At 45.4% G+C, this 141,930-nt stretch overlaps 10 protein-coding genes and 6 long non-coding RNA genes across 23 annotated transcripts; 9 read left to right on the top strand and 7 right to left on the bottom strand.

The window, feature by feature from the left end:
* Positions 1-7,286: 7,286 nt before the first annotated feature.
* Positions 7,287-9,100, bottom strand: LOC120659476. Its single transcript, XM_039937638.1, has 3 exons — positions 8,705-9,100; positions 8,111-8,657; positions 7,287-7,781 (listed from the first exon to the last, which is right to left on the bottom strand). Exons 1-3 carry the CDS (start codon positions 9,098-9,100, stop codon positions 7,735-7,737), a joined length of 990 nt encoding a protein of 329 aa, XP_039793572.1. The 3' UTR covers positions 7,287-7,734.
* A 4,526-nt stretch (positions 9,101-13,626) lies between these two features.
* On the bottom strand, positions 13,627-14,384 carry LOC120660843. The gene is made up of 3 exons (XR_005669752.1): positions 14,333-14,384; positions 14,187-14,245; positions 13,627-14,109 (listed from the first exon to the last, which is right to left on the bottom strand). It is a non-coding gene; the product is annotated as an uncharacterized LOC120660843 (long non-coding RNA).
* Positions 14,385-16,544: 2,160 nt separating this feature from the next.
* On the bottom strand, positions 16,545-19,382 carry LOC120660821. Its single transcript, XM_039939468.1, has 2 exons — positions 18,936-19,382; positions 16,545-16,647 (listed from the first exon to the last, which is right to left on the bottom strand). Exons 1-2 carry the CDS (start codon positions 19,363-19,365, stop codon positions 16,616-16,618), a joined length of 462 nt encoding a protein of 153 aa, XP_039795402.1. The 5' UTR covers positions 19,366-19,382; the 3' UTR covers positions 16,545-16,615.
* A 2,451-nt stretch (positions 19,383-21,833) lies between these two features.
* On the bottom strand, positions 21,834-23,124 carry LOC120660857. The gene is made up of 2 exons (XR_005669755.1): positions 22,904-23,124; positions 21,834-22,513 (listed from the first exon to the last, which is right to left on the bottom strand). It is a non-coding gene; the product is annotated as an uncharacterized LOC120660857 (long non-coding RNA).
* Positions 23,125-30,422: 7,298 nt separating this feature from the next.
* LOC120659468 lies at positions 30,423-32,521 on the top strand. The gene is made up of 3 exons (XM_039937628.1): positions 30,423-31,017; positions 31,147-31,983; positions 32,149-32,521. The coding sequence occupies exons 2-3, from the start codon at positions 31,169-31,171 to the stop codon at positions 32,519-32,521; spliced, it is 1,188 nt and encodes a 395-aa protein (XP_039793562.1). The 5' UTR covers positions 30,423-31,017; positions 31,147-31,168.
* Positions 32,522-55,403: 22,882 nt separating this feature from the next.
* LOC120660794 lies at positions 55,404-62,846 on the top strand. The gene is made up of 2 exons (XM_039939438.1): positions 55,404-55,478; positions 61,301-62,846. The coding sequence occupies exon 2, from the start codon at positions 61,330-61,332 to the stop codon at positions 62,722-62,724; it is 1,395 nt and encodes a 464-aa protein (XP_039795372.1). The 5' UTR covers positions 55,404-55,478; positions 61,301-61,329; the 3' UTR covers positions 62,725-62,846.
* A 1,484-nt stretch (positions 62,847-64,330) lies between these two features.
* On the top strand, positions 64,331-65,068 carry LOC120659458 (protein DETOXIFICATION 40-like). Its single transcript, XM_039937616.1, has one exon. The coding sequence runs from the start codon at positions 64,499-64,501 to the stop codon at positions 65,066-65,068; it is 570 nt and encodes a 189-aa protein (XP_039793550.1). The 5' UTR covers positions 64,331-64,498.
* Positions 65,069-67,207: 2,139 nt separating this feature from the next.
* On the top strand, positions 67,208-69,020 carry LOC120660815. The gene is made up of 2 exons (XM_039939457.1): positions 67,208-67,511; positions 67,776-69,020. Exons 1-2 carry the CDS (start codon positions 67,371-67,373, stop codon positions 68,856-68,858), a joined length of 1,224 nt encoding a protein of 407 aa, XP_039795391.1. The 5' UTR covers positions 67,208-67,370; the 3' UTR covers positions 68,859-69,020.
* A 17,676-nt stretch (positions 69,021-86,696) lies between these two features.
* Positions 86,697-88,944, bottom strand: LOC120659449. The gene is made up of 2 exons (XM_039937603.1): positions 87,552-88,944; positions 86,697-86,740 (listed from the first exon to the last, which is right to left on the bottom strand). Exons 1-2 carry the CDS (start codon positions 88,762-88,764, stop codon positions 86,697-86,699), a joined length of 1,257 nt encoding a protein of 418 aa, XP_039793537.1. The 5' UTR covers positions 88,765-88,944.
* Positions 88,945-94,941: 5,997 nt separating this feature from the next.
* Positions 94,942-96,121, top strand: LOC120660851. The gene is made up of 2 exons (XR_005669754.1): positions 94,942-95,164; positions 95,661-96,121. It is a non-coding gene; the product is annotated as an uncharacterized LOC120660851 (long non-coding RNA).
* Positions 96,122-96,688: 567 nt separating this feature from the next.
* Positions 96,689-98,459, bottom strand: LOC120659439 (the record flags this gene model as incomplete). The annotated part of the gene is made up of 2 exons (XM_039937593.1): positions 96,689-97,132; positions 97,481-98,459. Coding segments are annotated over 2 exons (1,026 nt in total), but the record flags the coding sequence as incomplete, so codon positions are not given.
* A 31-nt stretch (positions 98,460-98,490) lies between these two features.
* LOC120660831 lies at positions 98,491-99,816 on the bottom strand. Of its 3 annotated transcripts, XR_005669749.1 has the most exons (5): positions 99,311-99,449; positions 99,161-99,218; positions 98,794-99,077; positions 98,642-98,700; positions 98,491-98,509 (listed from the first exon to the last, which is right to left on the bottom strand). It is a non-coding gene; the product is annotated as an uncharacterized LOC120660831 (long non-coding RNA). The 3 variants fall into 3 exon arrangements; XR_005669747.1 differs by lacking the exon at positions 98,491-98,509 and having other exon boundaries at positions 98,516-98,700; XR_005669748.1 differs by lacking the exons at positions 98,491-98,509; positions 99,161-99,218; positions 99,311-99,449 and adding an exon at positions 99,678-99,816 and having other exon boundaries at positions 98,516-98,700.
* A 6,493-nt stretch (positions 99,817-106,309) lies between these two features.
* On the top strand, positions 106,310-108,897 carry LOC120660751. 4 transcript variants are annotated; one of them, XR_005669722.1, is made up of 4 exons: positions 106,310-106,624; positions 106,820-107,074; positions 107,207-107,275; positions 107,404-108,897. XR_005669722.1 is itself a non-coding variant. In XM_039939384.1 (3 exons), the coding sequence occupies exons 1-3, from the start codon at positions 106,373-106,375 to the stop codon at positions 107,743-107,745; spliced, it is 663 nt and encodes a 220-aa protein (XP_039795318.1). In that variant the 5' UTR covers positions 106,327-106,372; the 3' UTR covers positions 107,746-108,897. The 4 variants fall into 4 exon arrangements, 1 of the variants encoding a protein (XP_039795318.1); XR_005669721.1 differs by having other exon boundaries at positions 106,311-106,624; positions 106,828-107,074; XM_039939384.1 differs by lacking the exon at positions 106,820-107,074 and having other exon boundaries at positions 106,327-106,624.
* Positions 108,898-115,610: 6,713 nt separating this feature from the next.
* On the top strand, positions 115,611-116,746 carry LOC120660791. Its single transcript, XR_005669740.1, has 2 exons — positions 115,611-116,323; positions 116,432-116,746. It is a non-coding gene; the product is annotated as an uncharacterized LOC120660791 (long non-coding RNA).
* A 17,071-nt stretch (positions 116,747-133,817) lies between these two features.
* On the top strand, positions 133,818-135,142 carry LOC120660784. Its single transcript, XR_005669739.1, has 2 exons — positions 133,818-134,154; positions 134,285-135,142. It is a non-coding gene; the product is annotated as an uncharacterized LOC120660784 (long non-coding RNA).
* A 2,755-nt stretch (positions 135,143-137,897) lies between these two features.
* LOC120660728 lies at positions 137,898-139,966 on the top strand. 3 transcript variants are annotated; one of them, XM_039939376.1, is made up of 3 exons: positions 137,898-138,272; positions 138,431-138,753; positions 138,825-139,297. In XM_039939376.1, the coding sequence occupies exons 2-3, from the start codon at positions 138,466-138,468 to the stop codon at positions 138,873-138,875; spliced, it is 339 nt and encodes a 112-aa protein (XP_039795310.1). In that variant the 5' UTR covers positions 137,898-138,272; positions 138,431-138,465; the 3' UTR covers positions 138,876-139,297. The 3 variants fall into 3 exon arrangements, with proteins under 3 accessions (XP_039795310.1, XP_039795303.1, XP_039795295.1); XM_039939369.1 differs by having other exon boundaries at positions 137,915-138,272; positions 138,434-139,966; XM_039939361.1 differs by having other exon boundaries at positions 137,915-138,272; positions 138,431-139,966.
* Positions 139,967-141,930: the final 1,964 nt, after the last annotated feature.

The following is a 141,930-nucleotide window of genomic DNA, read 5'->3' as shown; positions in this document are numbered from 1 at the left end:
TGAGGTCACTGGATTCAAAGAACAGCGTAGGGATGGTAGCATACAGGAGATGACTGAAATGGTAAGATCACAGGCGACCAATCATTTCGTCCGTGAGCCAGAGCTGACGGATTATGGGGTGCTCTGGATCTCTGCACATGGTTGTGCATACTATGGTGTGCAGAAGATAAACTCTGAAATGAGAAGTGTTGCCAATGCTGACAGTAGGTTCAAAACCCAGGGAGTTGCAAAGAGAAGGCGTAGAAGTTGTGTTTAGCAGCCAAGGTGAAAGGGTGTGTTGTGCTGTGTTTGGATCAAGATGTATGCTGACAGTATGTCTAATGTCTGTGACCCTGTGTATGTGCATTGCATCTTGTACTTGTCCATGTCGTGTAAGAACTCTCTATGGTGTAATCTGTTTTGTGATATACTTTCCTCACGATTATTGTGCCTCCATCATCTACCAAGATCTATTACTGGAGCAGCTTGCGGAGCTGAAAATAAATAAAAAAACAGAAGATGAAGCTTCTCCAAGGATTTTTATGGCATTGTTGTTCCAGATGATATCATGAACATATATTGACCAATAAGGACTGGGACTGAGTCATTTGGGGGGAAAAAGCAGAGGGACTCTGGTAGTGGATAGCAGCCGCCTGTTTGTTATGCATTGGATATCCCTTTTGTTTTGTTTATCTTCGGAAAGGAAGGCCTAAACTAACTGCAACTATGAGATTGCATTGTCATCACAACCCGACATGGACAGGTGAAAAGTCAAACCACTGAATCACGCCAGAATTAGTTCAGGGGATGGATTCATAATTTGTAGCACGAGCGATATATAGCGTCCCCGCACAAAGCATGTCTTTCCATTTTATTCCGCAAGTGGTATTCTAGTTTATTAATTAGTTCTCAACGGATGTTCTGCAGGGAAAAAAATTCTTAACAATGAATTTGTTTCCATTTTGTCCATCAATTAATATTAAAATTTTATAACTGCGTCGGAGATGCGTCGGAGAAGAAGATGCGTTTTGCTCGAAACAACCGATACCCCATCTCGCACTGAAATGTTTTTTTTTTGTATGCATCGGCTGCAGAGAAGGAAGATGCCTGTTGTCGTCAGAAAGCCTGATGGGCCTTGTTGATCGTCCCCACGAACCTGTGTGAAATTGGCTCGGTGAATTCTTGGCGCGCATTGTCATTCAGACCTTCAGAACGTAGGATGGAGCTTGTTTCCTACCATGCCATCTCTAGATTTGTTCAGCACAACGATCAACCAGAGTTTCCGTAATTTTGGTAATTGACTGGTACCCTGTTTTTTGGCCTACACATCGCCCAGAAGCAGGAGGAGAGCAAGGAACCGCCATGCCGCCAGACCCAGAAGCTCCACCGTCGTCGCGCTCTGCATCGCGTCGCACCTCGTCACGACTCACGACACGGACACACGGCCGGCGATGACCCAGCTCAGTAGCTCACCCACCAACTAGCAACCTGACACCAGCAGGCACAACCACCGTCGATGGCCAGCCGACGCCGGACGCCCGTGCGACGGTATGCCATGGCTCCCTGGGGCTTGCCCGTTTTCTATGTACAAGGCTTTGCCTGTGGTCGAGGAATGCTGATCCAGAGGTAGTTGTTGCAAGATGGGTCCAATTAAGGGGCATTGATCTTCTGACACGGGTGCCCTTTTGGTCTAGTGTAGAACTGGCTGGTTCTACCCAAGGCTTCGGTACCATATTTGTGGTCACAGATGTTGGTGTCTTCGCAATGGAGCTCGAGTCAGGCGATGTGAGGAAGGTAGGAAAGCCTAGGAAACACTTGACCATCTTCCCCTTCATGAGCTTCTTCACTCCAGGTATTGTGCTAGCCACTTTACTTAGATGTAACCCTGCACTGTACTTCTGTACATTTGCGTAGTCCTGATTTATATATATATATATATATATTGGTAGTGGAATGTAAATAATAGTCCCATACTGAAAATATCTTTGAAAATGTTGGCCAATGCTTGCAAACTGAATGTATGACACTGTTGGAAGATCACACTTGTTTTTGTTATGTTTGAATTGTTAAACACTGTTTTTGAAATTGTCAGGATCGATGTGCCCGGAAGTAGTGCACCTTTTTCTTTATTTCACAAACCTGAAGTTGTTGGTCTATCATTTGGATATATCCTATGATAAGCTAATGAGTAATGACATTTTACTTTGTACATCATTTCAGACGGTTTTTTAAATCTAAACAACTGGCACTCACCACTATTTCTTCTTAAAAGGCTGAGCTATGAAACAAATTTTGACTTATATGCGCGTTGCTTTCAGATTATGCTAGCAGTGTATTGCCATCATCAGCGGAGGCACACTAATCACTATTGAGCAAGCCCAAGTATATTAGCCCCAAGGCGTCAAGCTGAGTCTGCTGCTGTTGGCATATGGCAGGGTTGATGCATGCTTCAAAATGTCTAGTCTTCTGTTGGGTATAGTTTGATCTATTAAAGTGTCCATGGCAAGTTATGGGACCTTTGGTTGTTCTTCTTTAGTTGGTTATGATCATGACTGTCAAGACTATATTTCAAGTTTACTGTCAATCTTGTTTCAGGTCTGCTGAAATCATTACTTTTGTTAGGGTCATATGATGCTTGACAACTCCACCAAAACTGATGATACATTTTACTTCTTTTTCACTTCTGGAATGAGGATAACAGTTTCAGGATTTTCAGGAATATGTTTGGAACACTAGTCAGTTCAATGATTCAATCGCATACTGTTTTAAGCTGACTGAAGGAGCGATGTTGTTCCGTTTTCTGTTTGTGGATTTCAGAGTGCATCTGCAACTTTGCTTCTTTTCATCTGAAACGGAGCTAACCATTTCAGCTTCTCCAAGCATTAGCTTCTATAAGGGAGCTCCCTATTGCAAGTTGCAATTGACAAAATTGAGCGGATAGCCAAAGTGCTGAATAATTCGGCACCTCCGCTGCCTTTGATCTCACCATCTCCTTTACACTTCCAATTTCGCATTCATTCGGATGTGTGCTGGTGATTATCTCGTGGCAGCAAGAGAGGTCCCTCGTGACGTTTTCAGAAAGCTCAATCGAATCAACAGATTACCGATAGAATCAGCAGAAAGCAGAAACGGATTACTGAAACCAAACCATAAAGACTAGTATTTTTCAATTCCAAGAGGATGCTCAGAAAGCTGAAAACCTGAAACTAGTGCTCTTTCGCACAAGCCAAACTGGGACATAAACGCTCAGGCTATTTCTTTCAGAATTGAAAACAACAGTTGCAATGTCGGTGCCAAACAGAATTCAACATGCAGCTCAACCAAGCAGAAATATACGATTAAAATACAGTTCTTAAGTAATACTCCCTCCATTCCAAATTATAAGTCATTCCAAAAATCTTGGAGAGTCAAACCATCTCAAAGTTTGACCAAAATTATAGAGAGAAATATAAAGATTTATGACATCAAATAGGTGCACTAGGAAAATATAGCTAACAAAAAATCTAATGATACTTAATTGGTATCATAAATGTTATTATCTTGTCATATAAATTTGGTCAAATTTGAAAAACTTTGACTCTCCAAAATTTTTAGAATGACTTATAATTTAGAACGGGGGAGTAATCATGATGATATTTTGGAACCTTATCCAAAATTGAACACCAGTGATTCAGTTTTCAAGAAAAACATGGCATATTGAGTTTCTACTTTCTAATGGTTGCACCACACACGGACCGGTAAAACACTCACAACTGCAATAAACTGAAACATAAATTTTGATTCATACAAACAGAAATTTTGATTTGAAGAATGTTAGTCGACCAATATAACTGTTGATACTATTCTTCTCTGAAACTTTCTCACGAGCCTCAGCTCTGCAGATGATAGATTTGCTCAAATGCATGCTTAGTAGGAAATATAACACCGGACAGCATCAGCACTGCACAGTGATGGATTTGCATTCCATTTGCATCTCTTTTACTTTTCACTTCCAATTTCGCATTTATTCAGATGTGTGCTGGTGATTATCTCGTGGCAGCAAGAGAGGTCCCTCGTGACGTTTTTAGAAAGCTCAATCGAATCAACATATTACCGATAGAATCAGCAGAAAGCAGAAACGGATTGCTGAATAATTACGGAAGGGTGCTAAGATGCGATACCTGAACTGTACGCCACTGCATCTCTGTTCACTGGCCATTGCAGCTGTTCTTCAGAAGTGAAGAGTAGGGGAAGTTTGAGGTACTTAAAATGGGCAGCAAATGCTCACCTGACAACCCAGAAGTCGTACCCGCCACCGAAGCTCGTTCTCGGTGTTCTGGAACACGACCTCGTGCAAGTTGAGCCTCATGACGGCATCTCGGCTGGCGGCGGTGCCCCACCGTGAAAAGTAATCGGGTGTTTTAGTTTAAGAGGGCGAGAGGGTGAATTAGACACTCTAAAATTTTAATCTATGACTCTAACTAGTTTGCACAAAAATTTAAACTAGAATTATCTATCTAGATGTGCAACTATGATTCTTCTAGTGTAAAACTCTCATTCCAAAAGGAGTTTTGCAATTTGTAGCCAATTCTAGCGAGATACTACACTAAGAAAGTAAAAACACACAAGTTACAATATGAAATGCGGAAGCTTAAAGAGGAGTGATGAGAGGAAGCAAACTCTCGACGTAAGGATTTATCCCGTGGTTCGGATTGCCACCAAGACGCCCCTACATCCACGTTGTTGAAGCACTCACGAAGAGTATCACTTCCCGGCAATCAAGTCTCTTCTGTGAACACAATCACGATCACCTTGATCTCGATTTCCACTAAGGGAGCTTGCCGGAGGGTCGTTGACGTGCCGGCGAGCCACCAATTGCTCCAAGGGGCCGGCGCACCGAAATACTTGTTGGTTCACTCTAGAACCAGCCATAAGGCACAACACCTTACTCTCACACTCTCTAAAGAGTTAATCCTAGCACTAACACTCACAAAAAGCTTGTGCTAAGTCTAAGAATTTGATCAATATGCACTTGGGTTAGCTTAGAGGTGTTCTTCAATATATATGGGGTCTCTCTAGTCTCCAGCCAGCTTCAAATGGCTGGGGGGACACATATATATATAGGCCTCAAACTTGAACTAGCCGTTGGGTGCCGTTGGGCATTTTTTCTGTGTAGGCGTCAGAACTTCCGGTGCTAGGGCATGGGTTCTTCCGGTCACACTGAGCTCTGAAGTAGCCGTTGGCTTCTCTGACACTGCCGCAGCAAACCCTGGGACCATCGGTTAAACCGATGCTTTGGCGTCGATTAAACCAGTGACACTTGATCTTCACGTAGCCGTTGCACTTGATTCTTCTCTGCTGACGTCATTGCACCGACACTTGTTCTGATGGGGCGTTGGTTCTTCCGGTGCTGAAGGCTTGGTTGCTGCGCGTTTGACATCGTCTCTGGATAATAGTATGTTGAATGCACCGATGCCTGTCTTTGACCCGTTGGTTAAACCGGTGCTACTGAGTTTTTCTTCACTTGGCTCAGTATGCACGACCAAATGCACCGATACAAGGGCGTCGGTGTATCCGGCAACCATCGGATGCACCGATGGTAGGGCATCGGTTTAACCAGTGCAGCTGAATCTGCATCTTCTCGTCCAATTTGTCGCGGCGATCTTCACTTTAATTTGGCACCTCAACGCCGGTTTGGATTTGACATCTTCATGGTGGATTGGACATGGCGTCTCAACGATGGATTGAACATTGCGTCTGGACGGTAGTTTGGACATTTTAAATTATATCCATGGACCTAAAAACTCCTACAAATGTGATTTCACAAACGTGTTAGTCACATTGATTATGGTGTCATTCAATTACCAAAATCATAAACAATGATCTAAATAGGGCCATGTTCCTTACACACCGTCGGGCCTCACCAGGAGCTTGAGCAGCGTGCTTGGGACGACGAACGGGACGCTGTTCACGCCACGCTGCCGCCGTCCGGCGACGAGCTCTCAAGCACCAGCATTCTGGACGCCGCAAGCCGCAATGCTCGGGAGGTCGACGAGGCAGCGCCGCGGGACGGCAGGAGGAAAACTCGGCGATGGGGCACGGGGAAGTCGCTTCGCTGAAAGTCTGAATCGAGCATATCCAGGCCATCAGTTTCGGATCGGATGGCCCTCATCTGCCCAGGGTGGACGGTAAATGAATCTGCACAGGGAGGACAACTTTTTGTTTGGATTCTGAAGCAAAAGCAAAGAGCAAGCATGAATCTGTACATGGAATTCTTGGAAAAATTAAATTCACTGAAACATTTGACTTTCATAGTTCAGAGAATTTAATTCTTTTCCCCCCAAGAACAGGCTCTGAGTCTGATCATTGATGAAGTGAAATGAATGCTTGAAATTGTTTCGATTACTCTACTTAGTGGAAAGGTGTTCAGCTATTGTGACATGATGGAAGCCTTGCTTCTCTCAGCTGAACTTGGAAACTTGTATAGTGCCAAACTGTCAATGTTCATGAATTTAGCGTCCAGTGTTAGACAATCAGCAGCAAAATACGACTTACATTGAGGCACTTCAGAACTTCAGATATACTAATGCATTATTATTCAAACAATCTCCAAGTTCTGAACATTGATGAACAGAACTGAATGTTGGCAACTGCTGGTCAGGTGCACAGGTTTTTGGTGCAGAGGAAGGAGATTCAGCATATGGATATCTCGTTTTCAGAAACTGAACCTTTAGCTACTGATTTTCAGTTCCAAAGATGTTCTAAGAAAAGGCAATCTTATTGAGATCAAACTGAATGTCTGAAACTGACTGAAGTACAGAGTCATCTTTTTCAGGAAGGGCTCCATAATGATCTATTTGTGTTCTAGGGAGTCAGGTCTGGACACAGACGCTCGATGGTCATCAGTGGTCATGACGTAGAACCATTGAGCTCAAGGTGATGATCTCTACTGAATAATTCGGCACCTCCGCTGCCTTTGATCTCACCATCTCCTTTACTTTACACTTCCAATTTCGCATTTATTCGGATGTGTGCGGGTGATTATCTCATGGCAGCAAGAGAGGTCCCTCGTGACGTTTTCAGAAAGCTCAATCGAATCAACAGATTACCCATAGAATCAGCAGAAAGCAGAAACGGATTACTGAAACCAAACCATAAAGACTAGTATTTTTCAATTCCAAGAGGGTGCTCAGAAAGCTGAAAACCTGAAACTAGTGCTCTTTCGCACAAGCCAAACAGGGACATAAACGCGCAGGCTATTTCTTTCAGAATTGAAAACAACAGTTGCAATGTTGATGCCAAACAGAATTGAACATGCAGCTCAACCAAGCAGAAATATACAATTAAAATACAGTTCTTAAGTAATAATCATGATGATAAACGAACCAGATTAGCCATGATGACTGATATTTTGGAACCTTGTCCAAAATTGAACAGCAGTGATACAGTTTTCAAGCAAAACATGGCATATTCAGTTTCTACTTTCTAGTAGTTGCACCACACACGGACCGGTAAAAGACTCACGACTGCAATAAACTGAAACATAGTTTTTGATTCATACAAACAGAAATTTTGATTTGAAGAATGTTAGTCGACCAAGATAACTGCTGATACTATTCTTCTCTGAAACTTTCTCATGAGCCTCAGCTCTGCATATGATAGATTTGCTCAAATACTTAGTGGGAAATAAAACACCGGACAACATCAGCACTGCACAGTGATGGATTTGCATTCCATTTGCCTGGTTATGTCCTGAAATGGCTCACAGAAGTTCACTCAGTCTCCATGCGCCACAGGTGCTGCAAGTATTCCACTAGCACATGCTGAAAATAAACCGAGCATAAAGCTCATCATGTTAAAGATCAGCAATCAAACTTGCAGTACCATGAAGAGCAATGTACTAAACAATAACAAAAAGTCCGACGTATATTCAAATTAAATTCAATTTCTGGATCACAAATACTGTTTTTTATGCTCCTTGTGTCTCGGAATAAATCCTGACTAAATACAATAATGTCACTTGTAAACTTTCTATTATTATGCATGCCTTCAGCCTTCTTGCTCAAAAGGTAAAGTTGATTATGTGCTGGTAATTAAATACTCGCATATATATCAGAATTAACCAAACACAGAGAAACATGAGAAATCGTACCTGGAATGTAGAAACTACTGTAGAGACAGCAATAAGAGTAGGGTTTCTCCGTCTTGCACACCTTCCTTGTCAGTAATGTCTTGAGCTCAATGGTGTAAAGAGCATCATCTGTTGTCACAACAATGCAGTTGATTGCATCCACAAAGCCACTCAAATACGGTGAGAGGTTGAGAATTGGGAACAACGTCTCCAGATCGATGACCCTGCGCTTTTCCCATCGGCCGTATCCATCAGGACCCGTCTTCATCAACCACAGATGGAGGTTGTTGGCCTTCACGAAGGCGAATCCTAGCCTGCCGTTCTCCTCTGGCATGACGACGACGCCGTCGTAGCAAGTCTCCACATCCAGCGGATCGACCACGGCGAGGTTTTCCCCGACCAGGTCGCACCGCAGGATCTCATTGCCGAAGTCACCGATGAAGTAGGGTTCGTTCCCCATGAGCGCGGCGGGCACATTGTCGATGGTGATGCAGGAGGTGGTGTAGTCCGGCGGGAGCTGGTAAATGTTATCGATCAGAGCGGAGGTCAGCGCGCTCCACGCGCCGTTCTCCGACGAGAAGAGGCAGGCGTGCATTTCCCCTTCGATGCCGGCACCAAGGCCACGAGGAAGGCACCCCCGTGGCAGGCGAGGTGGTCGCACTCGCAGTGGGCGCCCGCGGTCGCGGCGCAGAGCACCGCGCCATTGCAGACGAGCGAGAAGGTGTCGGGCGCCTCCAGGAGGCGGCGCAGGTCGCCGGTGATAGGGTCCCAAACGGAGAGGCCCCCGGAGCCGAGGTTCTCGAGGAGCACGCGGTCGTGGCGGCAGTCGAGCACGCTGCAGCCGCTGTGGTCGGCGGCAGGCGGGCGGAACGACGCGGCGGGGACGAAGACCGCGTCCCCCCAGAAGGCGCCGAGCCCGGGAGGCGTCCGGTGGAATGCGCGGTAGCGGGCAGGGAAGGTGCGGTTGTGGCAGAACCGGCCGAAGAAATCCGACTTAAGTGCGCTAACCATTATCGCAAAGATAATTAGGTTTAACTCGCACCTCAACCGGAAGACCACGGCAGTCCCTCAGGTAAAGTCCCGATAAAAACCACTTAACTTCCAGGATCGGCAAAGCAAACGTAGCCCACACGAAGGCGGGACCAGAGATTACAACAATTCACGATTTCTTACGTCATAGAGTCTTGACTGAAAATATTACATACCAAGTTCGAAATCATAAAGGTACTTCAAGTTCGAAAATAGTAAACTGGTTTAGAGTTCAAATTGCAGCGGAAATAAAACGAATTCTAACGACGATACAAGATGTCACGATGAAATCCGTACATGACATCACTCAGCATTGTCATCATTGGCCGGAGTCGGATCCCACTCCACCGACCAAACAGGAGGAAGAGTATGTGGCCAAGTCAAACTAGCAATCATGTCCTCAAAAGTCTCACCTGAAACAAAGTAGAGCCACAAGCAAAGCTGAGTATACTAATACTCAGCAAGGCTTACCCGACTATGGGTATACTTAGCCCACTATCTAGACATGCAAGACTTTTGGCTCGAGGGGTTTGTTTTGCCGAAAAACAACTAAGAGTATGTCCTCATTTTCAGATTTTAGCCTCAGGATTCAAATACAATTAACCATTCTAAATGAGCAACTATCCAATGGCAAACATGGTAGAACAATTATTTTTCATCATCATCCAACAATATTGATCATCATCCTATTTCACTTCTTACTCTATGTGGCAAAAGGGTTAAGCAGTCTCAATAACCGCGAGAAACGGATGATTCGAATCGAATTTGTTAACATGGCCAGGTAGACCTAAACACACGCATGGGATCCGAGTCACCCACGCAACATTTCTCCTTTCTTTCCGGCTCGTGGATCAGGCTCACCATCCTCGACTACAGAGTACGCAGACTCTGCACCCGCATGTGCGCGCATGAGAACAAGTTCAAAGAGGGTGAGGGAAAAATCCACTCCCCGGTCCGATCAGGTACTTAAGTTTACCGATTACCATATTCCTCGGCATGTGGTTAGTACGTTCAAACGCTTAAACACCACTACCACACACTGCGGCCTTAACATTTTTCACTAAACAGACAGGGCACCAACGAATATCATAGCCCCGCCCATGGACCTTATGGTTGCAGCGTGTAGTAAACATTCAACTCCTATAAGCTCGTGAGTGATAGGAAATCACTCGACTTCTACCGATTCATTAGCATAGCTGTCTAGCGACCTACCCATACTAATGTTCAAACATAGGTACCTAAGATCATGCAACTAAGGTTCCAAACAAATCCTTTCAACTTAAATGCACAAGTAGGTAGGAACAATAAATTGCATAAATTGCAAATAGATAGGTTATGCTCCGGGCTTGCCTTCCTGAGCGTAGTTAGCCTAGGGCTCTTCCGAACTTTGGTTCGGGTCTTCGGTGGCTTCAGTTAGATTCACTTGGGCTTCACGCAGCTCACTCTCGGACTCGGGCACCAGCTCGTATGTTCCGTCAGCGAGAGTAGTCGAATCTATATGAAATGCACATGCTTGAGCTGTTGTGATGATAACAAGTTATTATTTACTTCACTATAAAGTTGTAATCCAACAAAACTCAAGTTGGACAACAAAATATTTTCATTTTTCATCTCATTGGGCAATCGTTTATCGAGTATTAATCATCATGTTTTAGTTCATAAAACAACTAGGGTGATTTTCCAAAAAGCCATTAATTCATTCCTAGTCATGTAACATGTGCGAGCTAGGTATAAAGTGAAAGTGGAGTTAAACATATCCTTTGGTCATGAAATTTTCACACATGGTAAGAAACTTAATTAATGTCCTACTGTATGAATTTCAAAAAGTTTCATGTAGCAGAAAAATCATGATAATTATTTTACACAGCCACTGCTAGAAATAAGATTAATTTCTATAGAACAAACCAGGTAAGTACTAGTACTGAACATTTAAATGGGTGCTTATGATCCTATTATGAGTCTACTGTCAATTTTTCAAATTTAAAGGAGCAGTACACTAGGCATGAAAAAAGTAACAAACTAGAGCTGCATGGAATAAAATTAATTTTTACAGCTAGTTCTACTAATTTACAGGGGCTCAAACTTTACTAGCATGATTAAGTACTCAAATTAAAGCTCTAGTAAAAATGTCAGATTTTTCTAGGCAGAGAAACGGTTTTTCTTTATTTAGTACATTTATTTCTACCATAAATCATTTGGACCAGTTTCACTTAACTAAAAATTGCCCAACTTTTTCTGACAAATACATGAATGACCATAGAGCATCTGTAAAAGTTTCAGCCCAATAATATTATCATCACAAATTATATAAATCAAACTATTTATCCTAGGCATAAATCAAGACCTAAATAAAACCTATAATTAGGAGTGTCAACTGGCCACCAAATTTTCACACGAGTCTCCTTCCATACCACTAAACATACTGACCAAAAATGGTATACATGCACTAGATAAAAATTGAGATACAATAAAAGCTACCTTTTCTTTGCATTTTAAATAGAGCAAAAACTATTGAGAAAAAGAAAAAGTGCATGTAACAAAAGTTGTAGATCTAGTCACAAGGAAATCATAACAATTGAGTTTGCATTTTTACGATTTTTCTTCAAATTTATATCGAATTTACAATTTCACTGCTTTGGAAAACAAAAAGGAAAAGGAACTTTTGCGCAGAGGCCCCTGAAATCTAAAAACAAATCACAAATAGGCCCCTGGCCGGAGGTAGGAGAAGGGGCGGGCTTTGCCGGCCGAAATCCGGCGGCTATGGTCCCCGGCGGCGAGGGGGAAGTGGGGGAGAAGCTAAAGGACTTCGAGATCTACCGATTTGTGGGCCCAATCGAGGTTGGGGGAGGACGGAGATGGCCGGCGGTGGAGCAGAGCTGCGGGCGGCGGCGGCGGCCTGCTCCGGCGGTGGTCCGGCGGGCTAGGGTGGCGGCGGTGGTTCTTGTAAGGACCAGTGGGAGGTGGGGGAGCTGTCTGTGGCGCTGGTTGGGGCGGAGGAGGGCCGGAGGGTGAGCTCCACGGCGAGGTCGGGCACGGCGGCGGCAATGGCGGGCGGCGGCGCCTCTGGTGCAGGGGAGGGGCTGGGGCTCGGCTCCCTGGGCGAGAGGAGTGGAGAGGGGTGGGGAAGAGTGCTCGCTGCGAAGGAAATGAGGGGGAGGAGGCTCTGCAGGGGGTGGGGCGCGGGGTTGAGTGCGGCGGGCGGCCGTGGTGGCCGGCCAGCTCGCGCGCGGTGCGCCGGGGGGCTCGCGCATGGCCGAGACGTGGCCGAGGTGATGGGACAGGGCAGCTCGGTCAGTGGCCGGTCGGGGCGCTGGTCAGGGCGTCGTCCTTGGCGCGGCTCGCCGGCAGAGATGCCCCTCCGCGTGGCGCGGGGTCTCAGCTCCATTGGCAGGAAAAACAGGGGAGGGGGAGAGAGAGAGGAAGAAGAGAGAAGGGAAAAAGAAATTGACCGCGTTTGACTTGCACTTTTCTCAAAATTTTGAACAGAAACGCGAAAAAGTTTGAATACGAAAGTTGTGCCGAATTTCCAAACCTACAACTTTCGTTTTAGGCCAAAGTTCATTTGAGCTGTCGTTTGCAAAATAAAATCAAACTCGCTTTGAAACAATAAAAGTTTTCAAACGAAAATCAAATCTAACTCAAACTTTTGTGTAGCAACTCGAAAAACCCTGAACACGAAACTTGTTCAAAACACAAAACTCTACAACTTTTGTTTTAGCCAAAAGTTTACTTGATCTATGGTTTAGAAATTGTTTTCAAAGCCTCTTTATTTGAATTTCAAATTCGAACATTTAACCTTTGAAACTTCGATTCGAATGACTCGTCATTTTATGTGCAAAATTTCATTTTATCCTCTTGGCCTCAACTAGACTTTGGTTTATCATCTTGATACTGAGTTGCGTACTCAATTTCATATTCATACTTGCATCGGTTTAAAAGTTATTTAAGTTTCCTGATTGTTGTTCAAAAACATATAGAGATGCAATTATTTCTCATTTCTTGATTAATGATGCATGATTCGACGCTAATGACCATGATTTATTAATGCTGACACCTGAAGTGTCACAGGGGTCGGCGAGGGCGCGGCGCCAGGCCTTGCAGACGGCGGAGGCGCGGACGAGGCTCGCGGGGTCGTCGGGTGGGAGCCGGAGGAGGATCTCGCCGACGGTGTCTTCCACAAGCTGCGCTGGGGACCGAGTGGCGCGCCTAGGTCCGCGCCTCTGCCGGCGGCGGCTCGCCGCGGTGGGCGGCATCGCGGTGCACGCGAGGTGCTCGACAGCCGAGCTTGTCGAATAGGCTTGGTGGGAAGAACTAATTTTAGGCTTTTATTTAGTTGCTCCTATAAACTTTATGAAATAGAATTTTTTCACATTTGAAGTATTAAATATAGACTAATTATAGAATTCGTCTGTAAACTATGAGATGAATTTATTAAGACTAATTAATCCGTCATTAACACATGGTTGTTGTAGCAATTTAGTATCTAATCATGATCTAATTAGGCTCATTAGATTCGTCTTGCAATTTACAAGCAAACTATGCAATTAGTTTTTTTTCGTATAGATTTAATACTTCATACATGTAAGATTCTCATTCGATGTGATAATTTTAGAATTTTGAATTTGGCAACTAAAAAAGGCCTTAACATCTGAATCTTGGGAAAATGACAAGACAGGAGCATAAGTCAAAATCCTAACAAAAAAAAACCTTACCTTTTTTATCTTCAAAAACAACCGAGCAACTTGAATCTAGTAGAGGCTGCACAGATGAGATGAGAAGAAGGGATTTTTTTTTTGGACGTACTAACTACTAAGGTAATTAAATCGAGGGAAATCAATGGGAAGAGAGAAATCGCTTGCCTGCGTGCTTGACAGGGAGGAGCAGACTTGTGGATGACCAATGGGTGTCACTCTGGTTGGGTTGGACTATCTTGATGATGCCGAGGACCCACCCGAGCCTTTAAGGTGAGAGTCTGCCATGTACGAGTACGACTGGTCGAGGATACCATGCTCAGATCCACGTGAATATATCGAATTAAGAGAGGAATTTGTGTATTTTTTTCTTTTACCACAATATAGGAGCAGCAGGAAGCCAGGGAGGAGACAGAGGAGCGGCAGATATCCAATCCTAAACAAGAGTTTATTTTAACCATTAATATCTCAGTAAAATGACAAGAAAGAAGCATAAATAAAAATTCATGACAAAAAAACTTACCTTTTTATTTATCTTAAACACGACCAAGCAACTCGGATCTAGTAGAAACTGCACGGTTCAGATGACAAGCAAGGGAGTCCATAACTTTCCAAATCTTCTAAGATAAATCGAGTGAAATCAACGAGAATAGAGAAATTGCTTGCTTGCGTGCTGGAACATGTGGATCCGACAGCCCGATGACCAAGTGGGTGGGCCAGTGGGTGTCACTTGGCTGGGTACTTGGATTTGACTAGCTTGACGATGCTGAGGAAGCGCCCGAGCTTTTGAGGTGAGAGTCTGCCATGTGGGACCGATCGAGGACGCCATGCTGCAGATCCACATGAATAAATTGGATTAGGAGATGGGTTTGTATCTTTTTACCACAATAGGAGCAGTACGGAGCCAGTAGAAGAGACGAATAAGAGGCGGACGGATCTCCAATCCTAAACAACAAAGAATTGAGTTTAACCATCAAGATCTCGAGAAAATAATAGTAAAGAAGCATAAATCAAAATTCATCACAAAGAAAACTTGCCTTTTTATCTTCAAGCAACCAAGCAATCCAGATCCAGTTTGGGGACTATATGGTCGAGATGAGAAATGATGGCTTCCATAATTTTCTCAGTGTTCTAGGGTTAAGCGATGGGGAAATTGATGGAAAACAAAGGGGGGGGAGAGAGAGAGAGAGAGAGAAATCACTTGCCTGCACGCACAGACAGATTTCTCGAGAAATCTCCACTTATTGAAATCACTTGCCTGCTCACACTGGTTCCTCAACACATCTCCGCCGCAAAACAAAGAAAACACAAGAGAGTTCAGAGGAATTCATCAAGAAGATAATTAAGGAGAAAAAAAGAGAGGAGATGAGATGAATCTGAGAGGAAAGAAGAGGAGAGATTCACCCGGTCAGATGCAGAGAATGGTGAGTGAGCGACTAGGAGCAGCGACGATAAGGATATATAAGCAGATCTTTAGCATATTAGGAGCCAAGCTGGAGAAGACCTTTTGCACCTGGCGGGCCAAACCCAAACGCTACTTGAGGCAACCAATTAAACCAAGGTTCAGTTACGCGGGGGGTCGGCGGGGAAGAGGGCGCGCGGGGGGGGGGGGGGGGGGGGGGGGGGGCTGAATCCCTGGGCTCATGGGTCATTTTTCCAGACAATATTTGATGCAACCACTACAAACTAAATACATATCATTATTTTTACTGAAATTTGGATAAAATCTGCCAAGTATAATCATGATTACTAGTTGTCTCTGACTAAATTTATCATGATTAAGGAATTGAGAACTTATGTTTGGTTGAACTATTGTTTATTCATGTTCAATATAACTCCAACTTTTCTCTTCCTGTAAAAAGACTAAGCATTGTTCTTCTAATTTACTTTGACTTCCCTGAAATATATAAAGGCCCTTGGTACAATCTACAAACTGGGTTGTTGAAGTTGTGTTTTAGAACTTTTTTTAGCAGACCTTAGATCTCTTGGGGATCTCAGCTATAGTTTGCCAACTCTAGAGGTCGACACAAGCTATTTTGCAGAGGTCCCTATGGCTTCCACTACAACACAAGTGCAATTGTCCACAAGCCTACAAATAAGGACATTTTAGGGGGTTTTCATAAATAACAACTTACTTATGGGTTCACGGACAATCCACTCACATCCCGTCAATGTATGTTGGCCAATCTCCAATCCAACCATCAAATCGACTTGGCAGCAGTTCCACAACCACTAGGATCTAGGATGCATGATGGATATTCTAAGGATATATTGCCGGATGAAATGCAGAAACACATGGTTTAGCACGATATTTTCAAAATACAGGGGGTTCAATTATCGCTCTCATGATAAACCTTAAGGAACAAGGGCTTCAAATGAGTATGAAAGTATGAGACCATAACCTGAGACCATAACCGGTAGCCTTAATACTACTCACATTACTTGATGATGTCGTAAACCAAAAATATTACCAATTCCCTGCTTCTGTGTCAAAAAAATAGCTGTTCACAGTTCACAGTTTTACACTACTGGTTAGTCAACTAGTAGCTAGTATTAGAAAGAAACTCACAATCAGGCCATCAACTGAAGCCTTTCAGATTTCATGGCATGCATATGTGCATCTGTATGCAACCTACATACATCATTCCTCTTTCAGTCTTCAGATGAACTTTGAGGAGCTAACTCTGAGACGTGATGGAACGGTCAGGTCTTTCAGAACAAGCAAGCAACCACTAGGTGATGCATTCTAGTGTTGTATGAACAAAGAATGGAGCAACAAAGCTCCCCCAATCCAAAAATATGAAACTTACTTTGATAGCAATCCCACTGATGTGTAACCTGGCATACAGAAACTTTGATTAATTTCATCAGTTTCAGTTCCAAGAGCATTTCTGAAGGATAAACCAACCATCCTGGTTCCGGAAGTAAAAACTAAGCTGAAGCAATCATCAATTGGATTTAATTTTCGGTCAAAAGAACCACGATACACATTTAGTTCTGAGTGGACCTATCAACCATCAATATAACACCGACCGTAGTAAGAAACTAAGAATAGATTTAATCCTCAAACATTGTCTTCACAAGAATGATCTCAAACAACTAGTCAGGAACGAAGAACACAAGAACTGGTGACGCTGGCTTACACTACTACTACTGCAACAACAGCCCTTTTAGAGTCAAGAAAGTTGGGGTAGGCTCTGACCATGGTGGCCGGCCCTAGAAGAAATCAATCTACGAAACAGAATACTAATAAACATTTTAAAGCATCAACCCTCCAAAGTGCCAACAGTGGCAGATTCAGCTTCTTGGATTTGTAAACTGGTCAGGCATCTCAGTATTGATTAACTTGTCTATGCTGGTAATGGCAATGTGTTGCAAGCACAACCTCAAAAGTATCAAGAATAAAAGTTAAGAGTTACTATTTCATACCATAGTATAGGAATAAGTCCATTTTACCCCCCCCCCCCCGAACTTGTCGAGGAATCCGGATTACCCCCCTTAACTGCAAAACCAGAAATGGAAGGTCCCTCAACTCTTAAAACCGGGTAAATAACCCCCCTAGCTGGTTTTGTAGGTGGTTTTTGCTGACGTGGTGCTGACCCCACCTGTCATCCTCTCCACTCTCTCTCTCTCTCTCTCTCTCTCTCTCTCTCTCTCTCTCTCTCTCCTCCCCTGCCTCCCTCCCCGCAGCGCCGCCACCCTTTCTCTGTCGTCGCCTCCCTCCCTTCGCCGTGTCTCCCTCCCTCCCTCTGCCACGGTGCGCCACCGCTGCCCGCCCGTGCCTCCCTCCCTCCCTCAGCCCCGCCGCACCGCCGTTGCTGCCTGGGAGCGCACCTTGCTCTGCTTCGCCCCGCCGCGCCCCGCTGCTTTGCCACAGCTGCTTGCCCGCGCCTCCCTCCCTCCCTTAGCCCCGCTGCTGCCTGGCGCCACGCCCTGCTCTGCTCTGCCCCGCCGCGCCCGGCTGAGCCGCTCCGCCGCCCGCTAGGGCTCATCCCACCGCCCCCGGGGCCGCCCGCCGCCGCCGGCCCAGCCAGCCCAGGCCCCTCCCGCTGGGACCCCTCCCCGTGCCGTCCGTCGAGGCTCCTCCCGCCACCCGCGGCCCACCGAGGCCCCTCCAAGCGCCGCTCGCCGGGGCCCCTCACGCGGCGAGGAGACCACGGCGGCGCCGCCCGAAGGGGTCCCTCCCGCGGGGAGCAGACCACGGTGGCGCACACAGGCCCGCAAGGAGGAGGAGAGGCGGCGCGTGGCTGGCACAGGGAGCAGCGGCGGGGCTACCTTGCGGCGGCGCTGCGGCGAGGGAGGTAGGGGAGGAGAGAGAGAGAGAGAGGATGACAGGTGGGGCCAGGGAGCTGACATGTGGGGCCCAATGCCATGTCAGCAAAAACCACCTAGAAAACCAGCCAGGGGGGTTATTTACCCGGTTTTAAGAGTTGAGGGACCTTCCATTCCTGGTTTCGTAGTTGAGGGGGGTAATCCGGATTCGTTGATAAGTTCGGGGGGGTAAAATGGACTTATTCCCATAGTATACTGTTTCACATCAATCTATATGAGAACAATAACATATAAACAAAATATTGGATCACCAACTTGTGGTTAATTAAAAAAAAATCAACTGCTTCCTAGGCGTGTGTTGCCAAAGAACTAGATTGGATGTTATATTGCATTGCCAGATATATATACAGGTTTCAAAAAGAAAGGTACCATTATTCCTAGAACTAATATGTATATATCAGAATAATTAAATTTTCACATACAAATAACATGTCCCCAATGGGGGTGGAAACTCGCTGCTACTAGAATCTGGAGATAAATTAAAACTGTTCATACTTTAATAGGTCAATATATAATACATCTTTTTTTAGGTTCACACTGTATGGAGTTTTCACCCTTAATAATATCCAAAGGAATACTAACAGAGAGCAAAATACCACCATGGCAATTAAAAAGAATGACTAAATGGCCAAAAGCTTTATATGTCAGGTTTAAAAAGGAATTACATACGACATTGCATTGCCATGTATATATTCAGTTTTTGCAGGTGTAAGTATCATGCAAGTAGTTACAGGATCACAAACAAGATGTACAATGCAGGATTACAAACAAGCAAAGTGCTGGAACGGCCGTACCCGGTGTGTAGAAAATCGAAAAGGGTATGACAGGATAGTAGCGCCCAGGCCCGGCAACCTTCCTCGCCCGCCCTGTCTTGAGCTCAATAATGAAGGCACCAATATCTGTGCTGATGAAGATGACGCAGGCATCCTCAGCAACACCAGTCACGATAGTTCGTTTGAAAGGGTTGGCAACTGGCAACAATGTCTGCAAGTCAATCACCCTGCATTGTACCCATCTTTCAACTCCCTCTGCGCCATTATTTGCCTTCCTCGTCCGCAGGTGAAGGTTGAAACCCCTAATGCCGGAGAGACCGAGCAAGCCGTCCTCGGTGAGCATGAGGACGATGCCCTTGTTGTACGAGTCCGGCGGATCAATCACAGATAGGCGATGCTTGGCAAAGTTGTAGCTAAGAATTTTACCACGCAGCCCGAGTGCCATGTACATTTCATCCCCGACAGGGGTACCCCGACTTGGGGTCACATAGTTAGCGCCCACGGGAACAGAAACCGTGGTGCCCCATGAACCAGCTGCTTGCAGCGACGAGTAGACGCACGCGTGTACGACGCCGACCATGTTGTCGGTGCCCACACAGAGCACGCGGTAGGGGCGGCCGCGGCCGTGGCAGCCGTGGTGGTCGCAGCAGCCGGGCGCGGCGCAGAGCACCGCGGCGCCGAACCAGACGATGCCGGGCTCGGGCACCGCCTCCCGGCGACCGGTGACAGGGTCCCAGACGACGAAGTGGTAGGCCACGGGCTTCCTGAGGAGGAGGCGGCCGTGGCGGCAGTCGAGGGGGAAGTAGCTGCGGCAGCCGAACGCCGCCCGGCGGAAGGGGGAGGCGTCCGTGGTGGGGACGAAGCGAGGGGTGGGGTCGAGGAAGTAGGACCCCGCGAAGAAGCCGAGTAGCGGAGGGGAGCGGTGGAAGCGGCCGTAGCGGCGGAGCAGAGGATGCGGCGCCAGGGCTTGCAGACGAGGGAGGCGCGGGCGAGTCCGGCGGGAGGCGGAGGAGGATTTCGGTGAGGGCGTCCTCGACCAGCTCCGGCGGCGCCGCCATGTTGGGATTGGGAACCGGACGGTGGCGGAAGAGGAGACGAGATCGCCCGGACAGTTTGGGTCTGCGCACCACTCGGCCCGTGTGGAGTCCGGCCTCCATGGAGTTAGTTCGGACTGGACCATGAAGATCTGGGCTGGGCCAGAAATCGTGGGAAGGCACACAAAGGTATAAGGTTAAAATTTTTCAGTACATAATTTTAAAGTTTTTATTTTGTGGGTACACAAAGTTCCGTGTACATCACCTGAAAGCTAGAGATGTGCTACATTCTCATGGTATGTGATTTAAATCTATTTTTTTATACAAAGTATTTGATGCTTGGTTTAAGAGTTTTCAATATTCAGGTAGGAAGATTGTTATATGTGATCAAATAGTTTTGGATGTAGAATGTTTGTTTATAAACAGTTTAGAATAATTTATTTTGATGTGCAAAGTTTCAAATATATGGCACAAAATATAAAATGAAACAGAAGGTTTTTCAACTACAAGAATAAATATTTTCGTATATTCAAAGTTCTGGAGCTGGAAGCAAACAATTTAGAGCATCTTCAAAAGACTATGTAAAAAGTTCTCGATAGGTAAAATTTTAGAAAACTTCTTTAAAATTGACTTCCAACAAACTCTTCATTGTACCCCCAAGCTATCCGGCTCCATAAAATCTCCCCACCGCTGGGCATCTTTGCCTACCAGCCTTCGCTTTGCATCAGCCCTCCTGCCATCCCTCCCGCGCGCTCCCGTCATTGCCATTGCTGCCGCCGTGAAGATCGAGTGCTCGTTGACTGCTACTTTCGATCATCCTCGGAGCCCTCGTCCAGCACCAAAATCGTCACGGCCCCCGACGACAGATTAGGATTAAGGAACATATCAGGTGCAAACCAACCCCCTCATTCAAACTGTGTAAAACTTCAATATGAGTCACCGGATCAACATCCAATGGGCATGGGGGATTGGATAATTTTATTATTAACTGCCCCTCTCTAGTCTAGATTAAAGTTTGCACGATTTGCACAAAGAGATTTATTTGCACCTGATATGTTCCTTATATATTTAGTTCTTAAATTAGTCTGTAGAGGGATAATTGAAGACCTAAACTTTAGTCCTCAAATTAGCCAATGACTAAAGACCCAAACACGAGGATTAGGATTAGGGGGTATGGACAGCCACGCGAAGCAACGACTTCTTCTTTTTTAGCACACAACAGCGACTTGTTCGCATCTTCTGTGCGTCGTACAAAGACCTGAAAGAACATGCCTCGTGGGCCGCGTGGGCTTCCCTTGATGGTGACGGTTAGCAGGGCGTTGGAGCCCGTGGCCTCTTGGAGCTGGGCGAGCGTTCTTGTAAGTTTTCTCTTTTTGTTTTTTTGAAAATATACACGTATATACTGTAGGAGTTTTGAGGATCGCAGGGTATGCCGCGGCATACGTGATACCTGACATACCGTGTAGATCCGCCCCTGACAGTAGAAGAAGTTTGACTTATGATAAAATTAGAACAAATCGTATTTTAGAGCAGAGGAAGAGTAATGTTTGTATAAGACAGGCGGGCCCGGCTGTTGGATATCTTGTTCATTACTGTCTGATCAGCCAACCGTCAGGAATGCTTTTCCCGACGGCCAACCGTCGGGAATCAGCCGACAGGAACCGCTCGTAGGAAAGGGTACTATTCCCTGTCGGATGGCCGACAGGAAACAATCCCTGTCGGTAATTCCTGTAGGGTGAGGTTTGACCAGTCAACTCTTGATTTTGCCACTGACACCGTCAGGGATTGCCGACAGGAAAAATAAACCGACAGGAATTGCCAGTTCTCCTCTGCTAGCTAAACCGTCAGGTAAAATGCACACACCGACAGGAAAAACAATATAACATTTGTTTATAAAATACACTACCAATTTAATTCAGATGTTCACACCCCAACATTTATACAGCCAACATGTCACAGCACACATGAATCACATATAAGTCGCCACATTTCAATTGGCACTAGCAGATCACATCTAAATTAAGTCATCCAAGTGTCCACCTTGTTTAGCAAGGACTTTACACAGCAACATGCATGCATATCCAGCATGTCCAGCTCCAACACTTGTACCCAAGGAGCAAGTTACAATCACAGTCACGAGTCGAGTACACATGATGTCAACTACACAAAAGCAGGAAGTTCAGCAGATGTACTGCTAGCCAATGGAGAGGCCATTTCACTCTCCTGCTAACTTCATGTTGCTAACTATTACACAAAAGGTTAGCCTTCACAAAAGATGTACGCTGTACCCTTCCCAAAAGTTCAGCAGATGTACTGTTAGCCAATGGAGAGGCCATTTCACTCTCTTGCTAACTTCATGTTGCTAACTATTACACAAAAGGTTAGCCTTGACAAAAGATGTATGTTGTACCCATCCCCATTTCATTCCAGACTAGGGTCATCTTCATTGTCACGATTGCCACTACCAGAAGCGTCATTGTCATGGCTCCTGCATGGAGAACCATTGTCTGCAATGCCATTTCCATTGGCATAACCACCATTTTCAGCATGTGATGACTGACTAACCTACAAAGTGGTAGTAGGAATCAAAAGGCAGATACAAATCCAGCACACAATGCGAATAGGTCAACATAACATCAGGTTAGTTTTGTAATGGAGCAGAATTGAAAAGTACTATGCAATAGGTCTGGAAAATTCAACAGGTCTATTTGATAGCTAACTACAAAAATCTATTATTATTTTTACTATTTTTTGGGACAGACATGGAAGGTATGTGACTGGTTCTGCCCATATGAACACACTAGCACAAGAGAACTAACACTAGTGATTGATATAAACTACTAATCCAACATTTATAATATAATTTATTCCAAGTGAGCTGTTGTGAGATATGCAGGGACCCTCTGCAAAACATGAACAGAACAAGCCATAAAAGAGCATGGTAAGGTAGCACACCTGCTCACTTGATTGTGCACATGTATTTGCTTCTCGCAAAATGGAGGCGATTTCTTCTAGTATTGGCATGTTTAGCTTGGCATAAAAATCCTACAACATACAATGATTAGGAAATGCTTCTAAGAATTATAAGGTGACTACAAAATATGTTGAACTGACTCAATTACCGGCATTTGTTTAATCAAAACAAGTCCAATCTGATAGCCCTTCTCCAAGTGTGCATTCCTCCTCACAAGATATTGGTAAGACGCCGAGCTTGGTTGCCTTGTGGAATTGGATGTCCTACCACTTTTTTTCATATCACATTTTCTTATAGCACCATTTGCTATTGGCACACGGCCATGAGCTAAGCCATTCCCACTACTGTACAGGACATCAGCATCAAGCTTCCCTTCACTTTTACGTTGTTCATAGTCGTCTGGATGCAAAGCTTCAAGAGTAGCAAAAAAATCATCCTAATAAAAGAAAAAACACTCAAATTATCCTTCAAATTATGTCAAAGATTTGAAGTTTGAAGTGCAGCAACTTACAACACACCTTTGGGCTTTCTCTGTTGGGATTGGAACACTTTTGCCATTATCATCACAATTGTTCACACCTGACTTCAGGCAGCAGTAAGTATTGATATCAGAGGCAGCTTCAGGGCCATACTTCTTTGCCTACGATACAAGAGATGTAATCAGCAATAATACAAACAAGGGACATTACAGTAGTAGGAGAAGCAATCACTGACTTACCAAATATCGCTTGGTCTGCCCATATGGTCGAGACCCGCCCCTGTTTTGAGCGAAATCAGGCTGCATGCGTGAGTCTTGAGCAAGGCGACGCTTCTTTTAGAATTCCTGTGAGCACCAATAACTACAAATCTTACACCATGCCTCCTCCGAAATCTATTCTGGCTTAACCTTCAAATATTGTGCTTCACGGAGCAATTTCTTGTGTGCCACTATATCCTTTATCAGCTGTTGTAGAACATCATCATAATAGGCCTTCACAACACTCACACGAAGCTCGTACATCATGTTTCTGCATTGTTTGGCAGCAAACCTCTCAAGAACTTCCTCAGCATGTGATCTATGTTCACCATCCACTGAATAGATGCTCTGCATTGAAATATAGAATAATCATCTCATATCCATCTATGCTAATAAATCTCATGAAACTGAACAAAATAGTAGTAGTTTTAGAACATTGTACTCACCCAAAACTCTTCTCTAAAACGATCAGCAGCAGTCATCCCATCTTCATCTTTGGTAATACTATAATGAGCCCAATTCTTTGCATAAAATGTTTTCTTAGGATTCTCTTTAATAAGGGAAGGGTATTCAAGTTTCAGTAGTGCTGTTATTTGACCACCAATCCCCATTTCCATGTCAGATGAATCATTCACAAACTCAAATTGCCTATAAGCAAAAGTAAAGTGGACCATTATAGGACAGCAACATATTTATCTATTCAATTGAAAGCAAACATTATAGGACAGTGCACTATTGCACCATTCACTTGGAAATAAGCAATACAGGACAGCAACACTATTTATCCATTAAGTTGCAAAGAAGAATTATAGCACAGTTTGGCAGGTTGGAAGATGTACTCACTCTTCACCAAGGGGTCTAATAGGAATTTGTTGGCCATTTGGTGGCCTTCTCAGCTTAATAGGTCCCCGCTTCTTTCTTTTGATTTCTTCCTCATTGTTGTTGGAGCTGCCATTGCCATTCTCATCACTCAGATCAGTACGATCAGTAGGATCGCTGCGAACAGGTCGGTGCCGAAAACTCCTCATGTCCTGTATAGGAACATACCATGCTATTAGTAATTATAGATGTAACTAGAAAAGGAAAATAAATATATGTCTGAATATGAAAATAGCAAGTATATAAGCAGGAAAATGTGTAGATTAAACAAAAGCTGAATAAGTCCATTGCAATACATTATAAAGTTACACACTGCAGCAACAAATGAAAAAAGTACAATAAAGACAATACAAGTGGATTTTATTCTCAGTAGTCTTCTTCATCATAGTCTGCATCTGCTAGCTCTTCATGAGTGTCATTCCCATTGTCATCTTCCATTATCTGTTCAGAATCATCTATTTGTCTCTGCAGTACCTCCAATTCTCTTTCATCAACAATCTCATCTGACAAAACAGCAGCTGAATTATCTAAGTCAATTCCTAGATCAATAACAAAAGTGCCTTCCAAACCTTCCTCTTGAAAGAATGTTACATCTTCAGTCAGCCCTCCTGTTTCAGCCCTCTTGAAAGCTACAGGAAGTAGACGCTCCATGAAGATATGATAGTCATGTCTTTTCATCCCAAATATCTTCTTTTGCTGTAGATTAACCCCTCTTTTAATATTTGCAGCATATCCATCAGGGAACTTGAGATTTTTGAACCAGTCAAGAATGATGGGCTTATCATCCTTGTCAATGCAGAATGGTGCTCTAGGTCTATGCCACTTGCCATTTGGTTTTAATTCAAGATGCATCTTCGGACGATTGCAAATCAAAGCTAGATCTTGTCTTGCCTTTACATTATCTTTGGTCTTATCAACTATATCAAAGCATATGTTCCATACAGCTTCACCCATATTTTTCTCATTGTGCATTACATCAATGTTGTGCGGGAGTAACAACTTTTTAAAGTAAGACAACTGCCACAAACCATTAATATGTGTCCAGTTGTGCTCTTTATTAAAGGTCAGCCTACCACCGACTTGGAGGTTCATTTGGGCCTCTACTTCTTCTCCTGTTAACTTCCTTGGGGGTCCATCCAGCACTACCGTATCCTTTCTAAATGCATTTCTTTGGGTTCTAAACTCATGTTCCATAGGAAGAAAGCGCCTATGACAGTCAAACAAGGATGCCTTACCACCCTTAGTGAGTCGGAATGCATTGGTGTCACCTAAATAGCGGTGGCAGGCCAATATCCCATGGGTGCTCCATCCCGCAAACATCCCAAGGGCAGGAAAATCATGTATTGACCACAAATATGTTGCTTTCATGGTGAACTTTTGCTTCAATGAGGCATCCCATGTTTCAACTCCCTTCATCAACTCTTGCAATTCATCTACTAAAGGTTGCATTAGAACACCAAAATTTTTTCCAGGATGTTCTGGACCAGGGATAACAAGAGAAAGAAAGATGTTTTTAGGCCTCATGGCGACACCCGGTGGAAGATTATATGGAATTACAAACATAGGCCAACATGAATAAGAAGCAGCTGTGATGCTATAAGGTGTGAAACCATCTGTTGCAAAACCTAATCGTACATTCCTTGCCTCTTTTGCAAACTCCGGAAAATCAACATTAAATTGTTGCCAAGATTCAGCATCACGTGGGTGATCCATTGTACCATACATAGAACGGGGTTCTTCTTCGTGCCATCGCATCATTTTTGCAGTCTGCTCATGTGCATACAATCTTTGTAACCTATCTGTTATGGGCAAGTAGCGCAAGACTTTACGTGGGATCTTATTTGATCCATCACATAACGAGGGGTATCACAATAGTCACATTTCTGTTTATCCCTATTATCTTTTTAATAAAGCATGCAATTCTTGTAGCAAACATGAATTTTTTCATATGGCATGCCAAGACCCTCTAACATTTTTTTGTTGAGGAGTAGAAGTCCTTTGGAAATTTACTATCAGCAGGTAAGAGTTCTTGGATGAGTGCCACAATATCATCATAACACGCAATAGAGAGGTTGTACTGTGACTTTATTGATATCAAACGAGCTGTGGCTGACAAAGTTGAGTGTTTTGTTTGGTCATGAACTAACTCTTCTGCATTAGCAATCATCCTATAAAATGCTTGAGCAGCAGCTGTTGGTTCCTCATCTGATATTGATGGGATAGCTGCAGCTAAGTCAGCCAACATACCATCCATGTCATCTGTTTCACCAAAACCCTCAAAATCTTGTTGCTGCTGGTCACGCCTCTCACCATGTGCGGTCCAAATTCTATAGTTTTCTTTAAACCCATTTTGACATAGGTGTAGCTCTACCTTACCCCTTTCATGCCGAAAATAATTCCGACACACAGAACAAAGGCACTTAATGGTACCATATTGTACTATGTTATGATTAGAAAAGGCAAAATCCAAGAATTCCTTTGTACCCTCAATCCAACTACAGGTTGGTCTACCACGCTGCCCGCCACTATACATCCAATCACGTTCAGCCATAATTTAGTTTCACTGTTGCCAATCACAAAGTGTTATAATTAGAGGTTTAATACTACTATTGACCAATCTTATGGAGGCAGCAAAACAAATTGGCAAATACTATTTCCCAAACAATTAGTATGCGCTATGCATAAAGATTTAACAACAAACAGCAACACTAAAAGCATGGAAATTTGACACATCGAAATAGACGGTATGAGAACATCAAAGTGGGCAGCACAGCACAATCAATCAAGCATTTGGCACAGGAATCTCTCTCATTAGACCATTATACTGTTATTGGAATGGTATTGCATCATAAATAAAGATCTCACTAAAGTAAACATTAGGTGCTGAAGAAAATTTTAGTGGCTCACTAGATCTAAGTATTACTCCTAAATAATTTGCACGGAACCTAAAAGACAACCAAACCATGAAAGATTAAGTTCAAGCAATGAACGGGAGGCACAAATCGTTACCTTTCAACACCTGCAACAGAGGGCTTGTGGAGCATAGGTTTCCTGTGGCAGTGGGCGCTGGACGGAAGGAGCCGACGGTGCTGGATGGGAGGAACCGGCGGTGCGGGAGGGGGGAGTCGGCGCCGTGCAGAGCTGGTGGAGCGTGGGGGGTGGGGCTTCGTGACGCTGTCCGGGGCCGCCTTTGGCCCGCCGCGCGGGGAAGCGTCGGGCCGGCGCCCGATGGGAGGCTCCGGCCGGCCGCGCGGAGGGGGCTTCGGGGCGGCCGCGTGGGGAGGCTGCGCGGGGGGCCTTTGGGGGAGGCACACGGTCGGGGGGCTTCGGGGAGGCACGCCGTCGGGGGTCTCCGGCCGGCCGTCGCGGGGAGGCGTCGGGACGACGGCTCCTGCAGGACCGAGATGGCGTGGTGGCGGCGCGAGGCAGGATTGGGGAGAAGGGCCCACAAGATAAGGTTTAGGGTTTCAGGGGGAAACTGGCCGAACACCCTTTTGACCCAGTTGGACAAGCGCGGGAGAATCGCCCGCCAACCAGTTTGGCGCGGGAGAATAGCCCGCCCATCTTCACGTTTGGCGCCCGGATTCCTCAAAACCTGTCGGTTCGTTTTAACCGTCAGGATTTAGGATGATGATTCCTGACGGTTTTGTCATTTCTGTCGGTTATTCCCAAGCCGACAGTAATTCCTGCGTTGATTCCTGTCGGGTTTTCCACTGCGACGGGAATTGCTTTGCTTTCCTGACGGTTTTTTGGAAGCCGACAGGAATAAAACAAACTGACAGGAATCTCCCCGTTTCTGATAGTGAATGTTGCGCTACAATAAACAACCTCTAATAATGAATTAATTATGTTTAATATATTCGTCTCATGATTTCCCATCCATGCATCCATATAATTAGTAATTAGATTATATTTAGTCTTTCTAATCTTCAGTTGAAAATTGCTACAGTGTATTTCGTCCAAAATTTTTCATTATCTTAACACGGCTGGAGCGTGCATGAGTACCAGCATCACAATAATATTGTATCTCTTGAATATTAATCCAAGGTGTACACATTGAAGCTGCATCTGTACACTCTGCAGTGCACACAGCTAGCTAGCTCCTAGACTCCTAGCTAGAAAGTTGGAACCGCAAGCATCTATCTCGCATTGCATTCCCTGGAGCTTTCTGCCTCGTTTCCGGCCGGCTATCCGGCCAGAGCCCACAGCTGCCTCGCTGTTTCGCACTCTACACAGTGCTCAAAATCAAAGGTGGTTCATCGCTCCACTTGAGCAAGCTGACTTGGAGGACGGTCTGCCACTCGGCGTAGAAGACGGTGCTCGTGGCGTGGAGGCATGAGTGTTTGGATCCCGAGAGGCTAGACAAAAGTTTCAGCTTACACTTTACAGCTACGGCTCTCGGAAATTAAAGCACCGACATAGTTGGGACTGCTATAGATTGCGTGCGGTCATCCGCATCACTGCTCAACCTTTCCAGCTCAAGATGTTAATAAAATATGTTAGTAAAGCTGATGACCAACGACCAGCCGTTGCCAAGGAAGACAAGACCATGGAAGCCGTGGTTAGCATAGCATCCTAGAGCTGCTCGATCGGAAGCAGCCTCTGCATTTCCTGGAACTTTCCACGCTCCGCAAGCGTAATGGACGGCCGCCGCGTGGCGGGCTGGAAATTAAATTACCAAACCTCAGTGACCCCCCAGCAGAATCAAGTGGCAGGAGACTGGAGTTTACCTGGGCACCGGGCAACTTGACCAAGACAGACTGGAGGACGGACGCTGCTGCTGTGACTTTTGAATGGTTTGCATGGTGCCACCCATCTGCCACTCAAAGTGTGGACTGTGGAGTGGAGTGAAGCTCATCTCATCCCATGTCTTTAACCGCATCCTAGGAGGTAGAGTACGCAACATCCTAGGAGTTTGGGTCATTGTGAGAGAGCAGTGGTGCGACGGCCAGTGGCGGAGCCAGAACAAAGAATTAGGAGGGACAGCCTTTAGTAATTAAAGTGCTAAATCAATAAATAGTGTCAAATTTACTATTCATCTAATGGTAATTTTGCATGACAAGAGAGGGCCATAGCCCACTTTTGCCTACACCTAGCTCCGCCAGTGGCGGCGGCCATGGCTGGCTTACTGGGAAGCTCCGCAGAGGAAAATCCGGCTCGGCTCCCTTTGCGGCGACGTGCGGTGGGCGCATGCAGGCGCGGACTGCAGAGCAGAGATGCTGCAGCGAGCACGCGGGAAGAGGAGGGCAGGGCGCGGGAGGAGGGCGCGCGCACGCGGGAGGCCAGGGGGGCGCGCGTGAGCCGGGATGCCGAGTGGAGCTCGCGCGAGCTCGTTTTGCCGAATCCGTTGGAAGCTGATTTTCGGAGGTTGTTCGCTTCTTTACCGATGCCGAGCTCGGTACCGAACCTGTTGGAGATGCTCTTAGGTGATCATGCCAGAGGCTGGAGCATATATAATGCATGAGTACCACAGCATGACAGTAATAATAATATAGGACGAGGATCCGGTGCAGTAACTGCACGTGCAGTTGTGCCGCTGACACGTGGGCCCCACGGCGCATGGGCCCACGTGTCAGCGGCACAACTGCACGTGCAGTTACTGCACCGGATCTCCGTCGAATAATATACTACTCTCTCCGTTCTAAATTATAGGTCGTTTGATTTTTCCGACCTCAAGTTTGACTACTCGTCTTATTTAAAAATTTGTGCAAAATATCACTACTTTTGTTGTGACTTGTTTTATCAATACAAATTCTTTAAGAATAATTTAAATTTGACTATATTTGCACAAATTTTTTGAATATATCGAGTGATGAAACTTGGTGTCAAAAAGTAAAATGACCTGCACTTTAAAACGGAAGGAGCATCTTGAATCCAAGGTGTACACAACTACACATACACTGAGGCCGCAGCTGTACACTCTACAGTGCACACAGCTTAGAAAGTTGAAACCGTGCATGATGCAGATCTATCCTCTCAAATTGCATTCCCTGGAGCTTTCCGCCTCGTTTCCGGGCGGCCAGATCCCACAGCTGCCTCGCTGTTTCGCACTACGCAGTGCTCAAAATCAAAGGGTTCCTCGCTCCACTTTTGAGCAAAGCTGACTGGAGGACGGTCTGCCACTCAGCGTAGAAGACGGTTGACTGCAGCTCGTCCTTAGAAGAAGGACATGAGAGCCGTAGGTCCGCTGCATTTCGTCGAGCTTTCCACATCGTTCACGGGCAGCAGACATCTCTGCCTCGCAGTTTCGCCGTCCCTCCCAGCTAGTAGAGTTCTCCACTTCTATATAATTAAACAGCTCGTCCGGTAAGAAGAAGAGAACGACGCACGCAGCCAACCACCACACCTCCTTCTTCCTTCTCTGGATATCATTCACACCACCTCGCTCCCCTTCATCCCATCATCACCTGCCTACCTTAGGTCTTGTCTGATCACCATCAGTTGGTGGGTGTGATTATTCGCAGGGCGCACGCTGCTGAGGTAATAAAGGATTGGCATTCTCTGCACCTACGTTTTCTCTCTCTTTTTCTGAAATAAATACATTTTCTCTCTTATTTACGTCACACTGAAGTAGATCATGTACCTTGTTTTGCCTGTCCGGCAGATCAGCTTGTGACCACTGTCCTCTCTAATGGGGGAAATGGTGGCTTCGACTCTTGCTCAGGAGGGCGTGAGCAGGGTGTTCTCGTCCATCTCAACCAAGCTCGATGACAGGGCGTCCAGAGCTCACAACGTCAGAAGGCTCGACATAGCACTGTCTCGCATGGAGTATGCCTTTGAGAGGACCGCGAAGATGCCAATCACATGCGTCTCCCTGCTTCGGCGTTGGAAGATGCTCATGAGCGCCTACAACGAGGGAGTTCATCTGCTCAACAAGCACAAGCTGCCAGCTGCGCTCGAAGGCCACGCAGAAACTGGGCAAGTGGTGGTAAGGAGTTCCTACTACTACCTCCAACGGATTGCTACTGCTGCATATTTCTCCCTCTCTTCTCTTGCTAGTGGCCTGAACAAGCAGCAGTGCTTGAGCTCGTCCGTTGTCCAAATTTTTGAGGGGTACGCAGACAGTGCTGACAAGTTTGTAGCGGACGTGGAGTCCGCCTGCCCACTCCGGCGCGACACCTTCTTCCCCTACCCATTTGTGAGGCAACTTCTCCAAGGGAGAAGTTTCATATATCCTGTTCGGGTGGAAGGAAGCCTGCTCTTGTTTGGTATGAATCCTGTGGTTTTGGAAGGGCGTGGCGTGGAGGCATGCATATGGTATAAGCGTTTCTATTCCGAGAGGTTAGATGGGCTATTATTAGTGCTACGGCTGTCGGAAAGCACGGACATAGTTGGGGCTGCTATAGATTGCGTGCGGTCATTCGCATCACTGCTCAACCTTCCAGCTCAAGAAGCAATAATTGGACATCTCACCCAACTGCCTAATTTACAGGAGATTTCAGATTCGTATGCTCCTCCCAGGGTTCGCTTTGAAAAAAATTTCGCTTCGCTTAGTACAGGCTTGCGCCCGGATCCACTATGTTGCCAACGAGTTGGGCATGGGCCTAGTGTAAATGGCACCAACTCATCGGAGTTATCGCATTTATTCCAAGAGCAAATTATTTATTTCAGTTTCAGTTGTTATGTCTCAGCACTAGAGTACAACTTGCCTAGCACATCTGACGAAGCTCTTAGGCTGAATGTTGGCTTCTCACCTCATGCCGGCCATTTCAGTATCAGTTTTGTAGCGGAGGCCATGCGAAGCAAATACGAACATTTTCCATTTGGTAGCATAGAACAAACAGTAGATATGACAAGATCAAGATCAGTTGAATTTCTCATCGGTCAGCCAGAGGTGAAGGATTATACGGTGTTCTGGAAGTCTAGACATGGTCACGCATTCTTTGAGGTGGTAAAGCCAAGGATCGACATGGCAGCTGTGCCCAAAGCCAGCGGCAGCAGGTACAACACCCGGAGTGCAGCTGCAAAGAGAAAGCGGTCGTAGAAGACTCTGGTTGTCAACTAGTAGCTAGCATATATATCGTGTGCTCCTTTTACTGAATGTAACGAGCAGAAGCTCTGCTGCTGTTTGTGAAACAAATGAATGAATGTACTGTTTTTGCATTATTTTTTCTTGTGCGAAGTACTGCATTGCATTATTGTGTTACCACCCACCTGACTAACTGATTCATGTGGTTGTGAGAGTAACATGTTCAACGGAAGTACAAAACATAGCAGAGCTCAATAAATGTGAATAGCTTGAACGGATGCCAAATGCCGAACCTAGTAGAAATAACGTCTGACAAATGTTCATCCTTTAATTGTGACGTATATACGCTCACCAACAATCTTTTGAATGTTTGAAAAAGGAAAAAAAGAAACAAAATCCCGATCGATGAATGGAAGTTTGGACCATGTTCAGTCACGTTGTGACCGGGTGGCGGGGTCTCGAGGCCTACACGGGCCTCTGCGGAATTAGTTCGGCGAGGCCTAGCAGCATCCCAGCACCAATTGACCGGAAAGCCCTAGCGTGCAAGGTCAGGCCCGGACCGGAAAGGCGCGGGCGGGACGCGGCAGCGGCAGCGGCGGCCTGTCGATAGCGTCTGCTGCAGCCCCCGCGGCTGCGGGCGCCTGGGCCGCGGTGGCTGCGGCATCCGCGGCCGGGGCGGCCGGCCCTCAGTGTGCCGCCTCTGGTCGCCGGCTGCAGCCGTCGGATCGGGCTTCCCCCGGGCCGGATCTAGGCTCCCTCAATGGGTTTGACCGGGGGGACAGCCCTCCACTTGCCGGGCGCGGCTCTCCCTCGCTAGGGCTCGCGGTGGCAAGTGGCGCCCCCCGGCGGGGTGCGGTTCTGTTGTCGGTCAAAACCCACCGACGATTAGCGACAGGCAACACGAAGAGCCGAGAGGTCGTCGGGGCGCTGGCAGGCACTACTTCCTCGGACAACAGCCCGCAATCCGGCACACGCCGAAGATTCCGGAGAATGTAAGGCGTGCCACCGGACCTATACCTGATCAGAAAGGTGCGAACGTGCTTTAAACAATTTGCCTGCATGCACAAACACGTGTAAATATTAGTCCGAGCCGTGGTCGGCTCCCCGGGACGACTCTTGCATCGGCTTTCAAAGAACCGATCAAGTCCCGGTGTCAGATCTGATCTATATATCCGGATATCAGTGGATAAAACAAATAACTATGAAAACTTGCTTCAATTGAATCTAGCTAATCCAACCCACGACAGTAAGAGCTTCACTGCTAGATCGGAACATCCTACACGTAACTAGGTCTAGCGAGTATAACAGATAACTAAACCATAACAAAAAACAGAGGCCTAAGAACTAGCAAGAGCCGATTCCCGGAACAATCCCTATCAAGGCTAGAACAAAGTATCTATTACATCACCGGAACATCCAATCCGTTTGCAAGGCCTAACCTAGCAGATATTGAGCTAATCCTTATAAAATAAGACCAACCCATAACAGATTGGATCTACTAAATAGAAAAGAAGCAATGTGTTATCTCTACGCAACTAGTCCTTTGCAACGAGAATTAGCTTAAGATCAAAGCATGAACGCATAGAGAAAACATGATATTCGTAGATGGTAAACAACAAGAGCATGATAGATCTACTAAAAATCATGCTACGAATATCAAGATAACTAGCATTACTCGCCATCAAAAATGCTTCAGTACGAGTAATACCAAGGTAAAGGCAAGAACAATGCTGCCCTGATCGCAAGAAGACGATCAGGGCAGCATGACGCTTACTTGGATGAAACCCTAGAATTAGGGGCGGCGTTGCGCCAAGGTGTTATTACAAAACGTGATGACGTTCTCCTCTTTACGAATATCATAGAGTACATATTTATAGTTCAGAGACTTGGGAAACAATCTAAACCTAATGCGTCCAAATCGGACTCTATCTCTAATCCAAACTGAACTAAATCTAAAGATACATGGCCTGCACGGCCCAAATACTCACGCAGGAGCCGATTCTCAAGCCTTCTTTAATTCTTGTTTCAAGCCCAACTCGCTTGCGGCCCATTAATTAACTCTGTTAATTTATGGCGATAACAGGTTCTCCCTCACCGGGGCTCGCGGCTGCCGGTGGCGGTCATCGCCTGCCTCTTGCCGTTTGACAGCCGTCAGCTCTGGGTTGGAAAGAGGTGGTGGCAAAAGCCTTGGATCTGCTTGTGGACCGATGACGACAACACCCTCGGGTGCCGTTTTATCTTCTTGAATGCGTATCCTTTCCCCATTTTCCTCCTTCTCCAACTTGTCTTCCGAGTGAAAACCTAGACCATGTTGGTCGGACAACGACGTCGCATGTGGCGTCGTTTCCTTAGGCGTTGTCTTGGAAGTTTTGCTGGTGGCAATCATCTGCTCTGCTCGGAGAGTTTCTGCTTCTGCGCTTGCCTTCGCTTCATTTCATTCGCTACGTCCAGGTCACGCTTGGTCATCGGATTCTATTCGCAGGCGGATGCTTTGCCACCGTTCCAGTCTGGCGGATGCTTTGCTGTCACACCCGGTTTTTAAAAGAAAACCGAATGCATAGCTATATGTATGCCAGGATCAAGTTTCATACATATAGAGACATCATAAGTGAATAATAAGTAACAGTATCACGTAAAAGAGAAAATAAAACAAATAAAAGACTATCAGAGTTATACATCTTATCTTGGAAACGAAGGCTCCAAACTTCACAGGCAATCGACTGGGGGCTGCGTACGCCTAGAACTCAGCAACATCTTCAAAAGACTTCACCACAACTTTCTCCTTCTGAGCAGCAGTAAGCAAGGGTGAGTACACTTATGGTTGGTACTCAGCAAGGCCACAAGAAATAACCAGAAAATGATTTAATTCCATCTTTAAGTTTATTAATCATGTGAGGGTCCAAGCCGCTCTTGACCGTGAGCACGGCTAACCGGTTAGTTTTAACTCTGCAGAGGTTGTACACTTTCACCACAATTCGCGTAAAAGTTCCGAAGAACTTTGAACCCAACCACGCAATGTGCTAGCCAGGCACAATACCACACTTCCGAGGTGTGATTGCATAGGGACACTACGAGGCCTTTACAAAGAATTCCTATATGTATGTGTTGGTCCCTGCCGTTGCGGTCCCTTAGAAGACACAGCTTCCTTCACCCGCTCCACAACACAAACTCATAACCACCAAGCGAACAACCCCAACACAACATATAGTTCATCTAATTACTTAGCCAAGACCAGAGCCATATAGTATTGTGGTTGTACGGTTTTCTTGGGTGGTTCTCCATGTTCCAATTAAATCATAGTACTCTTGTAAATAAAGCATAGATAGAAGTATGGTTAGGGTCATTTGCCTTTCTCCAATGAAAAGCTACTCTTACTGCCCTTCAACTTTTGCTCACTTGGAATTCTTGATCTTCAAACTTCAAACGGCGATCCTTCTACTCGGAGCAATCATCGGGCAAACATACAAAGCAAACAAGAAGATACATCTAAGAACATTACACCAAAACAAAAGAAAGACTTTAAAAGAGCGTACTAAAGGATAAGGCTCACTGCTACGGTTACGAAAATGTAAGAAACACGGAAAAAGGAGATACGGTTGAAAAGATATGGCAACCAAAAGATTTGTACTAATGAAGAAACTATAAGCTTCATTTATTTTATTTAAGAAAAATACATGTAAAGGATATTTGAAAGAAATATCCAAATTATAAATATTTCATATGAATTTATATTAGAAAGATGAAGTTGAACTTAATCAAGTTTTATTTATAAAATTTATGCATAACTTATACCAATTAATTATTTACCTAACAAATAAAAAGATAAGTGAGAACATCTAGGTGAAAAACTTTATGACATGTGGTTTCGATCTAAACAAATTATATAAAAGATGTATTTAAGTTGGTATTTAATCAAATTAACCTTAACTAATGAAAACCGATGTAGAGCTCTAATTTACTTTTAATTAGAAAAGCTAGTTTCAAAAGTTATAAATCAGATTATTTCTAAATTTATTTTAATTATAAACCACACATAAAATTATTTAAAAGAATTACACTAATTCATATTATATTTTTATTTGCAAAGACAAGTAGAACTTAGTCCAATTTTATTTAACTATCTATGTGAAAATTACTAATTAAACAATTATTTTGAATGAAACATGTGAAAACATCTAAACGCGCAACTTTATATAATTCGTGTGGAACTAACAAATTATATTATATACACATTTGAGTTGATATTAATCAAGTTAACACCAATTACGAAAATTGGAGTAAAAACTTAATTGAATTTTATTTGAAAACACTAGATAAAGAAAATTAATCGAATTAATTCTATATTTATTTTTAAAACAAGAACTATGATATAAAAGCACTACTAAACGATAGTTTACGCTTAAACAAAACTAACGCAACAAGAACGAACGAAAACGGATCTAAAACAGTGGGAAACCGTTTTACTGCTTACCCAAGGTAGAGATGAATCGTAGCGGTAGGAATTGAAACCGGAAGGAAGTGATGTCGATCTGTTCCTGACTGGAAGCAGATGGAGCTCACGCAGCAGGAAGGAACGGCGCGTCTGCAGAGGAGCCTACGCACGGCAGGGTAGGCGGCAGGGCGCCTGGCACGCATGGGGGGCAGCAAAGCAGGCAGCAGGCAGGGGGGGCAGGTGGCAGGCAGCATGCATGGCAGGGAGCGGCAGGACAGGGGCTGCACAGTATGGTGCATGCAAGGGGTTGGAGGAACAGAGCAGAGGACACAGGGAGGGGAGCAGGCGGCGCAGGTCAGGAGGAAAAAGAAAAAGGAGGCGCAGGAGATCGAGAGGGGTTCGGGTGTTTATATAGGGGTGGTTGAGAGTTCTTAGCTTGCGCGTCAAGGAAGAGTTCGGGTCGGATTCTAGGTGGGAGACGGATCGGACTGCAGAGAAAAGAAAAAAAAAAGAGAAATGGGCCGGACTGCTGGTTTGGGCCGAAAAGGTTTTTCCTAATTTCCTTTTTACAAAAAAAATTCTACAAATTCGATTTGAATTTAAACTCCATGAATCCAAATTCAAATCAAACCACAAGCAATAAAACAATGCAAAGCTGCATGAATGCAAACAAACAGCCTCATTTAGATTTAGAAAACAACCAATTTATTATTTATTTTTACTAAATTCCCTGTGAAGAAAAATAAATGTTGACAAACTTTTAAAATTATGAGAAAATTTTGGATTTATTTTTAATTTTAATCACATCCTGAAATTCAAAAATTTCAGGGTGTGACATTTGCCGCCGTCGTCACATTGGTTCAAGTTTGCTTTGGGCGGATGCTTTGCCGCCGTGGTTGGTTGTTCGGGTGGATATTTTGCCACCTTTGTTAGGTCATAGACCTTGGCACCCTGGATGTTGTTTCTTCTAGCAGGTTCAGCTGCAGGGTTCTGGATTGAGAGGTGGGTCGTGCCTTTGTTTTCTCCGTGTTGCTTTGCTATTGCTCGTGTTGTCGTTGTGTTTCTTCATTTGTGTAGACGTTTTTTCAGTGTTTCTCTATTTTTATCCTTCGTGCTCTTTTGCTAGTTAAGTTCTGTTTGGCCACATCAAGATTGTGCATGTAACTACTTTTTTTTAATGAAAAATGTGCTCAGACACGGTCGCAAAAAAAAAACCGTCACCATGGCATGGGAGGGCGGCCGATCAGTGATCGACGGTGAATGAAGCCAGCGGTTTGAACGCCGCAGGTACAGTTGGCGTGCGGAGAGGACGAGGAATCCCGGCCGGAAAGGCGGCGATGGGCCGACGGCATCACGCACGGGTGCCCTGCCTGCCAGTGCCTCCTTGTGGCTTCTACTGCTAGTCTGGTCCTCCACGCGCTCGAAGTGTGCATCTGATCTCCGCATTGAAGTTTTGGAGTAGTTCGATTCAGATATTCAGATTGTTTTTTTCTTCTTTTTCTATATATGCGATTAGCTAGAGGGTGTTCTAAACTAGTCACCACGGCAACGTTTTTTATTCAGAAAACAATAGAGTTCACTGTTCGCACCGGCGTTTTCTAGACGTCCCCACTATCCAGGTCTTGACACGTGGCATTCTGGTCTTTTAACTGTTGTCAAATGTGAAGAGATTGGCGACTGAAAAAATTAATTAGCAAACCGAACTTGGAAGTCTTGCATTATTCATCAGAAGGCACGGTACTGCAGTTAGGACGTCCCTGTGGCGTCTTATCGTAACTAGGCGCGGGAATCCCAGCTCGTTCATGTATGGCCGGATGGACGATATATCAGGCGACACAGCATATGGATGGATTCGACGGTCACTGCTCGAGTCTATGTCGCCATTTGGTTAGCCTAGAATTCTAGAAAATAGAATTTTGACCTCTAATTAGAGATGTTAAATAAATTCAGTTTACAAAACCAACTCCAAAACACCTGCGCTAGGAACTCTGACGAATCTAATGAAGTCTTTGACCACATAATTAGAGCATAGTTTCTGTAGCATTACTGTAGCCAATCATTAGATTCGTCGCAAAAATTTGCACTCATACGTGAAGAGGTTTTACAAATAGACTTCATTCAATACTCCATTCATACAAGATTCTTTCCTAAAAAATTCTAGAAGAGGGGTTATCTAAATAGGGCCTATGGATTCGACGGCCACTGCTCGAGTCTGCCGGCCTGCACTATCTACCCATATTTTTTTAAATTTAAAATATTTCGATATCAAATTGTGGTACAACGGATCACTTATAAATATTTATTGTGAATGATTTTATACAAGTTTAAGATTTTCTTTGTAAATTTCCCTGAACCGGAATAGTTAGACTGCGGGTTGATTTAAGTGAAACTCGAGGGGAGGTTTTGCAAACAATATTGAGAGGGCCCTGTACTGCGGGTTTATTTTCAGTAAATATAAGGGCCTTTTTTTATAAAAGTTTGAGGTTTGCTAGGGTTCGCCGGGCCGATCCGACGGACGGCGTAGCCTGCTTGCCTGGCCATCTTTTGGTCCGTTAATATATCATAGTTGGAGATATGGCCGATCGATGATCAGGCAATCAACAAAGCACAAGCGCGCGGTAGACTGCAACAGACGATGGATAGACTCGACGTCCGCCACGCACCGCTCGCGTCCGGTCTGCCGGCCTGCAACTTTCGGTTGCTTTATGTACCAGCGGAACAGAGCTGAGTCAGCCGTAAACACAGTAAGCAGGAAAAAGCTAGAAGCAAAGACATGCATCAGTACCCATCACAATAAAGCTTTACTAGCTATTACGGTGAGCAGGCCAAGGCCATCGATCTACGTACAGTTAAATTTGGCACCCGGCACAAGTTTAGATCAACTCCAACAGCTTATGTAGATGTAGATGACTAGTTAAATTTAGCTAATATGAGACTTTGTAAACAGGTGGAAAGCTCTATAAAATATAGGGGAATCCAACAGCCTCTCTATCACTATATGCAAAACTGTCCACGTCATCGGTTTCTCTCTATTCATGTGAGTCTACGGCTTTGCAAAAACACCCCCCGTATTCCCTTTCTTCTATGGAGAGGTCCCCAGCGACCTATACATCGCCGGTGGCGGCGCTATGGTCGACGGCGGCGGCAGAGAGTGGTGCTAAAGAGATGAGCAAGTTGCCGGGACTCCGTTTCATGTCTTTTGCGGCTCGCCGTGGCGTGGAGTTTGGGTCAGTGTGAGAGAGCAGTGGTGCGGCGGCCATGGCTGGCTTACTGGGAAGCTCCGCAGAGGAAAATCCGGCTCCGCTCCCTTTGCGGCGACGTGCGGTGGGCGCATGCAGGCGCGGACTGCAGAGCAGCGTTGCTGCAGAGAGCACGTGGGAAGAGGATAGAGAGGGCGGGGGAAGAGGAGGGCAGGGCACGGGAGGATTGCGCGCGCACGCGGGAGGCTGGGAGGGCGCGCGGGAGCCGGGATGCCGAGTGGAGCTCGCTCGGGATAAATGCCGAAGGAGCGCCTAGGTTTTCCGAAAGGGATTGCGAAGCGAGCTCGTTGCCGAATCCGTTGGAAGCTGATTTTCGGAGGTTGTCAATTCTTTTACCGATGCCGAGCTCGATACCGAAGGTGTTGGAGATGCTCTTAGGTGATTATGGTAGAGGCTGGAGCATATATAATGCATGAGTACCACAACATCGCAGTAATAATAATATACTACTCTTTCTGTTCCAAATTATAGATCGTTTGACTTTTCCGACCTCAAATTTAATTATTCATCTTATTTAATTATATTTGCACAAATTTTTTGAATAAAACGAGTGATCAAATTTAGTGTTAAAAAATAAAACAACCTATAATTTAAAATGGAAGGAGCATCTCGAATCCAAGGTGTACACATACACCGAGGCCGCAGCTGTACACTCTACAGTGCACACAGCTTAGAAAGTTGAAACCGCATGCATGATGCAGACCTATCCTCTCGCATTGCATTCCCTGGAGCTTTCCGCCTCGTTTCCGGCCGGCCAGATCCCACAGCTGCCTCGCTGTTTCGCACTACGCAGTGCACAAAATCAAAGGGTTCCTCGCTCCACTTTTGAGCAAAGCTGACTGGAGGACGGTCTGCCACTCAGCGTAGAAGACGGTTGACTGCAGCTCGTCCTTAGAAGAAGGACATGAGAGCCGTAGGTCCGCTGCATTTCGTCGAGCATTCCACATCGTTCACGGGCAGCAGATATCTCTGCCTCGCAGTTTCGCCGCTAGTAGAGTTCTCCACTTCTATATAATTAAACAGCTCAGCAGCAGGTAGCAGATCCTGTGTACCTTGTTTTGCCTGTCCAGCAGCTCAGCTTCTCTCATGGGGGAAATGGTGGCTTCGACTCTTGCTCAGGAGGGCGTGAGCAGGGTGTTCTCGTCCATCTCAGCCAAGTTCGATGACAGGGCGTCCAGAGCTCACAACGTCAGAAGGCTCGACATAGCACTGTCTCGCGTGGAGTATGCCATTGAGAGGACCGCGAAGATGCCAATCACATGCGTCTCCCTGCTTCGGCGTTGGAAGATGCTCATGAGCGTCTACAACGAGGGAGTTCATCTGCTCAACAAACACAAGCTGCCAGACAGTGCTGGGCAAGTGGTGGTAAGGAGTTCCTACTACTACCTCCAACGGATTGCTACTGCTGCATATTTCTCCCTCTCTTCTCTTGCTAGTGGCCTGAACAAGCAGCAGTGCTTGAGCTCCTCCGTTGTCCAGATCTTTGAGGGGTACGCAGATAGTGCTGACAAGTTTGTAGCGGACGTGGAGTCTGCCTACCCACTCCGGCACGACACCTTCTTCCCCTACCCGTTTGTCAGGCAACTTCTTCAAGGGAAATATCTCAGCTACGACAAGGTGAAAGGAAGACAAAGGCTTTGGTTTGATATATCTCCTCTGGCGTGGCGTAGAGGCAGTGCTACGTTACGAGTGTTTCGATCACGAGACGCTAGACAAAAGTTTCTGGCTAATCTTAATACTACGGCTGTCGGAAAGCACGGACATAGTTGGGACTGCGACAGATTGCGTGCGGTCATCCGCATCACCGCTCAACCTTGCAGCTTAAGATGCAATAATTGGACATCTCACCCAAGTGCGTAATTTTCAGGAGATTTCAGATTCGTATGCTCCTCCCCGGGTTGGTTTTGAAGAATTTATCGCGCAGTTTAGTGATAGATTGCGCCCGGATCCACTATGTTGCCAACGAGATGGGCATGGGCCTAGTGCTAATAGCACCAACTAATCGGAGTTGTCGCATTTATTCCAAGAGCAAACTATTTATTTCAGTTTCAGTTGTTATGTCTCAGCACTAGAGTACAACTTGCCTAGCGCATCTGACGAAGCTGGTGGTAGAAACATCGTGGTAGGTCGGACACCTCTTAAGCTGGATGTTCGCTTCAGACCTCATGCCAGCCCGATATGCTACAATTGTGTAACGGATACCATGCATGGGAAGCAAAAACGAAGAATTCCCATTTGGTAGCATAGAACAAACAGTTGATATGACAAGATCAAGATTAGTTGAACTTCTCATCCGTCGGCCTGAGGTGAATGATTATGTGGTGTACTGGTTCTCTAGACATGGTGCTGCACACTTTAGGGTGGAAAAGCAAAGGATCGCCAAGGCAACCCTGCCTGAAGCCAGCGGCAGGTACTGTAACACCCAGGTGTTAATCACCTTTACTTAATGCTAATCACGACACTTATACTTGAAATCGATATGACAAACTAATATTTGAATTCTTTGTCAAAGTTGGGGTGGCTCAGGCTGGACCGGTCAGAGCAACTGGTCTGACCGATTGAACCCATTTCAACCGTTTTGAGCCCCACAGCATTTAAACATCTCTCTCACTCCCTCACCAGACCACACGCCCTCACCCAGCTCTTTCACTCTTCCTCCCGAGCTCCCCTCTCTCAAACCCTCACTCTCAAATCCCTCACCCAAATCCAATCCAATGCTTGGGGAAGCTTCAATCGGGCGTGGGGGAGCTTCTTCTCCATGATTTTCTTCCTGGGGAGCAGTGGATTCAAGTTCCTCTCTGGGAAAAGACTCATTCAAGGTATTTTGCTTGGGATGGTTCGATCTCTCTTTCTAGATGGTCTTAGGTGATTTTCTCTGGTCAAACACATCCAATTAAGTCCCTGGAGTAGTGCCTAGAAGGGTTTCGGTTTTGGTGGGCGATTTTCGCCGCGCCAAGGATTCCAGCTTTAGGTCTGGGCAGGACCGGTCTGACCGGTCGAAGAGACCGGTCTGACCGGTAGCTTGGCTGGGTTATATGGGACCGGTCTGACCGGTGTGGCATTGGCAGAGAGGGTTAAGTGCGGGATAGTGGGTGCAAATAGTAGAAATTAATTTGGTTATTGGTTACTTATAATTTTTATAAATCATGCATGCATTTCTCATATCATATGCATACGTGTAGCAGCCGCAGCGGATGAGGTGGTGTACAAAGTGGTTGCGGAGCCACAGGAACCGCAGGGGCAAGCCCCGCAGCAGGAGGTTCGTGGGGAGTTGGCCCAAGGCCCAACTGACCCTAGTGCCGAGCAGCAGACTCAAGGCAAGCCCCGGTGCATATCCTATTATTTAAGTTATGATTCACTAATTATGTCTCTATTACTTGTGCATTACGTTTCAGGAGTTGCTTGGGACCCTAGTTGCATGATCCCTAGGTTCCCTTGAGTTTATACTAGTATGTATAGGACGATAGTAATTCTATGCTTAATAGTTCTCGGTAGAAGCCGAGTGAATTATTGTCACTCGTGAGATATAGGATGTTTAGAAGTCGAGTAATTTCCAGTTACTCGCGAGATATATGATATATTTCTATTCCAGATCATGAGTTTTGAATTTGAGATAGAATGAATGGAAAATTGAGACCGGACGGGAATGATGATTGTGATATAGGTATGGCAGCAGGACAGGGTTCCTGAGTGTCTTAGCCCCGTCTGTGTCGATTAAGGACCGGCCGTTGTCGGCAGTGCTGATCAGGGATTGAATTGTACTAACCGCATGCCGGGAGTAGGAGGTAGTCGAAACCGGTAAGCCGAGTACTGCCTTGCTTCGAAAGTACAGGAACCCGCACCCAACTTCTAGGGTAGTCGAGTGGCTGCGGAGAAAAGGGTTGCATATGTTTACTTTTGGAGGTCTCACGTAGGGCTCGGCTGACAATATGTCGTTGGGCTGGTTCCTGTAGTTCGAGGCGGGGAGGGAAATGATTGATGCGTGTGGTCTGACGGGGCATACGTGTGCCGTGTTGGTTAGGTTCACCTTGCAAGGTTAAATTGAATCGATTCGCCGTGTCTCGCGGTTACGAGGGCCTTGATCTCTTTGCTGCATCGTAGAGATTTAATGGAATGTGAAGTTTATATATACATGATGTTGGACACATTGAATTATTATTGATTGCACCACCATATTTGCTATAGTTGGTTCATGCAAATAGTAGATTAGAGTTAATTTATATAGAATCTGGGGCTAAAATAATGAAAGTAAGGAATTACTTTAGTCGCTTTTTCTGCAAAAATAACCACCAGCCAAATGTCTTACATGTCTAGGTATGTGGGCTAAGTTATACTACTGGTTGGGTAAGTTTTACTGAGTATTAGTTGCTCAGGGTTTGTTGCCACCAAATTTTATTTTAGGCCATCCGGATGTTGACTTCTGTCCCTGTTGCGCCAAGTTCATCCGTCGGGATGCAGAGGGATGGGAGGTCATGGGACCAGATAGTTAGGTTAAGAGGTCGCGGGGTTGCGCAAGTGTGGGCTGATTGTGCAACCTGTCTCTTGTCTATTTTGGTTGGACCGGTCTGACTGACAGGTGGCTACGTGGGGAGTCCCATGCATACCGGTCTGACCGGTTGTGTAGAATCTGAGCACTAGGTAGTTGTAGGTTCTTTTCTTTTGAACTTTGGCTACTGTTATTGTAAAGCTTGTAAATTATTTAATTTATGTACATTATGTAAGTTATTGTTTATTTGAACTCGGTTTGTAAAAACTCATGTATAGCGGTTGTCACCTCTTTATATTTTCAAGTAATTATCGTGCTTGTACCATCTGCGCCCGCTTTCATATGGGACTACCGGTGTTAGTTTGATCGGGCTGTGGGTTGAGAAAGGACCATCAAATTAAACCATTAAGCTAATATGCCCGATGTGTTCAAATGACGACTATTACACTTAATTTAGAGTCACAGGTACAATACCCGGAGTGCAACTGCAAAGAGAAAGAGGTCGTAGAAGACTTGGGGTTGCCAATTAATAGTAGCTAGCATATATATCATGTGTTTCTTTTACTGAATGTAATGAGCAGAAGCTCTGCTGCTGTTTATGAAATGAATGAACGTACTATTTTTGCATTATTTTTTCTTGTGCGAAGTACTGCATTGCATTATTTTGTTACAAGCCACCTGACTGACTGATTAGCATCTACTTTCATATTTTTTAAGTTAAAATGAATTACTTATCAATTTTTTAGTTTTAACTTGAATATTTAAAATTTTACAAAATCGAATATCACCTTTCAAACCAGTTAAAGGGCTGAATTTGTTTAGTTTCGACAGTTGAATAGTCTCTATTATTCAATTTTTTGTAGTTAAAGATTAAAAGTTAGACTTTTTTGATAGATTGAGAGTGTAAACTAAATCTTTTCCTTTACTTAATTAATGTAACAACCAGAAGCTCTGATTCTGTTTGAGAACTGAAATACTGTACTATTTTGCATTGTTTTTTCTTGCGAAGTACTACTTTGCATTGTTTTCTCGCTACTTGACTGACTAATTCATATGGTTGTGAGAATAAACATGCTCAACGAAAATCCGAAACATACCAGAGCTCGATAAATGTGAATAGCTTGTACGTATGCCAAATGCTGAACCAAGTAGAAATAAGGTCTGACAAATAATGTCCTTTAGTTGTGACATATATACGATCACCAACAATCTTTTGTACGTTCCAAAAAGAAAAAAAAAGAAACAAAATCCCCATAGATGAGTGGAGGTTTGGACCATGTTCAGTCACGTTGTGACCGGGTGTCCCTCTCCAGGCCTTTTGTGGGCCTCTGTGAAATTAGTTCAACGAAGCCTAGCATCCCAGCACCAATTGACCTGAGAGGCGCAGTATGCAGGTCAGGCCGGCCCGTCATCTATGGGATGGGCGAGGACACGATCAGGGATCGACGATCAATGAAGCCGATGAACGCCACCGGTTTTACGGCCGCAGGTACTATAATTGTGCGAAGAGGAGGACGCTAAGGAATTGCCGGCCGGAGAGGCGGCGACGGCAGCATGCCTTGCCAGCACAGGCGAAGGACAGTCCACAGAGACGAGGAAGAGCGAGCACCGCCCTGCCCGCCAGACGCAATCAGCCATCGCTTGAGGCGCCGGAAGTAAATAGTTCGTTTGGCCAATTTTAATGGGAGTTTCATAGAGAGTTTTATGAGATGTGAGGAAAATTTCATCACCATGAAACTCATCTGGCACAGTTACTTAGTTCTCAGTCTAGATAACTGTGCACATGAAACTCCCACTGAGACTGGGACATTAGCCCACTAAACCGAAGAAAAATATAATAGTAATAATAAATACAAACATGCAGATAATTTGATGATATCATCCACATGCAAGAGAGCTCACACTAAAAGTTTGTAAATCTTAAACCATGCATATCCAAACTAAGTTTAGGGTGTACCATTATCTTTTTTGATAAAATCTTTAAAATAAGACCACATTTACTTATATTTGCACGATATTTTGAAAAAAAAATAATAATACTAAATAATTAGTTTCGGCTATTGTGAAATTTTGTAACAACACAAACGAACGATTATTTTCTACGAACAAAAAATTGAACATGGCGGACAAATAATATACTACGAACAATATATTTGAACATTTCATAGTATATGACAAACAGTGGAAAAATAAATATGGCGAGGACGCGAGCATTGAGTCAGCATCATTGAACAATTTAGCCTACAATGAGAATAATTAATTTAGCAGTATGTTTCCTACGCGCACCGGCCCATGGGCGCGTCTGGGCGGGCACAGGTGCTGTGCAACTTGACGGGCGCAGCCCACGCCGAGACAATAATTCATGCATGGGCCGAAAAAGGCCAGGTGGTACAGAAAGAAAACCGGAGGAGCATTTCGTAGCCGTTTTTTCTTTTTTATATTTTTTAAAAATTAAAATTTCAAAAATATATGTCCGTTTTGAAATATTTCAAAAATATACCCCGGTCGCCCTCCCATAGGGCGATAGGCCCAAAGTGTAATTTTTTTTTCTTTAAATTCGCAACGAAGTCCCTGGAGAAAAAAAAAGACCTGTCGCCCGTTGGGGGGGGCGACAGGGGCCTGTCGCCCAGCCCACGGGCGACCGCCGCTGGGCCCGGCCCACAGGCGCGGCAGGGGGCCTGTCGCCCCCCCCCCCCCCCCCCCCCCCGCGGGCGACCGGGATACCCACCCCTATAAAAGGGCTGACCCTCCCCTTCCCTCCTCATTTGAGCCCGAAAATTCCTCCAAAAATCCAGAAAAAAAGAGAGGAGTGAGGAGAAGAAAAGCGGCGAAGCCCTGCCGGATTCAGCACTTGTGATCTGCAGGTTAGTACATTTAGTTTAAATATTGTTATATTTAAGTACTGCGTATTTAAATATGAGTAATTTAAGTAGGGGTGAGTAATTTAATTTAATTAGTGCTATAGTAGAACCATTTAAGTAGGAGTTCAATGATACTTTAGTTTGTAGTTACGTAGTAGTAAATTAGTTTAGAAAATTAGTTCTACGCATTTATTATTGCAATTGCAGTACTATTAGAGACGTGTTTATAAATTAATTATGATTTAGAATAGAATTTGGCATATGCAGTATAGAATTTGAGTGTCATCACGTAGTTATGAATACTTATACGTTGTAGTTGAATTTCATACTTAGTTTTTACGAATTATTGAATAAGGTAGTGAAGTAAAGAGTATAACTCGATAAGTATTATGTGATATACAGATATGTCGAGCAAGATGCAGTTTCAAGTATTTTATGGTGAATACAATGTTATGTATGGGCCAAATGGAGTAGATTTTTCTGCCTTTAAGCGCACATCTAGCGGCATAGATAAACCTCTGGAAAGGAGTTTTGGTTCCATATGTAAGTGGCTGCAGCGTGGGTTCCATGTTGATCCGTTGACACATGTGATCACTGTCCAGTCTCTTGTTAATTGGGAGGTAGATAGTGAATTATGGGAATTAATGATGATACACAGCACTGATGACTGGCAGAAGTACATGCAAGCAGCTCTAGAGCGTGGGTGGCCTCTGGCCATTCTTGTTCAAATTCAGGAGAAGACACAAAATGAAATCCAACATTGTGCAGATCAAGGAACTCCGAGTATTCGAAGAGAGACCAATTATGTTGAGCAAGATGAGTCAGAAGAGACAGAGAACCAGAACATGGGACCACAGGGCCTTGCTGATGAGGGAGAGAGGATACATAGCATTGTGGATGAGATGGAGGCAGAAGACCAAACCGCAATAGAGATGGAAGAATATGAGGACTCATCTGATGACGAGCAGTACTCATTGCCAAAAGAGTGGAAAGAGCATGGTTTTGGCAGTCATGTCGCAGAAGATGTACGAAATCAGAAGTGGGAGTACAGAGGGAATGAGGTAGTGCAAGGTGCAACATATCCAAACATTGAAGCCGTAAAAGATGCTGTGAGACTATGGGCAATCTCATTGAAACGAGAATTCAGAGTCGTAAAGTCTGGCAGTAAAGAATATGAGGTGAAGTGTGTGAATGCTGGATGTCCATGGCGAGTACATGCATTCAAGGGAAAATGGAGGTCAAACTGGAAATGTTCCATTGTGACAGAGCACGCTTGTTTGCTGTCAGAAGTTCTTCCCTCGCATCGCAATATATCATGCGATTTTGTTGCAAAGCAAATGTATGGGTTTATTATGGACAACCTAAATTATGAGCCAAAAATGATAGTTCGACACATTGAGCAGACTTACCAGTACACCATCAGTTATTTGAAGGCATGGAGGGCTAAACAAAGGGTGTTCGAGATGCGGTTCGGCACATACGAGGCATCATATGATAACCTACCTCGTATGTTATCCCAGGTTGCTGCTAGAAATCCTGGAAGCATTTATGACACATACCTCGTACCAGCCGTGACTAGGGGACAAAGAATTATGCAACGAGCATTCTTTTGCATAGGTGCTTGTGTTAGAGCATTTCAGTTTTCTCTTCCGGTGATCTGCATTGATGGCACATTTTTGACTGGAAGGTATAAAGGTCAGATACTCACCGCAATCGGTGTAGATTGCAACAACCAAATAGTTCCGCTCGCATTTGCATTTGTTGAGAATGAGAACATAGACAGTTGGTATTGGTTCCTTGAACGAGTGAAGATTCATGTTGTTGCTGCACGCCCAGATGTGTGCCTTATTAGTGATAGGCATGCAGGTATCCTGCAATCAATACTGAAATTGCAACGTGGAACTGCGACAACGCCTCCATTGTGGCCCGATGTCCAAAACAGGTGGTGCATTAGGCATATGGGTGCAAACATCTATGAGCACTTTAAGAAGAAGGATCTTAAGAACCTGTTTAAGAGGTTGTGCACCCAAAATCAACAGAGAAAATTCAATGCATTATGGCAGATGCTTGATCAGTTGACTGGAGAGCTAGTGAAGGTAAGGGCATCCGGAGCAGGCACGAGTCAGGCTGCAGAGTCTAGGGATTCAATTGAGAAGCCATTTTCACACTGGATTCGAAGTGCACCTAAGGAGAAATGGTCATTCCTTTATGATACCAACGGAATACGGTATGGTATTCAGACAACGAACCATGCAGAGTGTTTCAATATGGTTATGCGTTCTTGTCGTGCCTTTCCTCTTGTGGGAATTGTTGAGTTCATCATGTATGGGTGCATGAAGTATTTCAGAGAGCGTTACACGGCTGCAAGCATAAACATCAGCAACCCCCAAATTCAGTTTTGCAAAAGAGTGACACAATATATGCAAGAGAAGATTGAAAAGGCCAAACTGCACCGCGTCATATCGACAGGTACAATGGAGCATAGATTCGAGGTTCTATGCAAGGATAGAACTGGTCGTGGTATCCGTAGAGATAGGGTGGTACAGGAGAGTTTGATTACAGTTGATGGCAAAGCCTTCTGCTCCTGCATGAAGCCTAAGTTATTGCATTTGCCATGCTCCCATCTCATTGCGGCATGTGCAGAGTCTGCGTTGCAGCCAGGAGTATTTGTTTCACCGTACTTCAGCAAGGAAGCAGCTGTATCCACCTGGGGACATGAGGTATACGGGATTGGAATTGTGGGGCCTTTCACTCAGGATAATGAGAATAAGATGTTTATTCCTGATCCAGCCACTAAGAAAGGCAAAGGCCGCCGTCAGACACGTCGTATTCGGAATGGTATGGACGAGTCGGAAGCATGCAAGGCACAAAAGCGTTGCAGCCAATGTGGATCATTGAGTCACAACTACAAGAAGTGTCCTCAGAATGCACTTCATGATGCTGCTGACGTCGGTCCTTCCGGAAATCCCAGAGATGGAGCACCTCCTACGTTCAGACGAGCATCGGCGAGAATTGCTCGTGGAATACATTCCGTGTCATGATCCACAATTGTATTTCAATATTTGTAATATGTAGTAATCGTGCGTCCAGTTTGTATGGAGGATATCTGTAATGTATAAATATCGTGCGTGCAGTTTGTATCGAACATATCTGTAATATATAGTAATCGTGCGTGGAGTTTGTATCGAATCTATATGTAATGTATAAATATTACACGTCCAGTTTGTATGAAATATATATTTACCTATGTGTTCTCATATATTTTTGAATGCAGGTATGGAGATGGACTCCTTACTAGACCCAGTGATCGACTCGAGCCACAGGTCTTACTTTGCAGCTGTTGAGCACCGAGCCCTAGAGGTGCTACGTCCTCGTCCACCCGGCGAGGCGATCTCTATACACCACGATTGGTGTGACCGGTATGTAATGAAATATTATTGTTTATCACTTATGTATTCGCCGGTATTTCTTTGTTTCAACATTTTTTGTTTTTTTCAGGTTACGTGACGCCGGCCTACTGACTCTGAGCCGTCTTGTCGAGGTTGGGCCTATTCAGCTTGACCGATCCCTCCTGACGGCGCTCGTTGACAGATGGAGGCCGGAGACACACACGTTCCACCTCCCGTATGGGGAGATGACTCCTACGCTGCAGGACGTGGCCTACCTCCTCGGCCTCCCTATCGTCGGGGAGGCTGTAGGTCCGCGTGTGGTGGCGGCCTCATGGAAGGATGAGCTGGAGGCCCGTTTTGCCCTGGTTGACCGCGTGGAAGAAGCAGGTCCGATCAACCCGCACCCGCGAGCAGCCGGTCCTTCGAAGACCTGGTTCCTACAGTTTACAGTACGTATTCATTCCATATATAAATTTAATTGTTACAATTCACATGTTCCATTGATAGTTGAAACCATTAATCTTAATTGTTTATGCAGCCTGCCCTGTTGGCTGCGGATGCCGACGAGTACAGTGTGACCAGATCGCTGGAGGCGTACCTACTTTGGTTGTTTGGTTACATCATGTTCAACAACACTCATGGCAACTCGGTCGATAGGATTCTCCTTCCGTATGCACGGGAGATTGCGGATGGGGACGAGGACGTACCGCCCTACAGCTGGGGTGAGGCGGTACTTGCAGCCACTTACCGTGGACTCTGTGTCGGCTACATGAAGACACATGGGAATGCTATCCTGTCAGGGTGCCCACTACTGCTACAGCTTTGGTCGTACGAGAGGCTAGCCGTTGGTCGCCCCTTTGTCAGCCACGAGCCTTACCACGGGGGCATGTACGGCGACGAGGAGGACGAGAGGCCCACTATGGGCACTATCTGGATCTGGCGTCAGGTACGTTCGCAACAAATCTAATTTTGTTATTCATTGTTACATGATGTATTAGCGCACTTTTAATTTTACTTATTCGGAATGCAGAGGTCCTGGGCACATGCGCGGGTTAGACGCGCATATCCTGAGTTTGTTTCGGAGCTCGACATGCTGACACCCGAGGACGTTGTCTGGGAGCCTTACAGCCCAGAGGCTGTCGCTACCCGTGCACCAGCAGGCCTGTCTTCGCACTGCTCCGCGAATGCGAGCCTGTGGTTTACTTCCGCTGTCCTGGTTTATGACATCGCGGTTGAGGCATATTGCCCCTGGAGAGTCAGGAGACAGTTTGGACAGCGCCAGGAGTTTCCGGTGCCCACCGCGTTGGAGCGTGTCAGTCGGCAAGACCACAGGTAATTATGAATGAACTTGGCTCATACATTCGTGTCGAATCTAACGATTCTTCGTGGTCCACTTTGTAGGTTGTCAAGGAGTGGCTTGCCGTGCTCTGATGATTGGCTCACCAAGATCCAGCCGTGGGTGGACCAATGGGAACAGGCAGACGAGCTCTTGGTCCATCCAACAGGACCACACACAGACAGCTCCTTTAGGGCTTACCTCACCTGGTACTTACCCCGGACTCGGGCTCGTCTGGTTTTTGTTGACACTCACCCGTAGCCACACCAGGCGAGGCCTCAGGATGGATATGGCCGGCACCACGTGGAGGCACTAGCTGGCGCGGTGAGTCTCTTAATCATATTTGCATATATATATATATATATATATATATATATATATATATATATATTCATAAGATAACTCATGTGTTTGTAACTGTAACTTTACTGAATTGATGCAGCTTCGCCTTTGCAACATGATGGAGACGGACTGCTCGACTTACTTGACGAGGGTACGTGCCGGATCCCCAATGACCCAGTTTGAGCAGACAGAGGCATGGTCGAGGCAGCGTGATCAGTTGCGTCAGGTAGCGCACAACTTCGGAAGCCGTGTGCAGTACGAAGACAGCCACGGGTCGTCTCAGGCCTCGTCGTCGTTCCCGTGTCCGTCGACCATGCACGGGCCGACATCGCAGTTCTTCCCAAGTGCAGGTAATGTACATATCTCTTTAAAATTACATCAAGTGTTCCTACATATTTACTAATATCACATACAGGATACGATCCAGCTACTGCGTTCGGCCATACTGGAATGTTTAGAGGGACAGCACCAGTTGGCGGACCGTATCCAGGGATGGTACCGGGGCCACAGATACCGGCCTACACAGGTTAGTTTATGTTTCGTATTTCGGTTTCTACATGGCATGACAAAATATACGAGCGGACGCTAACATCCACATTTTTTTGCGTAGGATTCTACCCCGATGCGGGCGCCGGACCTTCTTCTTCCTCCTTTCGACCAGATAACGAGACCTTCACCTTAGACGACTTCGACAGCTTGAGTCCAGAAGAGCCTGCCGCGCAAGGTGACCCCGATGTCTTGGGGTATTCACAGCTAGGAGGAGCACCACTTGGGATCTCTCAGCAGCAGACACCGCAGCCCCTTGCGCGTCCTGAGCGACAGGTGAGGTCTCCGGATGTTCTCACCTACTCCGAGGGCCATGTCCGTGCCCAGCAGAGGGCTAAGAGGGTCCGACGCCCTAGGGGTGGTTAGATGTATCTGATGTTTATTTGTAATGAGATAGCTGTGGACCGCTTATTTGTATCCGATGTTTATGATTGTGTTAGGTTACTTGTCATTTGTTTCTATAGATATTATTGATGTGAACTTATTATGTTTGTGGGTTCCATAATGCTCGTGAAATAAGGTAAGTTCATGCGATTTTTTCTCGTGATTTAATGAAGTACAAGCTACGTGCGGTAGGAGTTAGCGGCTGAGATCTTGCCGACGATGATTACGAATACACGCTCGAATAGTTCAAAATAGGTCCCTGAAAAAAAGGGGGGGGGCTGTCGCCCCCCCAACGGGCGACAGGCCACTGTCGCCCGAGGGGTGGGCGACAGGCCCCTGTCGCCCGTTGGGGGGGCGACAGGCCCCCCCCCCCTTTTTTTCTTCAGGGACTTCGATGCGAATTTGAAGAAAAAAAATTACACTTTGGTCCTGTCGCCCTATGGGAGGGCGACCGGGGTATATTTTTGAAATATTTCAAAACGGACATATATTTTTGAAATTTTAATTTTTAAAAAATATAAAAAAGAAAAAACCGCCATTTCGTACTAGTAGGTCGGGGACATAACTTTTGCAAAAAAAAAAAAGGGACATTGCTTGTGCTTCAAAACTATAGTTCTCGTGGAATTTTTTTTCCGTAGATGTGCAAGATCGGAGTATATTTTTGCACGTGCTGTCGTGCATGTGTTGATTTCCTCAAGGAAACTGCATTGCCGACCGATCTTGCTGGAAGCACAGTAGACTCATCCAATGCATGGGGTCGGACACCAACGCGGCTAAATTAAACAGGCCCAACCACTTGAATATTTACCATGGGACAGTAACCGCGTGAGCCGTACATTGCGGCGTACGCAGCGTCTTTATTATCTTTCTGTTTTAAAATTTAGGTTGTTTAATTTTTTTATCTAAAATTTGACTATTTGTTCTATTCAAAAAATCTGTGCAAATATAGCTAAATTTAAATCATTCTTCAAGAACCTATATTAATAAAACAAACCACAATAAAAAAAGTGATATTTTGTATAATTTTTTTACTAAGACGAGTGGTCAAATTTGAGGTAAAAAAATCAAACACCAATAATTTGGAACAATGGGAGTAGCCAGTGAACCCACCACAGTGAAAAAAAAGTACTTGAGATCGAACGCGTGTTCACACGGTGAGTGGCAACTGGCAAGCCAAACCGAGCCGAGCTAGTCACAGACTAAGCGAGCTAACGAGTCACTAGCTTTTTATCCAAATTCCAACCCTAATAAGTATAAATTACACAACCAACTTGAATTATATAAGCGACCTACAATTTGGATTGTTGCACACTCCTAAGGTGATTGCACTTGCACATGCAGCTATTATATATGAATCCTCTGCATGCGTTTCCCTGGAGCTTTCCGCGCGCCTCATTTCGGACCAGCCCACACGACACAACTAAAGCTGACGGCCGACGACCAGCCGTTGACCAGGATGACCTGCAAGCCGCGGTTAGCATATACAGCGTCCTAGGTAGCTGCTTGATCGGAAGCCTCCTCTGTATTTCCTGGAAATTACCAAAGCTCGGTGATCCCCTTCAAATATCAGTGACAGCAGTGAAGAAGCAAACATGCATGCTTGCAGTCATGCATCCAAGTGGAATCAAATGGCAGCAGACAGTGCGTCGTCACCCGCGTGAACGGTGGTACATGGGGACCGGCGCAACACGGGCGGGATGTGCTCGGGCGCAGCGCTGCTGGTTCCCATTAGTTGCATGTTGCATCTCAGCTGCTCCAAACATTAAATAATGATCCAGCTAACCCCCCACTACTCTGACACCAGATGACCTGGCGTGCGAGACGCCCGCGAGCTGGCGCATCCATAACTCTTGCTCTTAGGTGTTGTGTGATCACCATCAGTTGGTGGGTGTGATTATTCGCAGGGCTGCACGCACCAATAAATTAAAACTGATCGCGCGTCCGGTCTGCTAGCCTGCAACTTTTGGTTGCTAATTTATGTACCCGTCGGATCCAAAAGCCGCTACCGGCTGGACAGGGCTGAGTCAGCCGCCAACAGTAGATGAGAAAAAGGCAGAAGTAAAGACATGCGTCAGTACCCATCACAATACAGTAATGCATATGCGCGTATCCGGCCAAAGCCTTTGAAAGAGTAGTATATATCTCGATCGAATCACAGTATTTATGTACTCTCCAGCATGCGTCTTGTTAGAAGCGACGGCGAACAAAACGATGAAAAATAGAAAGATCAAACCGCAGAAAGACACGAAGATTTAACGTGGAAAACCCCTCCAATGCGAAGGGTAAAAACCACGGGCGCCAGCCAGCAAGAACTTCACTATATCGGGTGTTTGTGTACAACGCCTAGCGGCGGCTTACAAGAGGAATAATATGATTGATGTTTTTCCGGTGAAGCCTATGGGTTAGATATATAGGAGAGTCACGTGGTCTCCTCAACTTCTACTAGCAATGTGGGATTAAAAGTTTGCACCACATGGGCCTTAATGGGCCAAGCCCAAATTCCAACACTCTCCCATCAGAATTTGGATCACAATATAACATACTCCACCTTGAGACAAATTCCTTCTTGTAGCATATCAAAATCATCACCTGAACACAACAAAGAACAGAACTTCTGGCGCCAAATAGCCTCTTGGGCTAAACTGTCAAACCAACTAAGCTTGAGCAAAGCTCAAACTTAGCTACAGGAACTGGTTTAGTCATCATATCAGCTGGATTATCATGAGTACTGATCTTGCATACCTTCAATTTACCTTGTGAAATAATATCACGAACATAATGGTACTTGACATCAATATGCTTTGTCCTTTCATGAAACATCTGATCTTTAGTGAGGCAAATAGCACTTTGACTGTCACAGAATAGATCAATGCAAGAATCAACTCCACACAGCTCAGCAAACAAACCTTTCAGCCAAACTGCCTCCTTGCACGCTTCAGCAATAGCCATATATTCTGCTTCTGTGGTAGACATAGCAACAACAGGCTGCAAAGTAGCCTTCCAACTCACAGCACAACTGCTAACAGTGAACACATAACCTGTGAGTGACCTGCGCCTATCCAAATCAGCAGCATAATCTGAATCCACATAACCAATGAGTCCCTGATCAGTTCTCCCAAACTTCAAACAAGAATCTGCTGTTCCTCTGAGGTACCTGAAAATCCACTGAACTGCCTTCCAGTGTTCTTTACCAGGATTAGACATGTATCTGCTAACCAAACTCATAGCATATGATAAATCTGGGCGAGAGCAAATCATGGCATACATCAAAGAACCAACAGCACTAGAATATGGGACTTTTGACATGTATTCAACATCCTCCTCAGAACTAGGGCACTGAGCAGCTGACAATTTAAAGTGAGGTGCAATAGGAGTACTAACTGGCTTTGAATCATGCATATTGAAACGCTGAAGAACCTTGTTAATGTAATTATACTGACTAAGAAATAATAAACCAGATTTTCTGTCTCTAGTAATCTCCATACCTAGAATTTTCTTAGCAACACCAAGATCCTTCATATCAAATTCACTACTCAACAATTTCTTTACTGTAGTGATTTCTTTTCTGCTCTTGGCAGCAATAAGCATGTCATCAACATATAACAGCAAGTATATAGGTGATTCCTCAACAATCTTAATGTAAACACAGCTATCATATTCAGATCTTTTAAAACCATGTAACAACATAAATGAATCAAACCTCTTATACCACTGACGAGGAGACTGTTTCAAACCATACAAGGATTTCTTTAATTTGCAAACATAATTCTCTTTGCTTGGCACTATGAATCCTTCTGGCTGATCCATGTAAATTTCCTCCTCAAGCTCTCCATGTAAAAATGCAGTCTTCACATCTAACTGCTCAAGCTCAAGATCATGCATAGCAACAATACTAAAGAAAGTCCGAATTGAGCTATGCTTCACAACTGGAGAGAACACATCATTATAGTCAACACCAGGAATCTGACTGAAACCTTTTGCAACTAACCTTGCCTTAAATCTTGGAGGCTCACTAGAAGACAAACCCTCCTTTCTCTTGAAGACCCATTTGCAGCGAACAGTCTTCTTTTTCTCAGGCAAGCTTACAATCTCCCATGTGCCATTCTTCTCAAGAGACTGCATCTCCTCATGCATAGCTGAGATCCACTTCTCCTTATCAACTGAATCAATGGCTTCAGAATATGTTGCTGGCTCACTAGCATCCTCCACCTGTTCAGCACAACTCAAAGCATAATAAGTCAGATTACACTCCTCAATTAAACGGTTTGGAGGTCCACAACTCCTCTTTGATCTGCGAAGAGCAATAGGTAAATCTACATCCTCCTCATGCTGCAAATCAGACTGTGAAACTGGAGGTGAGTGCTGAACAGTATCAGGAACACTATCTGAAACATCATTACCAACAACATCATTTTTCTGGTCATCCATAAGCTCCACCTGCACACTAACTTGTGACTGCAATTTCTCAACTAAAGCATCATCTGTGGACAAACTGTCAGTAAACATCACAGATTCATTGAAAACAACACTTCTGCTCATAAAAGTCTTTCTAGTTTCAGGATTCCACAATTTATATCTTTTGACTCCCGAACCATAACCAAGAAACAGACATTTAATAGCTCTAGGCTCTAATTTTCCATTATCAACATGAGCATAAGCAGTGCAGCCAAAAACTCTCAAGTGTGAATAATCTGCAGGTGTACCAGACCATACCTCAATAGGAGTCTTCTTGTTGAGTGGAATAGAAGGCGATCTGTTGATCAAATAACATGCTGTATTAGCAGCCTCAGCCCAAAAACGCTTGTTCATATGGGCATTGGACAGCATGCAACGAGCCTTCGAGATGATAGTCCTGTTCATACGCTCGGCCACACCATTCTGCTGAGGAGTGTATGGTATGGTGTGATGCCTAACAATGCCTTCTTTTCTGCAATAATCATCAAAAGCATCCGAACAGAACTCTCCACCATTATCAGTTCGAAGTACCTTGACCTTCTTCTCAGTTTGCCTTTCTATCATAACTTTCCATTCTATAAAAGCAGCAAAAGTATCATCTTTGCTTTTCAGAAAATAAGGCCAGACTCTTCTAGAGTAATCATCAATAATGGTAAGCATATAACGAGCACCACCATATGAAGGCTTACGTGAAGGACCCCACAAATCAGCATGAACATAATCAAGTGTACCTTTTGTGGTATGAACAGAGGTATTGAATTTGACCCTCTTATGCTTACCAAATACACAATGCTCACAGAACTTCTTGCCACTCAGAATGCAGCCATCCAGCAGGTTTCTCTTCATCAATTCTGCCATACCGAGTTCACTCATGTGTCCAAGACGCATATGCCAAAGGTCAGTCTTACTAGGTTCAGCATTAGCAACATTAGCAGCAGAAACAGAACCATGCAAAGTACAACCTCTGAGAACATATAAATTTGAAGGATTGAGATCACCCAGCAAACATACAAGAGAACCTTTAGATACCTTCACAACTCCACCTGAACTGGTGTATTTGAGTCCTTCTTTATCAAGTGTGCTCAATGAGATCAGATTTCTTTTCATCCCTGGTATGTGCCTTACATTCTTCAGTATGCGAATCATGCCATCATGGGTCTTGATCTGAACAGAGCCAATGCCAATAATCTCACACGGGTTATCATCTCCCATGCGCACAAAATCACCGTTCTGCAAAGACTCATAGGAACTGAACCAATCTCTATTAGTGCAGATATGAAAAGAACATGCAGAATCAAGAATCCACTCATCATGACCAGCAACACAACCAGCAAAGACAACCAAACAATCTGACTCAGAGTTTTCACCAGCAGAAGCAACACTAGCCTTACCATCAGATTTATTTTTCTTCTTCTCCTTATTCTGCAATTTCCAGCAATCCTCAATCATATGAGATTTCTTCTTGCAATACTTACAGAATTTCTTCTTGGGACCTTTGGACTGGGAGCGGCCTCTACCGTCATTGCTCTTGCCACGATCGTTGTTATCACTTGAGGATCTTTGCTCTGATCTGCCTCTGACATGCAAAGCGTCGCCCCTAGAGGACGAGCCATCTGTCTGCACCATGCCTTTCATCTTCTCCTTAGACTGGAGTGCCTCACAAACTTCCGCAAGGGTTAGTTCATCACGACTTAATAGTATGGTGTCACGGAAACTTGCATAAGAACTTGGCAAAGAGCATAATAAAAGAAGACCTAAGTCCTCATCTTCATACTTAACCTCCATCGACCCTAGGTCAGCAACGATCTCCTTGAAGACAGATAGGTGACCCATCACCGAATCACCCTCCTGCATCTTAAGCGTGTACAGCTTCAACTTCATATGCAATTTACTGGTAAGATCCTTCGACATGCAGATCGATTCCAGTTTTAGCCACAATTCTGCAGCAGTCTTTTCCTGCAGCACTTCTTGTAGAATATCATTAGATAGATGAAGCTGAATAAGAGAAAGAGCCTTACGGTCCTTGCGCTTCTCCTCATCGGTCCACTCATCCTTCTTTTTCTTCCCGAATTTTTCCAGCGCCTCATCAAGATCATTGGTTTGCGCCAGAATAGCTCTCATCTTGACTTGCCACAGCGAGAACCTTGTCTTGTAGTCCAACATCGGTAGATCATACTTCATCGACGCCATCACGAAACCCTAACTTGAAACCACGGCTCTGATACCACTTGTTAGAAGCGACGGCGAACAAAACGATGAAAAATAGAAAGATCAAACCGCAGAAAGACACGAAGATTTAACGTGGAAAACCCCTCCAATGCGAAGGGTAAAAACCACGGGCGCCAGCCAGCAAGAACTTCACTATATCGGGTGTTTGTGTACAACGCCTAGCGGCGGCTTACAAGAGGAATAATAGGATTGATGTTTTTCCGGTGAAGCCTATGGGTTAGATATATAGGAGAGTCACGTGGTCTCCTCAACTTCTACTAGCAATGTGGGATTAAAAGTTTGCACCACATGGGCCTTAATGGGCCAAGCCCAAATTCCAACACTCTCCCATCAGAATTTGGATCACAATATAACACGTCTGAAGGTAACTGCACACGGTCATCACATCACAGCAGGTACGTTACGTGTACGCTGGGTTTGGATGCGGTCGCTGGTGGCTCCAGTTATATTGATTCGTTCTGAGTTCCCTTTTCGTTTCACGGTTGCGTTACTGTACGGTGATCATGCCAAGGCCATCGATCTACAGTTAATTTGGCACCCGGCACACAAGCTTAATCATGCCAGAGGCTGGAGCGTGCATGAGTAGCAGCATCACAATAATAATGTATCTCTCGAATATTAATCCAAGGTGTACACACTGCTCTACAGTGCGAACCGCATGCATCTATCTCGCATTGCATTCCCTGGAGCTTTCCGCCTCGATCGTTTCCGGGCGGCCAGATCCCACAGCTGCCTCGCTGTTTCGCACTACGCAGTGCTCAAAACCAAAGGGTTCCTCGCTCCACTTTTGAGCAAGCTGACTGGAGGACGGTCTGCCACTCAGTCGTCCTTATTAGGAAGAAGGACATGAGAGCCGTAGGTCCGCTGCATTTCGTCGAGCTTTCCACATCGTTCACGGGCAGCAGACATCTCTGCCTCGCAGTTTCGCCGTTCGTCCCAGCTAGTAGAGTTCTCCACTTCTATATAATTAAACAGCTCGTCCGGTAAGAAGAAGAGAACGACGCACGCAGCCAACCACCACACCTTCTTCCTTCTCTGAAGCAGATCCTGTGTAGCTTGTTTTGCCTGTCCGGCAGATCAGCTTGTGACCACTGTCCTCTCTAATGGGGGAAATGGTGGCTTCGACTCTTGCTCAGGAGGGCGTGAGCAGGGTGTTCTCGTCCATCTCAACCAAGCTCGATGACAGGGCGTCCAGAGCTCACAACGTCGCGAGGCTCGAGATGGCACTCTCTCGCTTGGAGTTTGTCCTTGAGTGGGCCAGGAAGCGGCCAATCACATACGTCTCCCTCATCCGTCGCTGGGGCATGTTCAGTCGCGCCTACAACGAGGGAGTTGATCTGCTCAACAAGCACAAGCTGCCAGCCGCGCTCCAAGGCCACGCAGAAACAGGGCAAGTGGTGGTAAGGAGTTCCTACTACTACCTCCAACGGATTGCTGGTGCTGCATATTTCTCCTTCTCTTCTCTTGCTGGCCTGAACAAGCAGTGCATGAGCTCGTCCGCTGTCCAAATCTTTGAGGGGTACGCAGATAGTGCTGACAAGTTTGTAGCGGACGTGGAGTCCGCCTGCCCACTCCGCCGCGACACCTTCTTCCCCTACCCATTTGTCAGGCAACTTCTCCAAGGGAAACGTCTCATCTACCATAAGAGGGTGAAAGGAAGCCAAGTGCTCTGGTTTGGTATATATCCTGTGGTTTCGGAAGGGCGTGGCGTGGAGGCATGGCTATGGTATGAGTGTTTCGATCCCGAGAGGCTAGACAAAAGTTTCAGCCTAAACTTAATACTACGGCTGTCGGAAAGCACGGACATAGTTGGGACTGCTATAGATTGCGTGCGGTCATCCGCATCACTGCTCAACCTTCCAGCTCAAGATGCGATAATTGGACATCTCACCCAACTGCCTAATTTACAGGAGATTTCAGATTCGTATGCTCCTCCCTTTGTTGTCTATGAAAAAAAATTGGCTTGGTTAATTACAGGGTCGCGCCCGGATCCACTATGTTGCCAAGGAAATGGGCATGGGCCTAGTGCTAATAGCACTAACTCATCGGGGTTATCGCATTTATTCCAAGAGCAAATTATTTATTTCATTTTCAGTTGTTATGTCTCAGCACTAGAGTACAACTTGCCTAGCGCATCTGACGAAGCTGGTGGTAGAAACATCGTGCTAGATCGGACACCTCTTAGGCTGGAAGTTTGCTTCGCACCTCATGATGACGACCCGAGATGCAACACTTTTGTATCGGAGACCATGGGAAGCAAATACGAACGTTTTCCATTTGGCAGCATAGAACAAACAGTTGATATGACAAGATCAAGATCAGTTGAATTTCTCATCCGTCAGCCTGAGGTGAAGGATTATAGGGTGTCCTGGTACTCTAGACATGGTGCTGCATACTTTAGGATGGAAAAGCCATGGATCGACATGACAGCTGTGTCCAAAGCCAGCGGCAGCAGGTACAACACCCGGAGTGCAGCTGCAAAGAGAAAGCGGTCATAGAAGACTCTGGTTGTCAACTAGTGGCTAGCATATATATCGTGTGCTCCTTTTACTGAATGTAACGAGCAGAAGCTCTGCTGCTGTTTGTGAAACAAATGAATGAATGTACTGTTTTTGCATTATTTTTTCTTGTGCGAAGTACTGCATTGCATTATTGTGTTACCACCCACCTGACTAACTGATTCATGTGGTTGTGAGAATAACATGCTCAACGGAAGTACAAAACATAGCAGAGCTCAATAAATGTGAATAGCTTAAACGGATGCCAAATGCCGAACCTAGTAGAAATAACGTCTGACAAATGTAAATCCTTTAATTGTCACGTATATACGCTCACCAACAATCTTTTGAATGTTTCAAAAAGGAAAAAAAGAAACAAAATCCCGATCGATGAATGGAAGTTTGGACCATGTTCAGTCACGTTGTGACCGGGTGGCGGGGTCTCGAGGCCTACACGGGCCTCTGCGGAATTAGTTCGGCGAGGCCTAGCAGCATCCCAGCACCAATTGACCGGAAAGGCCTAGTGTGCAAGGTCAGGCCCCGACCGGAAAGGCGCGGGCGGGGCGGGGCGGGGCGCGGCGGCGGCGGCGGCCTGTCGATAGCATCTGCTGCGGCCACAGCGGCTGCGGGCGCCTGGGCCGCGGCGGCTGCGCCGGCCCTCAGTGTGCCGCCTCTGGTCACCGGCTGCGGCCGCCGGATCGGGCTTTCCCCGGGCCGGATCTAGGCTTCCTCTTACCTTGAATGTACTATTTTTGCATTATTATTTTTTTGTGCCAAGTAGTGCATTGCATTGTTGTGTTACGGCCACCTGACTGACTGATTCATGTGGTTGTGAGAATAGCATGCTCAACGGAAGTTCGAAACAAAGCAGAGCTCGATAAATGTGAATAGCTTGAGCGGATGCCAAATGCTGAACCTAGTAGAAATAAGGTCTGACAAATGTTCCTTAATTAGTTGTGACGTATATACGCTCACCAACAATCTTTTGAATGTTTCAAAAAGAAAAAGAAAAAAACAAAATCCCCACCGATGAATGGAAGTTTGGACCATGTTCAGTCAAGTTGTGACCGGGTCTCTCCCTCTCTCGAGGCCTTCATGGGCCCCTGCGGAATTAGTTCAACAAAGCCCAGCATCTCAGCACGAATTGGCGGCTTTTTTATTTTTTTATTTTTTATTTTCATTTTTTATAAAAATATATTTTCGATTTGGAAATTTACAGAAATAGGCGGCCGGCACCTGGCCGCCCCGCTACGGGGCGGCAGGGGGTTTTATGCAAAAAAATTTATAAAAAATTTGCACGCCGGTCCTTGGAGGACCGGCCGCCCGGCAGCCGGGCGGCCGGCCCTGGGCGTTGGGCCTGTTTGAGTATGCGCGCTGTCGGACTTCAGTCAGTAGTAAGTACTACAAGAATACTTTTCTCAGGAGCTGAGAGACCTTGAGCTCTGAACTTCTGATGTCTGAACTGTCGGGTGTCGGCCTGCGAGCCAATTCTCTGTTGCAAGCGAAGCTTTGCCAATCTGCTGTAATCCTGTACAATCAACTTTCACATACAGTACAAATTAACATAAATAAAAGAGGTTATCCACAAGTTTCGCACACATTGCACAATAATGCACCAGCCGTACACTTGCACTGGTCTTAAGGCACGCTATCGAGGCTGTTCGCTGCCGGCTGCTTGCACACGCTATAAAAATCCACACGCCATAAAACAAGCAAGCCCACAATTAAGCTCTCACCGAATCCCTGTCCGGTTACACGAGTGAGAGAGAACGTCATGAGCGGCGCCGGCGAGGCCGCGGGCGGCGGCAGCAAGCTGCAGAGCCCGCTGCTGGCTGCCGCCTCTGGGCCGGCGACCACCTCAGCTGGCGGCGGCGATGGCGGCCACGGGGTGAGCCGGCAGCTGGAGGGCATCCTGCGCGACGGGTCCCGGCCGTGGCCGCGGCGGGCGCTGGCGGCGTCCGCGGTGGAGCTGCGGCTGCTGACGCGGCTGGCGGCGCCGGCCGTGCTGGTGTACACGGTGAACTACCTCATGTCCATGTCGACGCAGATCTTCTCCGGCCACCTCGGCACGCTGGAGCTCGCCGCCGCCTCGCTGGGGAGCAACGGCATCCAGATCTTCACCTACGGACTCATGGTACGCGACCGCCCACAATCTCTCTCGTCTGAAAGCGATTGTGCAGCCTTTCGTAGTAAAATATACTACTGCATAGTTGGTTTGTTCAATGATGAATTGATGACCACCCACTCCCAGTCATCTATGTGTTTTTTTCTGGTGTCTTGTCGGTCTGTCCAGCGGCACCCTGAACGCCCAGGGCCGGCCGGTCCTTCAGGGACCGGCGTGTAAATTTTTTATAAAACTTTTTGCATAAAACCCCCTGCCGCCCCGCAGCAGGGCGGCCGGGTGCCGGCCGCTCGGCAGCGGGGCGGCCGGGTATATATTTGTAAATTTCTAAAACGAAAATATATTTTTGTAAAAAACAAAATTGAAAAATAAATAAAAAAAAAACGCCACGAATTGACCGGAAAGGCTCAGCGTGCACGTCAGGGCCCGTCATCACACGCGTGACGGTGAATCCTCGTGACTGACAGTCAAGGTGTGTAACCCAGTCATTTTTTCAAAATCGTATATCCAAATCAAAATTCGACTGCACTACCGTGTTCTTGCGATGAAATCTTCAAAACATGATCATACTTGGATGATTTTTTAATGGAACTACTCCTGAATAAAACAATAGAGTTCAGTAGTCACCACGGCAACATTTTATTCAGAAAACAATAGAGTTCAGTGTTCGCACCGGCATTTTCTAGGTGCCCCTACTATCCAGGTCTCAACACGTGGCATTCTTGTCTTTTAACTGTTGTCAAATGTGAAGAGGTTGGTGACTGAAGAAATTATAATTAGCAAACAAAACTTTATTTACTGAAAATGATATATCTTGCTGAGTCAAAGTAAGATATAGATTGCACAACTCCGACAACACTTGTGACCGTGCAGCATCTTCTGGTCGGTCCTAGCTAGCTGTTCTCCATCTTGGGTTGCTAGTTTATCAGGAACAGACAATGCAGCTGGGCTTCTGGTTTGCAGTGTTGCATTGCAAAGAGAGCTTTGTAGCTTCCATCACCACATTGTAATCACCGGACGACTTGTCACAAATAAGGTGCCCATTGTACATATGCTCGGCTGCTCGGCACACAGGTAGATCGATCAGTATCAGTTCCCACTTCCCACCGTGGCCTGCTGATGGCGCTGTCCTCGACTTGTCACAAATAAGGTGCCCATTATACATGGTGGTGCTTTACTGAGTGCACCGGTGATATTTTCTCTTCCTAATAGCTTCAGACCCTGTTTCCTTAGCACGACGGGCCCTCTCTCGCTTCTTCTCTCTATCAGCTTCACGTTCCTCTGCCTTCTGACGTTCCACTTCTGCAATCCTCTTCTAAATCTCTTCCTGATTTTTCTTTCGCTTCTCCTCCATCTGTTCTTCATGCAGCATTCGTTGCCACCTTTGTGCAGCCCACCTTGTTTGACGCTCCACGTGGTCCTTATCCTGCTGGGATTGCTCGGCGTCTAACCACTACACAAAATCACATAGAGGCGGTGCAGTCTTTCCCCAAATCATGTTAGAAGTCATTACTAGATCTGAAAGTGACAAACTCTGATAGTGTTTTGTAGTACCTTTACTCGGTCCTTGCCGTAATGCTTGGGCGGGTCGTACTCGTAATTCTCGCACATGAAGAATCTCTTGCCAAAGTCGTCCCCCAAAACCCTTAATTTCATTAGTTTGCACAAGGATCCGCAAAAACACATAGGCACCTGGACTCCTTGGCGGACTGTTTCCGTCACCTTATTCCATGTAATGTAGGTGGATCCTGAGGATTTCATGGTGTTGAGCCCTGGCAATCACAAGTGAGCAATCAGATTGCTAATATACTATATCAATGCTAATCATTATCAGTAACTACACCTAAATGTACCACTAATCACTCCTAATAATAATTAAACTGATTGCTAAACTATTTTCTAACATTTTCTAAAAAAATTTCTAACATTTTCTAAAAATTTTAATATTATCTTCCAATTTTTAAGACTTTCTAATACTTCTCTAATAATTTTCTAGTATTTTCTAATACTAAATCTAATATTAAATGTACTATATCAACGCTAATCACTACAAGTAACTGCATCTAAATGTACTACTAATCACTCCTAACAATAATTGAACTGATTGCTAATTTACTGTTTCAAAAAAATAATTACAACATAATTTATTTATAAAATATAGAAAATTTTAGTTATCTAAAATCACCTGCTTGAAAATCCGACATGGTGTCCAGAGCACACATTGTTAGCAGCCCATGTACTGAAGCACATGCTGGGCCCCGTCGCAGCACCCGTCCGAGGAAGCCCAACCCGTCCGTCGCTGGACCCGAGTGGATGAATGTCTGAGCCAGTCGGCCCATGTAATGAACTATATAAACTGGACAGCAGAGGGGAGAGAATTAACTTGTAATACGCCAACTTATTTCCCAAGCTAATCTGTCCTCTGTTCTTCCACCTCTGCTTTCTTCCGATCCCATCTCCAATTCTCTGAATCCTTCTACCCCCGCTACCAGCTTCCCTCACACACATCCTCGCAAGGCTCGAGATGGCACTTTCTCGGTTGGAGTTTGCCCATGAGAGGACTGGGAAAATGCCAATCACGTATGTTTCTTTGCTTCGTCGCAGGAAGATTATCAAGAGAGCCTACGTCGAGGGCACAGAGTTGCTGAACAACCACAAGCTACATGTAAGTCTCTGCTGCTCTACTCTCAACTTTGATGAGCTGGATGCTTGCGCCCAAGAACACAGAGAGTTGGTGCTGCAATGCAGCGTTTTCTGACTCTATGCTTTTATTTATATATCTGAATTATTTAACTGCCTAACTAACCTGAAAAACAGCAAAAGATTCTGACACTTAACCAACTCCAAGTCTGCAACTGACAGTGACTCAACACCAACGGACACACGATAATCATCTACTGACACGACTAGGATTACTCCAACACTGCAGGCGCTGGAAGGCTATGAAGAGGCCGGGCAAGTGCTGATAAGGAGTTCCTCCTCCTCCTCCATTGCCCAGACGTTTGAATGGTATGCAGATTGTGCCGACAAGTTCGTGACAGACGTGGAGTCCGGCTGCCCACTTCGCCGAGACACCTTCCGCTCTCCATTTGTCAGGCAAGTTTTTGAAGGGAAAACTGTCGTGTATCAAAGGATGAAAGAAAGCCAGCGGCTCTATTTTGATATATGGCCTTCGATTTTGGAAGGCCGGGGCGTCGAGGCGCACATACGGTACAGATACTTCGATCCCCAGAGGCTAGATAAAAGTTTCAGCATAAAGTTGGTGCTACGGCTCTCTGAAAGCACAGATATAGTCGGCACCGCTATCAATTGCCTGCAGTCATCTGCGTCCCTGCTCAATCTTGCAGTTGAAGATGCAATGGGAGAACTCACCCAGCTACATAATTTACAGGACATGTCATGTTCTTATGCTCAGTTCTGTCCCTGGGTTGACATCATTCAAGAGTGCTACCCTGATGACACTAAATTTTTCCGCTCAGATCCACTCTGCTGCTGTCAAGTGAATGGGTGCGAGCCTGTTGTCAGCAGCAGCATCTCATCAGACCTATCACACATATTCCCAGAGGAAACTATATTTTTCGGCTTCGAATGTTACGTCCCAGCACTAGAGTACAGGTTGCCGTTGCCGGCGAGCGCATCAGATGATGATGAACACGGCATGCAGGATCGCCATCGGAGACAACCTCTTGAGCTCACACTTCTGTTCGCACCTCATTTTTTGCGCCAATGCGTGCCGCAAGGGAATTGCATATTTGAGGTGAAAGGGGGTAAAGAAGAAGAACGTACATATAATAGCATTCAGCAAACCTTTGATACAGCAATAAGATCAGAGGCAATCGACTGTCTCATCCATCAGCCGGAGGTGACCAAGTGTGCAGTGTACTGGCGCCCCAAACATGGTGCTGCAGGGTTTTTTGTGAAAAAGCCAAGCACCCACATGGCAACCACCGTGCCCAAAACCAGGGGCAGGTACAGCACCTGCAATTCAGCAAAGAGAAAGCGGCAGAAGTAGTCATGGGAGGTCACGATTATGTCTTGCCGTCTACATTATCATTTCCCAACTAGCATCTCTTGTTCCTCTTGCTCAATTTAACATGCAGATGCCCTGCTACTCTAAGGTTTTTTAATTACAAGATAATTTCTTAATGATAAAGTAGAGACAAATGTTAATGCCTATCCTCTTTCGGCTTCTTTGCTTGCCCTCGTCGTAGCATGGGAAAGACATTAATTAATCTGATTTAGTTGCCAGTAGTTATGCCTATTATTTTTTAATAAATAATATTCAAATAGAGCAATAATAGATAGTTACATTTGGTACTAGTTTCATATTTTTCTGAACTAAATTGAATTAGTTTTGATTTTTTAGAACAATTAGAATTTTTATTTAAGAAAATCCAAAACCACATTCAAAATCACCCAATGGGCCAAATTTGTCTAGTTTTGATAGTTGGATGGCCATCATTATTTGGATCTGGCCAACGGTTTGTACTGCACTGAGCTCATATGCCCTCCTATTTATACTTGCATACAGCTCATTTGGTTCCAGTGGAATTAGAATCAGCTACCCTGATCAGTTGGTCATTTGGCCAAAAGTCCATCCCTTCCAAGAGACTGGAATCCGAAGTAGCTTTTTGCACGTTGCTGAAGAATGAGAAGATTTAATGTAAGGACTCTGCATCCCATCAACAATGTTACCTAAACATTCGCTCCGTATATTATTTTTTCTCTTGTGTGCGTTTAATAGCTCCTGTTGTTACTTTTGTTTCCTCAGCAGGCAGATCAACTCACCATAGTGACTTCATGGCAGAAATAGTCATATCAGCTTTTGTTCAGGAGACTGTGAGCAGAGCCGTCTCATTTGTATTGGACAAGCGTGAGGAGAAGGCATCTGAAAGTCACAGTCTGGAGAGGCTAGAGATGGCACTCTCCGAACTGCAGTTCTCTCTTGAGAGCACTGCGAACCTGCCAATCACGGTTCACGGACATCTCCCTGCTTCAACGCAGAAAGGTTTTGAAGCTTGCCTACATCAACGGCACAGATCTGCTCGACAATCACAGGCGGCAGGCACTGCAAAAAGATCAGGACATCAGGCAAGGGGTGAAGCGCAAACGACGGTGGATTCCTCCTGCTAAGAATTTGACAACCTCATCTTTTGCTGGCTTAAACAGGGATGATGTCAGACGATTTGAATGGTTTGCAGATTGTGCAGGAAAGTTTGTAAGAGATGTTGAATCCGGCTGTTCTCTCCGGCACTACACCTTCTGCAACCCTCTTGTCAGGCATCTCCTTGAAGGGAAAACTCTCACATATCAAATGGTGCAAGGAAACTGGCAACAAGGTCTTTATATATGGCCCACGTGCTTTGAAGAGCGTGGCGTGGAGGCAACTCTAGGGTATTGTTATAGGGATCACACAGCGGCAGAGAAAGATTTCCTGATTTTGTTGATCCAACGAGTATCAGAAAGCACAGACATAATTGGGATTGCTGTTAAATGCTTGCAGTTTTTGACATCTCAGTTCCAGCTTGTGTACGAATCTGCAATTGGGGAACTCACCCTTCTGGCCAATTTACAAGACATCTCCCGGTCGTATGCGCCACCGCGCGTTGCCATCAAGGAGCGGCATATCAAAGAAACTCAACTGTATCACCCGGATCCAGTATGTTGCAAAGCAAATGGGCAGGGGCCTTGTGCTAACAACATTGTTTTGTCAGAGATGTCACACATATTCCCAGAGCAAGTTAATTATTTCCGTACTGATTGCTATTCCTACATTTCAGCACTAGAGCACAGCTTGCCTAGCTCATCTGATGAAGTGGGTACAAGCGTCATGAGAGATTGGAGGGCACATCTGTTGAAGGTGTCAGTTTGCATTGCACCTCATCTTGTGGATGAAAAGCTGCAACCTCAGGAGTTACTTAATGGAGTTAGTTGGAGATAATGAAGAATTTTGTCATGTTAGCTTACAACAAGCAGGTGTCATGGCAACCTCAAAGGAAATCAATTATTTCTTACACCAGCCAGAGATTACGGATTACAACATGCTCTGGGCGTCAAACCATGGTTTTGGACGTTTTGTTGTGCAAAAGCCTAGCACCAAAACAGCCAGGTGCACACAAAAGCAATGGCAGGATCCAAATAAGTGCAAAGAGGAGGCCGTAGAAGAGAAGTTGGAGGTGTGTCCATCAAGGCACTAGGCGACCTAGAATTAGTTTGTCACTTTGACAAGGTCATGAATAATAATACTTTCTTCTAAAAACCTCGATCACATGATTCCGCCGAGCTTGTACTAGTGAAGAAAGAGTGTTTTTTTTTGTCAAAAATAAAGGTACAAAGACTAAAGCTTGAAGCTCAGATGGTAATCTACTATGATGTCTGATTTTTGGATCATCCTGTATTATAAATAAAACTGTTTTCAGCCTTTTACTCACCAGTTAGTCATGTTACTATATTATTTGCAATACTTTGCTTAAACACAGCGAGTTGTTCATCATATCGAATATGAAGCATCTTTCAGGAGTGTCAGCTGTACAAGACAGACCTGAGCACACTGTCTGGAGTAATCGTCAATGAGGAATTTGCATATGCTCTTCATGCAATGCTCATTTGATTTTGCTATCCCGATTAAGCTATATGATGGGCTAGTGCCGATCAAGTTGCTGACTCCTTGGTGTGTGAGAGTTAAACCGATAATCTAGCAAGGGAGCGATGACATCACTAGCTCATTTGCGGACTTGCAACCAACAAGTTTCCAGCATCATGAGCCCCTGGATGCAAATTGAAAGGGGCACATTGTTTCCAACAGGGCATGGCAAGGACGGAATCATTACAAACAAGATACATGTTAAATGCCTAGAAACAGAGGAACACAGAGTTCTTTAAGCTCACACCATAGACCAGAATGTTTTCCCTTGCTAGCACTATTGGTTTACTAACCTGATATAGCTCATAGAACATGCCCTCCAGCAACTAATGAACTCTGTAATTTCTTTTTCTGATAGCTAAAGAAGGGTGGTGTTCCTGTCAAAAACAGCTATTTCACAGTTCAAAATGCTGGTTAATTGATTTATAAGAGCTAATTCTGGGATAAGCTGGAAGCTTGGAGTAGTTGATTTCCTTTCAGAAGAAACCAAGCAACGGGCAGAGTACTGCAAACAGAGAGTGGAGTAATATGACAGCCACATTACGCGTAAAACAGTGTGCGACTGACTGAACTAAAACCTGAGCACTTTCACCCAATATAACTGTCAGAAGAACATGACCACAACTCAATGAGATGTGATGCTGTCAGCAATCAATTGTAATGTTAATCCACTAAGTGATGGAAGATACCATAGTTCCAAGTTGCTGACTCGTTATTGTGTTAAACAACACAGCAATTCGTAGGATTGCATTGGTCAAGTCATCAGATCAGAATTTGCAGGCCTCATGCATTGCCAACGTGTGCAACCTATGGTGCCCTTTTTTTCTAAGGAATTTAGGAGCCAATTTTTTCATCTTGAACAAAATACAAGCTACAGTGTAGTGGACCTGTCAGTCACAACTATAAGAGAGGAAGAACATATGGTCCATAAGACCATAACTGCACATGATGTCTTACACTATCATGAAGGAAACTACCCAACATAATTCTAAAATTCCAAAGCATCAGATTCAGCCTAGTGGCTTTTTGAACTGGCAAGGTTCTAGCATGACCATATGTCTTAACTATCACACTCAAGTTACACAACCAAATAATAAACATCTCAATGTGTTACTCTGCAGGATACCAACAGCAGCAAACTCAGCTTGATAGTCCCATAAATTAGCTCAGGAACTACTACAGTTCAGATGATTAGTGATTATCCACGATTTCCAAATTAACTGTACTAAATCTTTAAGTTTCAGTTCCAAGTGCATTCCTAAACAGGCGGAAACAACAATCCTCATTCCGGAAGTGAAAAACTAAGCTGAAGCAATCAGATTAAGTTTTCTGTCAAAACCACCCCAATACATATTCTGCTCCAACTGCACTCATCAAGCATCAGCACAACACTAGCTGAATCAAGATTAACTCCAAACCTCGAACATAGCTTTGTCATTGTCATAAAAAGACTAGTGAGGAAAAACATAAGGTCTATAACTGGCCATGGTGGGTTGCAACACAAGAGATTAAATATCTAACAGTATACTAATAAACATTTTAAAGCATCAGCCCTGCAACATGCCTTGGTGGATTTGTAAATTGGCTAGGTATCGCTGTGGTGATTAATTTGTCTCTGCTGGCAGTGGCAATTTTCTACAAGCATAATCTGGAAAATACCAAGCATACAAGTTAAAAAAAAGTTTATACTGTTTAACATTTATTACCAGAGAGCAAAAGAATGTACAAGCCAAAATATTAGAACCCCAACTTGCAGTTAAGAAAAAAATTTAATAAATTCTAGCGCGTCTTGCCAAGATAGAAAAATGTCCTTAATAAGTCAAACATGACCAAAGAGACTAGTTTAATTGGTTAGCTGTGATGTTGCATAATCACATATTCAGTTTTCAAAGCAAAAGTATCATCTACTCCCATATCTGAAAAACAAAGTTCTCACTAAGAAACATTTATTCCCATATCAGAACAACTAAAGTCTCAGATGTGCCTCTTCTGGTAATTTGCTGCTAGTACAATCAAAGAGCTACCATGCATAAAAGTCTAAAAAGATATATAATTTTTTCTTAAGGAGGAAACACCGAAACAGTAGGGAGTGTCCATGCATAATACCTAAAAGGATGATAAAATAGCGCACAAGATAAATGGTGATAAAAATGGCTAATGGTTCGGTGCAATTCAAAAGGTTCCCAAGATTGGGTTTTATTTACAATGTGAGAAAATATTGCTAAAATAAAAATGCTGGGCACGTCCTCGGCTGGCATGAGGGCAGCGCCCCAGCAGTCCACGTCTGCAGGCAGGTCAATCGTAGACAGGCAATGCCTGCCCAAGTCATACTTGAGGATTTTATTGCCAGCATCCGGTGAAAGTAGGATCCCAGACAAGGAGGTTTTCGGCAGGCCGTCGGACGAGCACGCGGCCGTGGCGGGAGTCGTGGGCGTACCAATGGCTGCCGTCGAACGCCGGCTTGGAGAAGGGGGAGGCCGCCGCGACGCGGATGAAGGCGGGGGAGAGGTCTCCGTCGAAGAAGCCGAGCAGCGGAGGGTCCGGTGGAAGCGGCGGAGGAAGGCGGGGTCGGAGAGGACGCGGCGCCACGGCTTGCAGACGAGGGAGGCGCGGAAGAGGCGCGCCGGCTCGTCCGGCGGGAGGCGGAGGAGGATCTCCGCGATGACGTCCTCGTTCAGCTCCGGAGGCGGCGGCGCCATGGCGGCGTGGTCGTGGTCGTCGAGGGTTTGGGTGGCGACGGGATTGGGGGGGACGAGCGAGCGAGCGAGCGAGAGCAAACATCGTTGACACATCATTGAAAGCCCGGTTGCCGCATAATCAGGGTATGCGCCCACCCACCCGCAACATCAATGATGTACCCGGGCGCTGCTGGGGTCACGCGGGTATGTGCGAGCGCGGGTGCAATCCCGCGTGTCGTATAAAGCAGCAATGGACCCTGAGCAGGCCAAATTTGTACGTATTCACGGCCCATGAGATATGTCGCATCATTAACTATATATTTCTTCTTTCATGAGATTAGATGGATAGCAGTGGCAGTTTTGCTGCCTGCCACACGCCTTGTCTATATCACGTAGATTCCGTGCGACATAGAATGCAAGAAGAAAATTATAAACTGCAAATTTATTATTCAAATCAAATTCTGTTTAGACCATTATATTCTATTTCTCCCTCCTACTTTATTTTCTAGTTCTTCATAGTTCTCGATCTTTTTGTATCTTCCATGCTCTCTTTGTATCTCTTCCACTTCTAATCTTCATCTATTCTTTTCTTTTCTTCTTAGTTAGTGTCTTTTATATTTTTTTCATACTTTTCAACTCTTTTTCTTTCATTTGTTTATCCTTACGCTATCTAATACTTTAAATTCTTATTCTCCTTTTCTATTCCATTATTCTTACCCATTCTTTTTTTATCTATCCCCTTATTTTATTATTCTAGTTTTATTCTTTCCTTATTTCACACACTCAAATCTATAGATTTACACTTTTTTTCAACGGTTTGGCATACACATTTTGTTCCAATGAACAATTTGTTTCAATGGAACAAATTTTGGTTCCAATGGTAAGATTGAATCCAATTTAACTAATTCTAATATTTGTTCGTTCCATCGGAAGGAGGGACATGTAATTTCCGGGCAAGGACAAGCTAAGCCGGCCGGCCATGAGTAGGATGTAAACCGTTTTATAGTTATATTGCCGACCGGTGACGACTGATGATAGCGAGCTCCACTTCAAACGGAGTGGCTGATAATATCATAATATCTGGTGGTCTCACGAAGTTCGTTGACGAATACTAGCACTAGCCAGCCAGCTGGCTTGTCCAGGAGGACGTTTAGCTAAGAAAGACTGACAACGATCTGTAATTAATCTTGCGGCATGTTACAAGTCGTGGCGTTCAGTAAACCTAATCCCGTCTGCAATTGTTTACTCTCTCGCGCGGTTCTATATGTGACATCCTAGGAATTTTCCTGTGCCTTTCTTACAGCTTTCTGAGTCGTTTCGGTGGCACCCAACAGGTTTGCACTACTTAAAGCTATATACATACACCATTTCTTCTGCAGCTCCCGCTGTACTTGCAAGTTTTCTGATGAGTTGTTTGGGTGGCAACAACCCAGTTCTACACTTCCATTCCAATCAGCTAAAGAAGGAGACACACGACTTCTGGTGGAATCTGTTGGTGATTCGTTCCACACGAGGTGGATCGTCAGTTGCTGCTGCACGCTAGCTGCTGCTATAATAATTATGTCTACATTCCATCAGTAGTAACCATATACATGACTCCACATTCCTCTATGGGTGAATCAAAGCAGAGCTCAGTTAGTTATTTTGTATCCTTAATTAGCACGTAGATTCATAAGATCTGGGACTTGATGGCCCTGTCTTCAGCCCTTGCTCAGGAGGGCGTGAGCAGGGTGTCCTCTTTCATCTCAACCAAGCTCGATGACAGGGCGTCCAGAGCGCACCTCGTCGCTAGGCTCGAGATGGCACTCTCTCGCTTGGAGTTTGTCCTTGAGTGGTCCACGAAGCAGCCAATCACATACGTCTCGCTGCTCCGCCGCAGGAAGATGCTCAAGAACGCCTACATGGAGGGCGCAGCCCTGCTCATCAAGCACAAGCAGCAGGTGCAGGAAGGCCACGAGGAGGCTGGGCAGCTGGTAACGAGTTCCTCCTACCTTGAACGGATTATTGCTACTGCTGCGGAATTCTCCATCTCTTCTCTTGCTGGCCTGAACAAGCAGCAGTGCTTGAGCTCCTCCGTCGTCCAGATCTTTGAGTGGTACGCAGGTTGAGGTGGCGAGTTTGTGGCGGACGTGCAGTCTGGCTGCCCACTTCGGCGCGACACCTTCTTCCGCTACCCATTTGTCAGGCAACTTCTTCAAGGGAAAACTCTCATCTATAAAAGGGTGAAAGGAAGGGAAAAGCTCAATTTATTCATATCACCGTTGATTCTAGAAGGGCGTGGCGTAGAGGCAGTGCTATGGTATCATTATTTCAACGCCAAGAAGCTAGATAAAAGTTTCAGCCTATGCTTAGCGCTACGGCTGTCGGAAAGCACAGATATAGTTGGCGTTGCTATATATTGCTTGCGGTCATCTCTATCACTGCTCAACCTGCTAGTATCTCCAGATGCAGTAATAGGAGAGCTCGCCTCGCTATCTAATTTACAGGATATTTCAGAGTCGCATGCTCCTCCCTGGGTTGGCTTCGAAGACTGGTATGCTTCCGTCAGTAAATATTCGCGTCCGGATCCACTATGTTGCAAAGCAAATGGGATCGGGCCTAGTGTTATGATGAGTAGCATCTCATCGGAGCTATCACACTTATTCCGGGAGGAAACTATTTGTTTCAATTTCAGTTGTTGTGTCTCAGCACTAGAGTACAGCTTTCAAAGCGCATCTGACATGGTTGTTAGAAATGTTACGATAGATGGAGATGGAGCACCTCTTAAGCTGGAAGTTAGCTTCTTACCTCAGAACTCGAGTCACATGAGTTTTGCACTGGAGGCCATCGGTGGAAGCAAAACAGGAGAAGAACGTCCATTTGGTATCATACAACGAATGGTTGATATGATAAGATCAAGATCGGTCGACTGTCTCATCCGACAGCCAAAGATGAAGCATCATGAGGTGTCCTGGTTGTCTAATCATGGATTTGCATGCTTTAATGTGGAAGGGCCAAGGATCCGCATGGCAGCTGTGCCCAAAGCCAGCGGCCGGTACAACACCCGCAATGCTGCAAAGAGAATTTAGAAAATTTCAGATATACTACTAGTAGTGCAATACTGCAATATAATCATGTTACTCTTAATTAACTATAGTAATTGTGATCAATTGTGATTGAATATCGTGCTGTTTATTTGGTTCCCTAAATTCTCAATAAATACAAATGCATTGGAACTAGAAAAGTTATATCTATTTAAGCATTTGATTGGCTTCATGAGCTTCTCTATACAATTATTCCTTGATATTTGATATTGCTTTAATTAGATGGACTTCGCTACAACCTAAATGAATAGTCTTTGTGGGACAAAATTTGGAGGCTAAACGAACAGTCTTTGCAGGAGAGAGGGAGTATATATCATGTGTTCCTTTACTGAATTGTAACAAGCATAGCCCTGCAGCTGTTTGAGTAGACCTTATCATTTATGGGTCGGGTCAAAAAAATCCGGTTCTTTTTTTTGTTTTAGCCTGTACCCAGGCCAACCTGACTGTTGGGCCAGATATTTTGGTCCGAGCCCGATCCGATCGGATCGGGTTAGGTCGGCTCAAACCTGATTCTTTTATAAACTTCAGATCGGGTCAGATTGGATCGGGTTTCGGATAAAAAAATCCAGTCCATACCTACCCTATTCTTTTGTGCTGGGTCAAAAAATTTTGACTCAAGTCCGGCCCATGCTTTAATCGGGTCGGGTTGGGTTGGATTTTTTTTGGTACATCTGGTTGGCTTTACCGGGTCGGGTAGCCCGTGATCAGGTATATATGTTTGAAAAATAAAATAATGTACTATTTTGCATTGTTAAAATCTGTAGACATTGCGAAATGATGTGTAATCTAGTGGTTACAAGAGTCTTGGTAGCACCTGAGGTATTTGGGCTTGACTCCTCATGAGAGCGAATGTTTTGAATATTTTGAGGATTTACCAGCTCAGTCTTCGAAGATGCTCATTGGTCATCTATTTTGATGATTTGTTGATTCAGTCTTCGAAGATTTTACTGTGTACATGTGTTCATAGGAGTGTGAGTGTACGTGCATTGTGAGTATCTGATTGTACTATATAATCTCAAAAAAAATATGTAGACGTAAGTAATATGTTTTAGGAAATTCTACTCTTATTTTACATCCGGCCAGCTATCCAGTGGACTTTATTCAAGTAAGTTTTCAAGATTTTTACGAAAATTTGAAACGAGGGATTTGAGATATTGTATGCCGACGGTGACACTCCCATATATATTCAACATATTCTTAAGAAAAAAGTCTAAATTACTCCCCTCAACTATAGCCAAAGTCCGGATAACCCCCTAAACTACAACTTGAACCAATTTACGCCCTAAACTATGCCATTTACTTCATTCTACCCCATAATACAATTTGTTGTTTTTGTTTCTCCACACACAAGTTGAATTTTAACCTCAAATTTTGCAGGGTTGAATTTTAACCTTAAATTTTGCAGGGTTGTAGTGGACATCAAGACGCATATTTTTGAAAAAATTTAAAAAAAATTAACTTTATTTTTCAAATAATTTTGAACTCCAATGTTTATTTTTTGCTAAATATTCTAACATATCACAATAATGATAAAAAATTATGATATATTTTTCTAACATGTGTTATGATGTGCACTATCATCTTGTAAAATTTTAACTTAAAATTCCACCTATGCATGGAGAAATGAAAAAGATAAATTATGTTAGGGGGTAATTTGAACCAAAGAGCATAATTTGGGGCGTAAAATAAACCAAACGATAGTTTAGGGGGTTATTCATACTTTAACAATAGTTGAGGGTAGTAATTTTGACTTTTTCATATTCTTAAAACTTGAGTCAACAAATATAAAAGCTAATTTAGCATCTTGCGCAAGAAAATTCAACATTTCAACATGTGAATGTTGAATCGGTATATACATTTTGAACAAGTCCAGTTAAATTGTTGATTTTTAAAAAAATATATAAAATATTTTGATATCGGATCTTATCATGTAGAATTGATTCTTAGCAACACAGTGGTTAAAACTGATTAGGCCAGTCTCAATGGGAGTGTCATCGACACAGTTACCAAGATTGTAAAGTAGGTAACCCAGCCGGAGGAGTGTCATACTCACATTTTATGACACTCTCACTCCTCTCTCTTCATAATGAGGCTGCCATGTCAACAAAATTAGTGTCCATGACACTCCTATGACACTCCCATTGAGACTGGCCTTAAGAAAACCGGTTGAGAGAAAAAAATATTTCAACCAACAAAGTCTAAAGGTATTCCTGTCGGCAATAATGCAAACATCGAATGATAACGCAACCTGATCACAAAGCATATATCCGATAACTCAGAATATACTTCAAGAAGATATCGGTAACCATAGTCTAATTCTATTATAAATGACCAGAAATTACAAGAGTGGACTAGAGATGAACCCATACCAAAACTCTCGAGCGACTCCGGGGACTCAATGACTCCTAGACTTCTCCTAAACTCCACTAAACCTATAACTAAGCAAGAGAGGTTGAGAGGTGTGGTGTGTGTGTTCCATTTCCTACCCCCCCCCTTATTTCTACAGCTATTCCTCCAAGAATTGACGTCTAGAAGCAATGAGGAGCTGCCACGTCGAAGGAGTAAGGCGGTGGGGCCCATGGGCTGATCGGCCGACCAGGGTGGTCGGCCGGCCACCCCGTGGCGCCAACCGCCCCCAAACTTCTTCTCGTGGGCTTGTCTGGGCCTCCTCTTGTCCAAAAGTTATGGCACAACTTGTCTTAACTGGATTTGTTTCGGTTCTTGGGCTACACTTGGTCGTTTGAGCCTGAATCGGTGCTCTGATAATTTCTGTAATTTTATGTCGGGCCACTCCCACCGGCGTGACAAGCTTAACATGTGGAATATGCGCTGGCAGACCCCTTTTGAGCGCTCCAGAGCGTACCAACGTGGCACACCTTGTCACGCCAATGTATGTGGCGCGACAGTATGTTTTTGTCGTCACGCCACGCGGATTGGCACGACCAAAAAGGTTAGATCTGCAAATATTTGTTTGGGTGGGTTATTTTTAAAATAAACTTAAAAATAGGTTAAAAAAAAAATCCTGCAATTGGCGAAGCACTCAATAGAATCTGTCCAGTGTAATTAATCTGAAGGAACTGGAAGGCAGAGGCTCAGTTAATAAGCAAAGTAAATAGAAGCTTCCCTTTTGCTATGTATCGAAGTCGTCGTGCCAGATCGTGGTCTGTTAAATCTCTTGCAGCGTTATTTTGCTTTCGGCTTAGAAGATAGGTTCTGGAAGCAGTGCATGCAGCTTCAGCCACCTTATAATTAATTGCTGTATAAGAACAGGCGCTTGACAGTGCTGCAAACAATTTCATATACTTCTCAGTAACCGTTGTCAGGGACCTTGTCGTTGTTGATATGGTTTGTTGTAACTCATGAAGTTTGACGAAGACTAAGCTAAGATTAAAGGAATCTTATCTATGCAACGTGGGTCCAGGTTGTGAAGCTATTGCACTAACAATACATATAAATGCCCTGATCGTGGATAACCTAACCTTATATGAAATTATGACTTTTTGAGCAGTTGTCCACTCTTTTTGTGGTCTCATTATCCAATTCGGTTTCTCATGGTGGAAAAAGTGCGCTCAGGCGTAGTCCGACATGCTGCTTGGTTTCATTCGGCCGACCAGCTTCATCAGCGAGCTGATCTAGTTTCAATCAAATTAGTACTCCCTTAATGTCAAAAAAAAGTACTCCCTCCTCTCACTTTCTGATGACGTTTCACGCAAGTTTTACAACATTAAGAAACATGTGAAATGACCATTTTGTAAAGTCTTCGCACAACTCGTTCCTCCATATCCACAACCCTGCCGCATCCATCCACACATCCCCATGTGCCGCAAGTAGGAATGACAATGGGTACCAGAAATCCAAAACTCAATGAGTTTTTACTCCACTAGGACATAGGTTTGGGTCAACTTTTAGACCCATAGATTTGTTAATGGGTACAAAGTCCGAACTGTTGGATTTATGGGCACCAGTTTGTTCCTACCTATTGGAATTATGGGCACGGGTTTGTTCCTACCTATTGGATTTATGGGCACGTGTTTGTTCCTACCTATTGGATTTATGGGCACGGATTTGTTCTTACAATACCCAAACCCGTAAATCCATGGATTTTTTAAATCTGATTCAACCTAGTGCAATTGTTATTTTATTTTGTGATTTTTTAGTAAACTTAACATTCCTTCTGCTTCACTTCTTATTTTGATAAATTTTAAATATTTTAGTGGCGGGTTGGGGTATTGTTGCTTTGTAGTTCTAGTGCATGTATATGCATATAATGGATTAGTGACTTATGATGTTATGATCATTAAATAATGAACTTGTTATTTATATTTTTATTTCCACTAGTAATTTTTTTATGAACAATGAACCTTTTTCTCATCATATTTTTGCTATAAATTTGATGCTTATTATAGTAAACTTGTTGATTATGATAGAAACTAGTATAATAAACTGCAAATCCACAGGCGACCCGTGGGTATCCGTTAACCCGACGGGCATGGGTCGTTTGGGCACAAAATTAAACCTGTGAGAGGTGATGGATTTTTAATGGGCATGTATTGTATTCGCGCGCACGGGTTTGGACAAGCAAAACCCGGCGGGTTTAGGCCTGCGCAAGCCCTCGTGCAAGGATTACTAATAAATCAACATGATTTTTTTTGTGCTGAGGTAGTTGTAGGAAGAACATGGTCAGTACGGGAAAACAACATCACACCATGTCTCGATGATTTTTTTTTTCTCTTTGAAAAGGAAGCCGGCAAGAGTTTTGCCATTCTTGATGATGAAGACATGTATGATTTGTTTTTTGAAGGATTTATGATTTGTAAAATAATATGCAGAGACGATCAAGACAGGTGTAAACTAGGTTGCAGGAAGGCAACACAGCTGTGCCACATGACCCACGTCAGAAATTAACTAGGCCTACCTAAAGATTAGATTGTGATTTAGGCGATGAGAGGTTGCCTGTCATTTCAATTCAAATTGCGTGTGTTGGGCCTAAAGTGGCCCAATGAACCAGCCCATACGTGTAATCCAGTTAAATTTGTTCCGGAAGAATTTTTGTTGCAGAACAATTTTTCAATTATTCCAACAATAAAAAGGCATTGTTCCAAAACAAAAAAAAATTGTTCCACCTTATCTGGCAGTCACATACGTGTGACTCCTAATATTTGCCGCATCCATCCACACATCCCCGTGTGCTGGGATGGCAATGGGTACCCGAAATTCGAAACTCAATAGATTTTACTTTATTAGGACATGGGTTTGGATCAACTTTTAGACTCGTGGGTTTATTAATGGGTACAAAGTCCTACCTATTAGGTTTATGGGCATAGTTTAATTAGTTCCTACAATATCCAAACCCGTAAATCCATGGATTTTTTTTAAATCCGATCCAACCTAGTGCCATTCTTATTTTATTTTGTGAATTTTTAATAAACTTAACATCCATTCTCCTTTACTTGTTATTTTGGTAAATGCTAAATATTTTGGTGGCGGATAGGGGTGTTGTTGCTTTGTAGTTCTAGTGAGTGTATATGCATATAATGGATTGATGACTTATGATGCTATGATCATGAAATAAAGAACTTGTTATCTACATTTTTATTTCCACTAGTAATTTTTTTTGTGAACAATTAACTTCTTGCTCATCATATATTTGCTGATTATGATAGTAACTAGTATATCAAACTGTAAATCCATAGGCGATGTAACACCCCAGATTTATTTCAAACCCGGAGGCTACCAAATACGGAATAAAAACACAAGTATAAAGATTAAACAAAAATTCGACAGAGTCTCCCCTGTAAATAGGTCATACTGGACAAGCGGTTTGTATGAAGAATTATCAAAATAGCATATAATGATGAATAAACATCACAGCCCATCCCAACACCAAAAGAAATAAGTTGACCCGACCTACCGAGTTCGTCTCAACCATAGAAAAAAAAGTAAAGCATCCAAGTTTAACCATTTATACTCTAGGAATTGACAATATCAACTAAGCATGTGTAAAAGTGTGTGTAATCTCTTGCAAAAAGTGCTACTCCCACTTTCCATGCATGCCGCAATCATTTGGTACCTAAAAACCAATTAAACACAAAGGTGAGTAAGAATACTCAGCAAGCACAACTAGAACTGGAAAGAACATAGCAACAACGATCCATGAAACTTGAATGAATAAACACCAGTGAAATAGTAGTTTTCGTCTGAAACGGACACAACTTGAAACATCCTTAGCATTTACCGGTAAAGCCGAGCAAGTGGGGCCAGCACTTACTCACAGGAACATGAATAAAAGAACCAAATTGCACATCCGGATACACCAGAACATGAATGGAATTTAAAAGAATATCTTGAATCCGGAATCAGGAAACATGAACAGATCATAGTTTCGAATATCATAAACACATGATAAAGCAATCGGATAATATAAGAAAAGAAACGGCAATCAACTTGCCAACAAACAAATTCGTCGTGCACTTGCCTTAATCTCGACGAGAACCCGGCGTATCGCTCTCGACTCTAGAACTCTAGAAACCTGTGCAGCAATCCATATTTAGGAACTAGCACAAGATACGATTATAAATTTTATTTTGATACCCGGAATTAATTTTCCACCTAGTCTAATTTGGGGTTATCCAGAAATTCGACTACACGCGGCTGACTCACTAATCTGACCATAACTTTTAATTCGCTTGACCAAATGCAGTAAATAAATACATCTTGAACATCTACAGAAAAATTCCTACAACTTTCGTTACAGCGCCCAGGGGAAATTCGGCTTCTAAATAAGTCGAAAGTAGATGAACATAATTCTGCATCTGCATTTAACCTTGTCTGACAGCAGCGCTACTTTGACCATTACTCCTAAACCACTAATCGGAATTGAGTAAAACTAGCGCCATTGGAAAGATATCGACGAAACCTACAACTTTCGTTACTGGAGTAGGATCAAATTCCCAAACAATTAATTCTAAAAACTTAGGAAAGAAATCAATCTAATTGATATGACATAACTACAGTCGATCTGACAGGTAACTAAATCTCTCCCAAAAGACCTCGCATCCATGTTCTGACCAGAGGTCAGCTTCTCCCTTTAATCTCACAAATTTCCAAGGGCTTTAGGGAAATGTCTAACCTTGTTTTTTCCTTCTTCTCCTGCCCTAATCGGTCGTCTGCTACCAGGCAGAAACAACAGCCACACGGGCTGCAAGGGCAGTAGGCAGCAGCACTTCCCCCAACCCAACGTAGCAATTGTCTCCTCCGTATTTTCTGCCCAACAGCCACGCACCACCGCTCAGCATCAAGCATGAAGGCAATCCCCCAAAGGACCATGAGAAGGAGTAGTGGAGGATACCTGGGAGGAGGAGTGTGTACCCTAGATGCGGCACGAGAGGCGGCTTGCTACTGGATCCAATAGGTGGAAGGAACACGGAGTGAAAAGAAAATAGGGGTGACGCAGGAGGGGCGGCGCAGAATAGGAGTTGTGAAAAACATCGTGATGTAGGAGGTAGACCGAAAGAGAAAACCTACCAATTCACCCGTTATCCAAAGTTGGCATGTGAGTAGTAAAACGGATTCGTTTTGACGAGCTCTACGCAACCATGGTCTCTGATCGTTCATACGACCAGCGATTCAAAAAGTCAACTTTTGATCAACTTCTATTCTTCCAAAAAGAAATTAAATTATCTGAATACTTGGGATATTACGTGCGACCCATGGGTATCCGTTAACCCGACAGGCACAGGTTTGGGCACAAAATTAAACCCGTGATGGGTGATGGATCTTTTGATTTTGCATATGCTCTTCATGCAATGCTCTTTTGATTTTGCTATCCCGATTAAGCAACGATGGGCTAGTGCTGATCAAGCTGCCGACTCTTGTGTGTGAGAGTTAAACCGATAATCTAGCAAGGGAGGGATGACATCACTAGCTCATTTGCGGACTTGAAACTAACAAATTTCCAGCATCATGAGCCCCTGGATGCAAATTGAAAGGGGCACAGTGTTTCCAACAGGGCATGGCAAGGGCGGAATCATTACAAACAAGATACATGTTAAATGCCTAGAAACAGAGGAACACAGAGTTCTTTAAGCTCACAGCATAGACCATAATGTTTTCCCTTGCTAGCACTATTGGTCTACTAACCTGATATAGCTCATAGAACATGCCCTCCAGCAACTAATGAACTCTGTAATTTCTTTTTCTGATAGCTAAAGAAGGGTGGTGTTCCTGTCAAAAAACAGCGACTTCACAGTTCAAAATGCTAGTTAATTGATTTATAGGAGCTAATTCTTCGATAAGCTGGAAGCTTCGAGTAGTTGATTTCCTTTCAGAAGAAACCAAGCAACGGGCAGAGTACTACAAACAGAGAGTGGAGTAATATGACAGCCACATTACACGTAAAACAGTGTGCGACTGACTGAACTAAAACCTGAGAACTTTCACCCAATATAACCGTCAGACGAACATGACCACAACTCAATGAGATGTGATGCTGTCAGCAATCAATTGTAATGCTAATTCACTAAGTAATGGAAGATACCATAGTTCCAAGTTGCTGACTCGTTGTGTTAAACAACACAGCAATTCGTAGTATTGCATTGGTCAAGTCATCAGATTAGAATTTGCAGGCCTCATGCATTGCCAACGTGTGCAACCTATGGTGCCCTTTTTTTACAAGGAATTTATGAGCCAATTTTTTCATCTTGAACAAAATACAAGCTACAGTCCAGTGGACCTGTCAGTCACAACCATAAGAGGAAGAGCATGTGGTGCATAAGACCATAACTGCACATGATGTCTTAGACTATCACGAAGGAAACTACCCAACATAATTCTAAAATTCCAAAGCATCAGATTCAGCCTAGTGGCTTTGTGAACTGGCAAGGTTTTAGCATGACCATATGTCTCAACTATCACAATCAAGTTACACAACCAAATAATAAACATTTCAATGTGTTACTCTGCAGGATACCCACAGCAGCAAACTCAGCTTGATAGTCCCATAAATTAGCTCAGGAACTACTACAGTTCAGATGATTAGTGATTATCCACGATTTGCAAATTAACTGTACTAAATCTTTAAGTTTCAGTTCCAAGTGCATTCCGAAACAGGCTGAAACAACAATCGTCATTCCGGAAGTGAAAAACTAAGCTGAAGCAATCAGATTCAGTTTTCTGTCAAAACAACCCCAATACATATTCTGCTCCAACTGCACTCATCAAGCATCAGCACAACACTAGCTGAATTAAGATTAACTCCAAACCTCGAACATAGCTTTGTCATTCTCATAAAAGGACCAGTGAGGAAAAACACAAGGTCTATAACTGGCCATGGTGGGTTGCAACACAAGATAATAAATATCTAACAGTATACTAATAAACATTTTAAAGCATCAGCCCTGCAAAATGCCTTGGTGGATTTGTAAATTGGCCAGGTATCGCAGTAGTGATTAGTTTGTCTCCACTGGGAGTGGCAATTTTCTACAAGCATAATCTGGAAAATACCAAGCATACAAGTTAAAAAAAAGTTAACAAATTCTAGCACATCTTGCCAAGATAAAAAAATTGTCCTTAATAAGTCAAACATGACCAAAGAGACTAGTTTAATTGGTTAACTGTGATGTTGCATAATCACATATTCAATTTTCAAAGCAAAAGTATGATCTACTCCCATATCTGAAAAACAAAGTTCTCACTAAGAAACATTTATTCCCATATCAGAATAATTAAATTCTCAGACGTGCCTCTTCTGATAATTTGCTGCTAGTACAATCAAAGAGCTACCATGCATAAAAGTCCAAAAAAATAAATAAAATTTTCTTAAGGAGGAAACACCGAAACAGTAGGGAGTGTCCATGCCTAATACCTAAAAGGATGATAAAATAGTGCACAAGATAAATGGTGATTAAAAATGGCTAATGGCTCGGTGCAATTCAAAAGGTTCCCAAGATTGGGTTTTATTTACCATGTGAGAAAATATTGCTAAAATAAAAATGCTTCCCATGGACAGGTTTTACCTGACAAATAGCTACTATACATGTGAGATTTCATTGTCTTATAAAGCACGTCTAAATTTATTTTCTTTTAATAACTAAAATCCACAGATCAAAACCAGAAGTTCAGACTAGAATATTGAGGCCATATGACGAGTAGGATTGAAAAAAAAAAGAGCAAAGGGATAGATATATTTTCTTTCAACTAAAATCCACATATCAATACCAGAAGTTCAGAATAGAATAATGAGGCCATATGACGCAGGATTTTTTTTTCAAAAAAAAAGGGGGAGCAAAGGGCTAGAACCATACCTGGAGTGTAGAAGCTCATGAAGGGTAGGACGGGACCGTAGACTGTTGGGCTCACCTTCCTCGCCAACCCTGACTCGAGATTGATAGTGAAGGTGCCAACACATGTGCCCACGAAGACGACGTTGACACCCTCCGCATAACCAATAACCCTCACCTTGCAATCAGTGATGGTAACGGGCAACACCGCCCGCATCTCGATCACCCTGAGCTGTACCCATCCTGCAACTCCCTCTGCATTCAGCATCTTCAACCTCGACCACAGGTAAAGGCTGGAATCCCAAGTGCTGCTGGCGAGCCCAAGCAGACCATCGCCGGCTGGCATGAGGGCAACGCCCCAGCAGTCGACGTTTGCAGGCAGGTCAATCGTAGACAGGCAATGCCTGCCCAAGTTATACTTGAGGATTTTATTGCCAGCATCCGGTGAAAGTAGGAAGTAAACTTCATCTCCGACGACGGCACCACTACTGCGCAGGATGAGACGATCCCAGGGATACTGGGCATCGAAATCGACCTCTAACTGAAGATAAACCGATGGCTGCCATGCACCGACCTGCGACGAGTACACACTCGCTTGCACACTACTGTCGTGCATATCATCATCATCATCGGTGGCCAAACCCACACCGACCACAAGGAAGGGACCGCCGTGGCAGTCGCGGTGGTCGCAGCCTGCAGCGGCGCAGAGTACCACGGCGTTCTCCAACAATATGTCGAGCTCTTGCTCTGGCACGTCCTCCCGCCTACCGGTGATTGGATCCCAGACAAGGAGGTCTTCGGTGAGCTGGAAGAGGACGCGCCCGTGGCGGCAGTCGAGGACGTACTGAAGGATGCAGTCGAACGCCGGCATTGAGAAGGGGGAGGCCGCTGCGACGGGGCAGAAGTCGGGGGACTTGTTGCCGTCGAAGAAGCCGAGCAGCGGAGGGGCCCGGTGGAAGCTGCGGTAGCGGCGGAGGAAGGCGGGGTCGGAGAGGACGCGGCGCCACGGCTTGCAGGCGAGGGACGGGCGGAAGAGGCTCGCCGGCTCGTCCGGCGGGAGGCGGAGGAGGATCTCCGGGATGACGTCGTCGTTCAGTTCCGGAGGCGGCGGCGGCGCCGCCATGGCGTGGTCGTGGTCGGCGAGGGTTTGGGTGGTGACGGGGGGATCCGAGGAGCGAGCGAGAGCCACCATTAGATCGGCCTGGCCCAGCAAAATTGAGGCGGGCCCACACATCATTGAAACACATGGAACCTGTCCAATGTTGCCTGAAAGAGCTGGAAGGCAGAAGCTTAAGTGCGGGAAGACAGATAAGCAGCATAGAAGATTATTGTATTGACTTGGTAATCGCTTGTTGCGTTGTTTTAGTTTCAGCTTTGAAGATTAGGTTGCCTGTCCACGAAGCAATACATGCAGCTGACAAGGATGTAAACACAACTTTATAGTCGTCATTCTTGTAACAGCTGTGAACGAGCTTCAATAAAATTCCAGTGCTTGGTGAGGTTCAACTCACAGAGTTTGACAAGAACTAATCTAAAAACTAAAATAATAGGAAGTAAGCAACGTGTTTACAGGTTGTGAAATGTGAAGACATTTCGTTAAGAATACATGATGTCCTCGTCATGGGAAAGGTAATCGCTATGAAATTTTTGTGTAGTTTTCCAGCTGAATGTGGCATGCCAGGAACTTTCCCTTGCATGCCATTCATGCAACCATTAAAAGGCGCCTACATGTCTGTATGCAGTTCATTAAATTCGATAAGAATCGGCACACCTTCTCTGATCTGTTCCTGAACCTGATATTTTGTTCCAGGACGCTGGGACAGCAATCTGTTGGTTCTGCACGGTGGTGCAGAGGTCACCGAGGTAAGGATTGAATTATCAGTAACTTATTAATTCTACTGCATTGCTCTTTTGTGTGGGTCACAAAAAATGTTCTTGTCTACCTTGTTTCGTTGATCAGAAGTTTATCAGCTTCCCAAAAGGAGCGCATATTCAGGCTCCTCATGGCGGAAATGGTGGGTTCAGCTGTTATTCAGGAGGCCGTGAGCAGAGTATCTTCTTTCGTGTTAGGAAAGCGCGAGGACAAGGAACCCAAAGGGCGCATTATTGAGAGATTAGAGATGGCGCTTGCTGAATTGGAGTTTGCTCTTGAGAGGTCCGTGAAGCTGCCAATCACAGATATCTCACTGCTTCATCGCAGGAAGGTGATCAATCATGCCTACACGGAGGCAGCAAATCTGCTTGACAAACACAAGTGGCAGTCACAGCAGGAAGACAGAGATTCAACGGATTAGTCATGGTAGAAGTCTGTCCTTCTTATCTCTCATTGGTCTGAAGAAGGATGAGTCATTGTGTTTGAGTTGCTCCGATGTTCAAAGATTTGAATGGTTTGCAGATTGTACCGGCAAGTTTGTAAGAGACAGAGTCCGGCTGTTCACTCCTGTCCTACACCTTTTGCAACCCTCTTGTTAGGCAACTACTTGAAGGGAAGACCCTTGGATACAGAAGGATGCAAGGAACCCAAGTGCACCATTGTTATGTATGGCCAATGTGTTCTGAAGGGCGCGGCGTTGAGGCAGAACTACAATATCACTATGAGGATCACAAGATGCCAGAAAAGGGGTTCCGTCTAGCATTGATGCTACGCCTGTCAGAAAGCACAGATGTAGTAGGGATTGCTCTTAAATGCTTGCTATCATTGGCATCTCATTTAAAGATTGTCACTGAATCTGCAATGGGAGAACTCAGTGTACTACCTAATTTACTGGACATCTCCAATTCTTATGCTCCTTCTTTAATTGGAATTCAACCGCAGTATATCCGGTACAGTGATATTTTTCGTCCAGATCCAGTATGTTGCAAAGCAAAAGGGGAGGGATTCTGTCCTAGCTCGTCAGACTTATCACACATACTGCCAGAGCCAGTCATGTATGCCGATTTCCGATGCTATATTTCAGCAAAAGAGTATAGCCTGATTAGATCAACTGATGATGTGAACAGACTACCTCTGGAGCTAGTAGCTGCGATTGTCCCTCATCTTGTGCAGGAAGGCCTGAAAGAGAGTTATGCATGTGAGGTCACTGGATTCAAAGAACAGCGTAGGGATGGTAGCATACAGGAGATGACTGAAATGGTAAGATCACAGGCGACCAATCATTTCGTCCGTGAGCCAGAGCTGACGGATTATGGGGTGCTCTGGATCTCTGCACATGGTTGTGCATACTATGGTGTGCAGAAGATAAACTCTGAAATGAGAAGTGTTGCCAATGCTGACAGTAGGTTCAAAACCCAGGGAGTTGCAAAGAGAAGGCGTAGAAGTTGTGTTTAGCAGCCAAGGTGAAAGGGTGTGTTGTGCTGTGTTTGGATCAAGATGTATGCTGACAGTATGTCTAATGTCTGTGACCCTGTGTATGTGCATTGCATCTTGTACTTGTCCATGTCGTGTAAGAACTCTCTATGGTGTAATCTGTTTTGTGATATACTTTCCTCACGATTATTGTGCTTCCATCATCTACCAAGATCTATTACCGTTTGTTTGTTATGCATTGGATATCCCTTTTGTTTTGTTTATCTTCGGAAAGGAAGGCCTAAACTAACTGCAACTATGAGATTGCATTGTCATCACAACCCGACATGGACAGGTGAAAAGTCAAACCACTGAATCACGCCAGAATTAGTTCAGGGGATGGATTCATAATTTGTAGCACGAGCGATATATAGCCTCCCCGCACAAAGCATGTCTTTCCATTTTATTCCGCAAGTGGTATTCTAGTTTATTAATTAGTTCTCAACGGATGTTCTGCAGGGAAAAAAATTCTTAACAATGAATTTGTTTCCGTTTTGTCCATCAATTAATATTAAAATTTTATAACTGCAAACGAGGATACTACTCATGATGCAATGCTCGCTTAACCTGTTAAATTACACTTGGGTCAGCAAGATGAGAGAGAAAAGCTTCCATTTACTGTTGCTACTTGCTACTGCAGACTTCCAGGACTTAAACATTTCTGAAATTGCGATCTCGCATTCACCGAGATCCAAACTAAATCTTTTCGCCGAATGCGCAGTGGGAAAAGACACTCTACCACCTAATTAGTTTGCAAGAATTTTGTATTAAAACGCCGATGTTATTAACTTATTATATATGCATGGCAGTTGCATCATGAACATGTCTCTGATCCAAAATTACATCGACGGTTGGAGGATCCTAACGTTTCATGAACCTGAGCAGTTGTCTGAAGTTCATTTGGAAAGTGACATTAGAGGAGAGCAAGGAAGCAGCGACGCCATGCCGCCCAACCAGACGCTCCACCTCCCCCCACCGGCCTTCGACTTAACATATCCTCCACGCCGCCGCGCTCACCACACGACACGCGCCGCCGAAACGGCTCGGCTCTCCGACAGAGGCTCCGGTGCTCGGTGCAGCTGCCGGCGGCAGCGGCGGCGGTGTTCCACGTCAGGGCTACCAGCGCGCGTTGAAGTGAAGGCGAAGATGCCCTCTTCCCAGCATCGCTCACCGGCTCCCGTCTCGCCAACGACCAGGCACCAGGGGACCGGGGGGTGGACGGTAAATGAAATACCGTCCACCCCTGGGCAACACCTGACGCCAACGCATTGTGCAGGCGCCCTCTCGTCATCCGCAGGCAGCGCTGCTTCGCCGGCGTTGCCTCTAGCCGCCCCCGGCCACCCATAGTTCGGTCTGCCGCAGCTCTACTCAGAGTACACGCCGTGGTCGCCGACCACCGCCGGTCAGGCCAATGGCGCGCGCGCATGCCAGTGCCAGAGACACACCGCCGAGCAGCACTTCCCTCGAGTAACGGCTCGGACAGAGGCTACGGCGCTTCTCCAGCCACGCCGCCCCCCCCCCGGCGACCACGCGCCGGCGACCCCGCCTGTAATGTCTCATCTGCTTGCTTCTTTCCATGTGGCAAGTTGGACGCGGTTGCTTTTCTTCTCGATCGTGGACCTCCTGATGAACACATACTCCGTAGAACTTCAGTCCCTTCTCTTTCTTGACAAATTTTGCAGATTTGTATTGTCCCCTTCATTCATTAAACAAAGCAATCCATTGACACAAATGAGACTAATCACTCCATCAAAGCTATGAAGCTAAAGCCACAGTTACCGGCGGCACCGCAGCTACAGCTGAAATTTGAAACCATGTAACATGGATCTGTAAGGTAAAGAGGAATCAATACAGAATGGAAATTGGATTTTTTTTTTCTTTTTAGGGAATAGCTGATTGAATCATGGCGTCCTCAGGCTCAACACAGCATTTGGTCATGCGCAAGAAGGATTCAGTAGTGATGACAGACACTGATAAACCCAGCATGTCAGTGAGTAAAGTTCAACAAATGCAGTTACAGGTCCTAGGACTGATCGGGGAATGGAAAGCCAATGTGCATTATGGTCTAATTTAGTAATTTCCATGTGGCTAATCAAGCCAATGTGTAACACATAGCTCTTGATGGGGTTGTTAATATGTGCTTGATTTGTAACGCGTCATTCTTCGTGTTTGATAAGCTGGGTATTGTTACATGGTTTTGCTTCACCATAATTGTAGATTGAGTTGGGGTTTGTGATAAAAGCTTCTTTAAATATTCTGTACCCTTAGCGACTAAAGAGGATACCATAATGTCTCATGTTCATTTTCAGTTACTTCAGGGACTTTCTGTCTTCAGGAAGAATCTCATGCAAGTATGCACATCCATATGATTCAGAAAGTTCTCTGGGTTTGTATCTTAGTGACATCAAAATACAATTGATTCCGTGCTACATTTCATTTTTATAGAGTAGCCTCTCCAAATCACCAAGTTTGTTTGCTGCAAGATAAAAACAGGGGGAGTAGCCAGCTGAAATTATTTCAGCATGATGTTACCCCTGAAGCACAGGAGAGCCAGAGGGCCATGCCGCCAGCCCCACCGGACACGGCCGGCGACGGCCCTGCTCGCCGCCACCCCCTCCTTCCAAGCAGCCTGACACCAGAACGCAGTTACGCAGCCACCGTGCTCCGTTCAGCCACCCGTCGAACGTCACCGCCGGCGACTTCTCCCTCCACCACGGCGCCGCGTCTGTCGTGGGCGCGGCCGCGTCCCCCCCGCTTGATGCACTTTACTCCGAGCACACACCATGGCCGCTAAGCCGGAGTACACCTGCACGCGCGGCGCAACGGGGCAGGCAGAGGCCGCGGTGCTTGGTGCCGACGCAGGCGGCGGCGGATGCCTCGCCGGCTCTCTCAGCTTCTGTTCTTGACGGGACGGGAAGAGAAAGACTTTGATTATTCCGGGGTGTCCTCGTCGTGCCCTCGCGTGCCGGCTCTTGGCTCGCCGGAGCCGGCGGGCGGCCTTTACCGCTGGACACGGCCATCTGGGGGTGGACAGTATCCTAATTACCATCCGGGGTGGACGGTATTTCATTTACCGTCCACCCCTGGGCAGCTGAGGGCCGTCCAATCCACATCTGACTGCCGAGATATACTCGACTCGGACTGCAGGGAAGCGAAAGGGGCTCTTCCCCCACCCCCTCGTCGTGGCCGCCGTGATCCCGCGGCGCTGCCCCGCGAAACTCCGGCGAGGCCCCAAGCCTTGCTTGCACGAGCGTCAAGCTGGAGTTCTTTCGACCTGGCCGGAAAACTCTCGGTGGGTTCTTCTCTTGTATGGCAAATCGGATGCATTTTATTCTCATCTTGGACCTCCTGAATGCTGAACCGCAGTTTGTTTCTGCGTCCATGGCTGAACGGTCGGATACTTCTGAAGCGCCGGCGCCGCCATGCGGGGTTCAGAGCCGGAGATGCGCCGGAGAAGAAGATGCGTTTTGCTCGAAACAACCGATACTCCATCTCGCACTGAAATGTTTTTTTTTTGTATGCATCGGCTGCAGAGAAGGAAGATGCCTGTTGTCGTCAGAAAGCCTGATGGGCCTTGTTGATCGTCCCCACGAACCTGTGTGAAATTGACTCGGTGAATTCTTGGCGCGCATTGTCATTCAGACCTTCAGAACGTAGGATGGAGCTTGTTTCCTACCATGCCATCTCTAGATTTGTTCAGCACAACGATCAACCAGAGCTTCCGTAATTTTGGTAATTGACTGGTACCCTGTTTTTTGGCCTACACATCGCCCAGAAGCAGGAGGAGAGCAAGGAACCGCCATGCCGCCAGACCCAGAAGCTCCACCGTCGTCGCGCTCTGCATCGCGTCGCACCTCGTCACGACTCACGACACGGACACACGGCCGGCGATGACCCAGCTCAGTAGCTCACCCACCAACTAGCAACCTGACACCAGCAGGCACAACCACCGTCGATGGCCAGCCGACGCCGGACGCCCGTGCGACGGTATGCCATGGCTCCCTGGGGCTTGCCCGTTTTCTATGTACAAGGCTTTGCCTGTGGTCGAGGAATGCTGATCCAGAGGTAGTTGTTGCAAGATGGGTCCAATTAAGGGGCATTGATCTTCTGACACGGGTGCCCTTTTGGTCTAGTGTAGAACTGGCTGGTTCTACCCAAGGCTTCGGTACCATATTTGTGGTCACAGATGTTGGTGTCTTCGCAATGGAGCTCGAGTCAGGCGATGTGAGGAAGGTAGGAAAGCCTAGGAAACACTTGACCATCTTCCCCTTCATGAGCTTCTTCACTCCAGGTATTGTGCTAGCCACTTTACTTAGATGTAACCCTGCACTGTACTTCTGTACATTTGCGTAGTCCTGATTTATATATATATATATATATATATATATATATATATATATATATATATATATTGATAGTGGAATGTAAATAATAGTCCCATACTGAAAATATCTTTGAAAATGTTGGCCAATGCTTGCAAACTGAATGTATGACACTGTTGGAAGATCACACTTGTTTTTGTTATGTTTGAATTGTTAAACACTGTTTTTGAAATTGTCAGGATCGATGTGCCAGGAAGTAGTGCACCTTTTTCTTTATTTCACAAACCTGAAGTTGTTGGTCTATCATTTGGATATATCCTATGATAAGCTAATGAGTAATGACATTTTACTTTGTACATCATTTCAGACGGTTTTTTAAATCTAAACAACTGGCACTCACCACTATTTCTTCTTAAAAGGCTGAGCTATGAAACAAATTTTGACTTATATGCGCGTTACTTTCAGATTATGCTAGCAGTGTATTGCCATCATCAGCGGAGGCACACTAATCACTATTGAGCAAGCCCAAGTATATTAGCCCCAAGGTGTCAAGCTGAGTCTGCTGCTGTTGGCATATGGCAGGGTTGATGCTTCCAAATGTCTAGTCTTCTGTTGGGTATAGTTTGATCTATTAAAGTGTCCATGGCAAGTTATGGGACCTTTGGTTGTTCTTCTTTAGTTGGTTATGATCATGAGTTCATGACTGTCAAGACTATATTTCAAGTTTACTGTCAATCTTGTTTCAGTTCTGCTGAAATCATTACTTTTGTTAGGGTCATATGATGCTTGACAACTCCACCAAAACTGATGATACATTTTGCTTCTTTTTCACTTCTGGAATGTGGATAACAGTTTCAGGATTTTCAGGAATATGTTTGGAACACTAGTCAGTTCAATGATTCAATCGCATACTGTTTTAAGCTGACTGAAGGAGCGATGTTGTTCCGTTTTCTGTTTGTGGATTTCAGAGTGCATCTGCAACTTTGCTTGCTTTCATCTGAAACGGAGCTAACCATTTCAGCTTCTCCAAGCATTAGCTTCTACAAGGAAGCGCCCTGTTGCAACTGATAAAATTGAGCGGATAGCCAAAGTGCTGAATAATTCGGCACCTCCGCTGCCTTTGATCTCACCATCTCCTTTACACTTCCAATTTCGCATTTATTCGGATGTGTGCTGGTGATTATCTCGTGGCAGCAAGAGAGGTCCCTCGTGACGTTTTCAGAAAGCTCAATCGAATCAACAGATTACCAATAGAATCTGCAGAAAGCAGAAACGGATTACTGAAACCAAACCATAAAGACTAGTATTTTTCAATTCCAAGAGGGTGCTCAGAAAGCTGAAAACCTGAAACTAGTGCTCTTTCGCACAAGCCAAACTGGGACATAAACGTGCAGGCTATTTCTTTCATAATTGAAAAAACAACAGTTGCAATGTCGGTGCCAAACAGAATTGAACATGCAGCTCAACCAAGCAGAAATATACGATTAAAAAAATACAGTTCTTAAGTAATAATCATGATGATATTTTGGAACCTTGTCCAAAATTGAACAACAGTGATTCAGTTTTCAAGCAAAACATGGCATATTGAGTTTCTACTTTCTAGTGGTCGCACCACACACGGACCGGTAAAAGACTCACGACTGCAATAAACTGAAACATAGTTTTTGATTCATACAAACAGAAATTTTGATTTGAAGAGTGCTAGTCGACCAAGATAACTGCTGATACTATTCTTCTCTGAAACTTTCTCATGAGCCTCAGCTCTGCAGATGATAGATTTGCTCAAATGCTTAGTAGGAAATAAAACACCGGACAGCATCAGCACTGCACAGTGATGGATTTGCATTCCATTTGCCTGGTTATGTCCTCAAATGGCTCACAGAAGTTCACTCAGCCTCCATTGGCCACAGGTGCTGCAAGTATTCCACTAGCACATGCTGAAAATAAACCGAGCATAAAGCTCATCATGTTAAAGATCAGCAATCAAACTTGCAGTACCATGAAGGGCAATGTACTAAACAATAACAAAAAGTCCGAGGTATATTCAAATTAAATTCAATTTCTGGATCACAAATACTGTTTTTTATGCTCCTTGTGCCTCGGAATAAATCCTGACTAAATACAATGTCACTTGTAGCCTGGGCAGTGGGCACTAATAAACTTTCTATTATTATGCATGCCTTCAGCCTTCTTGCTCAAAAGGTGAAGTTAACTATGAGGTGGTAATTAAATACTCGCATATATATCAGAATTAACCAAACACAGAGAAACATGAGAAATCTTACCTGGAATGTAGAAACTAGTGTACAGCCAGCAATAAGAGTAGGGTTTCTCCGTCTTGCACACCTTCCTTGTCAGTAATGTCTTGAGCTCAATGGTGTAAAGAGCATCACCTGGTGTCACAACAATGCAGTTGATTGCATCCACAAAGCCACTCAAATACGGTGAGAGGTTGAGAATTGGGAACAGCGTCTCCAGATCGATGACCCTGCGCTTTTCCCATCGGCCGTATCCATCAGGTTCAGGGCCCGTCTCCATCAACCACAGATGGAGGCTGTTGGCCTTCACGAAGGCAAATCCCAGCCTGCCGTTCTCCTCCGGCATGACGACGCCGCCGTCGTAGCAAGTCTCCACGTCCGGCGGGTCGACCACGGCGAGGTTTTCCCCGACCAGGTCGCACCGCAGGATCTCATTGCCGAAGTCACCAATGAAGTAGAGTTCGTTCCCCAACAGCGCGGCGGGCACATTGTCGACGGTGATGCAGGAGGTGGTGGAGTAAGCGTAATCCGGCGGGAGGTAGATGTAATCGATCGGGGCGGAGGTCAGTGCGCTCCACGCACCGGTCTCCGACGAGTAGAGGCAGGCGTGCACTTTCCCTTGGATGCCGGTGCCCACTAAGGCCACGAGGAAGGCACCCCCGTGGCAGGCGAGGCGGTCGCAGCGGGAGCCCGCGCCCGCGGCGCAGAGCACCGCGCCATTGCAGACGAGCGAGAAGATGCCGGGCACATCCGGGAGGCGGCGCAGGTCGCCGGTGATAGGGTCCCAGACGGAGAGGCCCCCGGAGCCGAGGTTCTCGAGGAGCACGCGGCCGTGGCGGCAGTCGAGCACGTTGCAGCCGCTGTGGTCGGCGGCGGGCGGGCGGAACGACGCGGTGGGGACGAAGACCGCGTCCCCCCAGAAGGCGCCGAGCACGGGAGGCGTCCGGTGGAACGCGCGGTAGCGGGCAGGGAAGGTGGGGTCGGCGAGGGCGCGGCGCCAGGAGACTTACCTTTTTTATCTTCAAAAACAACGGAGCAAATTGAATCTAGTAGAGGCTGCACAGTTGAGATGAGAAGAAGGGGTTTGAAGATTTTTTCTTTGGGGTATTATGGTAATTAAATCGAGGGAAATCAATGGGAAGAGAATATATCGAATTAAGAGATGAATTTGTGTATTTTTTCTTTTACCACAATATAGGAGCAGCAGGAAGCCAGGGAGGAGACAGAGGAGCGGCAGATCTCCAATCCTAAACAAGAAAGAGTTTATTTTTAACCATTAATATCTCAGTAAAATGACAAGAAAGAAGCATAAATAAAAATTCATGACAAAAAAAACTTACCCTTTTATTTATTTTATAAACATGAGCAAGCAACTCGGTTCTAGTAGGAACTGCACGGTTCGGATGAGAAGCAAGGGAGTCCATAACTTTTCAAATCTTCTAAGATAAACCGAGTGAAATCAACGAGAAGAGAGAAATTGGTTGCTTGCGTGTTTGACGAGAAACATGTGGATCCGACAGCCCAATGACCAAGTGGGTGGGCCAGTGGGTGTCACTTGGCTGGGTACTGGAATTCGACTAGCTTGACGATGCTGAGGAAGCGCCCGAGCTTCTGAGGTGAGAGTCTGCCATGTGGAACCGATCGAGGACACCATGCTCAGATCCACATGAATAAATTGGATAAGGAGATGGGCTTGTGTCTTTTTACCACAATAGGAGCAGTAAGGAGCCAGGAGAAGAGATGAAGAAGAGGCAGATTTCCAATCCTAAACAAGAAAGAGTTTATTTTAACAATTAATATCTCAGCAAAATGACAAGAAAGAAGCATAAATAAAAGTTCATGACAAAAAAATCTTACCCTTTTATTTATCTTATAAACACGACCAAGCAACTCGGATCTAGTAGGAACTGCACGGTTCAGATGAGAAGCAAGGGAGTCCATAACTTTTCAAATCTTCTAAGATAAATCGAGTTAAATCAACGAGAAGAGAGAAATTGCTTGCTTGCGTGTTCGACGAGAAACATGTGGATCCGACAGCCCGATGACCAAGTGGGTGGGCCAGTGGGTGTCACTTGGCTGGGTACTTGGATTCGACTAGCTTGACGATGCTGAGGAAGCGCCCAAGCTTCTAAGGTGAGAGTCTGCCATGTGGGACCGATCGAGGACGCCATGCTCAGATCCACATGAATAAATTGGATTAGGTGATTGGTTTGTGTCTTTTTACCACAATAGGAGCAGTAAGGAGCCAGGAGAAGAGATGAAGAAGAGGCAGATCTCCAATCCTAAACAACAAAGAATTGATTTTAACCATCAAGATCTCGAGAAAATGATAGTAAAGAAGCATAAATCAAAACTTGCCTTTTTTTATCTTCAAGCAATCCAGATCCAGTTTGGGGACTATACGGTCGAGATGAGAAATTATGGCTTCCATAATTTTCTCAGTGTTCTAGGGTTAAGCGATGGGGAAATTGATGGAAAACAAGGGGGGGGGGATCACTTGCCTGCACGCATGGACGGATTTCTCGAGAAATCTCCACTTATTGAAATCACTTGCCTACTGACACTGGTTCCTCAACACATTTGCGCTGCAAAACAGAGAAAACACAGGAGAGATTAGAGGAATTCATATAAAGATAATTAAGGAGAAAGAAGAGAGGAGATGAGATGAATCTGAGAGGAAAGAAGAGGAGAGATTCACCCGGTCAGATGCAGAGAATGGTGAGTGATCGACTAGGAGCAGCGACAACAAGGGTATATAAGCCAATCCTTAGCATCTCAGGAGCCAAGCTGGAGAAGACCTTTGTGCACCCGGCAGGCCAAACCAAACGCTACTTGAGGCAACCAATTAAACCAAGGTTCAGTTACGCGGGGCGTCGGCAGGGAAGAGGGCGGGGGGGGGGGGGGGGGGGTGGGTTGGTTGGGCTGAATCCAAGGAGCCATTTTGGCTTGTGAGTCATTTTCCAGACAATATTTGACGCAACCACTACAAACTAAATACATATCATTATTTTTACTGAAATTTGGATACTGCCAAGTATAATCATGATTACTAATTGTCTTTGAGAACTTATGCTTGGTTGAACTATTGTTTATTCATGTTTCATATAACTACTCAAACTTTTCTCTTCCTGTAAAAAGACTAAGCATTGTCCTTCTATTTTATTTTGACTTCCCTGAAATATATATAGGCCCTTGGGACAATCTACAAAAAATGATTGTTGAAGTTGTGTTTTAGAACTTTTTTTAGCAGACCTTAGATCTCTTGGGGATCTCAGATATAGTTTGCCAACTCTAGAGGTCGACACAAGCTATTTTGCAGAGGTCCCTATGGCTTCCACCACGACACAAGTGCAACTGTCCACAAGCCTACAAATAAGGACATTTATTTAGAGAACACTAGGGGGGGGGGGGACGAGAGTCCCCACCTGAATAAGTTTACCATAGATTCCGGCAAGCTGGTAATGGAGGGTGCTCGGCACCAAGTACATGAACGAATACAAAAGAGGGAGATGAGAGTACATGAACACCAACAACACAAACAGACTCCAGTTACACATACAAAGAGGAAGAAGAAAACACTACAGGTTCAAGGATTAGTCCCCATAACAGAAGCATGTCATTGCCCATTGGACCATATTACCACCAATGGTTAAACTTCGAGGTATGTGCAACCATTAGGCTCCGAGTCAAGATTGACAGACGACGGTCGTGATCAGGATCGTCTATGGTGCACATCCAGGCTCCAGTCATCGCCCGTCAACGCCATTTGGAGGGAGGAAGCCCCAAAGGGGAAGAGCCAATGAAAGGATGACGAGGAGATCCAAGAGAGGGGATCATGGTCTCGCAACCCGGCATATAGTGAGACAACACAATAAGGACATTTTAGGGGGTTTCCTTGAATAACAACTTATTTATGGGCTCAAAGACAATCCACTCGCATCCCGTTAATGTATGTTGGCTAATCTCCAATCCAACCATCAAACAACTTGGCAGCAGTTCCACAACCACTAGGATCTAGGATGCATGCTGGATATTCTAAGGATATATTGCCGGATGAAATGCAGAAACACGTGGTTTAGCACGATATTTTCACCAATCACTCTCATGATAAACCTTAAGGAACAAGGGCTTCAAATGAGTATGAAAGTATGAGACCATAACCGGTAGCCTTAATACAACTCACAGTACTTGATGATGTCGTAAACCAAAAATATTACCAATTCCCTGCTTATGTGTCAAAAAAATAGGTGTCCACAATTCACAGTTTTACACTACTGGTTAGTCAACTAGTAGCTAGTATTAGAAAGAAACTCACAATCAGGCCATCAACTGAAGCCTTTCAGATTTCATGGCATGCAGATGTGCATCTGTATGCAACCTACATACATCATTCCTCTTTCAGACTTCAGATGAACTTTGAGGAGCTATCTCTGAGACGTGATGGAACAGTCAGGTCTTTCAGAAGAAGCAAGCGACCACTAGGTGATGCATCCTAGTGTTGTATGAACAAAGAATGGAGCAATCCAAAAATATGAAGATCACTTTGATAGCAATCCCACTGATGTGTAACCTGGCATACAGAAACTTTGATTAATTTCATCAGTTTCAGTTCCAAGAGCATTTCTGAAGGCTGAACCAACCATCCTGGTTCCGGAAGTAAAAACTAAGCTGAAGCAATCATCAATTGGATTAATTTTCGGTCAAAAGAACCACGATACACATTTAGTTCTGAGTGGACCTATCAACCATCAATATAACACCGACCGTAGTAAGAAACTAAGAATAGATTTAATCCTCAAACATTGTCTTCACAAGAATGATCTCAAACAACTAGTTAGGAACGAAGAACATAAGAACTGGTGACGCTGGTACTGCAACAACAGCCCTTTTAGAGTCAAGAAAGTTGGGGTAGGCTCTGATCATGGTGGCCGGCCCTAGAAGAAATCAATCTACGAAACAGAATACTAATAAACATTTTAAAGCATCAACCCTCCAAAGTGCCAACAGTGGCATATTCAGATTCTTGGATTTGTAAACTGGCCAGGCATATCAGTATTGATTAATTTGTCTATGCTGGTAATGGCAATGTGTTGCAAACACAACCTGAAAAGTATCCAGCATAAAAGTTAAGAGTTACTATTTCATACCATAGTATACTGTTTCACATCAATCTATATGAGAACAATAACATATAAACAAAATATTGGATCACCAACTTGTGGTTAATTAAAATAAAATCAACTGCTGTTTGTGAAATGAATGAATGTACTATGTTTGCATTATTTTTTCTTGTACGAAGTACTGCATTGCATTATTGTGTTACCAACCACCTCACTGACTGAATAGCATCCTTTTTCGTATTTTTTATTTAAATTAAATTACTTATGAATTTTTTAGATTTAACTTGAATATTTAATTTTTTTAAAAAAAATGGAATAACACCTTTGAAACCAGTCAAACGGTTAAATTTGTCCAGTTTCGACAGTTTGATGGCTTCTATTATTCAATTTTATAGTTAAAGATTAAAAATTAGATTTTTTCTTGATAGATTGAGAGTCTGAACTGGTCTTTTTCCTTACTTTATGTAACGACTTGAGAAATGAAATACTGTACTGTTTTTTTTTTGCATTGTTTTTTTTCTTGCGAAGTACCAGCACTACTTTGCATTGTTTACTCGCTACCTGACTGAATGATTCATGTGATTGTGAGAATAACATGCTCAACGGAAGTACGAAACATACCATAGCTCGATAAATGTAATAGCTTGCACGGAGCAAATGTTCCACCAACAATATTTTGAATGTTCCAAAAGGAAAAAAAAATCACCTAGTAGAAATAAGGTCTGAGCAAATGTCCCATTAATTGTGGCATAATACCCTCACCAACAATCTTTTGAATACTCCTAAAAGAAAAAAAATCAAAATAATCCCCACCGATGAATGGAAGTTTGGATCATGTTCAGTCGCGTTGTGACAGGTCTCTCCCTCTCTCTCTCTAGGCTTTCCTGGGCCTCTGAGGCTATGAGGAATTAGTTCAGTGAAGCCCAGCATCCCGGCACCAATTGACCAGAGAGGCCTGGTAAGCAGGTCAGGGGCGTCGCATGCGGAGAGGATGAAGCTGAGGAGTGCCGGTCGGAGAGATGGCGACGGCGGCACGGGTGACAGACAGGACAATATAATCCACCAAGATGAGGAATCGCCGCCCTGCCTGCCCCTGTGCCTTCTACTGGTAGTCTGGTAGCCTGGTCCTCCATGCGCTCGAGGTGCGCATCTGATCCCCCGCGCTACCTGAATCTTGTAGCGAACAAGTCACCTCCGCAATGAGGTTTTGGAGTAAGGATGGCAACATGTCGGATTCGGTTCGGATGGAGTGCCTGGGCATCCAAAACTAAAACTCGAATCCACCCCGAACTCCAATTCGGGTCAGAATTCATCCCCAAAATCGAAACTCGTGGATATCCGAAACCCGACGTATAATCTAAAATCCGATTTTTTTTTTACAAACGAGTGTTCCAGCAACAAGGATAAGGTTGCTCGCTCATCCAGATTGTGGGGCGTGGCCGCACGCGTGGCTTCTGCCCATCCGCCATGCGGGGGCTGGGTGCGGGGCAGGTTCCTCCAGCGCTGGCCGACCTGCGCGCGGGGGCGGGGCGAGTGGAGCCCGTGCGAGCAGACCGAGGCAGGGCGGGCGGCGAGCGAAGTGAGGCGGGGCCGGCGGCGCCCGCGTAAGCTAGCGAGCTGGCGGGGCGGGTGGCACCCGCGAACACCGGCGAGCAGGCAGGGGCGGCGGCCCCAGTGCGAGACACCGACAAGGCGGGGCAGGGCGGACCTATGCGCAGCTCTAGTCGTGCTGGCCGAGCTTCACGCGGGGGCGGGATGGGCGCGGGGAGCTGCGAAGCTGCAGGTCGGGGGCGCCGCGAGGGATCGGGGCCTCGGGGTGCGCTAGGTGCGGCGGCGGCTGGAAGGAGGGAGCAGGTGAATGGGGGTGAGGTTAAGATTTCAAGTATATATTGCTAGGGTTGCTAGATGGGTTTTTATTAGGCTGAGCTCTGCGGGTTAATTTAGGAATCCGCCCTAAACCCGAAAAATCTCGGGTACCCGAATCCGTAAATTCGCGGGTCGGAATTAGAAACCAAACCCGAAATCCTCAGATACTCGTTCCGAACCTGACCCGCTGCCATCCATATTTTGGAGTAGTTATCGATTTAGATATTCAGACTGCTTTTTTATTCTACTATATATGCGATTACACGAGACTTTGATCTGTGAGCTCATGTAGGATAGACTATAGAGGGCAACATAACTAATGGGTCCATAGATTTGCTACTGGCTAGCTTGTTCGGCGGGAGGAGAGGATTTCTTGGATGGTGTCCTTGATCAGCTCAGGCAGCGCCATGGCGCGGTCATGGTCGGCGAAGATTTGTTGGATTTGGGAAACAGCGAGAGAAACAACAAAGCATGGGGAGCGTGGGGAGACAGGGAAGTAGGGTTAATGCAAACCGTACCATTCGCCCGTTGTGTGCGGCCTCCATGGTTACACGTGGAATTAGCTGGACCTGTCATATAAAAGATGTGTATAGTATACAGGTCAAATGGGCAGTGTCTGATGGGCGGCATAAAAAAACACGACACGAACACGGCACATCATGATAGACTTAGAGTCAGTGCCAGCACGCCACGAGCGTAACATAGTGTGAGGGCTGAAACCCTTGGTGGCTGCACGGGTACGACAAAGATAATAGGCTAGCACGATTCGGCCCATCAACAAAGCCCACATACAACGGCGGAGCCGCCGGGGGCAGGGGCGGGGGTGGTGGGGGGAGGGGGTGCGCCTAGTAGGGGTCACGGCCCCACCGTACCTAACGGCGCAAAAAATTTAGTCCTCTTCTTTGCAGAAAATATAATTATATAAGTAATCATACAACAAGCTTAATGTCTAATGTTTTATGTTGCACTTTCAATTAAAGTTCAGCAGATAGCTCAACATGCAACAACTACTACAAGCAAGAAGTAACAGTTTTGAGAGCCTATTTGGCATAGCTTCCTCACCGGCTTCGCCACTATCATAGTGCCATTTTCAAAATGGTTTCACTATGGGGCCGTGAATAAGTTGTAAAATGAATTTGCCTAAGCGACTGAAGCCGTTTTACTAAACATTTTTTAAATAACTTTAGCTTCAACTTTGAATACATTTGAATCCTAAGCCCTCTTAGTGTGATCTAACATCATGGGCAATACTGTTATCTAACTTTCGGTTGCTTTATGTACCCGTCGGATCCAAAAGTGTCACTACCGGCTGGATAGATCGAGTTGAGTCAGCCGTCAACAGTAGATGGGAAAAAGCCACAAGCAAAGGCATGTGTCAGCACCCATCACAATAATGCATATGCATGTATCGGGCCAAAACCTTTGAAAGAGTAGTGATTTGGAAGTCACAAGCAAGCTAATATACATCTCGATCGAATCCGTGTTCTTATTAGGCTGACGGTATGTAACTACAAACAGTCGTCACATCACAGCTAGCTCCAACTCCAAGGTCTATTTTGGAGAAATAGCCAAGGGCTGTTTTGAGAGCTAAAATTTAGCTCAAAAAAATAGCCATTCAATGAAATAGCTTTTGAGGTATTTGGATCCAAGAGTTATTTGACTCATAAAGTACTTTTTCAATCATTTGGCTGCCACTTTTCAAAGAGAGAGTGAGAGAATTAGTAGACCCCACCTGAAATAGTCCGAAATAGCACCACTTGGGAGGATAGTTTTTTGGATAAGTTGTTTGCAAATAACCCAGAAATAGTCTTCCTATTTGGCCCCTCTTGGGCTATTTGGAGCTATTTGGGAAGAGCTAATAAATAACCCATGAAAATCCAAACAGAGCCCAAGTCCAAGCCTCATAGCTAGAAAGTTGGAACCGCATGCATCTATGGCACATAAATTCTATACATCTTTCAAAAGATTTTTTATCCACCTTCCGGTGTTTGAGATCCATGCAATCAATCTCATCCATTGGACCTCCTTCAATCCTAACCTTCTGCTCCTGCTGCCTCCTTCCCTACCATGGGCGCCGCCTCCTCCTCCTGAATCCGAGCTCCGCCCGCCATGGCGCCGCACTTGCTCGGCGTGCTCCGCTGCCGCCCGCTGCTCCGCGCGCCGACCGCCGGCTCTGAAGAAGAAGGTGGGATATTAGAAGTTCAACATTTTTAAAATATTAATTCACATTTTCAAAATATTGTTTCCACATTTTCAAACTACTGATTCTAACATTTTCAAAATGATGGTTCATCATTTTTTTCTAATAAATATTGAATGGATATCAGCTGGATTTTAATGGATTTTATAGATGAGTTTCTTATTAACCATTTTTTACAAGATTTATAGGAGCGGGAGTTTTCCGCTTCATTTCCGATCCGGCCAGTCAGTCAACGCAACACACAGCTACCTCTCTGTTTCGCACTATACAGTGCTCAAAGCGCCCCCTGCTCCTTAGCTACTTCAGAAAGCTGAGTGGACGGAGTCACTCAGCTCATCCTAGGAAGGATGAGAGCCGTACGTCCGCTGCATTTCGACATTTCGTCGACCTTTCCACTTGCTGGTTCCCTGCATCTCTATAAAAACAGCGCGAGCGGTAATTAAGAAGAACCACCAGCACACCTCCGATCCTTCTTGATATCATTCACCATTTTGTTCGCTCCCTTCATCCCATCTTCAGACATCATCCGTAGCTAGCTAACACAGTAACACCTGCCTACATTATTAGGTGCTGTGTGATCACCATCAGTTGGTGGGTGCTTCGCTGGGGTGCAGTGCACGCAGCAAGAAAACTGAGGTAATTAAAGGATTGGCATTTTCTATCATCAGTAATCCGTGGACCTACATGTTCTCTTTTTTTTTAATAAATACATTTTCTCTCTTATTTAGGTCAATTTAAAGTATCTCATGTACGTTGTTTTGCAGTCTCAGCAGATACCTGCAGATCAGCTTCTGACCAGTACTTTCCTCTATCTAATGGGGGAAATGGTGGCTTCAGCCCTTGCTCAGGAGGGCGTGAGCAGGCTGTCCTCGTACATCTCAACCAAGCTCGATGATAGGGCATCCAGAGCACACACCGTCGCAAGGCTCGAGATGGCACTCTCTCGCTTGGAGTTTGTCCTTGAATGGTCCAGGAAGCAGCCAATCACATACGTCTCGCTGATCCGTCGCTGGAACAAGTTCAGGTGCGCCTACCATGAGGGAGTATATCTACTCAACAAGCACAAGCTGCCGGCGCTCGAAGGCCATGAAGAAACTGGTGGGTAAGTGGTGGTAACGCGTCCCCCCTCCTTCCTTGGACGGATTATTGCTAGTGCTGCGAGCTTCTCCATCTCATCTCTTGCTGGCCTAAACAAGCAGTGCTTGAGCTCTAACGTTGTCCAAATCATTGAGGTGTACGCAGATAGTGTTGGCGAGTTTGTAGCGGACGTGGAGTCCGCCTGCCCACTCCGGCGCGACACCTTCTTCCCCTACCCATTTGTCAGGCAACTTCTTCAAGGGAAATATCTCAGCTATAACAAGGTGAAAGGAAGACAAAAGCACCATTTTATTGTATCTCCTGTGATTCTGGAAGGGCGTGGCGTAGAGGCGTTGCTATGGTATGAGTATTTCGATCCTGAGAGGCTAGATAAAAGTTTATGTCTAGGCTTAGTGCTACGGCTGTCGGAAAGCACGGACATAGTTGGGGCTGCTATAGATTGCTTGCGGTCATCCGCATCACTGCTCAACCTTCCAGCTCAAGATGCAGTAATGGGAGAGCTCACCCAGGTGCCTAATTTACAGGACATTACGGATTCGTATGCTTCACCCTGGGTTTTTGACTTTGAAGACTGCTATCCTTGCTTTAGTAAATGCTCACGCCCGGATCCACTATGTTGCCAACGAAATGGGCACGAGTTATCGCACATATTCCAAGAGCAAACTATTTTTTTCAATTCCAGTTGTTACGTCACAGCACGAGATTACAACTTGCCTAGCGCATCTAACGAAGCTGGTACAAACGTCATTACAGATCCATCATATCTTCAGCTGCAGGTTATATTCCACCCTCACAAATCGAGTTACAACAATTATGTAAACGAGGCCATGGGTGAAAGCAAAATAGAAGAACAGCCATTTGGTAGCATACAACAAACGGTTGATATGATAAGATCAAGATCAATCGACTATCTCATCCGTCAGCTAGAGGTGATAGAGTATTATTGGGTGTCCTGGTGCTCTAGACATGGTTATGCAAATTTTACTGTGAGAAAGCCAAGTATGGGCACGGCAGGTGTGCCCAAAGCCAGCGGCAGGTACAACACCCGGAGTGCAGCTGCAAAGAGAAAGCGGTAGAAGCTAGCCTTGGTGTTGTCTCAACTAGCTAGTATACATATTGTGTGCTGATATTTGAGAAATGAATTGTGATGTTGCAGTTCTTATTGACACCATCTTGAGGCTAATTTGATCAACTATATTATGCAAAATGTAGCTTATATGTTTAGTTAGTGTCTACGGGCTCATTTGTAACATTCTTCAACTTTGAGGGTCCTTTTGCAAGGTGGACAAACCAGCTCAAGTAAGGAGCATGAGATCTCCTTCTCAGTAGGGGCTTGTTCTCCCCCTTTGGGGGTTGAGAGGGGGAGAGAGGAGATGTGAGGGGTGAGGCTTTGATCTACCAAATTTATCCAATGGAGAGTGAAATAGGAGGGGATTTGGAGCCTCACCCAACCTTGTTGGCTCTCACCTCTTGTATCTTTCATCTTCATAGAGAACTACTTGCTCGTCGCCGCCCTTGATTTTTTTCTGCAAGTGGTTTCCACGTAAATCCTTTTGTCTACATGTGATACGGTATTATATTGCCATACTTATTGGTTGGTTGCTATCTTGCTTGCTATTGATGCCATTTGTTCAAGTTCATGGTGTATGGTTAAAATTGACATGAGATGCATACATGAGTTTTTTGTTATGTTGATGATGGGGATTGATGTGTTATTGAGCTGATCTTTGCATGTATGTTTCCATTTGAGAAGTTTGGATAGTACCATGTTTAAAGAATCAAAACTATAGGGCTAGCTGTTTTGATATATGCACACGAAGTGTTTGGTGAAATGCTTATTTGTGATTAGCTTGCTAATCTCGACGCTTCCGCTGCACCCCTCTGCGTTTCTGATGGGGAAATGCAACTTTATTTCTGATGCATATAAATACTGATGTGCCCACCAACAATGAGAGTGAAAAATCGTCAACACACGGTCAATCTGTATCGAAGAAGACAAAACAAAAACCATGATTGGAGCAGAATTGGACAAAAAAAAATCCGTGGCTCGTTAGCTCGCTCGACCCCTGACTAGCTCGGCTCGTTAGAAATTGCTAATAACGAATCGAGCTAAGATTTTCACTCCTTATTTGTAACAAGCTAGCTCGAGCTGCTCACTAGTCAAGAAGCCCAAGAAGCAGCCGAGCAAATAGCAATGGTAGAGTAGAGCCTAGTAATCTTACCGGCCCAATCTGACTCTCCATACTCCTATCTCAAGCTTGTTTGTTTTTCTACAGATTTCCACCCATTCTATTGTATGTTCTGTTCTTTTATATTACTTGGTTGTTATTCATTAGTCTCCCGTCTATAATAATATACCTCAAATTTGTTTTGCCAAAATCAAAGTTCCTTCCTAGCTTTGTACCGATTTGCAGTTGGCAGTTGACTTGATTTTTTATTTTAACTTAGTTGTTCATCAAATTCGCAAGCTTGAACGAGCTGGCTTGAGCTCCTAGCGAGCCGAGCCGAGCCGAGCTGTGACATCCCGAAAAATTTACCAAAATAAATCACGCGCTAAAAAAATAATTCTCAAAACTTTTCATCGTTGAACTCAGACCTTTCCCGCCCGATCTCCCGATCTCCCGAAAAACCGGTCCCGACATCCGATTCCATCGCCCTCCCGTCTCCCTGTTCGCCCTCGTCCCGCACGTCACGCCCGACCGGCGCGCGTGCCCGACACCGCCGTGGTCATCGCCGATTTTTCCGCCGCGAATCTCTCTCTCTCTCTCTCTCTCTCTTTTCCCTTTTTCTTTTTTCTCCATTTTTTCTTTTTCTTTTCCTTTTTCCCTCCCTATCTCTCTATCCTTCCTCCCTCTCCTCTGTCGCGCGCTCCCGAATGCTGCTCAGCTCGCCGCCGCCCTTGCCCCACGCGCTGTCGCGCGCACCCCCGCTCCCGTCCACACGCGCGTGTGCGCGCCACTGCACGCCGAGCCCCTCGCCGCCTCGACGCGCGCCCTGCCCACGCGTGCGCACGCGCACCGCGTGGCCGTGTCGCTCGCCGCGCTGCCCGCTGCTGACGGCCCGCCCTGCCCGCCTGCCCACGCGCCGCGCGCGCCGCACGCGTTCCACGCGCCCCGAGACTCGCCGCGCCGCCTGTCGTCTAGTACCACCACCGCCTTCCTGTGCTTCGCCTGGCCGCACAGTGCCGCCGCCTCGCCGCCCGAGCCGCACAGGCCGCGCGCAGCGACGCCGCCGGCCGCACAGCGCCCCGACTCGCCGTCGAGCCACACTGCTCACGCATAGCAGCCGGCCCTCCCCCATGTGCGCCTGCCCGAGCCGTCTTGTCGTCCTCGCCGGCCGCGCGTCGCTCTGTGACACTCGCAAGCGGCCGAACGCCATTAAGGCGCCCCGCCGAGCTCGCTGGACCGCCACCAACGCGGCCCCTCCTCTCCACCGCCTTCCACGCCCATAAATAGGCCCCTACGCCGCTTCCCCACAACCACAACGCCGACCGCCACCTCTAGCCTCCTCCCCAAACTCCCAACGCTGCCACCGCCCACCATAGCAGCCGAGCCCCGCCGGCCACCGCGGAGCCGCCTCCTCACTCCGCCTCTGCCCAAGGTAAGGGGCGCAATAGGATCCCCTCGCCTCCCTTCCACTTTTTCCTCAGCTCCGGGCCGCCGCCAAGCTCCACAGTGGCGCCACCACGGTCGTCGTCGCCCGCCGCTGCCCGCCGCCGTGGCCACGCCTCCACGGTCCATCTCCGCTCGAGCTGCGACAGGGGATCGTCTCCTCTCGCTCTCCTCTCCCTTTCCCCCCACTTCTCGGCCGCCATCGAACCCCCAGGGCCGCCAGCCCAGGCCGCTGGCGCCGCCCTCTCCCTCTCCCCTGTTTTGGTCGCGGGAGAGAGGAAGGAGAAGGGCGATTTTGCTCATACCCCCTGCACTTTTCCATTTTTAATTAAGAGTCCCTCCACCCTTTGGCTTTTTTGCAAAAGAAGCCCTCCTTTATCATTTTATTCAAAACCAACCCTTCCACCATATAAGCACAATTTCAATTATACCCCTACACTTTTCCAGAGTGACCCCGATGTTTTCTAAAATTACAATCAAGTCCTTCCACCTTCAATGTTATTTACAAATAGGCCCCTGAACCCCGGTTTAACCCTAAATCCCTCTCTGACCTATCATTCCATGCGCCAAACAACCTCCGATCGACCTAAAGCTTTACCACGCCATTCCTAACATAGTTTTGGCCATGCCATTAGGAAACCGCCCAAAAATATTACTCCTATCTCCATATCTTATTTGTTTCCGATTTGAGCTCAACGATAAAACTTTTATTTCTTTTTTTGATTGTGTGTTACTTTGTATGCGTCGTAGATCACGGTGTGAACGAGGGAGAACCCGTCAACGAGCAGTACTGCGAGTAAGCGAACGAGAACCAGTTCCGCGACCCCGAACCCGAAGGACAGTACCTCGATCAGGACTTCCCGGAAGGCTTTGAAGACGGCAAGTTCAATCCCGCCCTTTGATGCATGTTTTGTCCCAGTTTTTATAAACACACCCTATTGGCCTGTTTTTACAAAACTGCATATGTTTTGCCTGCTGAAAATATGGTTGGATAGCCACCCCTTGATTTGTTATAACCATTCCTTGACCACCTAGATTAATGTCTGAATGTGGTATGTTTGGACGTTAATCGATGCTAGAACGCTTAGGACCTTAAACACGATACAACTTGTTTTATACAAAGAAACGGTGTGAGTGTGTGGGAAGGGAAAAATGGGAGATTTTCGAAAGATAAGTTTAGACGGGATGGATGGCATTTCTGTGTGAATTGCCGAACAGTGTGCTCGTACCTGCGTGGTTGAGTAAGAAAGGGAGATATCCATCTTGTCACAACTAAGGATCGAGTTGGTGTGTCATCTCACCTAACTCAATCATCGTGCAAACCACTCGACCGTTGTATGGGCAACGGCTTAGTATGAACCCCACTAGTTAGTCTGATAGCCATCAGGAGAGCTGAGAGCAACGGGTGACCAAGGAGAAGGGATAAGCTCTGTGTGACTTAGGCCCCGGTTAAACCTCGGTGATAGGTCGATGACCCCTTGGTGAATCCCGAGGTGGCTAGTCGGGTCTAACTAAGGTGGGTAATGGCTATGTTGGGATCTGCACCGACACTAAGGTGATCGTGTTGTGGTACCCCGCTTGTGGGTAAAGTTGCACACCTCTGCATAGTATAAAATCTATTCGAATAGCCGTGCCCACGGTACTGGGTGAGTTACAGTGTGGTCACATAACTAGTGTTTCTTCTTGGAATGGATGGGTTGGCGAGAGTTGTTTGGGAAAGGTGTCTGGCAGTTGTGCCGTGTGCTACGGTGGATGAGGAGTCCGGTAGCAACTTAAAACTTGGATCCTGTGTGGATCAACACTACGTGTTACTTGGTACAAGAAAACTTGCTTTAAAAATTCTTTCTTTCAAATGAACCCTTGCATAAAAATTAGCTTTCCGCAGATAAAACACTAGCCTTATCCTTGATTTACCCTATGCATTATATTCTGTTTGTACCCTCTCCGTGGGTGTGGTTGGACTTGCTAAGTACGTTTGTACTCACCCCATTCTTAATTTTTACAGAGGAAGATCCAGACTTCGTTCCCGAAGACGTTGAGTAGAGGTTCCGTCCTGCACCCAACTTTGCCTGTGGATAGGGTCACCCGCAGGAAGTTCCGCATGGCGCAAGACTCTGATGACACCCTCTTCGTAGTTAATATCATTGTGTGGGTGTTAGTTGTTATGCTCGCGATAGTGGTGCTTCACTGCCTACTTCCGCGTAGAGTTGTACGGTAATATACCATCTGATGTAATAAAAGTGTTATCAGCCTCCTGGGACTGATATTGTATCACTTTTAAGTCTTCTCTTATGAGGGGATGCTTCATGAGCTCCCATTTCTGCTCGTCAAGCTGGCTCGTTAATGCGACGAGCCAGACCAAGCCGAGCTGAACCCTTGATTGGGGACATAGGTGGAGCCACTACTACAAAAAAGTTAACAGAGGTGAGGAAAACAGGTTAACCGAGGCGGTTGCCTGCCTGCCTCAGTTAATCAAATAAAAAAATAGAAAGCCTATGGGCAGGCCCGCCAAGCCCATCCACAGGCCTGCCGAACCCATCCACGGGCGTCGTCCTGTGCCCAGCGTGCCGCAGCCGAATCTGCCCCGTCGCCGCACCCTCCACGGGATTTGCCGTGCCCGCCGGACATCTTAAGGTGACTGCCTCCGAAATAGATTATTTTTGGAGGTGGTTGTCTTATAATGCCCGCCTCTGTAAATCTATTTTGCAAGTCGATTTTTTGCAACTGTCTCGGTTGTAATTGCTGCCAACCTCCAAGGCCATTTTTAAAGGTCACAGTTAATGTTTTTTTTTGTCGTAGTGAGCTGCCCATACAGCAAGGTGGGGGCAGCTGCCCCAGCTAGCTACCCCGGGGTAAAAAAAACCCTCCCCTCTCTTCCCAGTGCGATATGGTGGCTTGAATCAAAGCTTGCGGCACCATCTGGTCGACTGGGCGTCAAGCATCTTGTGGTTAATTGAGATATGGGCCGAGGGTGGATATAAGTCGATAGTAGCCCATTATATATAGGTGGGTGGTGTGGCGCAAGGTGACGCTTCATCAGTTTTAAAGTAGCTAGAGAACGGTCGACATGCCCAAACAGGTCAGCTCTCCTATACATAAAGATGGCAACGGGTATAAAATATCCACGTACCCACGGATACCAAATCAAGTAGGCGCGGATTCGGATCTGAGTTTGTGCCCGCGGGCACGGAAGCGGTACAACTCTAAACCCAACGGATATCTTCTATCGGTTTTAAAAATCTGATACCTGAATCCGTAAGCTTGCAAATTTGATTGGTTTAACTGAACTTTTTTAATGTAATAATGGTGTTAATTTGTGCTGACTTTGATTTGAGATGATTGATGTATCATGCCAGACTATTTTGTTTGTTGTCTTGAACTTACTTGTTTGCTATATATTAATTTTTTTGCTATTAAAATTGGATTATATGCTTAATTTCCTAAAACTTATGTAGACACAGGCGTACCCGCGGGCATGCAGGTATCCGCGGGTAGCGGTTACAGATAACGTTTTGTACTCGTGTGCGGGCGTGGGTGCGGGCACAAATTTTGGCTCGCGGGTGCAGGTCAACGAAGTCTATATCCGCGTGGATTACCCGTTGCCATCCCTACCTATATGTGTGTGTAGCTGTGCACGTTGAGGCATCATAGAAATGCATACTTTGCTTGTAGCATTCAGGGCCTGTTTAGTTGGTGAAAAAGTTTTGGTTTTGATACAATAGTATATTTCGTTGTTACTTGACAAATAATATCTAATTACGAACTAATTAGGTTTAAAAGATTCATTTCATGCTAATCAGTTTGACTGTGTAATTAATTATTTTTTTAACTGTATTTAATACTTCATGCATGTGACCGAAGATTCTATGTGATGAGTATTGTAGGAAATTTTTCACCAACTAAACAGGGCCTCAGATGTGGCACAAGCAAGTGCATTCACCGGAGCAGGTCAACTTTTATATCCCAGCAAACTAATGGTCTTTCGAAAAAAAATATTCTTGCAAACTAATGGAACTAGTTTACCTTGCAGGACGTACAATTGGTGCTAATGGGATTATTCATGTGTTTCCATGATCTTTGTGATGCATCAATGGTGCTCATCACGAATGTAATTAAATGAGTTACTGAACTAGTTTACCTTGTAGGACATACAATTGGTTAAATTAAAAATGAAATGATCTCATTTATATTTCTCTTTGACCAAAGACTCAACAACTTCACTACTATGGCCAGGGAGCAAAGCCGCCATTAATAGTCGTAGGTAGACAACGTGGATATATTCTGGGCAAGCACTATTCAATAGCATTTAAAAAGCCAGAAGCAAAGAGCACGCGTCAGTACCCATCACAACAATTAATGCACATGTATCCAGCCAAAAGCATTTGAAAGAGTAGTGATTTGGAAGCTACAAGCATGTACACATCTCGTTCGAATCCGTGTTCATAGTCGGTCATCACATCACAGTCACAGCTAGCTCCTAGCTAGCCTCCTATTTAGAAAGTTGGAACCGCATGCATCCACGGCCTCTTGCGTTTCCTGGAGCTTTCGGCCTCGTTTCCGGCCAATCAGTTAACACAACACACAGCTGCCTCGCGGTTTCGCACAACACATACAGTGCTTCGCTATCGCTACTTCAGAAAGGTGACTGGAGGACGGTGAGCCACTCAGCTCAGGATGAGAGCCGTACGCCGTCGCCCACTGTATTTCGTCGACCTTTCCACTTGGTTCCCGGGCAGCAAATAACATCTATCTCTGCATCTCTATATAAACAGCCCTACCGGTAATTAAGAAGAAGAACGAGGTACGCAACCAACCACCACCACACCGGCCACCTCCTGGATATCATTCACCACTTGTTCGCTTCGTTCATCCCATCTTCAGACATCATCCGTAGCTAGCGGACACCTGCCTACATTATTAGGTGCTGTGTGATCACCATCAGTTGGTGGGGGTGCATCGCGGGGCATGTTCTATCGTCAGTAATCCCTGCACCTGCATGTTCTCTCTCTTTTTTAAAAATAAATACATTTTCTCTCTTATTATTTAGGTCAATTTAAAGTATATCATGTACGTTGTTTTGCAGTCTCAGCAGATACCTGCAGATCAGCTTCTGACCAGTACTGTGTCCTCTCTAATGGGGGAAATGGTGGCTTCAGCCCTTGCTCAGGAGGGCGTGAGCAGGCTGTCCTCGTACATCTCAACCAAGCTCGATGACAGGGCATCCAGAGCGCACATCGTCGCTAGGCTCGAGATGGCACTCTATCGCTTGGAGTTTGCCCTTGAGAGGACCGCCAAGATGCCAATCACATACGTCTCGCTGCTCCGCTAGAGTACAACTTGACTAGCGCATCCGACGAGTTATCGCATTTATTCCAAGAGCAAACTATTTTATTCGGTTTGAGTTGTTATGTCTCAGCACTAGAGTACAACTTGCCTAGCGCATCCGACGAGGTTGGCGGTAGAAACATCGTGGTAGATTAGACCTGGGCATGGGCCGCCCGACCCGAAGAACCCGGACCGACCCGCCCGAAAAAAACCCGACCCGACCCGGCCCGAGGAACATGGCGGGCGGGTCCGGGCCATGATTTCAGCCCGGTGAAAAATTCGGGTCGGGTGCGGGCTGAAAATTAAACCCGCGGGCCGGCCCGACGGCCCGGTCAAAAAGAAGATTGCATGTTGATATACCAGTTCGTTGGAATTCTATCTATAAGATGATTGAAACTGCACTTTACTTTCAGCCAGTTTTAGAACACTTATCTGAGAGGGACAGCACATTTAAGTCAAATTTTTATCCATCATGTACAGAATGGGCAAAACTTGATGCAATGAAAAAGTTTCTGAAGGTATTCTATGATGCAACCGTCGGGTCGGGTCAGCGGGTCGGCCCGCGGGCCGTCGGGTCGGGCTGCGGGCGGGCTCGGGCCAACATTTTAGGGTTTTCGCCGGGCCACGGGCGGGCTCGGGCCATGAGTTTTTCTACCGGGTTTTTTTCGGCCCGACCCAACCCGACCCGACCCAAGAAATGCCCAGGTATATGGTAGATCAAACAACTCTTAAGCTGGAAGTTTGCTTCGCACCTCATGCCAACCCGAGATGCAACGGTTTTGTATCGGAGACCATGGGAAGCAAAAACGATTTTGTATAAGACAGAGTAACGTTTGTATAAGACAGGTGTTATATTGTGATCCAAATTCTGATGGGAGATTATTGGAATTTAGGCTTGGCCCATTAAGACCCATGTGGTGCAAACTTTTAATCCCACATTGCTAGTAGAAGTTGAGGAGACCACATGACTCTCCTATATATCTAACCCATAGGCTTCACCGGAGAATATCAATCCTATTATTCCTCTTGTAAGCAGCCGCTAGGCGTTGTACACAAACACCCGATATAGTGAAGTTCTTGCTGGCTGGCGCCCGTGGTTTTTACTCTTCGCATTGGAGGGGTTTTCCACGTTAAATCCTCGTGTCTTTCTACGGTTTGATCTTTCTATTTTTCATTGTTTTGTTCGCTGTCGCTTCTAACAAGTGGTATCAGAGCCGTGGTTTCAAGTTAGGGTTTCGTGATGGCGTCGATGAAGTATGATCTACCGATGTTGGACTACAAGACAAGGTTCTCGCTGTGGCAAGTCAAGATGAGAGTTATTCTGGCGCAAACCAATGATCTTGATGAGGCGCTGGAAAAATTCAGGAAGAAAAAGAAGGATGAGTGGACCGATGAGGAGAAGCGCAAGGACCGTAAGGCTCTTTCTCTTATTCAGCTTCATCTATCTAATAATATTCTACAAGAAGTGCTGCAGGAAAAGACTGCTGCAGAATTGTGGCTAAAACTGGAATCGATCTGCATGTCGAAGGATCTTACCAGTAAATTGCATATGAAGTTGAAGCTGTACACGCTTAAGATGCAGGAGGGTGATTCGGTGATGGGTCACCTATCTGTCTTCAAGGAGATCGTTGCTGACCTAGGGTCGATGGAGGTTAAGTATGAAGATGAGGACTTAGGTCTTCTTTTATTATGCTCTTTGCCAAGTTTTATGCAAGTTTCCGTGACATCATACTATTAAGCCGTGATGAACTAACCCTTGCGGAAGTTTGTGAGGCACTCCAGTCTAAGGAGAAGATGAAAGGCATGGTGCAGACAGATGGCTCGTCCTCTAGGGGCGACGCTTTGCATGTCAGAGGCAGATCAGAGCAAAGATCCTCAAGTGATAACAACGATCGTGGCAAGAGCAATGACAGTAGAGGCCGCTCCCAGTCCAAAGGTCTCAAGAAGAAATTCTGTAAGTATTGCAAGAAGAAATCTCATATGATTGAGGATTGCTGGAAATTGCAGAATAAGGAGAAGAAGAAAAATAAATCTGATGGTAAGGCTAGTGTTGCTTCTGCTGGTAAAATTCTGAGTCAGATTGTTTGGTTGTCTTTGCTGGTTGTGTTGCTGGTCATGATGAGTGGATTCTTGATTCTGCATGTTCTTTTCATATCTGCACTAATAGAGATTGGTTCAGTTCCTATGAGTCTTTGCAGAACGGTGATTTTGTGCGCATGGGAGATGATAACCCGTGTGAGATTATTGGCATTGGCTCTGTTCAGATCAAGACCCATGATGGCATGATTCGCATACTGAAGAATGTAAGGCACATACCAGGGATGAAAAGAAATCTGATCTCGTTGAGCACACTTGATAAAGAAGGACTCAAATACACCGGTTCAGGTGGAGTTGTGAAGGTATCTAAAGGTTCTCTTTTATGTTTGCTGGGTGATCTCAATCCTTCAAATTTATATGTTCTCAGAGGTTGTACTTTGCATGGTTCTGTTTCTGCTGCTAATGTTGCTAATGCTGAACCTAGTAAAACTGACCTTTGGCATATGCGTCTTGGACACATGAGTGAACTCGGTATGGCAGAATTGATGAAGAGAAACCTGCTGGATGGCTGCATTCTGAGTGGCAAGAAGTTCTGTGAGTATTGTGTATTTGGTAAGCATAAGAGGGTCAAATTCAATACCTCTGTTCATACCACAAAAGGTACACTTGATTATGTTGATGCTGATTTGTGGGGTCCTTCACGTAAGCCTTCATATGGTGGTGCTCGTTATATGCTTACCATTATTGATGATTACTCTAGAAGAGTCTGGCCTTATTTTCTGAAAAGCAAAGATGATACTTTTGCTGCTTTTATAGAATGGAAAGTTATGATAGAAAGGCAAACTGAGAAGAAGGTCAAGGTGCTTCGAACTGATAATGGTGGAGAGTTCTGTTCGGATGCTTTTGATGATTATTGCAGAAAAGAAGGCATTGTTAGGCATCACACCATACCATACACTCCTCAGCAGAATGGTGTGGCCGAGCGTATGAACAGGACTATCATCTCGAAGGCTCGTTGCATGCTGTCCAATGCCCATATGAACAAGCGTTTTTGGGCTGAGGCTGCTAATACAGCATATTATTTGATCAACAGATCGCCTTCTATTCCACTCAACAAGAAGACTTCTATTGAGGTATGGTCTGGTATACCTGCAGATTATTCACACTTGAGAGTTTTTGGCTGCACTGCTTATGCTCATGTTGATAATGGAAAATTAGAGCCTAGAGCTATTAAATGTCTGTTTCTTGGTTATGGTTCGGGAGTCAAAGGATATAAATTGTGGAATCCTGAAACTAGAAAGACTTTCATGAGCAGAAGTGTTGTTTTCAATGAATCTGTGATGTTTACTGACAGTTTGTCCACAGATGATGCTTTAGTTGAGAAATTACAGTCACAAGTTAGTGTGCAGGTGGAGCTTATGGATGACTAGGAAAATGAAGTTGTTGGTAATGATGTTTCAGATAGTATTCCTGATACTGTTCAGCACTCACCTCCAGTTTCACAGTCTGATTTGCAGCATGAGGAGGATGTAGATTTACCTATTGCTCTTCGCAGATCAAAGAGGAGTTGTGGACCTCCAAACCATTTAATTGAGGAGTGTAATCTGACTTATTATGCTTTGAGTTGTGCTGAACAGGTGGAGAATGCTAGTGAGCCAGCAACATATTCTGAAGCCATTGATTCTGTTGATAAGGAGAAGTGGATCTCAGCTATGCAGGAGAAGATGCAGTCTCTTGAGAAGAATGACACATGGGAGATTGTAAGCTTGCCTGAGAAAAAGAAGACTGTTCGCTACAAATGGGTCTTCAAGAGAAAGGAGGGTTTGTCTTCTAGTGAGCCTCTAAGATTTAAGGCAAGGTTAGTTGCAAAGGGTTTCAGTCAGATTCCTGGTGTTGACTATAATGATGTATTCTATCCAGTTGTGAAGCATAGCTCAATTCGGACTTTCTTTAGTATTATTGCTATGCATGATCTTGAGCTTGAGCAGTTAGATGTGAAGACTGCATTTTTACATGGAGAGCTTGAGGAGAAAATTTACATGGATCAGCCAGAAGGATTCATAGTACCAAACAAAGAGAATTATGTTTGTAAATTAAAGAAGTCCTTGTATGGTTTGAAACAGTTTCCTCATCAGTGGTATAAGAGGTTTGATTCATTTATGTTGTTACATGGTTTTAAAAGATCTGAATATGATAGCTGTGTTTACATTAAGATTGTTGAGGAATCACCTATATACTTGTTGTTATATGTTGATGACATGCTTATTGCTGCCAAGAGCAGAAAAGAAATAACTACAGTAAAGAAATTGTTGAGTAGTGAATTTGATATGAAGGATCTTGGTGTTCCTAAGAAAATTCTAGGTATGGAGATTACTAGAGACAGAAAATCTGGTTTATTATTTCTTAGTCAGCATAATTACATTAATAAGGTTCTTCATCGTTTCAATATGCATGATTCAAATCCAGTTAGTACTCCTATTGCACCTCACTTTAAATTGTCAGCTGCTCAGTGCCCTAGTTCTGAGGAGGATGTTGAATACATGTCAAAAGTCCCATATTCTAGTGCTGTTGGTTCTTTGATGTATGCCATGGTTTGCTCTCGCCCAGATTTATCATATGCTATGAGTTTGGTTAGCAGATACATGTCTAATCATGGTAAAGAACACTGGAAGGCAGTTCAGTGGATTTTCAGGTACCTCAGAGGAACATCAGATTCTTGTTTGAAGTTTGGGAGAACTGATCAGGGACTCATTGGTTATGTGGATTCAGATTATGCTGCTGATTTGGATAGACGCAGGTTACTCACAGGTTATGTGTTCACTGTTAGCAGTTGTGCTGTGAGTTGGAAGGCTACTTTGCAGCCTGTTGTTGCTATGTCTACCACAGAAGCAGAATATATGGCTATTGCTGAAGCGTGCAAGGAGCCAGTTTGGCTGAAAGGTTTGTTTGCTGAGCTGTGTGGAGTTGATTCTTGCATTGATCTATTCTGTGACAGTCAAAGTGCTATTTGCCTCACTAAAGATCAGATGTTTCATGAAAGGACAAAACATATTGATGTCAGGTACCATTATGTTCGTGATGTTATTTCACAAGGTAAATTGAAGGTATGCAAGATTAGTACTCATGATAATCCAGCTGATATGATGACTAAACCAGTTCCTGTAGCTAAGTTTGAGCTTTGCTCAAGCTTAGTTGGTTTGACAGTTTAGCCCAAGAGGCTATTTGGCGCCAGAAGTTCTGTTCTTTGTTGTGTTCAGGTGATGATTTTGATATGCTACAAGAAGGAATTTGTCTCAAGGTGGAGTATGTTATATTGTGATCCAAATTCTGATGGGAGATTGTTGGAATTTAGGCTTGGCCCATTAAGGCCCATGTGGTGCAAACTTTTAATCCCACATTGCTAGTAGAAGTTGAGGAGACCACATGACTCTCCTATATATCTAACCCATAGGCTTCACCGGTGAATATCAATCATATTATTCCTCTTGTAAGCCGCCGCTAGGTGTTGTACACAAACACCCGATATAGTGAAGTTCTTGCTGGCTGGCGCCCGTGGTTTTTACCCTTCGCATTGGAGGGGTTTTCCACGTTAAATCCTCGTGTCTTTCTACGATTTGATCTTTCTATTTCTCATCATTTTGTTTGCCGTCGCTTCTAACAACAGGCGGGCCCGGCTGTTGGATATCTTGTTCATTACTGTCTCAGCTGGTCAGCTTTGATCTGTATAATTGCACGGAGATAGATGCGACTGCTCTCGAGTGGTTGAGGTAAATCTGATACCCGATCGAGTTGCATGCGTAGGCAGCACAACAATGCAATAATGTGAAGTGAATCCTGGAAAGCTGACGACGACTGGACAAAGCAAGTCATCACAAGTGAACGAAACCCGGAAGTCCTTGTGGCGTCTTATCCTAGCTTGGCACGGGAAGCCTCCTGTGCATTTCCTCGAGCTTCCCAGCTCGTTCATGGATGGCCGGATGGACAATCAGGTGACGCAGCATACACGGTAGACGATGGATGGATTATTCGACGACCACTGCTCGAGTCCCGTCTCCCGGCCTGCACTACCTGCCATTCATGTTTGCTTTTGTGTACCTGAAAGTCGCTACCGGGTGGAGAGCTGAATCAGCCTCTCAAACAGTAGATGGGAAGAAGCCTGAAACAAACCATGCATGAGTACCCATCAGAAAATTACAAGTATACGTCTCGAATCCGTGTTCTTTGTTTGATGGTAACATCACACAAGTACAGTCATCAGTCATCATCACATCACGTACTCCTTTTACAGAGGCTCTTTGAGATATAAAGTTGGGTTCTTAGAACGCTGGATGCATGCGCTGCTGGCTCCAGCTAAATTGATTCTAGCTGACCATGCCATGGCCATGGATCTACAGTTAAAGTTGGAGCCCGGCAAAGTAGACGACAACTAGCCAAATATGCCGGAGGACGTTTGGAATGAAGGAAGTACCGAACTGACAGGGCGATGACTGGAGAGTGACTGCACAGGGCGGTAGGGGTACATATCTGTAAATTATATAACCGAAAATATATTTCTATAAAAAACGATTTGAAAAAATATAAAAATAAAAAAAACACCCGGAAAGACCCAGTGTGCAGGTCAGGGCCCATCATAGAGGGGCCATTACGAGTCACACATGTGACTGGAAGTCACAGTTATTTTTCTAAAATTATATATCCAAATCAAAATCCGACTGCATCACTGTGTTCTTTGCGATGAAATCTTCAAAACAAGATCATACATGGATGATTTATTTTTATGGAACTACTCCTAAATAAAACAATAGAGTTCAGTAGTCACCACGACAACATTTTATTCAGAAAACAATAGAGTTCAGTGTTGGCACTGGCGTTTTTTAGGCGTCCCCACTATCGAGGTCTTGACACGTGGCATTCTTGTCTTTTAACTGTTGACAAATGTGAAGAGGTTGGTGACTGAAGAAATTAATTAGCAGACCGAACTTTATTTAGTGAAAAGGATATATCTGGCCGAGTCAGAGTAAGATATAGATTGTACAACTCCGACAACACTTGTGACTGTGCAGCATCTTCTGGCTAGCTGTTCTTCATCTTGGGTTCATAGTTTCTCAGGAACAGACAATGCAGCTGGGATTCTGGTTTGCTGTGTTGCATTGCAAAGAGAGCTTTGTAGCTTCCATCACCATATTGTAATCACCGGACGACTTGTCACAAATAAGGTGCCCATTGTACATATGCTCGGCTGCTCGGCACACAGGTAGATCAGTATCAGTTCCCACCAACTGTGGCCTGCTGATGGCGCTGTCCTCGGGCATTGCCCAGGAGTGCGTGAGCCGAGTGTCCTCGTACATCTCAAGCAACAAGCTCGATGACAAGGTGTCCTGAGCACTCATCATGGCAAGGCTCGAGATGGCACTCTCTCAGTTGGAGTTTGCCCTCAAGAGCTTAGTAGCCATGTTCCCGTTTCTGTTCCCGGAACCGGAACATTCCGGAACGAGGAACATGGAACGAGGAACGTGGCCACGTTCCACGTTCCCGGCTTCTATGCTCAGAGAGGACTGGGAAGATGCCAATCACGTATGTTTCTCTGCTTCGTCGCAGGAAGATTATCAAGAGAGCCTACGTCAAGGGCACAGAGTTGCTGAACAATCACAGGCTCCATGTAAGCCTATGCTGCTTTACTCTCAACTTTGATGAGCTTGACACTTGCGCCGCGCCCAAGAACACAGAGAGTTGGTCCTGTGCAACGCAGCATTTTCTGACTCTATGCTTTTATTTATATATCTGAATTATTTACTGCCTAACTGACCTGAAAAACAGTAAAAGACTCTGACACTTAACCGGCCAACTCCAAGTCTGCAACTGACAATGACTCAACACCAACAGACACACAATAATCATCTACTGACACGACTAGGATTACTCCAACACTGCAGGCGCTGGAAGGCCATGAAGTGGCCGGGCAAGTGCTGATAAGGAGTTCCTCCTCCTCCCTTCAAAGGATTGCTAGTGCTGCAAATTTGTCCATCTCTTCTCTGCTTGGATTAGACAAGGATCAGCTGAGTTCCTCCATTGTCCAGACGTTTGAATGCTATGCAGATTGTGCAGACAAGTTCATAACAAACGTGGAATCTGGCTGCCACTTCGCCGAGACGCGTACCGCTATCCATTTGTCAGTCAAGTTTTTGAAGGGAAAACTGTCTGTGTATCAAAAGATGAAAGGAAGCCAGCGGCTTGTAGGAAAAACATGACTTAGTACTTAAACATTTCCAGGATCTAACACCTAATCAACATGAGCACAACCCAAATGAAATGACAAGTTGTAGATCTAGACCGGAAGAAGTGGCATTGCAGACGTAGCAGATGTTCCGGCCATCTTGGTTGGGGACGAGAGCGACGTAGGGGCCGTAGTCGTTCACATAGTTGTACCCGACGTAGTGGAAGGAGTTCGTCGCGGGTACCGCCTCCCTTCGGGTCGCCACCGGCACTGCCCAGGGACGGCGGCGACAGGTTAGCGACGGCCTTCAGGAGGCTCCAGCACCGCCATAGATCGGGCAGTTGTAGTGGGGCGGCTAGGGTTTGGACTTAGTTAGACTGACTTTCCAAAGGCCGGGCCCCACTATTTATTATGGCGCTGGGCGACCTGGGGCCACAACCACGTGTACGGTTGCGCCTCCGATCAGGGCGCGGAACGGGATCTAACGGCGTTCTTATCCTCTTTTTTTTTCCGTTTTCTCATTTTCTGGAATTCCGGTGTTTTTGACCACCAAAAATCCAACATTCTCCCCTTTGGTCTAAAGGCCGATAACTAATGCCATACTTTAAAGTAGAGTTATGCAAGAGTGAGTTACAATAGTGAATGAATCCCACTGCAACACAGTTGTCTACAATGCACAGAACTACTCAAACTAATGGGAGGTGGTTGTCTTATGACTCTTCCAAGATCACAGGCTATCCGATAATTCCATGCCGGCAATAAGCTCATGAAAATATTGGGAGGTAAGCCTTTCGTTATTGGATCCGCGAGCATTTCCTTAGTGCTTATATGCTCTAACTCAATTGTATGATCTTGGATTCTATCCTTCACAACAAAATATTTAATCTCGATGTGCTTGGCAGCGCCACTCGATTTATTGTTGTTAGCATAGAAAACTGCAGCTTTATTATCGCAGTATAATCTTAGTGGATTACTTATGCTGTCTACCACTCTTAGTCTGGGAATAAAACCCTTAAGCCACACAGCTTGCCCTATGGCCTCATAACATGCCACAAACTCAGCTTGCATCGTCGATGCTGCTGTAAGCAATTGTTTGGAACTTTTCCATGAAATCTCTCCATTCGCAAGTGTGAAGACATAACCTGATGTCGACTTCTTAGTGTCAACACATCCTGCAAAGTCGGCATCTGAATAGCCAACTACTTCTAAATTCTCAGTTCTCTTATATGTGAGCATGCATTCCTTAGTGCCCTGCAAATGAAGCAGAACTTTCTTAACCGCTTTCCAGTGGTCCATACCTGGATTAGACTGAAATCTGCCAAGCATCCCATGGTGCGAATGTCGTGGTGTACAAACCCACAGCGGGGTGGCATAGTGCATCCGCCTAAACCCAAAGGGTGAGTACTCGGGGGGTCGCTAGGATTAGTCCGATCTAGATGCAAGAACACGATGAACACAGAAGATTTAGAGTGGTTCGGGCCGCCGGAGCGTAATACCCTACATCCACTATGTGTTGTATTGCTTGTCCTCACAAGAGGTTGCTCGAGAGTGGTTCTAGCTAGTGTTGTGTCTGCCCTTGGCTTGGCCTTACATACTCCTCCCTTTTATATCTCAAGGGAGGAGTGTACATAGCCGTTGGGTCCCCGACAGATGGCCCCAGCGATGTAGTATAAAATAACATATTGTACAGACATTATGGCGTTGCAGGCGATGGAGATCTTATTCCTGGATTTCCTTGCTTTGCCTTTGGGAATCTTCCGTCCGGCATTGCCATGCCCTGTCTTATCGAAATGGCGCCAGGGCATAGCTTGCGGCGTAGCTTGCCTTAACCTGCCGCGTAGCTGAACGGGTCGTGTAGCTTGCGGCGTAGGCGGTATGATGAAAGGGCCGTGCCGTCGTATGCATTTACTGCGGCAGACTAATGTACACCACGCGTGCGGCGCCTGCGGCTGCACTGTGCACCTTGGTAATATGCGACCAACAGTGTGGTCCCAGAGCCCGCCTCGGTAAATCGCGGCCTACAGTGTGGCCTGTCACGCCTCTGCGGCGGCTGCAGAGCATGCCTCCACTACCCGCATTAAATACGGGTGGTTGAGGGAGCTTCCAGCGGAAGGCTTATCCCCCGGCCCGTGTCTGTGGGACACGTGGCGGGGATGCTTCCAGAGGAAGGCTAGCGCCCGCGCCCACGTCTGTGGGACACGTGGCGGCTCCGGACCCCTCCCGAGCGGAGTGTTGAGCCGAGGGCTCGCGGGGGTCCGGATGGGCACGTGGAAGTCCCGGACCCGGCTGGGGGTCCGGATGGGCACGTGGAGGTCCCGGACCCGACTGTGGGGGTCCGAATCCACGGCTGAAGGCCCTGAGCATCTCCACCTCTGGGACACGTGGCCTCACCGGATCCATCCCCGCGCGGTGGAGTCGGTCCGAGGCCGTTTGCCCGGTGAGACGGAGTCCGACCACAGGGGTCTGGCTACTCAGGTCCTTGGGGCGTAGTTACAGATAACTACGCTTGTATTAGCCTTGTCACAGTAGGAGTGGGTACCCCAGTCGCGGGGTACCGACAGAAATCCTTTTGTCTCATACAACAAGTTTTTATCACTGCTTGCTAATTGGATGTCATCCACGTAAAGCACGAGAATGATAAAAGAGCTCCCCTTGATCTTAATGTATATGCAATTGTCCACTACATTTTCAATGAAGCCTAATTTCTTAATTACTTCATCAAACTTAAGGTACCATTGTCAAGACGCTTGTTTTAATCCATAAATGGATTTCTTTAGTTTGCATCCTAACTGTTCTTTGCCTTCCATAACGAAACCTTCCGGTTACGCCATGTATACACTCTCTTGCAAATCACCATTAAGGAACACAGTCTTAACGTCCATCTGATATAACTCGAGATCAAAATGTGCTACTAGGGCCATAACGATTCTGAACGAGTCTTTCTTTGAGACAGGCGAGAAGGTTTCTGTATAATCGATTCCTTCTCTCTGTGTGAATCCCTTAGCCACAAGTCTTGCTTTGAACCGTTCGATTTTCCCTTTGGAGTCATACTTAGTTTTATAGACCCATTTACAGCCTACTTTCTTAGCTCCATCAGGAATTTCTACCAAGTCCCAAACCTTATTTGTGCTCATGGATTTCAGCTCTTATTTGTGGGAGTATTCACTACTCATCGCTTCCTTAAACATGTTCGGATCATCAACCTTTCCCATATCGTGTCCTTCACTTAAATACACGAAATCTTCTGAGACAGCTGTTTTCCTTTCTCGTGTCGATCTTCTTAGAGGTTGTGGTTCCACTATGGCAGCAGGTTCAACTACTTGCTCTTGTTGAACCTCTGATGTCCCGTCAGTGCTCTGATCCTGTATTTCCTCAGTAGGCTCTTCCACAATTTCATTTTGATGCTCATTATTTACAGGCACATCCTCATGCTCACTTATGGCAGGTGTTCTCTCTGCATTAACATCTGGAGGATCAACTACCTGAGTCGATGTTGTAAAACGAGTCATAGGCACATAATAATTTTGAGTCATCGGAGTGGTCTCATAAGTACGCATTTCCTCAAGATCAATTTGTCTTGGCTCAGTGCATCCATTTTTCTCTAAGAAGACAGCATGCCTTGTCTCAACAAACTTAGTGGTACCCTTAGGACAATAAAATTTGTATCCCTTTGATTTTTTCGAATAGCCAATGAAGTAGCAGCTTTCTGTCTTAAGATCTAATTTTCCAAGGGATGGATTAAATAATTTCGCCTCTGCTGCACAACCCCAAACATGCATATAATTCATACTGGGTTTCCTACCCGTCCAGAGCTCATAAGGAGTCTTAGGGACTGACTTACTAGGAACACGGTTGCTTATGTGTGCGGCAGTCTTTAGCGCTTCCATCCATAAGCTCACTGGCAATGTAGAGTTGCTGAGCATACTACGCATCATGTTCATTATAGTGCGGTTTCTTCTCTCAGCTACTCTATTTTGCTGAGGTTCACCAGGAGTGGAATACTGAGTTACTATTCCATTTTCTTGTAGGAACTTAGCAAAGGGACCGGGGATTTGTCCATATGTGGCATGTCTCCCATAATATTCGCAACCTCTGTCTGATCTTACCACTTTAATCTTCAACTCATGCTGATTTTCTACTTCAGCTTTGAAGATTTTAAACTTATCAAGTGCTTCAGACTTTTCTCTTATAGGGTAAATATAACCATAACAGGAGAAATCATCAGTGAATGTAATGAAATAACTAAACCCATCCACTGATCTTACATTAAATGGACCGCAGATGTCAGTGTGAATTAACTCTAGTAATCCTGAACTGCGCTTAGCTCCATCCTTTTTAATTTGTTTTGCAAATTTTCCCTTAATACAATCAACGCATTGATCTAAGTCAGAGTAGTCTAATTTAGGGAGTATCTCTTCTATAATGAGACACTCCATTCTCCCCTTCGAAATATGGCCTAAATGTGAGTGCCATAATTTTGACGAAGTCTCATTATTACCTCTCTTGCGCTTATGGTTGATTTTGCTTACATTCATCACAGAGATATTATTTAAGGACAATAAATAAAGCTCATCATGTAAAGGTGCATAACAAACTGTATCACCATCACAACTTATTACACATCTATTGTTCCCAAAAGTGCACGAATATCCATCTCGATCTAACTTAGAAACAGAAATCAAGTTTCTCTGAATAGATGGAACATAAAGGACATCTAATAAACGAAGAGTGAAGCCGCTGTGAAGTGATAACTGAAGAGTCCCAACGGCCACCACTTCTGCTTCAACCCCGTTTGCGACTCAGATCTTTCGAGTCCCCCTTCTTATAGTCCGCGCACCAGAGAAGCCCTGTGGGGAATTAGTAACATGAACAGTGGCACCTGAGTCAATCCACCAAGTCTTTAATGGAAAATATGCATAAAAGGACTCATCGACTATAGAAATTAAGTCGTCATTACCATTCTTAATGCACCACTCCTTGAAGCGATCACAGTCCTTTGTGATATGGCCCTCTTTATGACAATGGAAACATATGATGGGCTTAGAGCCATCTTGCTTAGGACCATCATAGGGTTTTTTACCCTTCTTATCCTTCTTGGAGCGGAAAACCCTCTTATTCTTGTTCTCAGAACCATCTTGACTCACATGGTTAACAAGCTCAGGGTGCTGTGAGCGAAGCCTTTGTTCCTCTTGAGCACACTTAGACACAAGTGTGGTTATGTCCCACTACTTATCACTCCCATTGTAGTTTACCTTGAAAGGCTCAAAAACTGGTGGGAGGGAGATCATGACGTGGTGAAGCAGTGTAGCATCATTAAGGGGGTAATCCAGGTCCTTAAGCTTATCCCGGATGTCCACCATCCCCATAATGTGCTCCCTAACATTACCTTGTCCATTGTACTTAGCGGACATGAGCTGGGACAAGATGGTACTTGCATTGGACTTTGTAGATCCCTTAAAGTACTCCTCAATGCTCGTCATGAAGCTCTTAGCACTCTTAGGCTCCTTCTCAAGAGCTCCCCTGATAGTGGGACTGATGGTCAAATCCATGACCATGAGGGCAACTCTGTCAGAGCGCTCCCAACGCTCCTTTTCCTTCTCATAAGCAGCAGTGCGCTCAGCAAGGGTGGTGTCATCAGTCCCTTGTGCAACTTGTGCTACAGGAGCTCGGTCTCTCATGGAATGATTCTTATCCATCATGACCAAAATCAGCTCGATCTCACGGCTCCACTTTGCGAACTTATTATCGCCTGACAGTTTCTCCACATCATTGACATAAGTAATGATACTGGCGGGAGTGGGATCTGAGTATAAGAGAAATAAATAGAGTTTAATTAGTAATGACAACATAATGAATTAATGAATTAATCAGCGTTGGCCAGAATAAAACATAACTTAAAGCAATTTACAACACCGTTGGGCAGTAGCAAATAAAGGAACTAAATAACTTATGAATAAACTTTGAATAGCATAAAGAACGCAGCGGAAACTTAATTTTGCATCACTGTTGGGCAGAAGAAAAATAAACTTAAATTTAAACTAAACATCTCATGGCAATTATTTAATAACAACATTGGTCAGAAATTAAATAAATGCTCAAAATAAACTAAAACAATTCTGAATAAAATTCACGTTAGTTTCATTTACTCAGAATAGCAACTCACAAAATTCTCATAATTTTCAGTGTTAAATATGCTCAAAATAAATTCACTAAATGCTCATATGAATTTAAACTTAAATACACTAAAAATTAAACTCAGAAATGCATAAAAGAATAAAATCGGGGCCTAAACTTAATTGGGCTAATAGCCCAAAAACCGACAGGCAGGCCATCGAGGCGGCCCAACCGCGCCGCCACCCCACTCTACCCGTCTAGGCTCGGAGCCCAGCAGCGGATGGTTGGGCTGCCAAACCGGCCCAACTCAGCTCCCCGCTTCCAGCCGGACTTATCTGAGCCGTCGGATCATCTAACCCTTAATCCGCGGTGGCGCGCCATTTCCGGCGCCTTCACAGGCGGCCATCTCATCCCCTGTCTCTGCCCGGTCAGTGGCGTCCTAGGAGCGAGGTACTGTGTACCAGAAGGCAGGAGCCTTCTTCCGTGTTTCCTCGGGCTTTCCACCTCATTTCCAGGCAGCAAACATCTTGCAGTACACAGCTCCCTTCTCCGAGTAATTCAGGGGTGTTTGGATCCAGGACTAATTTTCAGTTCGAATCACATTGGATGTTTGGAAACAAAAGAGGACTAAACATGAGCTAATTATAATACTAAATGCACAAGCCGGAGCTAATTCATGAGGCGAATCTGTATTAAACATAATTAAGCTGTCATTGGCATATGTTTACTGTAGCACAACATGGGCAAATTATGGACTAATTAAGTTTAATTGATTCATCTCACGAATTAACCTTGACTTATGCAATTTTATAGTAAATCAATATTTAATACTCTTAATCGGTGCCACACACCTGATGGGATGTGAAGGACAACAGGAAGCAGACGGGGCCAGCATCCCACGTCAGCAGGTTTGTCCTGAAACAATTTTTTTTATGTTTGACTAAATTATAGAAAATATATATTAATGTTTATAATGCAGAGCTTCGTTACAATAACTGTAAAGTACCAATAGGTACTTTTAGATACTTTTGCGTTGAACTTTTTGTGGCCGTTGATCTATGGAGTATTTACAAAATTAAATTAAATTAGTATTCGGCCTCTCTCTCTTTTTAGTACTTGGTCCCACATTTTCGTTCCACCAGATACTTTAGTCTATGTACTTTCAGGTACTTTCTATCTTGATCACTGTACAATTCCATGAGATGGACGGCTTTTATTTTTTCAATCATTGTAAAATTTCTCTACAAAATGCATCCGGCCAAATTCATGCATGCGTTAGTACTCAATACCCATCTTACTATTACTAATTGGAGACTCCTTTTAAAGCCTCCAGGTAATGCCACCTAGGATTTCAGGTGGGCAGTCTAAAAAAATAGAAAAATTCTACAAATTCTTATATAAATCAGAAACATCTGGCCATCAATTCAGCAAACTCTAACTATAATAGCCATTAGATCTGTTATCTTTTTCTAACAAATTACTCACCTATGCCATTATGAAAATAGACTAAAGTAACATCCTACACATCTTACTATTACTAATTGGAGGCTTCTTTTGAAGCCTTCAGTGAAGTCACTAGGATCCTAGGTGGACAGTATAAAAAAATAGAGAAAACCTACAAATTCTCACAAAAAATCAGAAACACAAGGCCATCAATTTGGCAACTCTAATCATAATAGCCATTGGATCTGTTATTTTTTTCTAACAAATTACCCACCTTTGCCATTATGAAAATAGACTAAAATAACCCCCTAAATATGTATCTAAATTACCCACCTCTGTCATTATAAAAAATAATCTAAAGTAACCCCCTAATATTCATGTAAATTACCTACTTATGCCATTATAAAATAATATCAAATAACCCCTTAAATTTTTATACATATTATCTAATGATACCATAATAAAAATTTCAAATAAATCCAAAATCTGAATTAAAATTATATTATTATAATAAAATATGAACCCGCATCAATATAAAATTCTAAAGTACTATGTCTATTATTATTAATATAATATTTATGTTAATATTTATATAAAATACAAAGCATAATGTGTGTGTCACCATATATTCATGTATAAGAGAAGAGATAAAAATGCCAATTTTAATTTCATGCTGGTCACATAGCTCAAACAAAGTGTTGAATTGAATACATATCAAACACATGTGGATGTGTGATACAAAGTTAGAAACTAAACCTATCACATTTATTACATTTACATAATGATAGATATGTATTTTTACAGTACTAGATAAGAATATTTAATGAGTTAAAAAAAGTGTGAGATAGATAATTATTAGATATTTTTAACTAGCCCGTGTGGGATCACGGTTTGATAGACTAGTATATCTAAATTACACACGTCCCTCATTATAAAAAACGGGTTGATATAGACTAGTCACAATAATGCATATGCATGTATCCGGCCAAAGCCTTTGAAAGAGTAGTATCTCGATCGAATCACGTACAGTATTTATGTACTCATGCATGCTCCAGCATGCGTCTGAAGGAAACTACACACGGTCATCACATCACATCACATCTACAATGCACACAGCTAGCTCCTAGCCTCCTAGCTAGAAAGTGGGAACCGCATGCATCTATCTTGCATTGCATTCCCTGGAGCTTTCCGCCTCATTTCCGGCCGGCCGGCCAGAGCCCACAGGCCACAGCTGCCTCGCTGTTTCGCACTCTACACAGTGCTCAAAATCAAAGGTGGTTCCTCGCTCCACTCGAGCAAGCTGACATGGAGGACGGTCTGCCACTCAGCGTTGAAGACGGTGCTCGTCCTTAGAAGAAGGACATGAGAGCCGTAGGTCCGCTGCATTTCGTCGAGCTTTCCACATCGTTCACGGGCAGCAGACATCTCTGCCTCGCAGTTTCGCCGTCCCTCCCAGCTAGTAGAGTTCTCCACTTCTATATAATTAAACAGCTCGTCCGGTAAGAAGAAGAGAACGACGCACGCAGCCAACCACCACACCTCCTTCTTCCTTCTCTGGATATCATTCACACCACCTCGCTCCCCTTCATCCCATCATCACCTGCCTACCTTAGGTCTTGTCTGATCACCATCAGTTGGTGGGTGTGATTATTCGCAGGGCGCACGCTGCTGAGGTAATAAAGGATTGGCATTCTCTGCACCTACGTTTTCTCTCTCTTTTTCTGAAATAAATACATTTTCTCGATCTCTTATTTACGTCAAACTGAAGCAGATCCTGTGTAACTTGTTTTGCCTGTCCGGCAGATCAGCTTGTGACCACTGTCCTCTCTAATGGGGGAAATGGTGGCTTCGACTCTTGCTCAGGAGGGCGTGAGCAGGGTGTTCTCGTCCATCTCAACCAAGCTCGATGACAGGGCGTCCAGAGCTCACAACGTCGCGAGGCTCGAGATGGCACTCTCTCGCTTGGAGTTTGTCCTTGAGTGGGCCAGGAAGCGGCCAATCACATACGTCTCCCTCATCCGTCGCTGGGGCATGTTCAGTCGCGCCTACAACGAGGGAGTTGATCTGCTCAACAAGCACAAGCTGCCAGCAGCGCTCGAAGGCCACGCAGAAACTGGGCAAGTGGTGGTAAGGAGTTCCTACTACTACCTCCAACGGATTGCTGGTGCTGCATATTTCTCCCTCTCTTCTCTTGCTGGCCTTAACAAGCAGTGCTTGAGCTCATCCGTTGTCCAAATCTTTGAGGGGTACGCAGACAGTGCTGACAAGTTTGTAGCGGACGTGGAGTCCGCCTGCCCACTCCGGCGCGACACCTTCTTCCCCTACCCATTTGTCAGGAAACTTCTCCAAGGGAGACGTCTCATCTACCATAAGAGGGTGAAAGGAAGCCAAGTGCTCTGGTTTGATATATGTCCTGTGGTTTCGGAAGGGCGTGGCGTGGAGGCATATCTACCATATCTATGGTTTCGATCCCGAGAGGCTAGATAAAAGTTTCAGCCTATTCTTATTGCTACGGCTGTCGGAAAGCACGGACATAGTTGGGACTGCTATAGATTGCGTGCAGTCATCCGCATCACTGCTCAACCTTCCAGCTCAAGATGCAATAATTGGACATCTCACCCAAGTGCGTAATTTACAGGAGATTTCAGATTCGTATGCTCCTCCCTTTGTTAGCTTTGAAAAACAAAATGCACTGAGCACCGGTTGAACCGACGTCAAGAAAGATCTATACACCGGTGCAACGCTCAAAACAGCACACTGCAGGTCAGTGAAAAGGTATCACCGGTTGAACCGATGCATCAGAGTGAGAATACACAGGTGCAACCAGATGAAGAACAAAAAACCCTAATGTGCGAGAAACCTACTCACCGGTTGAACCGACGCACATGAGCACAATCGTCGGTTTAACCGGTGATAGGAAAAACTCTGTCCAGAGATGTTTTCCTAGCCCGCGATCCTTGAAGAACTTGACGATCGACAGACCAAATCACGTCCAAAGCTCACCAAACTTCATAGGCACGATCACAAAGGACTTGTGAACATGTCCACGGAAGGAATCGACGAATTACTCCATGGTTTGGAAGAAATCAACGAAATTCGAAGCAAGATTGGGGTTTTCTCAAGGATGCAAAAACTTCGATTCGTGGTGACTCGTGATTCCAGGGATTTTAGCACTAGGCTAGAGGGTTTTAAATCACTTCAAAGAGTCACGAAATCATCAAGAAACAACTCATCATCTCGTGCACAAGATTCGACCAAGGAAAATCAAAATTCGTTCAAACAAAGCACAAGATGGATGAACTCGAATCGAAAACAAACACCCGGAGGGCACAAGGAGGATTGGGCCTCCTTTTCCATACAATCTCAGTACATAGGCCCTGTTTGGGGGAGCGACAGCTTCTCCAAAAGCGATTCCTGGAGAAGCACATCTCGCTGGTGTAGGAATCAGCTTTTGAGAAAAACTAGCAGTGTCTATTTGGGGAAGCTTCTCCAATGGAGCTTTTGGATGCGGAGGGGAGGGGAGGTGGCGTAGGGAGCTCCGTGAGCGGAGAGGAGGGACAGCGGCGCGGCGAGCTCCGCGAGCCGCGAGGAGGGGCGATGGTGGCCGACGAGGATGGGAGCGGCGGCCGGCGAGGATGGGAGTGGCGGTGGCGGGGCGAGCTCCGCGAGCCGGAGGAGGGGCGGCGGCGGGCGCGCACGAAGCTAAGAGGGCAGCGGCGACCGGCGCGGAGGGGATGGGAGGGCGACGTCGGCCGGCGCGGAGAGGAGGTTGGGGGCGGCGCCGGCCGTCGGGAAGGGAAGGTGTAGCCGCGGAACTGAGGGCCGTTGGGCCGCGCGGAGGAGAGGAGCTGCACGCCGCCGGCGTGGAGGGGAGGGGCGGCGGCACCGTCGGGCCGCGCGGAGGGGAGGTGCTGCACGCCGCTGGCGTGGAGGGGGGGAGCTGCGGCGGCCGGCGTGGAGGGGAGGGGAGGCGGCGGCGTCGAGCCGTGCGGAGGGGAGGAGCTGCGCGCGCGCTGGCGTGGAGGGGAGGGGCGGCGGCCGGCGCGGAGGGGAGGAGCTGCGGCGGCCGGCGTGAAGGGGAGGGGCTGCGGTGTCGTCGGGCCGCGCGGAGGGGAGGAGCGCCGTCGGGCTGCACGGAGGGGAGGAGCTGCGCACCGCCGACGTGGAGGGGAGGAGCGGCGGCCGGCGTAGAGGGGAGGAGCTGCGGCGGCCGGCGTGGAGGGGAGGGGCGTCGAGCGGCCGGCGTGGAGGGGAGCCCGCGCGGAGATGTGGGCAGGGGATGGGTGGCGTCGGTCCGAGCAAAAGCTCGGGAAGCTGGTGCTGAGGAGCTTCTTCGCTTGTAGTGTAAATGAGGCTTCCGCAGCTTTTCGCTGGTTGGAGAATCTACCCCGTTTGGGGTAGATTGTAGCTTTTGGGGCTTCCTGCAATCCCAAAAGCTCCCAAAAGCTTCCCCAAACAGGGCCATAGTCTTCAAAAATCCATACCTCTAATCCCTAGAAAGAAGAGGGAGGAAGAAGAGAGGGAGACAGGAAGAAGAGGGGCGCTAGGAGCCAGAGAGGTGGCGTGCTGCTCGTGTTCTGTTTTTGGCTGGCGCAAAGGAGAGAGAGGAGAGGGTGAGGGGTATTTAAGGTGCCCACGCAGGGGTCCAAAATACCCTCGACTCAAACTAGACACTAAAACGCCCGTAGGGGCAAGACCGGAAATATGTACACGATCTCATCCGACGGCGGAGTTTCTTTCTTCGACTCGAAGCCTTCTCCGCGATGCCGCCATGTCGATGAAGGTCCGGTTCGCGGTTTTGGGGGGTCCGCGAAACCCGGGTAGGTCGCCGATTTTGAGAAAACCGCCAAAACTCCACGCGCGGGAAGATTCCCGCCTCCACGCCGTGGCCCTAGACGCCGTTCCCGCCTCGGCCTTCTGACGGCCCTAGACGCCACCCGACGCCCGCCACCTCCTCGCCCTTCTGACGGCCCTAGACGCCACCCGACGCCCGCCACCTCCTCGCCCGCAGCGAGGTCCTAGACGCCGTCGACGCCCGTCGCCTCCGTCAGTCCCGAGACCAACGCCCGTGCCTCCACGACTTGGCGTCTTCAACCGCCGTCCGCCTCCTTGGTTTTGTGGCGCAAACCAAGAAACCCGCCTTCCGTCGCCGCTTGCGCCCTCGATCCAGGAGTGGACGCCACAGCTGCCGCCCGGCCTGAGCTCCTCTACGGCAACTCTCCATCGACACTCGACGCCCGTGTACCTGCAATCCAAAGACCAAGCGCACGATCACACTGCACGGTTGACAATTCACTCATCACAAGCAGGATAGAGTACTCTCATTCCTCACGACGCAGCATACACGGTAGACGATGGATGGATTATTCGACGACCACTGCTCGAGTCCCGTCTCCCGGCCTGCACTACCTGCCATCCATGTTTGCTGTTGTGTACCTGAAAGTCGCTACCGGGTGGAGAAAGTTAGGAGGTTATTGATGCATCCTCTGCATTTCCTTGTGCTTTCCGCGTCATTTCCGGCCAGCACACGCACAGCTGCCTCGCAGTTTCGCCGCACGACGGAGCGCTCCATCAGAATGTGCCCCTGCTTTATCTCTCCTAGCTCCACTTGTGTTTCTACATATACAACCTGCACGGTTCGATGAGAAGGAACACAACCACCAACCACCAATACATCACCTCATCACTTCTCCGGCGATGTGTTCTTGATCCTGACCTCCTCGCGCTTGCTATTCATTTCCTCCAGAAACTTGAATCGGAGCGCGTACCCTCGGCTCTGTAGCAATCGAAGGTGAAGAAGATGGCGCAGTAACCTCCATATATAATTAACTTGCATGCATTTGTTTTAGGATAGTAGGGATGATCCATCTCAAATCTTAATGCCGAAGCAAAAGACAAATCTCTCTAGTACGTATCAACCATTAACGTCACTAATGTTGGTCTTCTCAGCAGGCAGGCATAAGCCACATAAGTACGGTGGCTTGATGGCGCTGTCCTCGGCACTCGCTCAGGAGGGCGTGAGCAGGGTGTCATCGTTCATCTCAACCAAGCTCAACGACAGGGCGTCCAGAGCTCGCATCGTCGGGAGGCTCGAGTGGGCACTCTATCGATTGGAATTGGCCCTTGAGAAGACCGCGAGGATGCCAATCACATGCGTCTCACTGCTCCGCTGCAGGAAGATGCTCAAGAGCGCCTACATGGAGGGCGCAGACCTGCTCAGCAAGCACAAGCAGCAGGTGCTGGAAGAAGGCCACGAGGAGGCCGGGCAGCTGGTAACGAGTCCCTCCTACCTTGAACGGATTATTGCTACTGCTGCGGAATTCTACATCTCTTCTCTTGCTAGTGGCCTGAACAAGCAGCAGTGCTTGAGCTCCTCCGTCGTCCAGAAATTTGAGTGGTACGCAGACTGTGCTGACAAGTTTGTAGCGGACGTGGAGTCCGCCTGCCCACTCCAGCGCGTCACCTTCTTCCGCTACCCATTTGTCAGGCAACTCCTTGAAGGGAAATATCTCATGTACAATAGGGTGGAAGGAAGCCAAAGGCTCTGGTTTGATATATCTCCTCTGGTTCTGGAAGGGCGGGGCCTAGAGGCGTTGCTACGGTATGAGCGTTTCGATCCCGAGAGGTTAGATAAAAGTTTCAGCCTATTATTAATACAACGGCTGTCGGAAAGCACGGACATAGTTGGGACTGCTATAGATTGCGTGCGGTCATCCGCATCACTGCTCAACCTTCCAGCTCAAGATGCAATAATTGGACATCTCACCCAAGTGCGTAATTTACAGGAGATTTCAGATTCTTATGCTCCTCCCTTTGTTGGCTTTGAAAAAGCTTTCGCTTCGTTTAGTACATTCATGCGCCCGGATCCACTATGTTGCCAACGAGATGGGCATGGGCCTAGTGCTAATAGCACTAACTCATCGGGGTTATCGCATTTATTCCAAGAGCAAACTATTCATTTCAGTTTCAGTTGTTATGTCTCAGCACTAGAGTACAACTTGCCTCGCGCATCCGACGAGGCTGGTGGTAGAAACATCGTGGTAGATCGGACACCTCTTAAGCTGGATGTTGGCTTCACACCTCATAACGACCGAAAAGGCAACAGTTTTGTATCGGAGGCCATTGGAAGCAAAAACGAAGATTTTCCATTTGGCAGCATAGAACAAACAGTTGATATGACAAGATCAAGATCAGTTGAATTTCTCATCCATCAGCCAGAGGTGAAGGATTATAACGTGTACTGGTTCTCTAGACATGGTGTTGCATACTTTTATGTGGAAAAGCAAAGGATCGACATGGCAGCTGAGCCCAAAGCCAGCGGCAGGTACAATACCCGGAGTGCAGCTACAAAGAGAAAGCGGTCGTAGAAGACTTGGGGTCGTCAACTAGTAACTAGCATATATATCGTGTGTTTCTTTTACTGAATGTAACGAGCGAAAGCTTTGCTGCTGTTTGTGAAATGAATGAATGTACTATTTTTGCATTTTTTTTCTTGTGTGAAGTAGTGCATTGCATTATTATGTTACCACCCACGTGACCGACTGATTCATGTGGTTGTGAGAAACATAGCAGAGCTCGATAATTGTGAATAGCTTGAGCGGATGCCAAATGCTCAGTCTAGTAGAAATAAGGTCTGACAAATGTTCCTTAATTAGTTGTGACGTATATACGCTCACCAACAATCTTTTGAATGTTTCAAAAAGAAAAAGAAAAAACAAAATCCCCACCGATGAATGGAAGTTTGGACCATGTTCAGTCAAGTTGTGACCGGGTCTCTCCCTCTCTCGAGGCCTTCATGGGCCCCTGCGGAATTAGTTCAACAAAGCCCAGCATCTCAGCACGAATTGACCGGAAAGGCCCAGTGTGCACGTCAGGGCCCGTCATCACACGCGTGACGGTGAATCCTCGTGACTGACAGTCAAGGTGTGTAACACAGTCATTTTTTCAAAATCGTATATCCAAATCAAAATTCGACTGCACTACCGTGTTCTTGCGATGAAATCTTCAAAACATGATCATACTTGGATGATTTTTTTAATGGAACTACTCTTGAATAAAACAATAGAGTTCAGTAATCACCACGGCAACATTTTATTCAGAAAACAATAGAGTTCAGTGTTCGCACCGGCATTTTCTAGGTGCCCTACTATCCAGGTCTCAACACGTGGCATTCTTGTCTTTTAACTGTTGTCAAATGTGAAGAGGTTGGTGACTGAAGAAATTATAATTAGCAAACAAAACTTTATTTACTGAAAAGGATATATCTGGCTGAGTCAAAGTAAGATATAGATTGCACAACTCCGACAACACTTGTGACCGTGCAGCATCTTCTGGTCGGTCCTAGCTAGCTGTTCTCCATCTTGGGTTGCTAGTTTCTCAGGAACAGACAATGCAGCTGGGCTTCTGGTTTGCAGTGTTGCATTGCAAAGAGAGCTTTGTAGCTTCCATCACCACATTGTAATCACCGGACGACTTGTCACAAATAAGGTGCCCATTGTACATATGCTCGGCTGCTCGGCACACAGGTAAATCAGTATCAGTTCCCACCAATAGTGGCCTGCTGATCATGGCGCTGTCCTCGGCCATTGCCCAGGAGTGCGTGAGCAGAGTGTCCTCGTACATCTCAAGCAACAAGCTCGATGACAAGGTGTCCTGAGCACTCATCATGGCAAGGCTCGAGATGGCACTCTCTCAGTTGGAGTTTGCCCTCGAGAGCTTAGTAGCCATGTTCCCGTTTCTGTTCCCGGAACCGGAACATTCCGGAACGAGGAACAGGGAACGAGGAACGTGGCCACGTTCCACGTTCCCGGCTTCTATGCTCAGAGAGGACTGGGAAGATGCCAATCACGTATGTTTCTCTGCTTCGTTGCAGGAAGATTATCAAGAGAGCCTACGTCAAGGGCACAGAGTTGCTGAACAATCACAGGCTCCATGTAAGCCTATGCTGCTTTACTCTCAACTTTGATGAGCTTGACACTTGCGCCGCGCCCAAGAACACAGAGAGTTGGTCCTGCGCAACGCAGCATTTTCTGACTCTATGCTTTTATTTATATATCTGAATTATTTACTGCCTAACTGACCTGAAAACAGTAAAAGACTCTGACACTTAACCAACTCCAAGTCTGCAACTGACAATGACTCAACACCAACAGACACACAATAATCATCTACTGACACGACTAGGATTACTCCAACACTGCAGGCGCTGGAAGGCCATGAAGTGGCCGGGCAAGTGCTGATAAGGAGTTCCTCCTCCTCCTCCCTTGAAAGGATTGCTAGTGCTGCAAATTTGTCCATCTCTTCTCTGCTTGGATTAGACAAGGATCAGCTGAGTTCCTCCATTGTCCAGACGTTTGAATGCTATGCAGATTGTGCAAACAAATTCATAACAGACGTGGAATCTGGCTGTGAAACGAACATGGCGCCATTTATGCCATTTCGAGTGATTT

This window comes from Panicum virgatum, chromosome 2K, assembly GCF_016808335.1.
Source record: "Panicum virgatum strain AP13 chromosome 2K, P.virgatum_v5, whole genome shotgun sequence".
In the NCBI taxonomy this organism is placed as follows: domain Eukaryota; kingdom Viridiplantae; phylum Streptophyta; class Magnoliopsida; order Poales; family Poaceae; genus Panicum; species Panicum virgatum.
Note: the sequence above shows the minus strand (reverse complement) of the source record. Positions and strands in the feature narration are given on the sequence as shown.

Coding starts and splice junctions, on each gene's coding strand:
- LOC120659476 (XM_039937638.1), bottom strand. CDS start 9,100: ATGGTTAGCGCACTTAAGTCGGATTTCTTCGGCCGGTTCTGCCACAAC. Junction 8,658..8,704: donor GTGCCTTCCTCGTGGCCTTG/GTGCCGGCATCG, acceptor TTCTCGTCGGAG/AACGGCGCGTGGAGCGCGCT. Junction 7,782..8,110: donor CAGTAGTTTCTACATTCCAG/GTACGATTTCTC, acceptor GTTTATTTTCAG/CATGTGCTAGTGGAATACTT.
- LOC120660821 (XM_039939468.1), bottom strand. CDS start 19,365: ATGTACATGGCACTCGGGCTGCGTGGTAAAATTCTTAGCTACAACTTT. Junction 16,648..18,935: donor TTCGATTTTCTACACACCGG/GTACGGCCGTTC, acceptor TCTGTATGCCAG/GTTACACATCAGTGGGATTG.
- LOC120659468 (XM_039937628.1), top strand. CDS start 31,169: ATGGGGGAAATGGTGGCTTCGACTCTTGCTCAGGAGGGCGTGAGCAGG. Junction 31,984..32,148: donor TTACAGGAGATTTCAGATTC/GTATGCTCCTCC, acceptor TATTTATTTCAG/TTTCAGTTGTTATGTCTCAG.
- LOC120660794 (XM_039939438.1), top strand. CDS start 61,330: ATGGGGGAAATGGTGGCTTCGACTCTTGCTCAGGAGGGCGTGAGCAGG.
- LOC120659458 (XM_039937616.1), top strand. CDS start 64,499: ATGAGCGGCGCCGGCGAGGCCGCGGGCGGCGGCAGCAAGCTGCAGAGC.
- LOC120660815 (XM_039939457.1), top strand. CDS start 67,371: ATGGCACTTTCTCGGTTGGAGTTTGCCCATGAGAGGACTGGGAAAATG. Junction 67,512..67,775: donor TGAACAACCACAAGCTACAT/GTAAGTCTCTGC, acceptor CCAACACTGCAG/GCGCTGGAAGGCTATGAAGA.
- LOC120659449 (XM_039937603.1), bottom strand. CDS start 88,764: ATGATGTGTGGGCCCGCCTCAATTTTGCTGGGCCAGGCCGATCTAATG. Junction 86,741..87,551: donor CATGAGCTTCTACACTCCAG/GTATGGTTCTAG, acceptor GGTATTTTCCAG/ATTATGCTTGTAGAAAATTG.
- LOC120660751 (XM_039939384.1), top strand. CDS start 106,373: ATGGCACATAAATTCTATACATCTTTCAAAAGATTTTTTATCCACCTT. Junction 106,625..107,206: donor CGCCGGCTCTGAAGAAGAAG/GTGGGATATTAG, acceptor CTACATTATTAG/GTGCTGTGTGATCACCATCA. Junction 107,276..107,403: donor CACGCAGCAAGAAAACTGAG/GTAATTAAAGGA, acceptor GTTGTTTTGCAG/TCTCAGCAGATACCTGCAGA.
- LOC120660728 (XM_039939369.1), top strand. CDS start 138,466: ATGGCGCTGTCCTCGGCACTCGCTCAGGAGGGCGTGAGCAGGGTGTCA.